At 46.0% G+C, this 144,179-nt stretch overlaps 1 protein-coding gene across 1 annotated transcript; it reads right to left on the bottom strand.

Annotated features, from left to right (window-relative positions):
• Window positions 1-82,147: 82,147 nt before the first annotated feature.
• On the bottom strand, window positions 82,148-143,013 carry NSG2 (neuronal vesicle trafficking associated 2). Its single transcript, XM_047753759.1, has 5 exons — window positions 142,850-143,013; window positions 141,794-141,944; window positions 123,919-124,002; window positions 87,879-87,989; window positions 82,148-83,948 (listed from the first exon to the last, which is right to left on the bottom strand). The coding sequence occupies exons 2-5, from the start codon at window positions 141,920-141,922 to the stop codon at window positions 83,757-83,759; spliced, it is 516 nt and encodes a 171-aa protein (XP_047609715.1). The 5' UTR covers window positions 141,923-141,944; window positions 142,850-143,013; the 3' UTR covers window positions 82,148-83,756.
• Between the last annotated feature and the right edge of the window lie 1,166 nt (window positions 143,014-144,179).

Raw genomic sequence — 144,179 nt, 5'->3', positions numbered from 1 at the left:
TGGTCAAGGAAGAGGCGGCAGTTAACTGGGATCTGGAAAGCTGGGTGTTTCTCAGACCAAGCACTTCAGGGAAAGCGTTCCAGGCATGGGATGCAGCACGCATGTGGGCTCAACAGTGCAGCAATTAAAGGCAACAGCAAGTTCTTTGTGAATGCATTTCACGGCAACCACGGCCTTAGCACCTGAGATGAGACTTTACGTGGACGGAGCAGCCACTGACCTTGGGAGGAGCCCATCACCAGGGACCATCCTCTCCACCAGGATGAGGAGAGGTAACAAGGGATATACATCCAGCCTGGAAAGCCAAGTTCAGGGATGGGAAACCACTGTTCACTAGGCAGTAGGCACTGGCTAAGCACTCGCATTTGTCATCCCATTTAAGCTTCACGACAATCTTTGGGGTAAGGATTATCCTCACCATTTTAAAGAGAAAACTGAGGCATGGGGAGGGGAAAGTGATTTGCGCATAGTCACATTTGGGTAACCAGGCCAGGTCGGTCTTCATGCTGCTCAAATCCTGGGGAAAACTGGTTAGAACTGAAATTCAAAGTCTTCCCCAGATTTCTGCAAATTCGCGTAGGGCCTCTTTGGCCTCTTCTCCTTTCTGAGTCCACTTTACCCACAGCACATCCAATACCACTGTGCATCCCCCCAGACTAGACACTGCTCCTTCCCTACAAGGGCAAGGACTGCTGGGGATCTGCCCTCTCCACTGTCCCCTCCCTCCCCTTCCAGGAATGGAACACTGACCGTGGAGTCTGGCAAAGCACCAGCTAAAAACTACAGTTCCCAGCAGGATTTCCCATCGTGGCTCAGTGGTTAACGAACCTGACTAGCATCCATGAGGACGCGATTCAATCCCTGGCCTCGTAAGTGGGTTGAGGATCCTGCGTTGCTGTCAACTGTGGTGTAGGTCGCAGACACCGACTCAGAACCTGTGTTGCTGTGGCCCTGGTGTAGGCCCGAGGCTATAGCTCTGATTGGACCCCTAGCTTGGGAACCTCCACATGCCACAGGTGTGGCCCTAAAAAGACAAAAAATAAATAAAAATAAAAACTACAGTTCCCAGCAGCTTTTAAGCTGCGAAGAGCTTTAATGGCAATGACCTTGGCCCTGCCATCCTGGAATTAAGCCAATACTAGGAACCTCCTCCATTATATGAGGAAAACAACCCTCAAAATTCCTCCCAGATTCACCCATTCTCAACCAAAATGTTGGTACTTATTTCTTGCATTTTCATGGATTTTACTGACCACTTGTAGGTCACATAAAGGAGTCAGATCAAACCCCAGGCCACCTTCTGTTTTTTCCATTCTCCTTTCCATTTTCCACTTTCCCATTGACTGTTTCTTATCTCTTCCCTATCCAAATCCTCAGGGGTCCCTTGCTTTTCTGCCTCCGTTAGACATGGTAATTTCATCCTCAATCCTACTCCCTGGAGCTCCCGTCGTGGCGCAGTGGTTAACGAATCCGACTAGGAACCATGAGGTTACGGGTTCGATCCCTGGCCTTGCTCAGTGGGTTAAGTATCCGGCATTGCCATGAGCTGTGGTGTAGGTCACAGATGCGGCTCGGATCCCATGCTGCTGTGGCTGTGGCATAGGCCGGCCGCTACAGCTCCGATTAGACCCCTAGCCTGGGAACCTCCATATGCATGGGAGTGGCCCTAGAAATGGCAAAAAGACAAAAAAAAAAAAAATCCTACTCCCTAAACTCGAACCCCATATCCCTCACAGGCTCAGCAGAACAAAAGCCCTCCTCTTCACAGAATTTGCTTTGGCTCCATCCATGACAGCCTAGAACCAGCTACACCTGACATTCCACTTGCTTCCCCCACAGTGACTATTGTCCCATGTAGGAAAAGGGTGTCTCTTGTCCCTATTATATTAATGCCAGCATAGGGATGTATTTCTTCCAGCTGTGGCTTTCCACAGCTTCCCTTTAGAAATCACACAAGATGTTTCCCTCTGGGCACTGCGGGAAGCTGTCTTAGCCTCAGCCCTGAAAGGCCACCCCCCAGCGGGAGCCCCCACAGAGCAGAGGGCTCTAGTAATTCCTTTAAAGTGCCAGAGCTTATTCTTGGAACTGCTGCAAATTCAGTCAGGAAACAAATACAGGCAGGAGGAGCTGGGAGCCCTTGAAGTGGCCTCTTTCTCCACCAGTGATGCTGGGATGTGTCCAAACCACGGTGCACAGTCAATGGGAGCAAAGGCTTGGTGGCATCTGACAGTCTGGTGTGCCTGGGAGTTCAAGGGGCTGATCTGCTTCTCCACCAGTTCTTCCAGGATGCATGAAGATGAGATGAGGTGACAGGTATGAAGAGCGTTTTGTAACAAGGAGGCCCCTGCGAAGAACAAGAGCTGAGGGGGTGGGGCTCTTCCCACCCCTCCCGTGTCCTTGGCACCTCCTTCCTAGTCAGTAAAACAGGAGCAGTCATCTTTCTTTCTTTTTACATCTGTACCTGTGGCATATGGAAGTTCCCAGGCTAGGAGTCAAATCAGAGCTGCAGCTGCCAGACTACACCACAGCCATAGCAACCCCAGTTCCGAGCAGCATCTGTGACCTATGTCAGTTTGTGGCAACTCCAGATCCTTAACCCGCTGAGTGAGGCCAGGGATCGAACCAGCATCCTCATGGACATTATGTCAGCTGAGCCACAATAGGAAACTCCCAGGAACAATAATCCAGCTGGGTCTGTTAGGGACAGATGAAACAAAGTGACGAGACTTCAAAAAAAAATTAATAACACATCAACACGTAAATCTGATCATCCATCCTAAGGATAAAACCCTCTCATAGCTGCCATCCCTCTACACCAGAAGCCAAAGCCTCCTCCCACCAGGGCCACGTGACCCAGCTCTCACCTGTGACCCCCACCCCCGGACCTATCTGCCTCCCCCAAGTCCCCTTCATCTCTCTATTCTTTGAACATCCCAAACCTGCACTGTCTCAGGGCTGACACTTGCCATACTCTCAGTGTATAACACCCGGCTCCGAGTCCTCTCCGCTGGCCTCCCTCTTCTTGGCCCTCAGCTCAAATGTCCTTCTCAGAGGCCTCCTCTGACGGTCTAGCTGAAGTGGTCCCCATCCCCCACCCGCCTCACGCCCCTGGCCAATCAGCCAAAGGTTCTCTTTTCTTTTCCTCACCTAGCAAGCGTCATCATCCGGAGTTACTATATTCCAGTATTTACTTGTTTATCCCTCAAACAGGCTATAAGTATCATCATAGGGACTAACACAATGCCACTTTGACTCAAGTCTGCATCCGCAATGCCTGTGACACCAGCCTGCACAGATAATCAACATCAGAATGAATACACTCCTAAATATTCATGTGAATGAGTGAAATTTAAAAGATCCTGCCAATGCTCACGACCTTAGTGTACAAACCAAAATAGAGATTTATTAATGATTGAGCTTTTTTTTTCTTTTTACTGCCGTGGTGGAAATTCCCAGGCTAGGGGTGGAATCAGAGCTGCAGCTGCAGGCCTACACCACAGCCACAGCAATGCCAGATCCGAATTGCATTTGCAACCTATGCTGCAGCTTGCGGCACAGCCAGATCCTTGACCCACTGAGCAAGACCAGAGGTTGAACCTGCATCCTCAGGGACAATATGTTGTATTCTTAACCCAATGAACCACAGTGGGAACTCCCCCATTTGAGCATTTGTAAATTAGGTTATGTTTGGGTCTCTCTTCCAGAAAGTCAAACGGCTGGTGAGTGTACCAAGATGTCCCGGAAGAGAAAAGAATGAGAATACTGCCTTAGCATTTATAAAGAATTTCAGTATGCATTACCTTGTTTTTCTTTCCCTGACAACCCTGCCTGTTAGCTGCATATCATCATTTTAACAGTTGAAGAAACAGACACAGAGAAGCTGTGTAACTTGCCTGAAGTCACACAGCTCAGTCACAGTAAACACAAGTTCCTAGGGATGCCTAGGTTTAGAGACACTTTAAGCAGTGCCCTTTTCTCTATGAACATGAATCTCTGCCCTTTGTTATTAATTTGCCTGGCACTGCCCTAAGGTATTCAGAGCCTGGTGGGAGGAAATGGACTCTGGTGGATACTGGAGTGTTATGGTTGCTATTGCTATTACTGTTCTGTCTAGCATTACCCTTCCTCCCTCGGGGCTCAGCCTTCGATTTCCCTTTGTAGAAGCAGTCCCTTTCCCATGCTCAGACCATGTGGCTCAGGAGGCGTGCCCACATCCCCCAGGGTAGGCATGTGATCTTGGCCTGGTCAGTTGAAGTCATAGAAGTTGAGTCAATGCAGGCACCTGACCAAGCTGGGCCAGCAAGCCCCAGTTCTGGGATCCTTTTCTGGAACTTTTGGGAAAAAGAATTTTCCTTTCCTAAACTCATTGCTTATCTGGTGAAATATAAGTTGAAAGTTAACTGGTGGCTGTGTAAGAATGAGCCCAACACAATGATGAAGCAATTTCTCAGTTTGATCTTGCATTCGTACCTGGATCAAGCCATGCCTGAAGGTGGAACTCATTGTGTCAATGCCAGTGAGAATTGGCCTTCTGATACCTGCAACTGAAAGATTTCCAGTGACTACAAGTCATGTGAGTCATACTATCCCATGCAGTAGGAACACGTAGAATATGGCCTCATCATTTGGAGGCCAGGAAAGCCTCACAGAGGAAATGACATTTAAGGTGAGACTTAAAGGTTGAGTGGAAATCCTTGGGCAGATCGCTAGGTGATGGGAATAGCATAGACAACATTACCATGGAGGTTGCTTGACCACAGAATGAGAGGGTGGGGTGAGGAGAGACAGAAAGCGGACCCAGAGCCCACTCACAGAGGGCTTCGAAAGGGCCATGCCAAAGAGTTTGAGCTTTATTGTGCAGGCGGTACGTTCCCATGGAAATTTCAATAGAGGAGGCTGGGTTTCTGAATTAACAAACTGCTCTTTAGAAACCTTCCTGGAATAGGTAATCCTGCCCCCCCCCCCCTCCTGGACACCTGTCATTTCCTCTGTGGGCGGACTGGCCGCCCCCATCCTCTTTGCAGGCTGCAGCTGAATGGCGTTGGCATAATTAAGCCATGCTGGGCAAAATTCCAGAAGGGACCCAGCCAAGGCCAAGGAAAACTGTGATTCTATGAGAGTCTCTAATTTCTTTCAGACTTAGGAATTCTCCTTTTGCTCATTTCCACCTCAGAAACAAAGCCCAGGCTGCCTGTAGTAACAGACTCTGCCTGCTGTGGGGCCTGGGGTAAAAGGCGGCTACAATAATCCCTCCAGCGCCCACGGGACTTCCTTGGCAGATGGGACCCAGAGACTCCAAAGAGGGGGTGCTCACCCTAGCTGCGCTCCTCTTGACTGAGGAAGACACTGGACAGAGGAAGAAGCAGAGGCTGAAGGGAACTGAGCCAGAAAGAGGAGGAACTGCCCACGAGGCAAATGCCATGTCTTTTCGAACATTATTTTTGCTTTTTTAGGGCCGCACCCACAGCGTATGGAGGTGCCCAGATTAGGGGTCGAATCCCCGCTGTAGCTGCCAGCCTACACCACAGCCACAGTGACACAGGATCTTAGCCGCGTCTGTGACCTATACCACAGCTCACGGCAATGCCAGATCCTTAACCCTCTGAGTGAGGCCGTGGATAGAACCCACGTCCTCATGGATCCTGGTCAGTTTCGCTTCCACCACTCCAAGACGAGAACTCCTCTTGAACATCTTAATTGCACAAAAAGGCCTGGTGTCCCTGGCTTGGAGGGGAAGGATCCTGGCTGTGAGAGTCACCTGGGAATCCACCATGAGTATCAGAATAGCCCCACGTCCTCTGAGCATAATGTCCACAAACAGGTGCCTATTCACTGCCTGGAAGTGGGGCGATGGTGAAGCTTAGAGCAAGGAAATAATATGTGACCCTCACCTTGCCTACTTGTGCTCATCCTCCCCGCTCCCTCCCACCCCACACCCACCAGCTCACATCGCTGCTGCCAAGCTGGCTCTAAACATGCCTGCAGCCTTCATGCCAGCTGGATATGGGGGCAAGTGCCCACTGAGCCTGAGAAGGGTGGCATGGGGTCTGACGCAGCAGTAAGGGCAAGTGTGGACTGAGAGGGGAGGTTCCACCTGCATCTGAAAAACCCAGTTACCCCTATTGCTTTCTCAGTCTGCTGCTCCCTTTACCCAAAACTACTCCTCTCAAGAAATCCATATGCTCTCTATGCTCCTCCTTCTCCTCCTTCATCTCTTCCTCCATCTCCTCCTCCTCCACCTCCATCCCCTCCTTCTCCTTCTTCCTTCTTGCTGGATGCTGCCTAGGATTTGCTTTCAGCTCCTAAGGCCATTCTCAGGTTCTTGCCACATGACTCCTCCAGTGATGCTCTCACAACCTGCACATATGGACACATATGAATAAACTCACCTATTAATGCTATCTCCCCTCACCAGAACATAGATTCTATGGTGGCATGGGTTTGTGAGTATTTTCCCTAGCATCTCAGTGTCTGACATATACAGCAGCTTACTACGTGTTTATTGAACAAATGGATACAGGGATTAAGGATGTCCTCTTAGAGACACAGCTGGGGTTCAAAATCTAGCCTTAGCATCTACTAGTCGTACGGCCTGGATCCAGGTGCCTGGCTTCTTTGGGCTCAGCTTTCTTATCTATACAAGGGAAGAGCTTATCATAGGATCCTGGAAGGGATTCAGTGAGATGGTACATGGAAAGCACTTTACAAGTGCCAGGCCCTGGGTGAGCGTTTAGTAAATGTCAACCACTCTGTTTATTACTTCCTTCCACAGTGTCATATAGCTGGTTGTTTTCTTATTGGAGCTCTCAACATGTGTACAAAGAAAGTAGTGTTTCTGAGAGGTCCAGCGATTTGCTCAAGGTTGCACCATGAATGAGTAACCAACAGAATTAGAACTCAGGACTGAGTTGCTCGGCTCCCTGAGGTAGGGATGATCCATGGGGTGGCGGGGGCGGGGGGCAATGGAGCAGCTGTGTGGCTGTCCGGACAAACTAGGAGAAGGCGCAGTCCAGGGGATCATGAGGACTTGAGATTGGAATATGGGCCTTTCCCTACCACAGAGTCAGAGGGAGAAAGAACACACCAGGATAGTCCTGAGCCATCGTCTATGAGCATAACCAACTGCACGTTGATGCTGCTTCCATCTCTGCTTGCCCGGCATCCCCGCCCCCACATCTATCTCTGCAGCTCGTGTCCTGGTTTTGTTTGGGGAACCAGCTCTTCTTCATCTTCAGTCTTTACAGTTCTAGTGGGACTGACCACACCCTCTGCTTCAAGAGTGGACCTTGATAGTGATTGGATCAGGATGTGTGACCCAGTCGGTGCAGCAAAAGTCAGGCCTGGGACAGTTGGCTGGAACTTTTGAAAACAGGCTCTCCTTTTCTATCAAGATTGCTAAGCTATTAGAATGTGAGCAGAGGCCATGTGGGATCCCCTCATGGAAAGAATCTAAAGAGGAACCCAAAAAGCCAAAACAGAAGAGAAACAATGGAAAGAGATAGAGAGAAAGGAAAAGTAGGAAAAAGAAAACAACTTGGTGACATCATTTAATCTCCTGGATCCAGCTATGCCTGAAGTTACCTCTACCTCCAGACTTTTCATTTGCATGACTCAATACATTTCTTTTTTCGCTATGCATCAGTTTGGGTTGAGTTGCTGTCACTTACTACCAAGAAATTTCTGATCAAGGTGCCCACACCCCACCCTGACTATTGAGCAGCTTATAGTATGTTCAGAAGTTTAAGCACCCTAAGGAGAAGGAAACTACCTTCTACTGAGGGGTGATCATGTCCTAAACCTTTAACAGAGCCATCTTATCCTTCCCCAACCCCAGGAGCTAGAAATTATTATGCTAACGTCACCAATGGAGGAAGTGATTTCCAGAGCCAGGTTGCAAAGCTGATATTCAAGTTCTGCACCTTTCTCCCTTCCAGTGCATCCTTCCACGGACGAGGGGGGCAGATCTTTTAAAAGAAATTTTGAAGCCGACCTCAAAATCTCTTCTTTTAAAAATATTAGAATATTTTTTACATCTTACAAAGAATAACACGGTCTGGTTGGGCCAAGATGGGCTGGGAAAGGAGATTTAAGCAGAGGGAACAATGCAAGACAAGCTTAGAAGCAGGACCACTCAGAACTAGTTAAAAAAAAGAAAAAGAAAACAGCACATGGGAATTCTCATCGTGGCTCAGTGGAAACGAATCCGAATAGCATCCATGAGGACACAGGTTCATTCCCTGGCCTTGCTCAGTGGGTTAAGGATCCGGCATTGCCATGAGTCGTGGTGTACGTCGCAGATGCAGCTCAGATCCGACGTTGCTATTGCGTAGGCCAGCAGCTACAGCTCCGATTCAGCCCTCGGCCTGGGAACCTCCGTATGTGGTAGGTGCAGCCCTAAAGAGAAAAACAAAAACAAAAACAAAAAAACAGCACCTAGTCCAAATAGGCTGGAGGCTGGAACTCATGTAGGAATGAGGTGGGGGAGACTGGAAGTGGGAGCCACAAGATCACCAATCTTGAAGGTCACCTAAAGGCATTTGACTGTAACCACTGACTTCCAGGAGCTTTGAAAACTTTGTGATTTGGGATGACATGATCCCTGTGAAACTGTTGGGTGGAGGATGGGCTGGGTGTGGATGCTTATAAATGGTCCCAGGTGAGAAATCATTAGACCACAACTGGGCAGGTCACCGAGGATGCAGGTGAGGAGACAAGAGTGAAAAAGACTGTAAAGAAAAACATGTCCACAGGAGTTCCCACTGTGGAGCAGTGGTTAACGAATCCAACTAGGAACCATGAGATTGCAGGTTCGATCCCTGGCCTCGCTCAGTGGGTCAAGGATCCAGCGTTGCCGTGAGCTGTGGTGTAGGTCACAGATGCGGCTTGGATCCTGCATTGCTATGGCTCAGGCGTAGGCCGGTGGCTAGAGCTCGGATTAGACCCCTAGCCTGGGAATTGGTGGCTACAGCTCCAATTAAACCCCTAGCCTGGGAATCTCCATATGCCATGGGAGCAATCCTAGAAAAGGCAAAAAGACGAGAAAAAAAAAAATGTCCACATAACCTGACAAGGAATGGATTAGAAGAGGAGTCAGGGAGACCTCCAAATTCGGAATTATTTTCAGGAAACTCAGTGATCCCATTTTTCTGACACCAGGAAGTAGAGGCACAAGCAGGCAGATGGTGACCCCCCCCCAACACCCCCACCATTCCCTCCTGGCAGTGCTGTGAGTCGGAGGGGTAGACTAATTGTCAGGCTAGCGGTGGATGGGGAGATGCTGAACAATGGACCTCAGAAAGGAAGGTCAGGGATATGGAATTAATTCTGAGAGACTAATGGCATGAATGGGAGCTCATGACCCCTGCCCCATCCCACATCACTACTAGACTGAATCACCGAGGAGCAAGTCTGGGAGAGCCCAGTCCTGAGTGACAGGCAGCAGGGCAGAGGCTCCAGCCCTCCCAAGAAAGGGTATATTTCCATCCCCGTCCTGCTATGCTGCCTCCTTGCTGTGTGATCTTGGGCAAGTGACTTCCCCTCTCTGAGCCTCAAGTTCCCCCTCTGCAAAATGGGGTTCAGAGCTCCTACCTCAAAGAGTTGTTGCAAGAAGGGATGAATGCAAAGCATGTTCACAGCTCTTTGAAGAGAATCCCCTTTTTATTTTTTTAACCATCACCTCTGATAAAAAGAAGGGATGTTTACTTAGGAACTGAATTGTTCCTGGTCAGAACAGCATTTTTATGGCCGCTTTCCTCTTGCCGCAGGGACAAGAAAGGCGTTTTATGGTGCAGGAACATTGCTCAAGTCTTTTAAATCTTCCTTGCAAGGCTCTGCATAAAATCACTTGGACCGTAAACAGAAGTGAACAAATGACGGAGGCCGTTTCCCCTGGCCCCAGACCTCCTGCTCACCTTTGCTCGGTGTTCACATTTCTCTGACAGCCCATGGAGTGCTGTTCCTGGGAATCTAAGTTCGTGAATGGTCCAGCCTATGGGGGTTGATGCAGAGCTGGTTGAAAAAAGGTGCTGATTATTTATATCAATATTTTTTCCTGACCAGTTACCAGTCGATGTGGCCTTGACCTTCCAAGCCGCTGCTGGTTTTTGCCAGCTACGCCCACTTAATATGCCAGTTTCAAAGTGCATCATTGTTGTTACTGCAATTTAAGTGCTAAAGCAAGAGTCACATAGTCCATGTTCCTCAGGGACCCAACTGAGAAGTGAATAGTGAAGCTTGCTGGGTGACAAGAGGGCTTGCTAGGGCCCCTGGTAAACTGAGGAGCCTAGGCCCCCTCCAAGGGAGGCAGCTTCTCCTAGGCGCCACCTGATTGCTGCCATATATGAAAGTGATTTTAGTGTTGCCTGAGTTTGCCAGTTTTCTAAAGAAACTGGAAACCAGTATTATTACATGAAATTTTCTGAGTTTCAGGCAAGGCAGCAAAACCTTCAGGCCACCCATTTTCAAATTTGCCCCAGCCAACTGTATTATTGTTCAAATAAAAAATAACAACAGCCAGCACTCGTCTTGTACGCCTCAGATTACAGAATACTTTACCAGATGACAGTATGATTTCTAATCTTTCTGAGCCTCCGCTCTGCAGCAAGCCTCCTCTTGAGGTCTAGGGGTGAGGGGACTGACCAGACTCTCCCCTGCTCTCAGAGCACTCGGGGTCCCACCAATGATATCATCAGGATCCCCATTCCTCCCAGCTGGGGCTCCAGGTGTGAAAGTGGGTGGGGCTCCAGGTGTAAAACCTGCCCTGATTTCTGAGCCTCAGTTTCCTCATCTGTACAATGGGCACAACACCATCTAGTTGGCAGGATTGTGGTGAAGACTACATGAGATGACAGATATAAAGTACCAGCCTAGAGATGACTGATATTAAGTACCAGCCCAGAGAAGCACACAAATATAGCCTCTCCTTCTTTTTCACTTCAAATAGCAGAAATTCACCAGAAAGTCAGAAGTTTTGCAATCAACTCCCAAGTCCTGAAACTTAAGGCTCATGACCCGGGGAAGAAGGAAGCATCTGTGTAAAGAAGGTCAGACAATCTTGGATCCAAATCCGGGCTTCACTACTTGGCTGTGACCTTGGACAAGTCCCATCATCTCTCTGACCCTCAGTTTCTTCTTCTGTAAAAAAAAAAAGAGAATAAAACCTACCTCGTAGAAGGGTCATGAATGAAGTCACGCACAGACAGCAGAGCCTCTGGCTCATAATAAATGCACCGTAAACATTCCTCTCTTTTATTCCCTCCACCCCTTCTCAATTCTCAGTCCTGGCTCTTGGACTCTTGCTGGGGCCCAGCCTACCCTGCCCAGCTCTCCAAGGAGAAGGGTTTGTACCCCTCATCCAGAGAAGCTCCCCAGGTCAGGATCTAGAAGAGTATAAGTGAGACCTGTGACCTTTAAGCCACTGGAGGAGGGGCCAGTTTTTGGAGAGAACTTCAAACTCCGGCAGAAAGTCAGGAAATGGAAACTGGCCCCCTCTATGCCATTGTCAGTTAGAGGTAAAACTCAAGAGAGGAAAGCTGATGGGGCTTCTAGGGTTTTATTTGTTTAGAAACAGGAAACTTGGTTTCATCTCTGCGTACAGTCGGGGAGGGTAGCCATTTGACTTGAAGTGGTGAATCTCAGCCCTAGCTTCATGCTGCAATTTCCTGGGGGGTTTTCAGCCCTCCTGATGGTCCCAGCCCCAGACATTTGGGTGAGATTGGCCAGGGTACTGTCCTGATGTCAGCTATTTAAGCTCTAATGTCAACCAGGTCAGTGTGATGTGTGGTCAGGGCTTTGAAGCACTGGATGGGGAGAGGTGAGGACAACGTCGTCGTTTCCCTCCTTCTGATACTTCCTAATGCTAAATTCCATGGATGCCAAGATGCAATCTTCTTCTCACATTTTAACCTCTCTGAGATAATAACTTATAAACACTGTGATAAGAAAGGACTGCATTGTAATTTCAATGACAATATTCTTTGTGTCTCAGTGCTGTGTCTTATAATCAGCAATAAAATATGACCTTAGGACTTAATTCTTCTTCGCAGGAAGGCAGTGAGGAGGAGGAGGTCCCCACACTTAAACCTGCAGCTGATTCACCCGGAGGGTTGTTCAGCAGTTGTTGGGCCTCACCCTGCAAGATCAGGGCAGGGCCCGAGAATCTGCATTTCTAATGAGCTCCCAGGTGGTGATGCTGATGCTGCTGGCCCTGGTTCTCACTTTGAGAATCACGGGTTAAGTGAGAAGTCCTTGGAGTTCCCGTCGTGGTGCAGTGATTAACGAATCCGACTAGGAACCATGAGGTTGCGGGTTCGATCCCTGGGTTCCTCAGTGGGTTAAGGATCCAGCGTTGCCGTGAGCTGTGGTGTAGGTTGCAGACGCGGCTCCAATCCCACGTTGCTGTGGCTCTGGCGTAGGCCGTTGCTGTGGCTCTGGCGTAGGCCGGTGGCTACAGCTCTGATTCGACCTCCCAAAATTCATGTTAAATCCTGATGCCTAATCCTATTAGGAGGTGGGGTCTACAGGACATGCTTGGGTCATGAGGGTGGAACCCTAATGAATGAATGAATGCCCTTATAAAAGGGACTCCAGGGAGCTCGCCGGCCCCATCTACGAACCATCTACGAGGTCACCCACCTCACCAAACACCAAACCTGCTAGCATCTTGGTCTTGAACTTACCAGCCTCCAGAACAATGTGGGTTTTAAGCCCCCTAGTCTAGGGTATTTTTGCTATAGCCGCCTGAGGACAAAGGAATCTGGTTAAAGAGATAATGATGGCAGCTGACACAACTATTGATGGCCTGGGGCTCAGCTAAGCACTTTACATAACTGAACACACTGAGTCCTGACAGCAACCCTATAACATTGGTGCTATTATTCCCCCCATTTTGCAGAGAAGAAAACTAAGTCAGTGAGCAGCTAGTACAGCCAGCAAGCCAAAGAGCCAGGAGTTGAACCTAGGCACCTAGACCTCTGCACGTAGCTGCTGCACACATCGACAGCCCTGCCCCTGATTGGTGGCATCCACTTGGAAAATTACTTCCTTTTTCTCATGTGTGAAGTGTGACTACAGGTCTTTCTCTTAAGGGGCTATTATAAATGAGTTAACCTTTCAGCCTGGAGTATCCAGGAAGTGCTCACTGCATGGCAGCTGCTGTCTTCTACCTCTTCTTCTTGACTCTTACTGAACCACAGGGAAGCAATGTGGTTCGGTAACAAGACCTGCCTTTGTAAATCGAAGAGTAGATTTTATCATAATTTTTGCCACTGACATTGGTCAGTGGGAAGTCACACTGGCTGAGCATGCATTACACGCAGGGACCTGTATGGCCCCAGAGCAAGGGGTGGCTGAGATTCAAGGCCATCAATCTTGGAGGGCAGTTCCCTGAGTGACACCAAATCTTTCTTTTACAAGTGAAAAGATGCAGGTTTAGAGGAGGACAATGACATGGCCAGGGCCACAAAGCTTAGCATCCATTCAATATCAACACAAACTTATTAGGCTCCTACCATGTGCCAACCACAGGGCTGGGCCCAGGGAAAGAGGGCTGAATGAGGAAGATGTGCCCTAGGACCTTGCATCCTAGCGTGAGGGTGGAGGGATGGGAGAGGTAGAGGTACAAAAGATTAGTAATCCTTGGGTGAGTGAGATATGTGATAAGCACTATCAGGAATACAATCTGAAGGAGTTCCCTGGTGGCTCAGTGGGTTAAGGATCAGGCCTTGTCACTACTGTGGAACAGGCTTGATTCCTGGCCAAGGAAATTCCACATGACACGGGCATAATCCAATAATGATAATAATGATAATCATCATCATCATCATCATCATCATCAAGAGGAGTATAGTCTGATTTTCTAGAAGGACTGGGGAGGCCATTTATAGATAAGAATGGTCAGAAAACACTTCTCAGAGGAGGTGGCATTTGAGTTGGAAACCAGAGGTAAGCGTGTGCATGAGCTAGTAGTAATAGCCGACTATTTCTTTTTTTTTTGTCTTTTTTTTTGCTATTTCTTTGGGCCGCTCTCGCGGCATATGGAGGTTCCCAGGCTAGGGGTCAAATCGGAGCTGTAGCCACTGGCCTACGCCAGAGCCACAGCAACGCGGGATCCGAGCCGTGTCTGCAACCTACACCGCAGCTCACGGCAACGCCGGATTGTTAACCCACTGAGCAAGGGCAGGGACCGAACCCGCAACCTCATGGTTCCTAGTCGGATTCGTTAACCTCTGCGCCACGACGGGAACTCCGCCAACTATTTCTTAACACTGACTATATGCTGGGTACTGCGCTAAGTTAAATGAATTCTTTTTTTTTTTTTTTCCCTGTCTTTTTGCCATTTCTTGGGCCACTCCCACAGCACATGGAGGTTCCCAGGCTAGGGGTCCAATTGGAGCTGTTGCTGCCAGCCTACACCAGGGCCACAGCAATGCGGGATCCGAGCCGTGTCTGTGACCTACACCACAGCTTATGGCAACGCCGAATCCTTAACCCGATGAGCAAGGCCTGGGATCGAACCTGCAACCTCATGGTTCCTAGTCGGATTCGTTAACCACTGAGCCACGACAGGGACTCCTTAAGTGAATTCTTATCACAGTACTTCAGAGTAATTATTATTATTATGCCAACTTGATAGATGAGGAAATTGAGGCTTAAAGGGATGAAGTAGCGGGTCCACTGGAAGCAGGACCAGGATACAACAGGAAGTCTGATGAAATGGAAAGTCTGATGAAATGGGGGTGCTCCCAGCCACCACATTTGACAGACTCCTGGAACCAAAGCCCAAGGCAGAGGAAACGGGTGATCACAGGAGAAGCTGCACTACAGAGGCAGCCAGATCTGGGTTTGAATCCCTGGTATGTGACCTCCAGCAAGTCACGGTACCTCTCTGAGGTTCGGTTTTCTCCCCGGGGAAAGAGAGATGATAACAGCAATGCTGTGTTGAGACTGAGCCAGTCAGTGTGCACTTAGCTTCTGGCATATATGAGGCCCTCCAAAAGGGGAACTATTGTTCTATGGTGGAGAATGAAGTCTTTCAATTGGACATTGAAGAGTCCCCAGGGTCACCAGGGTCAACTGCCTGTCTGACTACAATAAGGGTTTCCTGGGTAGGAAGTCAGTCTCAGATCTTTCACAGATACCCTTCCTGATTTTTCATCATCTTGAAAGAATATGAAACATCTGGAGTTCCTACTGTGGCTCAGCTGTAATGAACACAATTAGGACCCATGAGGACGCAGGTTTGATCCTTGGCCTCGATCAGTGGGTTAAGGAGCCAGCATTGCCGTGAGCTGTGGTATAGGTTGCAGACAAGGCTCAGATTTGGTGTAGCTGTGGCTGTGGCATAGCTACAGCTTCGGTTCAACCCCTGGGACCCTCCATATACCATGGGTGCAGCCCCAAAAAGACAAAAAAAAAATAAAAAAGAAAAGAAAAAAAGAATATGAAACATCCATCCTCCACCCATGGGTTCCTGTGCCCTAGCGGTGAAAAATCTTTCTTTCCTCCTGACTCTGTGCTTGTAGGATGGGGCTGGTGAGGAGCCGGGTCTGGGACATGTCAGAAATGGAAGCGAAATGTTCATCTGCCCTAAACCCAAATCCCCTTGTCCTCCTCTGGGGACGCCTTGGCAAAAGAGATACTAAAAGTAAATTTGCAAAGTGAATTTCTTTTCATCCTGTAGATGTTTCCTTTTGGCTTCAATCAGAATTGGCAGAATTGGCCTGGGTTTCCAGCCAGAATCATAAAGCAGTTATCACACATGAGCATATACACATATGGCATTAGTTTCTGGATCGCTTTAACCACTCAGCTTATAAATCGCCAGCCTCTAACTTCCTACCACCTGCTGCATCCCTCCCCACAAGTAAATTCTGAATCCAGTTCTGTTCGACAGACACTCCCTGAGCACCTATCCAAACTGAGGCTTCTGGTAGGTGCAGGGAGATTCAGGGACAGTTCTGCACAAGCTTCTGCCCTTGAGGACTTCATGATCTCCTGAAGGTCAGAGCAGGTCACTCCTCTGCTTCCAACTTTCCATGGGGTCATGGAGACAGACTGGGAAGCACCATCCATCAGCCTGGGTATCTCGATGACTGTGTGGAACAGAGCCACTGTTTCTAAAAGTGACTGGATCTGATCTGATAGAGACATGCATTTCAATTTCTTAAGCCCCTATGATTTGGGGGTTTGTTTGATGACTATTTAAAGTAGCCACCCCTCAGAAAAGGAACCCTCCTATTCTGTTGGTGGGAATGTAAATTGGTGCCACTACCACAAAGGGATACGTTAGGAGTTTAGCATTAATAGATACACACTCCTATATGTAAACTAGATAACCAACAGAGACCTACTGTAGAGTACAGGGAACTATACTCAGTATTTTGTAATAACTTATAATGGAAAAGAATTCGAAAAAGAATATATGTATATGAATACATATATATATATGAATCACTTTGTTTTACACTTGTAACTAACACATTGTAAATCAACTATACTTCAATTAAAGAAATAAAATCTTAAAAAATAAAATAGCAACCCCTCTTTTTCCTTCATAACATTCACCACAACATTGAACCATATTTTTGGCTTGCTTACTTGCTTATTTTCTGCCTCTGCCACTTGATCCTGTACCAGGTCCAAAATCTTTGTGTTTTAAAGCAAAAGTCCTTTTCTTCAGCCTCCCAGGCCTCCCCTCAGTCTCAAAAGGCTGACTCAAGAGTTAATGATTCGGAAATATGGTTACAGCTAAAAACTCGTTAAAACAGTCTCCATGATGTTATGCCCTGCCTTGGCCCACTTAATACGAATGTTTACTTTCCAGTTAGAGTTATGTTGCATCTAGTGTTTTCTTTTGTAATTGAAACACCCCGACACCCCTTCGCTATAAGCAGTCTTCATTCCAGAGAGAAGGTCAAGGAACAATAACCCTGACGACAACCAGAAACCATCACCGGACCCACTGATGCTGGATTTGACAACTCTGAAATGACTTATGGATGAAGAATAATATAGACACCTTTATCAATAACCCTGTCTTCTGAGCCGAGCCTATAAAACACCTTGCTATGCCCTCTCAGGACAGGACATAGTTTTGAGGCATTGGCCTGCTGAGACCTCCTTTGCCTGGCAAAGCAATAAAGCTGTCCTTTCTCTTTCTCAAAACTCTGTCTCCAAGATTTAATTGGTGCCAGTGTACAGACACCACATTTGTAGCTGCAATCCTAAATTTCACAAAGGCAGAGGGTCTGTTTTGTTAACTATTAGCTCAGTGCTGTTGGGGAAATAAAATGACTCTGGCTCGGGTCATCAGTGTCGGAAAGTGAGACACGTGGCCAAGGGGAGAGCTCGACAAGGCTCTTTACTTCGGCAGAAGGGCGGGGGAACTCCAAAAACACACACCAAGAAGAAAAGACCCTCCCTATGTACCCCGAAGGCAGGTGATGCAGCTGCCCCCTCCCACTGGTCAGGTCAGGATGCACAATCTTCCCCGTTGGCTAATTGAAACCAACTGTTGCTGGGAGAAGAGGGAAAGAGGAGGGGGTCGCAGGAGGGCGTTTCAGCCGAAACCAGAGCAAAATGGAGTGACCAAGATTTCCTTTGGTAGAAAAGACATTATGTTCCTTTCCACAGTGCACAGCAAAGTGCCTGGTGCCTGGTAAGCCCTCCTTCCGTGTTTCTGGATGGCATATCCTGTCTGGTGAGAGGAAAGGACAGGAAGACAACAACTGCTCCTCACAGTGACATAGAGCACCAGGATATGAACAAGTCCGGGGGAGCAATGCCTTTGGGGACAAGAACAGAAGGGAAGCAAAACTGCAGAGAGGATGATATCGGAAAGATGACACCGGAATCTGGATTCTTGTTCATGGCCGTTGAAGAATGAACTCCGTGAACACACAGGCAGCAAGCAAGCAAAGTCTTTATTACAGGAAAGCAGATAGCTCCCAGGGCTGCTGGAAAGAGGGAGAAGAGCCCCCTTTCTCTATTGTCCTATAGGGGTTTTTATTCCTTAAAGTTGGGGGGTGGGTACGAACATGGGGTCCAGAGAGATGCGGTTTTCTCCCATTGGCCTTGCTCAGTTACCTCTATTAGTCCTTGTCCGATAGGGTCTTAGGGGTGGAAATGTTCCGTAAGTCTCAAAGTTTCTTTGTCCTTTTCTTCCTGTAAACTGAGTCACAGGGGATTAGGGATCAAGGTCCATCTGGGTGTAGGCGCACTCCCTATGGTAAACAAGGCCTGTAGGGATGTTACTCCCTGGAGCCCTTAAGCCACACATGTTAATCAATGGCCACATCAAAGACCACATCAAGCCCATGCTCCTCCACTGACGACCTGAGTTAGTTTTCTGCCTCAAGGTGCTGACCCCGAAATGGGATTTATGGGAGGAAGTGGGGGGAGGCAGAGAGCATGTGTGACTGTGGGTGGAAAAAGAAGCATCCCAGGCAGGAATACAGCTCAGATGATGATGGTGAGAAGCAGAGGCCCTGTATGTTCTGTGACTGAAAACTGGTGTGCTGACCACCAGCGCCAGAGGCAGAGGTAATGCCAAAGGGTGCCGCTGGACCAGGTTGCAAGAGGGGCAGCATGAAAGCTTGGAAATTTACATTTAATGCACCCACTTTCAAACTTCTCAGACCACTCTCTGCAGGAAGAGATCACATTTTACACTACAATACAGGTCACTCGTGTTCACGTCTGAATATCACAGGAAAAACAGTCACAATGAATGATAAGTGGCCTTTATAATTTTAAAAAATCTTATATTTTCTCTTCTAGTCCAAACTATTTTAAAATGCCAATCTTGTAGTTTCCGTCATGGCACAGCAGAAACAAATCCAACCAGGAACCATGAGGTGTCAGGTTCAATCCCTGACCTCACTCAGTGGGTTAAGGTTCCGGCGTTGCCATGAGCTGTGGTGTAGGTGGCAGATGCAGCTCGGATCTGGCGTTGCTGTGGCTGTGGAGCAGGCCAGCGGCTATAGCTCCCATTAGACCCCTAACCTGGGAACCTCCATATGCCACGGGTGTGGCCCTAAAAAGACAAAAGACAAAAAAATAATAATAATAAAATGCTGATCTCTTGTGCTAAATGGATTTCCCAGTAACTATTGGGTTGTGATCCGGAAATTGAACCTCTGCCACTGGCTTCAAAAGTCCCTTTGGTGGACTCGGGGCGGGGGAGGGGGGTGCAGAGGATGAAAAGATGGATGAGGGGAGAGCAGGGCAGGCAGCCCATCAGGAGAGGGGCAGCAGCCTGGGTGAGGGGCCTCTGCACCGGGTAGTAGATGTAGAAGGTGGGTGGGTGGATGAGATCCTGGGAGCAGTGGGTGGAGATGAGATCCTGAGGTGTTGGGATGTGTGGGGATTTGCAGGAACATGCGTGCAGGACTGGACCCCGGTTCTGTCTAAGGGCTTGGCTGAGCACTGTGGGGAGAGTCCCAGGCCACCAGTGTGCTCCCCTGGGGATATTGCTCAAACTTGGCCTTTGTCCACAGGTGCCAAATAGAAATACAGAGACAGAGTTTTGTGTGAAGGAGAAAAAATAACTTTATTGGTTTGCTAGGCAAAGAAGGGTCACAGCAGGCTAACACCTTAAAGACTGTTCCCCCCTTGGGAGAGACTAGGAGGTGCTTTTATAGTCTGGGAGTGCCGAATAGGGCCACAGATAAGTATCAAAGGTGATGCAAGCTTGCATTGTTCTTCAAAACTGGTGTTATGTGGTCCCAGGACTGGTTCTGGTGATCTTTCTTTCCAGGATGAAGAACGCTTCATGCACATCTTCCATTTGTTGGGAGGTTTAGTGCTGCAGAAGAACTCAAAGGTATTGTTATCTATATTCCTTGAGCGGGGACCAGAATCCTGCACTATGGTCTCTTGACTGCTCCCCCCTAGTCTCTGCATCCCCTCCCTTCCCTGATTAGCAACTGTTTGAACTCAGGGAAGGTCAAGGAGGCTGCAAGAGGCCTGTTTCCTAAAGAACAATGGGGTGAGAATTAATGTCTGCTTTTCCTATCAAAGGACATCCTGGTTACTCCCTTGGTTCCTGCTTTGTCTGAGCCGCCCTCCTCCCACCCATCCCTTTCCCTTCTTTCCCAGTAACAATTTGTTTCAAATTAGCCAACAGAGAAGAAGGTGCACCTTGACCTGACCAATGGGAAGGGGACAGATATACCACCTGCACCTGCATTAGGGATAAATGGGGGGGGGGTCTTTCTTCTTTGCGGGCACTTTTTGAGCACTCGCACCCTTCTGCAGAAGTAAAGAGCCTTGTCGAGTTCTCCCCCAGGTTCCTGTGTCTCACCTTCCGACACTGACGATCTGAGCCACGGTCACTTTTCTCCAACTTGGGGGACATAGACTCTGGGCCCCAGGAACCCCACAGGACCCTGCTAGGTTTCAGGGAGGCCTTGCTGACTGACAGCTTCTTCGGAAGGAAGAGTTTGTCGAGGGGCTGGGAGTCAGGGCCAGAGGCGTAGGGAGAAGGAGGCTGTATAGGAAGGATGCGAGCACACATCAGCCTCGGGAGTAACGGAGACGGCTCAGTGCCCAGTGGGACCAGGCCAAAGCCAACCCAAAGCAAGGTTGGACTGTGTGAGTGAGTGAGTGAGTGAGTGAGTGAGTGAGTGAGTATGTGTGTGAGTATGTGTGGGGTGGGGACACAAACGCCGCTGCGTCTGTGTCCCCACCCCAGTGAAGTAGGGGTAGCAGTCCCTTCCCCCCAGGTGCCTTTGTAAGGGTGTTCCAGGTGAGGTGTGGAGACTTTCTGGAACATGACTGGCAGCCTGAGAGCAAATCAGAGCTGCCCATTTCAGATGGAGAAAGATTCTGGGCTTTACTTCATTCCCACTGGGGCCCCTTGGTCTGATACTTGAGGTGACTTCGCTCTTCCTAAACCTCTCTGGCGATGGAGGCCTCCATGTTAACCACTCACCACCCTCCATGCCCTTCCCCAGTCTCCCCTGGGAGCCCTCCCTCTTCCCTGGGATCTGATGGGTCCTGAGTGAGGGACCCCAGGGACTATGGGTTCCCCCTCTGAGCCGCTGCGTGGGTATCTGTGCAATGGGCACAAGACCCACACCTCCCTTTGTGGGATGCATCTGTGATGAGCCGCTGAGTTATGCATTTGGAAGGGCTTTGTCATCCGTGAAGAGGCTCGGATGGTGACAGAATAAGTGGAGATGAGGGGGATGGTGGCATCTCAGACTAGCCCCTGACCAAGTCCTCGCAGAGAGCTGAGAGCCCAGAACGGGTGCAGCCTGAGCAGTGGGCTGGATGCGCGTGTGTTGGAGCATCGGCCTCTCTCTCTGTTCCTGCCCCTCTCCCCGCTCCTCCCCCACCGCCTGCTTGTATTTGGGTTTGGATGTGATTCAGAGGAAAAGGGGGAAAGATTGCTCCAGAAGAGGCCCCCCGGGTCCTCCCAGACAATAGCTCCTGCCTCCCAGTACCTTCTTTGCCTCCAAAGGAGCCCCGAGGCGGGACCTAAAGCAGCATCTCAGTTACCCCACCCCCAATCTCTGCCACCAGCAAAGGTTGGGGGGAGGAAGGGAGAAATAAATCCACAGTCTTCAAGAGCTAGAATTCTCCAGTTCTTGCTGGCACCCGGTTCCCATGGCAACGCGAAGCTCTCCTTTGCCACCTTCGGGAATGTCATTAGGCTGTGAGGGGGAGGCGGCAAACAAAGAGAGGATGTCAGGCTGCAGGGGCGGTGTCTAAGAGGCCGCTCTGCTGGGCAGAAGCTCTTTTTGTAGCGGGGTTTATTTTTCTTTCCTCTCAGATAAAATATACAAACCATTTCATTACATCAAACCCACTACGTCTTTTCTTTTCTCAGGGAAAAAACAAAACTAATCAAATGTACTTCAGTGCCCCGTCCAGGAATTGGAAAATAGAGGCTTCTGTTTGAAGAACACCCAGAACAATAGGACTTCACAGGCTCCATCCCATTAAACCCGCCCAACCACCTCTCTGAGGGGTGAGGAAATGGAGGTGGAGAAAGATGAACAGCCTGCCTCGGGTTACAGACCCATAAGGGGAGAGGCAAGGTGAACCCTTCACAGAGCCCTGCTCAGCCGGGGATGTGCCTGCCTCTTCTCCAGGAAGCAGTGCTCCTGTGTGGTCAGTGCCATCCGGATTTAAGAGCCAGGCACCTGGGGGAGAAGGGAAGGGATGTCAGAGATTTTCTTCACTTTCCAGCCCCAGGTGTGTTGATGCAAACCTGGAAACAGCCCAGGCCCCAGGAATTCACTGGAATTCACTCTCATGCCATCTTCCAGCTGGATGACTTGAGCCTCCTCTGTCCTGGTCTCCTCAGCCTCCATCCCCAGTTTCACGGAGGCCACAGTGTCTATGCAGACATGGTCCAGCCACATTGTCTCACATCTCCTTAGCACAGGACAAAGTCCAAGCTCCTTAGCATCAGCCTCAGGGTCCCCTGTGGTGGGTCCAGCATTGCGCCTCCAGCATCATCCCCCAGAATGGAGCCCATCAGACTGAGCCCTACACTGTTAACCAAACAAACACTCTCTTTTCCTTCTTACTCTATTTTAGTTGATTTATTTTGTTTAGTTTAGCTTAGTTGATTCCTCTGCCTGGGACAGTAGACTTCCTTAGGAGCCACATAAAGTCCTGATGGAACATCCAACACCAGCCTGTGCCATCTGTCCTGTGAGATCGTCCCCGATTTCTGGTCCTGTCCACCTCCATGCAAAAGTAAATCCATCCCTCTTCTCAGCCTTTAAGATATTTAGACTAGTAGCACTTACTTCACTGATTGAAATTACATACTCAGGCATTCCTGTTGTGGCTCAGCTGGTTAAAAACCCTACACAGTTTTGAGAATGCAGGTTCAATCCTGGCCTCGCTCACGGGGTTAAGGATCCTATATTGCCACAAGCTGCAGCCTAGGTAACAGATGTAACTCAGATTTGGTGTTGCTGTGGCTGTGGCATGGGCAGGCAGCTGCAGCTCTGATTTGACCCCAAGCCTCGGAACTTCCGTATGCCTTAAAAAAGAAGAAAGAGAGAGAGAGAGGGAGAGAGAGGGAGGGAGAGGGAGAGAGAAAGAAAGAGAGAGAGAGGAAGGAAGGAAGGGAGGGAGGGAGGGAGAAAATACCTATTCCTATCCCTTTCTGCCACTGGATTGTGAATACTTGGAGGAAAGAGACTATATCTGCCACACACATATATGGACAGTGGAAAGAAGAGAGCAAGTGAATGTGATTAAAGTTCATTTTAAGCTAAACCAATAAGAGAAGGTGCCAGGATGAGCTACTTATCAATTTGAAAATCGCTTCAGAGTTGCTAGAGCAAGATTTGTGTGATATAAACAAGGCTGATCTGATCTGGACCAATGAGTGGGCTCCTAGCATGGTCATTCAGGCGCGCTTGAAGGTTAGCAGCATCATTAGCATCTCTGGCCAGTCCACCCACTTAGAGAAAAATCTATGTCCTTAAATGCATTTATTAGAAAACCGCAAAGATTGACAAGAAAAGGACTTAGCATGCATCTAAAAAAAGGCAGAAAAGGACAAAATAACTCATTCTCTGAACTAATTAAGAAGGATGACAAGAGAAATTGATAAAATAGAATACAAACAAAACAAAATCAGTAGATTTGATCAATAAAATCAAAGATGCTCCTTTGAAAAGGCCCATATAACCGACAAATTTCTGGATTCCCTTATCAGGAAAATCAAAGAGAAAATATTAAAAAATAACTTTTTTTTTTCTTTTTATAGCCACACCCATGGTATATGGAAATTCCCAGGCTAGGGTGAATCAGAGCTACAGCTGCTGGTCTGCGCCACAGCCACAGTAATGCAGGATCGGAGCCACATCTTCGACTTAAAGCACAGGTCAGGGCAACGCTGGATCCTTAACCCACTGAGCAAGGCCAGGGATTGAACCTGAAACCTCATGGTTCCTAGTCAGATTCATTTCCGCTGTGCCACAATGGGAACTCCAAAAAATAACTTTGGAAATGAGAAAAGGAACTATAGATAAGGGTGATAGTAAAATGCATTTAGAAATATTAGGTACCACTTGATTTCAATGAATATAAGCATCTAGATGAATAACTTCTTAGGAAAATAGAAATTAAAATGAATTCAAGAAGGTAGAAAATGTAAATAGATCAATAAACACAGAAGAAATTTAAAAGGTAACCAAAGGGGAGTTCCCACTGAGGCACAATAGGTTAAGGATTCAGCATAGTCTCTAGGGTGGCTCGGGTTGTTGCTGAGGCACAGGTTCAATCCCCAGCCAAGCACAGTGAGTTAAGGATCCAACACTGCTGCAGCTGTGGCTCAGATTCAACCCCTGGGCCAGGAACATCCATATGCTCTGGGTGTAGCCAAAAAAAATTTTAATAATTAAAAAATTAAAAAGGTAACCAAAGAAATGCTTCTTAAACAGGAGATAAACTCAAGTGATTTATGGTGAGTTCCACCAGGTTTTCAAAAGTAGATGTTATCTATGATATATAAAGTATTCTAGGACATAGACTAAGGTGGAAATCATTGTTCCTTAGGCTCTGAGCAAAACCCTGACATCAAAACGAAAAAGGAAATAGTAGGCCATTATTCACTCAAAAACGTAAATATAAACATGATGAAAAACTATTAGCAAAGCAAATACACCGGTATATTAAAGCCATAATGAAAGACTATTTTACTCTTCAATGAGATAAATCAATATATTCCACCAGTTTATCAGATAAGATAATAAAATAATATATGATTTTTTAGTATATGTTTCAAAAGCACATGATAACATTGAGCAGCTATTTCTGCTGAAATAAAGTCATAACTTAAGAGTTGGGGAGTTCCCATCATGGCGCAGCAGAAACAAATCAGACTAGGACTCATGAGGTTTTGTGTTTGATCCCTGGCCTCGCTCAGTGGGTTAAGGATCGGGCATTGCGGTGAGCTGTGGTGTAGGTTGCAGACGCGGCTCTGATCCTGCGTTGCTGTGGCTGTGGTGTTGGCCAGTGGCTACAGCTCCGATTAGACGCCTAGCCTGGGAACCTCCATATGTCATGGGTGTGGCCCTAAAAGGATAAAAGACAAAAAATTTTTAAAAAATAAAGCCTTAGGAGTTGGTATTTAGCAAACATCAGGTGTGCTGGTGAAATATATAAGAATTCCCTCTTAGCTTGAACAAGATTAGGATGCCCTGCATATCACCCTCCTCTATCACATTTTACCCATCACATTTTACTCAGTGTCCTGTCAATGTAATCAGGTAAGAAAAAATAAAGGAATAAAATTTCAAACAAAGAAAATTGTCATTGTTCGTAGGCAGTAGTACTACCTCCCTAGAAAACCAGCTAAGAAAATAACAACTAATAAAAGACATCAGCAAAGGGGAAAATAGTTAAATAAAACATTAAAAAATAATAATTTACTTTACAATAGAATCATCCATTATAAAATAGAATTGACATTTTCATTCATAAGAAAAAACAAACATGCATACAAAAGCTAGGAATAAGCCTAATAAGAATGGTACAAGACCAAAATGGTAAGTCATGGAACAATATGCATACTATAATTCCATTTCTGATGTAAGATGCAAATACAGTTGTACCTGTTCAAACATAAAGGCATAGAAAAGAATCTTTTTTTGCTGTTCAGGGCCACACTGTCGGCATATGAAGATAATGGAGTTTCCCAGGCTAGGGGTTGAATCAGAGCTACAGCTGCCGGCCTACGCCACAGCCACAGCAATGCAGGATCTGAGCCGTGTCTGCGACCCACACCACAGCTCACGGCAATGCCGGATCCTTAACCCACTGAGAGAGGCCAGGGATTGAACCTCCTGGTTTCTAGTCAGATTTGTTTCTGCTATGCCACAGTGGGAACTCCATTTTTTTTTTTTTTTTTTGAAAATAGTCTTGAAGATGGTTGTGAGACTGCTTCCAGTGTATGCTTTGGGGGAGGAAACTGGAATGGGGCGGAGGTGTGGAGAAAGTTCTCATTTTGATCTGAAATTTTCTAGATTATTTTAATCTTTTGGTGAAAATGTATTCATGCTTTTTTTTTTAAGTTTTGTGCATTTAATAAAAATTGTCCAGGAGGAAAAAAAAGGAATGATTCCATCATACACCATGAAAAAGACCCTGTACACCTACAAAATAGATCTGAAGCTTTAAGATGCTCAGGAAACTCTCTGAACTCATCCTTTGCATGCTCCAGGCCTGCCCACTGTCTTCAGACACAGTACCTTTTTTCTAGTTCCACCTCTCTATCTGAGCCACGGTCAAGAGCAGTCCCCTTGAATTTGGCCCTTATTCAGATGGCTGGCTGGTTCCTGGGACTGCTTTCCCTGATGGGACATTCTCTGACATTCCCCAACTTTATCTCATCACTCCCAAGCCTGTCCTGGCTCATCCAGCCCAACAGGGGACTCCAGATCGTCCATCCCATCTTAAGTGCACAGAAAGTGGATGCCAAGGTGTGCCAGTGCCCCACCCCAAGGAGAAGCAAGAAGCCAGGTGACAGCTCTGAGCATCCAGCCTTTGTCATCACCTCCTGGCCTTTTATGTCCTAACAATTTTCACACATCAAACTATTTCCCCCTGGCATGAGGGAGAATGGGGAGTCGATCCCCTTCACTGTCCATCCCATCCCCTGCAGCTGGAAGAAAGCCTGACTCCTGGGAGGCGCTTAATAAGTTTATTGGGTGAACTCAGGAAGTCGCAGGTCTTTAAACCCAAGTGGGGTCAATTTCAAACTCCAGAGGCTGGACTCACAGAAAATATAAAAAGAGTAGCTTCCTCTGCCCATCCTGAGCAGCTATACCCCAGAGGGCCCGGAACTCTCCCACTAAGATCCCCATTGTGGAACCTCCCTTCTACTTGACTTCCCAGGGTCAAGTGCAAGTGCAGGAAGCCCTGCTCCCCCCTGGCATGTGAGTCCCATTTCCTCTCCCCAGAAGTTTTCAAAAAATCTTGAATCACCTTATCTTGTAGGCCTCCGGGGTTTTCATCCTCTGAGCCATTTCCATTTTCTGAATAATGTAATCCTCAAATCCCCCTGTCAAGGACAAGTCACGACTCTGCAGCCAGCACTGCTCCTGGCCTCTGGGAGAGCAGTCATGGAATTTACATTTTTCCACAAGCTTGATCTCATAAATTCCCAATGCATCCCCTGGCTGAGGATTCATCAGGCTAAAGATTTTCTCTATCGCCTTTCCACAACCAAACTCAAGGAGAATTTCTAATTTTTCTGCTGAGCCCCAGTGCTCAGTGGGCTTCTTTCCCAGGGTTTTGCTTCACCAAAAATATTGATTTTTCGAGGAAAAAGCCACAATCGATCAAGCTTTCCCCAAAGCCTTAAAGAGCAGAGCTTCTGCCAGGCTGAGCCATGATGCTTTGTGTCCCAGCAGGAGTTGAGGACTTTGTCACAGGACACAGCCATACGCAGCCCCCGCCCCGACCCAGGACGGAGACTGACAGTTACCTTGTTAACTGACTCACTTGGCACTGAGCGGAGCGCTCTGGGCAAGGCAGCCTTGCAGCTGGAGAGGGGGAAGGGAGAAGAGAAGGGGTCCCTTTGCAACCTGTGAAGCTGTGGAAATGAGGGTTAACTTTCCTGGGCCTCAGGATCTTCATCCAGGAAATGGCCATAATCACACCCAGGGCCCCCCTCCCCCAATCTCCCAGCAGTTCCAGGACTATTATCTGAGACAATGATCAAACGTGCCCAGCACAGACCAAGGCCTCAACCACCGCTTCCTTTCTGTTCCCTCTGGACTTTTATAAGCCTGGAACTAATCCCTCCCCTAAGAAAATGAGCCTGGCACACGTTGTTTTTGTTTGCAATCATGTGGAAGTATCAATGCAAAGGATCGTTTCGAGCACAGACTTCACACTTAGCACCGGGCCTAAGCAGCCTGGGAGATGATGAAGAAACCTAAGAAGCGTGTGCTGCTTGAGAAGTTCATAATTTGCTTGAGAACTTAAAAGGGAATAGTTGCCGGCCTTGGATGCCCGATCGAGGTAGATTTTACTCTCTGGGTCCAGAGTCCAGCACTGGCCGCTGCCAGCTGTGCCATGTGCACCGTCACTTAGCCTTGTGACGCCTGCTTCTGTATCTATGGATTGACTTTTTTTTCTTTTCTTTATTTCTTTTTTTTTTGTCTTTTTGCCTTTTCTAGAGCCACAGCCATGGCATATGGAGGTTCCCAGGCTAGGGGTCGAATCGGAGCTGGAGCCGCCGGCCTACACCACAGCCACAGCAACATCAGATCCGAGCCGCGTCTGTGACCCACACTACAGCTCACAGCAGCACCGGATCCTTAACCCACTGAGCAAGGCCAGGGATCAAACCCGTAACCTCATGGTTCCTAGTCGGATTCGTTAACCACTGCGCCACAACGGGAACTCCTTTTTTTTGTCTTTTTAGGGCCACTCCCGTGGCATATGGAGGTTCCCAGGCTATGGGTCTAATTAGAGCTACAGCTGCCAGCCACAGCCACAGCCACCACAGCAACATAGGATCCAGGATCCGAGCCGTGTTTTCGACCTACACCACAGCTCACGGCAATGCTGGATCCTTAACGCATTGAGCAAGGCCAGAGTTTGAATCCGCAACCTCATGGTTCATAGCCGGATTTGTTTTCACTGCAACACAACGGGAACTCCTGGATTGACTTTCGACAGCCCCCTTCTGGGGTTGTGGTGGGGATTTTTAAAAAACATAAGTAAGAGTTCCTGTGGTGGCTCAGCAGGTTCAGCAGCAGCACACCTGAGCCTGTTGTGGCTCAGTATCCATGAGGATGTGGGTTTGATCCCTGGCCTCACTCAATAGGTTAAGGATCCAGCATTGCTATAAGCTGCAGTGTAGGTAGTTGATGTGGCTCAGATCCAGCGTTGTTGCAGCTGTGGTATAGACTGACAGCCACAGCCCTGATTTGACCCCTAGCCTGGGATCAAATATGCCAGATGCCACAAGTACAGAAACAAAAAGGGGGGAAAAAGCATAAATAAAATGATGTAGGTGAAATATTCAGTATTGTGTCAGGCACAACAATCAGGGAATAATTAAGTGTGACTCATTCAACATATGATGGAGCCACACTAAACAGAAGTGAATGGAAAATGCTAAGGAACCACCATGGCCACAGGTCCTTGCATCTTGATTCACAGCAGCTTTTCCTGTTGCCCCCAAGATTCCTTCTCAGCCGGAGGTAAGCAGATAGATGTGTACTGCAGGACACGCTTGGGTTCCAAATTCATGACTCACCTGCTGTGCGACCTTGGCTGGGTGGCGGACCTCCTAGACCTCTGTATCTTCTTGCGTCTACAGGATGACAATGACAGTCTGCTCTTCACAAGGTGGGATGAGGATAAGGATGCAAGGGACTGGAGCAGAGTGAGGTTCAGGAGATATGAGCTAATATCAGGAGAGGCTCTGGTCCTGTCCCTCTTTATTTTATTATTATTATTAATTATTATTATGAGTTTGTCTTTTAGGGCCTTACCCATGGCATATGGAAGTTCTCAGGCTAGGGGTCAAATCAGAGCTACTACAGCTGCTGGCCTACACCCCAGCTGCAGCAACGCCAGGTCCAAGCCACATTTGCAACCTACACTACATGGCAACTCCAGATCCTTAACCCACTGTTCCAGGCCAGGGATCGAACCAACAACCTCATGGATACTATTCAGGTTCACTACCACTGAGCCACAACTGGAGCTCCCTGAACCCCTTTAGAAATGGGGCTTCCTGAGGCCCAGGTGAGGAGTAGGGAACAGGGTCACAAAGGGGAAGAAGTGAAGGCGATAGAGGACCCTCACACATACAGCATGAAGGGATCTGGGAGGAGAGTCAGCATCTCACCAGAAAGAGGGCCAAGAGAATTGAGGTCCCTCGAGCCCAAGAAACCCTCCTGTCCCAGGCAAGCCAGGACAGTTGGTCACCCTAAAGATGTCTGAAACAGCAACTGTTCATGAAGGAGCTGGGCCCAGCCAAGAGGACAGCGTCAGAGAACCCCAGGTGCCCTAGATGGGTTGGGGAAAGACCAGCTAAGTCCCAAGGAGGGTTTTCCAGCTCTGGGCCTGTTGCTCAGAGCAGAAGCTCAATACAGTCTTTGCTTGTAAGGACATCTGGTCAACCACCTTTGTCTCTGCAGACATCCCTTAGCACCCTGGGCTGCCTGGGCTGCACTGACGTTGTCTCCCAAAGTGGGGAGTGTCCTGCCCTGAGACAGCCACCAAGAAAAGGGATGCTGAAAGAGCCACTGGCCCTTCTATCCAACTAGTGAAAGCCTGGGAATAGAGATGCTCGGAAGAAGGTGCGGCGTCAAGACTAGAGGATGAAACAAGGAAACTGAGGCGTGTGCCCAGCCCCCAAGCGAGGAAGCACTGACAGGTGGAATCCTCAGAGGGATCAGTGATAAACTTGCATGTGTTCAACTTCATAGTTTAATGACTCTACCTACAATTGCACAAACTATGACAAGCAGTAATGATCACGAGGCTAGTTAACATTTCTGAGCATTTACTCTGTGCCGGGCTCTGAAGGGTTTTATCTTTTTGACACTCACAGCAATCCCATTACACAGGTATAAGCTCTGTGCCCATTGTATAGATTAGGAAGCTGAGGCTTCTTGAGGCAAGTCACTTGCCCAGATCACTGGAACAGCAAAAGAGCTCAAAAGGCTGATTGGCTCTGCCCAAGTTCTACTTTTAATGCCCCCAAACTGCAAGTGGGGGAACCGTGTGCCCCTGTAACCAGATAGGATAGGAAGTCACTGGAGAAAGAGAACAAAGCATGCTTTCTTGACATAAGAGAAGCCATTTGGGGCCTCAGTTATTTTGTGACCCAAGCCTGGCCATAGTGTTTGCCCTTGAACAGATCTCAGTGATATTAAGGGAACAAAAGAAAGCAAATCAACTGGAATTTAAGGGATGAGGACAAGGACCCTTTCTGACTCTTGTGACTTCCATTAACTAAAGTTTGGACTCTGTCCATCGCACAAGCTCCTCCATGAATATGCATGTACCCTTAGCTTAAAATTCTCCCAATTTTTCTATTGGGAGAGATACTGCTTTGAGAAAGATCTCCAGTGTTCTCCTTACTTGCTGCAAGTAATATATCCTTCCTTCTTCTGACCTTTGGCTTGATTGTGTATTTTGGCTTGACATCCACCAAGAAGTAAACCTAGGTTTTCAGGTTACACCCCTAAAATGAAGATCTGTTTCTCAAATGAGAGGGAGCATGTGCCAGGCAAGCCACACCCACACCCCCAGCCCAACGTGCCTCCAGACACAGTATCATCCGCTTGCCTTTAGCATCAGCTCTATGCTGTGAAATCCAATCTAAAATGAAGCCCTGCCTCAGCCCTTTTGTGCTTCAGTTACCGAGTCATTAAAAGTAAAAATCCTTCCAGATGCAGAGTCATTGGCCATACATTGCACGTACTCCAGGCCCCAGAGGCATGTTTTCACATTTCATATTTCCCCCAGTTCGGTTAAAATAGTCATTTCTGACAATTAGTCAAGAACTCTCCCTCTGAGTTCCTGTCCTGGTGCAGTGGAAACGAATTCGACTAGGAACCATGAGGTTTGGGTTCGATCCCTGGCCTTGCTCAGTGGGTTAAAGATCCGCCGTTGCCGTGAGCTGTGGTGTAAGTTGCAGACACGGCTCTGATCCCGCCTTGCTGTGGCTGTGGCGTAGGCCGGTGGCTACAGCTCCGATTCGACCCCTAGCCTGGGAACCTCCATATGCCGCGGGAGTGACCCTAAAAAAGACAAAAAAGACCAAAAAAAAAAAAAAAAGCACCCTTCCTCAACCTAAGAAATCTTTTTTTTTTTTTTCCCTTTCTACCTCTAGGAAAACAGGGTGTGTAATGCTAAGAACCTAATTATCAGCTCCTTCCAAAGAATCAAGCCACTTGGGCTTTGTTTGTGGCATGGGACTCAACAGCACTGAAAACCCTTCTTTCACAGTATTATTATTATCATATCATGCTCCCCTCGAAGCACTGAGTGGAGACCTATGCTCCCCCTCAAAGCATTGAGTGGAGACCTATTCTCTAAAAGGGAAACAAAGCAAACCCTTTCTCAATGACAAAGCAGCAGAATGAGCTGGAGATGGCTTAGTGGTTTGAGTCACCTAGAGGAGAGTTCCAGTCTCAGTCCTTCCCTGGGCCTTGACCTTGGATAAATCACTTTAATATTTCAGGATCTCAGTTTCCTCATCTGTAGAATGGGCATGAAATGGTTTCCCTCACACCATCGTGTGAGGTTAGCAAAATCAAGCATGTCAAAACAAGTCCCACTGTGCCTGGCACAGAATAAACACTCACTAAATGGTAGCAGTATTTCTATTTGATGTCTTTATCTTATTGCATTGAATGATCGTGATGGCCTGGGCACACTCTCAGTAAATTGTCAAGATCTTTTTATATGCCCTTGTGCATTGTCCAGCTAAGATGCTCTCTTCTCAGACCTGAGGAAGTCACTGCTCCTCACCCCTCTTCCTCAGGAGGAGCCCAGATTATAGACCTCTAAGAGATATGAAAAGACCATCAGCTTAAGTTCCCTGCCTTCATGGTCCCATCTGCAAAACTGGCTGGTCATCCCTACCCCTCTGGTTTATTGTGAAAGTTGATGAGAGTATATGAAGTGTCCTCCTTGGCTCCCAGCACCTAGTTGCTGCTCCATAAAGGAGTTTTCTTCCTCCTGGTGCCCACCAAGACATCTGTTGCTCCCTGTACTCCTATGAGGGATACAGAGCCAGGATCTCTTTTCCCACTGGATCGGAGAAGTAAACAGATCTCTTGGAGGGCACTGAGCTGGATAAATCTGGAATGTAAACTTGGTCTCTGTGTTCCACTCCCATGCACTTTCCAGTGCTCCACAGCCACCTCATTCATTCACCCAACAAAAATCTGCTCCCCATGTGCCAGGCTGTGGGCTGGGCTACTGCACCAGTCCAAGCTTAGTTTAACCAGGGTCTAAGCAAGGGCAGTGGCAACACAAAAGGTGAAGGGGGCAGATTCTGTGTCTTTCCTTTTCATGCCTCCTCCTCGCTCTTCCCTGCTTATTCTTCCTCTTATTTTCTTCTCTTTGGGGCTTCACCACCCACACAGCCACATTCCCATGAAGTTAATAATCAGGGTGTCAGCTTTAAATACCAGTTAGCTCAAGGAAGAGAATTTACTTGCCAAAAAAAAAAAAAAAACAACAAAAGGAAAATTCCAGTTGAACTAGCTCCGTGCCATGGTGCCCAGTCTGTACGATATGGTTAGATGGCATTCGTTCATTCATTCCTTCATTTATTCTTGAAACAATTATTTATGAGCATCTATCTATTAGGTGTTCGACATTGTTCTGGACCAGAGGTCAGCAAACCTTTTGTGTAAATGACAAGCCTGTGAATATTTAAGTTTCGTGGGCCATGTGGTTTCTGTCACAACTACATTCCCGGTACTGCCATTGTTGGGTAGACAATACCCAGGCAACGAGCCGTGGCTATGTTCCAGTAAAATTTATTTACAGAAACAAGAGACAGGCTGGAGTTTGCCCACCCCTGCTCTGGGCAGTGGGACGCAGAGGAGAAAGAGATTCGGGTGGCGTTCTGGTGGAGGTCAGAGTCTGAACGTAAAGATATTCCCAGATGGAGTGCTGTCGTAGGAGCGAGGATAAAGGCAGCAATGATGATGACATCCAGCAATTAAGTGTATAGAGAGTGTCTGCTACATGCCAGAAACTTCACCTGCATTATTTCATTTATTTTTCCAACAACCCTATGAAGGAGATATTTTTACCATCGCTTACAGATGAGAAAAATGGGGCTCAGCTAGTGCAATGACTTGCCTGGACCACATGGCAATGACAGGTGGAGATTCTGGGGCGAGGAGAGGTGGGGGAATAGACAGGGCTGGTGGTGACCTATTGCCGAGCTTGGTAGAAAGACCAGTTTGTAGGATCCCTGCCACAGAAGACAACCCCTCCTCTCACTGGACAAAGCCAGCATAGATCCCAAGGGTGCCCCCAAGGCAGAAACTAGGTTTTATCCACTCTGCCTCCCCAGAGCCCTGGCAGAGGTCCTGGAAAGCCTGCGGAGTTGTTGGCTAGTTCCCTCCCCAAGGACACACAGGACCTATGCGCCTGGATCAGGCAGGAATCTCTCCAATTCTTGCCCCTACCCTGGACCTAATGGCAGATGTGTGTGTGCCCCCATCCCAGGACTGGAGGCTCCATCTTGCACTCCTGGTAAAAGGGAGGGGAGAGGGCTTCTAACCTGCTTGGGTCACTGTAGCCACAGCACCAGCTGTCACAGGAAGAGGTTAAAGAGGGAAAAGAACTTTCTTTAACACACACACCCAGAAACATTCATCTCCTAGTGAATCCTACTCTTCCATAAATAAAACATTGCATTCATCTTTCACGAATCCGTTCTGATCTCCCACTTTCCCAAGACAGCAGGCAGATGTGTGTCAACTAAAAACAACCACCTAGGGTTACACATTCCTTGATATTTAAAAAATGAGCAGAAATAGTAATAGCATTTTCAGCCCACTGAAAATGTAGTCTTCAATGATTATTTTAACGAAGGTCAGAAATAGAGGGGTCAGGTTAAATGAATTGTTTTTCATTTCTGTTTTTCACTCTGCAATGGCACATTTTTGAGCTCCCTAGGAATGAAAGGTAGTGGCTTTTCATCACGTCTCAGAGTTTCAGCCCACAGAGTTGATTGTTGTGACAGGTGCTTTTCTGAAGCGTGTGCCCTATGTTGGGATGGGGAAAGAGATATGGGAAAGAGAGGTTCTAAGAGGGACACATTTTTAAATCATTGACATTGAGCTGGCTGTCAGTCTGTTTCTGGATCAATTTGTGTCACAGAACTCTACAAGGAATTTTTAAGAGCTGGGAAATGATATATTCCTTTTGACACGAGCTGGATGCCAGAAGACTGTTTCCCAGCCTCATCTCAAGCAGTGGGCCCAAAAAGTGTCATTACCCTTCAGGCTGCTAGTTGAAGGAGTGTGTACAGGAGACTATGTGTGGTAGAGTTAGGTCTATATTCAGGAAGAAGAATTTAAAACTCTCATTATCTCAATTCCTGTCTCTAGGGGGAAAAGCAGGCTGTAGGGATGCCAAAAGCTGTAGCTATACCGGTCTGCAAGCCTTTTCACTTGTATGTTCATTCAAAGGGATGCAATCAGAAGGGAGACCTGAGCTCATTGTGTTGTTTTCTACCTTCATTCTTTTACACCCTGATCCTTTTGCCTTAGATGCCCTTTCTCACTCTCTCTACATAAAGAACTTCTATTTTTTCCTTTAAAATCCAGCTCAGAATTCTGCTTTGAATACTGAGTTAACTCCTAGCAGACATCAATTCTTCCAGAAATTACCACCATCAACCATGAACAGAATACAAAAAGGGACTACACTGAAGGCCCTGGAGGCATCTCAAAAGCAGACACCTTTTAGAGGGGAGTCAAAACAGAGAAAGGACTGGCAAGGGTGAGTTTCCCATTTTTGCAGCTTTGGTCTGAGGATGCACTGTGCTCTCAGAGTGGGGATAGAAAACCCACCACCTTTCTGACCCAAAGGACAAGAGAATCAAACCCACCAAAGAGTGAGGGGAGGATTCTAGGGAAGGAGAGTGCTAGGGGTCTACATGTAAACTTTGTCCACATGTCTGGCCAACCCCGTGGGCCATGATGCCTGGGGATGACTTGAAACAGCCTAGCAAGGACGAAATTAACCTACCATTCCCCACAGGTGAGCCAGAGACAACAGTTTGAATCTGTATAACTAAAACAAAAACAGCAACATTCTTGGGAGGAATATTCCAGAACTCAGGAGTTTCCACAAGTGTTAGGGATAAAATCCAAAATTACTCGACATATGAAGAACTCGGAAAATGCAACCCATTTGCAAGGGAAAAGAAAGTCAAAAGTGGTAAAACCCATGATTACTCTGATGTTAGAATCATTAGAAGAAAATTATAATTGTGCTCAGTGAGGGCAGAGAAATATGCTAATGAGTAAACAGATAGGAAATATCAGCAGAGAAACAGAACACATGTGGTGTGTGCATATGTGTGAGTGTGTATACCAAAAGGGAAATTCAGATCTGAAAAATACAATATATGAAATTTTAAATACACTATGTGGGAGTTCCCATTGTGGCTCAGCTTTAAGAACCCAACTTTGTCTCCGTCAGGATGCAGGTTGGATCCCTGGCCTCGCTCAGTGGGTTAAGGATCTGGTGTTGCCACAAGAGGTGATGTAGGTCACAGATGTGGCTCACATCCAGTGTTGCCATGGCTGTGGTGTAGGCCAGCAGCTGCAGCTCTGATTTGACTCCTAGCTCAGGAACCTCCATATGCTGCTGGCGTGGCCATAAAAGGCAAAAATAATAATAAAATGAAATGAAATATACACTAGATGGGTAATGTTGGACTTCTAGCTTTAGCTTGTGATATAGAAATCTGGAAAGAACATTGTTCTCATATTTACAAAAATAACGACAAAATCCAAATATCTGAAAAAAAATTTTTTTTTTGTCTTTTTGCTATTTCTTTGGGCCGCTTCCGCGGCATATGGAGGTTCCCAGGCTAGGGGTCGAATCGGAGCTGTAGCCCCTGGCCTACGCCAGAGCCACAGCAATGCAGGATCCGAGCCGCATCTGCAACCTACACCACAGCTCACGGCAACGCCGGATCGTTAACCCACTGAGCAAGGGCAGGGATCAAACCTGCAACCTCATGGTTCCTAGTGGGATTCGTTAACCACTGCGCCACAACGGGAACGCCGCAAATATCTGAAAAATTAAAGACTCTTCCTGAATTCAATGTATACAGACACTGGGCATATTATATTCAAGTTGTTGAAAACTTGAAAAAATGTCTTGAAGGTAACCAGAGGAGAGAAAGATACATTGCATACAAAAGAACAAAGGTAAGAAGTACCACAAATATGATAAGAAACTATGTAATCCAGAAGACAACAGAGTGACATCTTCAAAGTGATGAAAGAAAAATGCTGCCAACATGGAATTTTATACCTGTGGAATTTTGATGCCCAGAAAGAAAAATGCTGCCAACATGGAATTTTATACCCGTGGAATTTTGATGCCCATTTCAAAAGTTAAAGAGAAATGAAGACTTTCTCAGAGAATTCATTGCCAGCAGACCTGAAGCACAAGAAATCTTAGATGTTCGTCTAATGCCAGAGAGAAACTTGGTGCTACAAACGAAAAGAAGGAAGGAAACAAGTTGGAAGGAAAGAAAGGAAAAAAGTAATGAAAAAAGAGAGGGAAAATCACTCTAAGTAGAAAAAATGGAAGAGAGTACTTTTTTCCCTATATTTAACTGCATCAGATGATAACTGACTATTTAGACCAATAAGAGTAGCAATGTGTTGTGTTTATAGCATATAAATAAGTAAAATGGGGAGTTCCCATTGTGGCTCAGCAGTTAATGAACACAACTAGGATCCATGAGGATGCGGGTTTGATCCCTGGCCTTGCTCAGTGGATTCAGGAAGGATCTGGCATTGCCGTGAGCTGTGGTATAGGTTGCAGATGTGGCTCAGATCTGGCATTGCTGTGGCTGTGGCGAGGCCAGCAGCTACAGCTCCAATTTGACCCCTAGCCTGGGAACTTCCACATGCCTCGGGTACAGCCCTAAAAAAAAGTAAAATGTATGACAGCAGTAACACAAAAGACAAGTGGGAAGAATTAGCTGTGTATTATTGTAAGGTCTTTAACGAAAAGCAATATAATATTGAACAATATAATGTTTGAAGATAGAAAGTCCTGGTCTTTGAAAGACACTGTTTAAAAAATGAAAAGACAATCACAGATTGGGTAAAAGATGTTTACAAATCACATATCTGTTAAAGGACTTGTATCCAGAATGTACAAAGAACACTCGAGATACAATAATAAGAAAACACACAACCCAAGAAAAAATAAGGGGAACATTTGAACAGACACTTTACCAAAGAACTGTCAAATAAGCTCATGAGGATATGCTTGACATCATGAGTTGTTAGGAAAATGCAAACTGAAGCCACACTGAGATACCACTCTGTACCTATTAGTATAGATAACATAAAAAATATTTTTAAACTTACAACGTCAAATGTTGATGAGGATGAGGAGCAACTGTAACTTTCATATATTTCTGGTAGGAATGTGAAATGGTACTGTCACTTTGAAAAATAGTTTGGCAATTTCTTTTTTTTACTATTATTATTTTATTAAGTTACATGGACATTCATCACAGGACCCAACAAATCCATCCGTAGGTATTCACCCAAATGAAATGAAATATGCATGCAAACATTTATAGTGGCTTTGTCCTCAACCAATAAAATCCAAATACTAGCCTAAATATTTGTCAACTGGTAAATGTAAGAACAAACTAAGGTAACGTCCTTACGATGGAACACCACTCAGCAACAAAAAGAAATTAACTCTTGGTACATGATCAAGATTCCACAACATGGAAAAATCTCAAATTCATCGCAATGAAAGAAGCCAGCTTCAAAAAGCTATGTACTACATAATTGCATTTATATGACATTATGGAAACACAAACTATAGGAACAGAAAAGAGATCCATAGGAGCCGGGGGCTGAGAGCTGAGAGCGGGAGAAGTGTTGACTACAAAGGGCCTGGGGGAATTTGAGGGATGAATGACGGAACTGTTCTATAGCTTGATTGTGATGATGTGATGATGGCTGCACAGCTCTATACTTTTATCAAAACGTCTATTGCAGAGCCATATACTAAAAAGGGTAAATTTTACTATGTAAGTCATACTTTTAAAAAAGAAAGAAAGAAAATCAGTATGCTGGCTGAAAGTAATCATACGCATTCCACAGGAGTCCATTTATATGGACTCCTAGGAAAGGCAAATTAATGTATACTAATGCAAATCAGATCAACAGTGGCCGAGACTGTGGGCAGGAGAAAGAGGCATGAACTGGACAAGGAAGAATCTTTGAGGGATGCTAGAAATAATTATGTCTATTGATTGTGACACTTTTTCCCAAGTGCATGCAGTCATATATCTGTCAAAACTCATTGAACTTTATACTTTAAATGGATGCAATTTATTTTTATATAAATCACACCTCAAGAAAACTGATTTTTAAAAATCCAACTTAAATTTTGTCTTGTCTGTGATGCCCTCTAGGACCTTCCCAGGCATCACTGGTTTCTTCCCTCCTCTAAACTCCATGAATATGTTATACACAAGGGTACCTTTCACAGGCTGATCATGACTCATTCTTCTCCAACACTGCACACAAAGCCTAGAACGCATTCTTTCCACAAATACATAATGTGCACCTATTATGGGCCAGTCAATGACTCTGCCTTCATGAAGATTACAGTTCAGCTAGAGAGAAAGATAATAATCTGGTACATAAATAAACATAACTTCTCTGAGCCTCAGTTTCTTCATCTGTAAAACAGAGGTAACAATAATCAAGTTGTGGCCAGGATTACAACAATCTTTTAACCTTGTGTGACATTTTATATAATACTATTACATGCAGTAATAGAACGGTGCCTGATATATAGTGAGCTCTATGATAATAGTAAGAGTTGGCTATTATTGTCATCATTAAATATTACTTTATTAAATGTAATTATGCTGTGGCAATGGATAGGAAGGCAATTAACCTGATTGGATGATAGACTCTGTTTTAGAAAGGGTCCTGGGGTACCTTTCTGAGAGGAGACATTTAAGCCAGAAATTAAAATCTGAGAAGGCCCCAGCCAGGCAAAGTATGCTGCTGGCAGATAGAACAGCCAATGTGATGCCCCGAGACAGAATTAATGGGCTTCTTAGAGCAGCTATAAAGGAACCAGGGGGCTTTAGCCCAAGCAAGGAAGAGGACAGAGTGGAGGAGAGGAAAGAGAGGCCGGGACCCCTGAACCAGGGCCTCATAGGCTCTGAAATGATCTTGGTAAATGTTGGTAAGTGTTAGATGAATAGCTGGCTGGCTGGCTGGATGGATGGATGGATGGATGGAGGATTGGTGGGACAGATGGATGGGCACTCAACTCAGAAGGCACATAGATCTGAATGCAAGCCATCTTTGCCTCTTAGCAGCTATGCAAAATCAGGCAAGTTCCTTCCTCTATCACAGCCCCTGCTTCCACATCCACAAAAATAATGTATATTATAGTAATGACCCCACAAGATTACTGAGAGAATCAAATGATCATGTACAAAAACTGCCATTTGGCAAATTTCTCTCTCTTACTCTCTTTCCTCTCTGTGTATGTGCATGTGTGTGTGTGTGTGTGTGTGTGGTGTGTGTGTGTGTGTGTGTGAATGCATATCATACCCCCACCATGATCAGAGGCTTGGCATAATCAGAAATAGGACTTGGTGAAGCACCTGGAGTCAGCCAGGCTCAGAATCCATCGGATTCTCCAGGGTTGGATGCATAAGCCAGGAGTCATGTTCTGTCATTCCCTGAGAAGGAGGGGCTGGGCCTTTGATGTGAGGACATTCTTGGAGTTCAGCAGAAGCCAGCTGAGGCAGAGCAGGGCCAGGGAATGGCTGGATCTCAGCAGCAGGGAAAGGGGAGGAAACCGACGAGGACCATGGTGAATGGAAGTCTTCTTCGGGTGGGAAGCACTTACGCAGATGTTCGTCTTTGATCCTCAGTACAACACTAGGAGGAGACAGCTATTTTTGTCAACGTCTTCATTGCACCGATGAGTAGCCAGAGGTCCTTCCCACCAAGGCTCCCTGTTGAGTTAGGGATGTGCTGAGAAAGTATGGACTCCATGGGCATGGAGTTTCCATGAGCAAACTCATCTGTCTTCTCCAGGGCAACAAACAAATTGCACATTTTGTGTGTGTGCTTTGATAGGGGAAATGGTAAGAAGCACGAGGGTGACTAATTCATTCAAGGCCACCCAGGGGTGAGTGATAGAGGGGGATTCAGACCCCAGCAGTCATTGCTCCCAGGCCCACCCTCCACAGCAGGGAAAGACCTGCTAGGCACACGCCCCCATCCTGAGGTCTCACTCCATGGTCACCCTTTTCTCCTCACCCTGCAGAATGCAGGTGGCCATGACCCTCTTTAACCCTCCCCCAGGCCTGGCAGGACAGGTACAATTCCACCCACTCTCTACGGAGGAAATTATAGCACCCGTCATGCCCTCCTCCAACTTGTAGACCCTTGTCCAGGCTCTGCCTTCTCTGCCTGCCCAGAGCAGGAGCAGCAGGGTCTGGATAGATGATGTCCAGTCCTGGAACATCCTGGGGCCCTCGGTCAGTGGCTCCCTTAAAATCCTGGTGATTTTGGAGTTCCCGTTGTGGTGCAGCAGAAACGAATCAGACTAGGAAACTTGAGGTTGCAGGTTCAGTCCCTGGCCTCGCTTAGTGGGTTAAGGATCCGGTGTTGCCATGAACTGTGGTGTAGGTCGCAGATGTGGCTCAGAGCTGGCGTTGCTCTGGCTCTGGCGTAGGCTGGCGGCAGTAGCTTTGATTAGATCCCTAGCCCGGGAACCTCCATATGCTGTGGACACAGCATTAAAAGGCAAAAATAAATAAAACTAAATAAAATAAAATCCTGGTGACCTCTTCCTCACCCAGGCTTCCAGGCTCAGCTCAAATCCCACCTCTTTTGTCCCAGCCCCCGAAGAACCTAGCGATTCTCTCCTTCTCAAGTCCAAGCCTTCCTTATAGCAGCTCCATCTGGGTTAACAACTGGCTTTGCACCGGCAGCATCACATTCTAGAAGAACTTTAGAGAGAAAGACCTGCAGGGAAGAGGGCCATGCATGGGGTTGGGATTTATTGGAGACAGAATTAACAGAACTTGGAGATGAGGTGGATATGGGGATTGTGCTAAAGGAAAGGGACTGGGGCTGAACTCCCAGCTCTCTGGTAGAAGCAAAGGTGGAAGATGGTGCCATTTGCTGAGAGGGATGGAGGAAGCCAACTGGGGCATCCATGGAGGGGACGACTGGAAATCCCATGAAAGCATCAATGCCAACAATCTCGCAGCAAGTTATCTTTACAAGTTATGCATAATCTTTACAAGTTATGCAAACCTTTGGAGGCAAATTCATCTAAATGCCTCCTTTCACTCAAGTCCCCAGTTACCTTTATAGACCTCTGTTTAGATGATGGAAGCACCTAGAAAGAAATGGAACCAGGAATTTTCAGTGTGGGTGAGCTCAGCTAGGTTCAGATTGCTAGGAAATCACCCACATTTCCTACTTCAGCTGGTGTCCAATGCAATTCCCGTTTAGGGGGCGAAAGCAGAGAAGGGAGTGGGAAAGGGAGATGTATGTCAACAGCCTCAGAGGTCCTGGGATAAGCAAAGGGCTGGCCTTGGAGTCAGGAAGTCTACTTTTTTTTTTTTCCCCACCAGGCCAAGTATTGAACCCATGCTACAGCAGTGATAATGCCAGATCCTTAACCACTAGGCCACCAGGGAACTCCAGGAGGTCTATGTTCTGATCTCAGTGCCACCTCTACTGACAGCTGTAAGCCTGGAGTTAAATTCCCCAGGCCCTTTCTCTGCAATGCCCCAGCTTGTCTAGAAACTTTTTGCTTGTTTCAAGGCCATTTTCAGTGACTCCTATCTCACTCTCAGCAGAGTTAAACATTTTCCTCTTTACTCCTCAGCATCCTGTTCATTCCTTAATCACAGCAGCTGCCATATTTAATTATGATCACTCCTGGTCAGTGTCACAAAGTAGAAAGAACCAGGAAATCATATAGTTTGGGGTTCCATTCCAAGCTTTTCCTTTCACTGGGTGTGATCTTGGCGGCGGGGGTGGGGAGCCTTTTCCTCTTTGAGTCTCTAGTCCTCACCATTGTGAGGTTTCAAACATGGGGAAAAAATGCACATAAACTGCATGATTAGCACATGCTAACTGCACGATAGAGATTAGGCACTCACCACCAAGAAGATGGCAAGCTCTGTTAGGACAGGGATCTGTCTCATGCATCGCTAAGAATCTGGACTTTGCCACCAGCTTGAAGTGTGGTTATATCCTGGTTCTTCCCCTTATCAGATGAGTGACCTTAAAGCAGATCATGTCATTTCTCTGAGCCTCAATTTCCTAATCTGTAAGATGGTGGCTTTTGTCAGGGAAAACGTGAATCTTACATGTGGAGTGTCAGGGAGTGTCTGGCATGCATTATTATAAAAGCCTCAAATTGTTGAATTAAAAGTGCAGATGGAGTTCCCATCGTGGCGCAGTGGTTAACGAATCCGACTAGGAACCATGAGGTTGCGGGTTCGGTCCCTGCCCTTGCTCAGTGGGTTAACGATCCGGCATTGCCGTGAGCTGCGGTGTAGGTTGCAGACGTGGCTCGGATCCCACGTTGCTGTGGCTCTGGCGTAGGCCAGTGGCTGCAGCTCCGATCCGACCCCTAGCCTGGGAACCTCCATATGCCGCAGGAGTGGCCCAAAGAAATAGCAAAAAGACCGAAAAAAAAAAATGCAGAGTCTGTGAGATCAGGAAATATTTCTATCTTCACTAGTGCAATTTCGGGTTGGCATGTACAGTTTCACAAATTGTGCACTGCACTATTCCAGAGCATACTTCACACAGATTTGATGTGAATTGTGCCATCTAGAGCTGTGCAGTGCCTCAGCCCTACAAGCACCATGCAAGGCGTTGTTCTATGTATTTTAAACAGAACAATTCCTGCTCTCATAGAGCTTATATCATAGTAAGGAGGGGGAAACACAAGACAATAAATTAAATGTTACCAATAAATAAAATCTAGTGTTTTGACAGACAGTGACTAGGCTAAGAAAGCCTTCAAGGTGACAGTAACATGAGCTGAGGCATGAATGCAAGCTGTGCAGATATAGAGGTGTTACAGGGAAATCACAAAGACAAAGGCCCTGAGACAGGCATGAGTGTGATGAAAAGAGGGCAGAGGGCCAGCCATCACAGACACACAGTTCCAGTAAGCATGGCGTGCCCTTCTAAATGTTCCAGGCAGCCACCGAAGATCTCCCTTGGGGGCTGGACATGATGGAGTTTGTGATCTACGACGGGGAGGGATGGAAGTAGAGGCCAATCGAGGGGCTGATGCAGTAATCCTGGTTGGAGATAAGAGCCATCAGGACCAGAGAGTGAGCATATCAGAAGCAGAGAAGCAGGAGACGTGAATGGACTGTTTGCAGAAGAGAAGGACAGCGAACTGCTCTCATCTTGGGTGGATGGGTGGCTGCTTATTGAGATGGGAAGCCTGGAAGAGTATGGGGGACAGTCTTCAGTGCCTAAGAGGCAGACTCGTGGAGTTGAGAGGGCTCAGCTAGTGCTCAATAAAAGCCGCAGGGTGAATGAATGAATGAACGAACAAACAAGGGAGTTCCCATCTTGGCTCAGAGGAAATGAACCTGACTAGTATCTATGAGGACAGAGTTTCAATCCCTGGCCTTGATCAGTGGGTAAAGCATCCGGTGTCACCGTGAGCTGTGGTGTAGGTCACAGACGTGGCTCAGACCTGGCGTTGCTATGGCTCTGGCGTAGGCCAGTGACTACAGCTCTGACTTGACCTGGGAACCTCCATACAACACGTGTGAGGCCCTAAAAAGACAAAAACAAAAACAAAAACGAGGCTCCAGTTTCTCTCTAACTCGGGGATAATAATTTCTCCCTTTGTGAAGATCAAATGAGCTTGTGGAAGTCATGGAGAGAGAACGTGGCCTCTGATGCTGCCCTAAAGAGGGACAAGCCATCCTGGTGGCCTGACCCTGGGTGTCTGCTACCCTCCCTGTACCTCACCTGGTGGTCCCAGAGCTCCCTGTTCTCCTTCCCCAGGCTCCAGGCACCTCCTGCCCCTCTCTCCGAGGGGAGCTGCTGCAGCCCAGGATCGGCCAAGACCCCTTCTAACCCCGGGAGGCCCTGCCCTGCTCCTGAGGAACCAGGCCAGGACGACGGCTCGGCTGCTAAGGACGCGGAGGCCAAGGCAGCGGGCCAGGATCCATGATGTCTCACTGAGCCATGCATTCTGGTTGGGGGTCTGGGGGTCCGCTGAGCAAGGTGGAGGGGAAGCAGCGTCCCAGGGAGGTGTGGGACCTCAGTGGGACAGAGCTGCCGCTCCCTCCCAGTGCTTTTCCGTAACTGCCTAACTTCACTGTTCTCTGCGCTTCTCCACATCCTCCCTCTCTTTGGGCTTTTCATTTTCTGCAGGTCGCTGAATTGAAGGTGTCTGCAGATGCGGTGGACCTGTGAAAATGTCAGCGTGCTTCTTTCTGCCTCATTTCACTTTAAATGCTCTTCAGAGAGACCTGGGACTTCACAGCAGAGCTATGGGACCAGAGAGACTCGGACTTAGATCCTCTTAGTTACAAGCTGGGCTGCCTTGAGCAAGTGGCTTCACAGCTCTGAGCCTCAGTTCCTCACCTGCAAAATAGGCTGCTTGTTCGGTGGGGGTGCTCACCCTCAGATGGGGCCTAGACCCCAGCACAAGGTCCGGGCCAGAAGAGGAGCTGATTGAAGGCAAATGCTCTGCTTTCTCCCAAATGAATGGAAAACCCAAGGCCCCAGGAAGATATTTCACAGATTCAAACATCCGCCCTTCAGCCGTTCATTCATTCATTTATTCATTCACTCAAAATATTTCTTGGGCCTGTCCTGTGTGTCAGGGCCTGGGCCAGGGGTTGAGGCAGATGAAGAGTGAGTGAGAAGTGGACCCTCAACTCCAAGTAGAAGAGAGTCATGTGAATAGGAAGAGAGGGGGGTGCAGGCTGACCTGGGGCTCAATAGCCCCCCTCCCCACTCTGCCTCCAGGAAGGCTGCTGAGAGGAGGCGTGTCTGAGCTGAAACTCAGAGGAGGAGGAATTCCCAAGGTCAAGGTGGGGGATGTCACCTGCTCTGAGGCAACCAAGAGCACCAGAAGCTTAGAGAAAAGGAAGTACATACAAAAAGGAGAGAGGGGAGTGCCCGTTGTGGCTCAGTGGTTAAAGAATCTGTTTAGGAACCATGAGGTTGCAGGTTTGATCCCTGGCCTCGCTCAGTGGGTTAAGGATCTGGCCTTGCCATGAGCTATGGTGTAGGTTGCAGATGCATCCCACATGGCTGTGGCTGTGGTGTAGGCCAGTGGCTACAGCTCCGATTAGACACCTAGCCTGGGAACCTCCATATGCCACCAGGAGAGGCCCTAGAAAAGATAAAAAAACAAAAAAACAAAAAAAAAAGGAGAGAGGAAGAAGCATGAATAGCGGAAGCGATGTCATCCCATCAGAGAGGGCTTGGCAGCTTCGGGCCACAAACCTCGATGCTCTTCGATTTAAGGAGTGTCCTGAGGGCATTGGCAGCATGGGTGGGCAGTAGCAGGAGCACACGTTCTGATTGCTGGTTGCACTGCACAGAATGAATGGTGGACAGTAGATGAAGCAGGGAGTGCTGAAATCAGGCAAGAAATCAAAGCCAATTCCCCTTCCACTCATGAGCCCTGGAATCAGAGGGGTTTCAGGTTCAGTCTCACCACTTAGCATGTAGGTGAACTTGGATAAGGCACTTTCCTCTCTAAATCCTGGGTTTCTCACCTGTAAAATGCAAATAGTTAGAACATGCCCCTCGGGGCTGCTATTAAATATTAAATGAGTTGATCCATAGACAGTGGTTGGCACAGGACAAGCGCTCAGTAAACGGAAGCCCTTACCATTGCTCCTTTTCCTCCACATTGTGTATGTCAACACCCACCACCCTAACATACCGCTGGACTTCGGGTGAACCTCCCCCCATTTTTATAGCCAGTTGCAAGGCAGAGCCACCGTCAGCAGGTTGAGGGGTGAATAGCAAAGAGGCCTCACAGGACTTATGCTGGAGCTCGGTTGCATAGCAACAGCATCAGCATCTGCATCATTGCAGAGCCAGGCTGCATCAGGCACCCGTCAAAACAAAGGCAACAGCAGCGATGACTCAGAGCCAGTTGTTGGGAATTGGTGGGAGCAAGCCTTGTGGTTTTTTTTTTTTTTTAAAGGCGGCGCAGGGGAGCTGATCTGGTGTACCCAAATTCTAGCTCTAAGGAGGGATCAGCCCACTTCTAGTCTTGCTTTCTCCTCAGAGGCCCACCCCTCTTATCATCCCTGGGCTTTCTGGTATACGGAGGGGACTGAGAATTGATTATGTGCCCACTGTATGCCAGAACACTCTGTGTGCCTTGCGTGTTCAGTGTAACATTCATCTCCAACTTACCGTGGAGGACTCTGAGGCCCAGAGAGGATAGAATTCAGAGTTGGAGTCTAGCTATAGCTTCAAAGTCCATGCTTTTTTTTTTTTTTTTTGTCTTTTGTCTTTTGTCTTTTGTCTTTTCAGGGCCACATCCTCAGCATATGGAGGTTCCCAGGCTAAGGGGATAATTGGAGCTACAGCTGCTGGCCTACGCCAGAGCCACAGCAATGCCAGATCCAAGCCACATCTTCGACGTACACCACAGCTCACAGCAAGCCAGATCCTTAACCCACTGAGTGAGGCCAGGGATCGAACCTGAAACCTCATGGTTCCTAGTCAGATTCATTTCTGCTGCGCCACAAGGGGAACTCCCCACACTTTTTTCACTATGCTCCAGGCCACCGTCCACATCCTGCTCCCCAGCCCTCACCTCTCTGTAGACTCTAGACCCAAATAGTTAGGCACCCACAGGGGAACCACAGGCACGTCACTCAAGAAGATCAAAACTGGGCCCCTCGTCCTCCCTTATCCAGCCCCTTCTTCTCTAGGGTCCTCTTCTCCACAATGGCATCTACACCCACATCAAACAAAGTAGGTATCATCACGGCCCTTCCCCTCTTCCTAGACCTCAAGGCCAAACAGTCACCAAATCCAGCAACTGTCCCCTTCCCCCTCCTCTCCTCCAGGTCCGCTGTAGAGCACAGCCCTGGCCATGGTCTCCTGGATGGTGTGTGCTCGCCCCTGGCCAGCCTCACCTTCCACCCCATGCTCCACGCTGCAGCTCCTTCCAAAGTCTTGGCACTTTTGGCTTCAATTCTATGCCGCTCCACCCACCACAATTTGAAGCCTAAACTTCTCACCTGGGCTTTCTAGGCCCCACACAATCTAGTGCCCATGCCTGCTGCCCACTGCACACACACAGACACACATGCACACATGTGCTTACAGACATTCACACACACACACACACACAGAGCCATCCTGCAAGTGGGTCCTGCTCGCCATCAAGCTTTCAGATGCCTGCAGCATTAGCAGACACCTAGATGACAGCTTCATGAGAGACTCTGACCCAGAACCATCCAGCTAATCCACTGCGGGATTCCTGACCCACTGAAACTGTGAGATAACAAATGTTTGTTGTAGGGCTGAACTGTGGGAGAATTTGCTCTGTGGCCATACGTAGCTAATACTAATGCTATACTCTTGGTGTCCTAGAGAAAATCACCCAAACTTGCTGTGCCTCTGTTTCCTCATCTGTAAAATGGAGTTAACAAGAACATGTGTATAGTGTTGGAAAGATGAAAAGACAGAGTTCCTGTTGTGGTATAGCAAAAACGAATCCAACTAGGAACTGTGAGGTTGCAGGTTCGATCCCTGGCCTCGCTCAGTGGGTTAAGGATCCAGTGTTGCCGTGAGCTGTGGTGTAGGTCGCAGACGCGGCTCAGATCCTGCGTTACTGTGGCTGTGGTGTAGGCCGGAGGCTACAGCTCCAGTTCAACCCCTAGCCTGGGAACCTTCATGTGCTGCGGGTGTGGCCCTAAAAGGCAAGAAAGAAAGAAAAAGAGAAAGAAAGGAAGGAAGCAAGGAAGGAAGGAGAAGGAAGGAAGCAAGGGAGGGAGGGAGGGAAAAAGAAAGAAAGAAAAGATGAAAAGAGTTGATTGCTAGAAAGCCTAGCACAGTGCCTGGCGTGTGTTAAATATTCAAAAATTACCATGCATTATTATAGTTTCTATTATTATTTATTATAAAAGATTCTTTTTCATTTCCAAAGTGTGACTTCTGAGTAACATTGAATAGCATTTTTTTAAATTTTGGTATATTTTTAAGGGCCCCACCTGTGGCATATGGAAGTTCCCAGGCTAGGGATCAAATCAGAGCTGCAGCTGCCAGCCTACTTCACAGCCACAGCAATGCCAGATCTGAGCCATGTCTATTACCTATGCCACAGCTCACAGCAACACTGGATCCTTAACCTGCTGAGCGAAGCTAGGGATAAAGCCCACAACCTCATGGATACTAGTCAGGTTCATTACCACTGAGCCACAATGCGAACTCCTGATATTTTATTTTTAAGTATAACTTGTTACATATGATGGTTTGTGGAATAATATCCCCCCATATTCTCCACATTAAATGCTAAATATCAAAAAAAAAAGAACCAAATCAAGGGCTCTCTGAATAGATGTCCCCAGATTATTATGTCTTCCACAAAAGCCCACATGCTGTGATCACTGGAAGTCAATGCCATTACTTTGCTGAGAAAAAAAAAAAAAAAAAAAGGCAACCTGATGATTCCCAGTCTTTTCCTGCAGAGGGAGGCTTCCCATAAAAAGAACAGCAGCAATAATAATAAGAGGTAACCATTACCCTCCACCAAGCTCTCACTCTGCTAAGCGCCTTTTCATGAATCCTCAGGTGCAAAAACATCGTGTCTGGAGTCCAATGGGGAAAATGAAGCTCTCTCAGAGGGCAGAGTGCTGTGGCTGAGTCCCCCCAGCAAGCAAGCAGCAGAGCCAGGACACAAAACTTCTCTATCTGACATAAAAGCAGCTGACCAGAGAAGTTTCAAAAGAGGAGCCCCCTCCTTTCACCTCCTCAGGCACATCCAGAAAGGCAAGTGTTAGCTGTGGTAGGAGCTCAACAAGTCAGAGGCATTTCTTTTCTGTGTTATGCCTTTTTTTTTTTTTTTTCAAGACTATCTGCAGCATGTTGAAATTCCCAGGCTAGGAAATGATTCAGAGCTGCAGCCACCAGCCTACGCCACAGCCTCAGCAACGCTAGATCCCAGCTATGTCTGTGATCTACACTTCAGCCAGATCCTTAACCCACTGAGCAAGGCCAGGGATCTAACTCGCATCCTCATAGATACTAGTCAGATTCTTAACCCGCCGAGCCAAACCGGGAACTCTGTCTGAGACTCCATGTTTAGAACACACGCCTACCTGCACTTTAGGACAGGGGACCCAGAGGGTCTTCTGAAGCTGGTGGCCCCAGCACATATCCCTGAGCCCCGCACCATCCATTCATTCCCACAGCCCTCTGAAGCCTCCAGATTTGAGTAAGGCCAAAGGCCTGGCCTGAGCAAAAGTGCAGTCCTGTCATGGCTGGGACTCCAGCAGACCCTCATTGAGATGTCACAAAGGCCATGGTACCGGAAGGCAGGAGGGGCCTGCTCCATGGCTCTGGACTTGCACTTCAGCGCCCTGCCATCTACACCCTCCTCACATTTGCCTGCCTGGCTAATTCCTGCTCATTCTCCTCCCCCACCCAGAAGACACTCCAGCAGGAGGCCAGCTGTGACTGGGAGCCAAACGGTGGCCTCACCAATGGTTACCAAGAAAGCCATCTCTTCCGGGCCTTTGCCCTAGGCACAAGGGTGGGAGAATGGGCAGGACTGAAACTCTGGCATGTGTGTGAAGCCCCTCAGACGTTCAGATTCAAAGGCTTTGGGCTCATCTGCCAAAACGTGGGCTAGCTTTCGGACCTTCTTTCTCATCCCACGAGAAGAACCGGGCACCCCTCAGTCAGGGCATGGCAGAGGGCAAGCACTCATTCTGTTTCCCTCCTGGAGGTGGAGGGACAGAGGGCCCTTCCGCACCTGGCGGTGCATCATCGCACGATCTTACAATGAGAAAGCCGGAACCTGAGAGCGGACAGCAGAGGCCACACATCTTGCCTCTCACCCCATCGCCTCCCCTATCTCCTTGCTAAGAGGATGCTCAGCTTCTCCTTGCATACCTCTACTGACGGACAGCTTACCACCTCCAAAGATGGCCCTCTCTGGAACCCAGAGTTTGGAATCACAGCCCTTGATTGGATCTTCAGCATGTGACTCTGGGAAAGCCGCTTCGCTCCAGTCTCCCTTTCCATACATGGGGCTCATGGTCTCACAGGTCTGCAGGGAGATTCAGATACGACGCTGGCTGTGGATGTACGTTTGAAATGGCAAGCGTCTTCTTCAGTGAGGGTTATTTTTGTCTCAATTGCCATTATTCTGAGGCTGTCACACAGCACTGATTGTTCCGGAGCTTCTCTGAGTAGAACCCACGCGCTCCCTCCCTTTCAGCTCCTACGCACTAGGTCTTCCCGCCGAGGGCTGATCACAGCGGTTGTGGTGAGAGAGCGAAGCATTTGTCTGCTGTGTGCAGATGCCAATCCAATCAGAGGATTGGGAGGAAAATATTGACCCAGGTGGCCCTCAGTTAGAAGCCACGAACTCCTCACTGATGAGCGAGTCACGAAGCCACGTGCACCCCAGGGAGGGACGTGCTCCCACCACCCCCACCCTCCTTTCTGTCCGCAGGCTTTCTAGTGCTTTCTGTGGTAGATACAGAGAGACCATCGCAGATTACCAAGACGTCGCTCTTGGAGCTCACATACTTGGGGATCTTTCTTTCTCGTTGCCAAATTCTCTTGTCTAAAGGTCAACCATAAAGAGAATAGATTATCTTTTTTTCTTTTTTTTGTTTCAGCTGCACCCATGGCTGCACCACACAGAAGTTCCCAGGCTAGACGTCCAAGCGGACGTGTAGCTGCCGGCCTCCTCCACAGCCACAGCAACCCCAGCTCCGAGCCACATCTGCAACCTACACCATAGCTTGCAGCAACGCCGGATCCTTAACCCATTGAGCAAGACCAGGTATCGAACCCGCATCCTCATGGATACTAGTCAGGTTCTTAACCTGCTGAACCACAACAGGAACTCCAGATTCTTTTTTCTTCTGTGCTAATTATGTGAACATCAAAAAAATTTTTTAAATCCTTCCTTGTTCCAGGATTCAGGCACTATTTTCCTTCTCTTCCATTAAACTGAGTGTGGAGACATAAATTCTGACCTGCTTGGCTCCCTCTCTTCTGGCGCCAATTATTGGAAAACCCTTTGGCTTTACAATGAGAAATTGAGAGCAGACAGTCCAAGATCTTAAAAGGGAAGGAAAATCTCAGTTTCTGAATACCCAAGAGAGTGCTGTTACTGTAGGTGCCTTCTGTGCAAGACTGTTGAATTGTGACATATAATCATCCTCATTTTATAGATGAGAAAACTGCACGTCAGAGGGGGACTTTTTCACAGAGGGTCGCACTGGTAAGTGAGGACCAAGCGTATCAGATCCTTCACGTGGATCCATCACCATGTGGCAAAGCCCAGGGCCATCACTTCATCACTGGGCACAGCGTGGCTACTCAACAAATGTTTGTGAAATGTATGTTTGGGTGGACAGACGGGTGGCACCTTGTTCACGGTGACATCAACTTCTATACCTGCGTTTTCATTTCCTGGAGTAGTGCCTGATCCCTCATGCTTCCTCCATCCACGTCTGTTGAGGAAACTGACAAATCATGTCCTCATTGGCACAGAGTGGCAGGGTGGTCTCCTGCTGGGGGCCCAAAAATATGCCCATAAAACAGATTTGTCCATGCCCAGCAGACCACACTTGACAGAGGGCCAAGCCGTGAAGGTGGGCTGGTGTAGCGCCACTGCAGAGAAGACAGCCCGGGTACCCACCAAACACATTTGTCTGGTTTCTTAGGCATAGAGGGACATTCTGTTTGTACTCGGGTGGGGCCATATGACTGGAAGAAGTTACAACAGGAACAAAAGTCTTGGGTTAGAGACTAGCAGGACTCATGTTTGAGGTACAAGAAAAAAAGAAAGCGTGGCTGGAGTCTGCCACATGGTGAGCGTCACTTTTACCTGACAAGGTTTTTGTGAAGATCATACAAAGTTAGATAAGGGGAAAACCTTGGGCAGCAGACCTCTTTTTGTTCCCTTCTTGGACCTGTCACAGAGAGATGGACCAGATGAAAAGATGGGCAAGAACTTGAGCTTAATCGAAAGTTGAAGGTGATAAGATAGAAGTTGATGGTCCGGCCACTGAGCAGCTTTCAGTTGAAGTGACAGAAAACACCCTGACTGTGGTTCCTGTACTAAGAACATTTATTTGTTGGAGTTTCCACGGTGGTATAGCAGGTTAAAGATCCAGCGTTGTCTCTGAGGTGGTGCAAGTTCGATCCCTGAAGTGGGTTAAGGATCTGGTATTGCCACAGCTGCGGCTAGGTCAAAGCTGCGGCTCAGATTTGATCCATATGCTGCCAGTGAGGACAAAGGAAAAGAACATTTATTTCTCTCTCATTTGTCTCTCATAGAAGTCAGAAAGTAAGTGGCCCAGGATTGGGATATTACCTCAGCGGCATTAGTGAGCTAGATCAATATCCCTTGAGTTCTCTTGTCCTTCTCCTCACAGTTGCAAGATGGCTGTCGTCACACCAGACATCACAGCCTAACTTGAACACCTTCAAAGACAGAAGGCGGGAGTTCCCGTCGTGGTGCAGTGGTTAACGAATCCGACTAGGAACCGTGAGGTTACAGGTTCGGTCCCTGCCCTTGCTCAGTGGGTTAAGAATCCGGCGTTGCCGTGAGCTGTGGTGTAGGTTGCAGATACAGCTCAGATCCCGTGTTGCTGTGGCTCTGGCGTAGGCCGGTGGCTACAGCTCCGATTCGACCCCTGGCCTGGGAACTTCCATATGCCATGGGAGCAGCCCTAGAAAAGGCGAAAAGACAAAAAAAAAAAAAAAAAAAAAGACAGAAGGCAGAGAAGAGTAGTGGCATGGGGCTGATTTATCGTCACATGCCTCCTTCTTATCATGGAAAATATATATTCCATAATGTTCCCAGGAGATTGAACAGAACTGGATCACTGGTCATCCACTGGAAAGGGAATATTTTAAACTTATGTGGTTGCCCTGCACATGGGATCACTGCCCAGCTGCTAAAGTAAGTGGTCAGTTCAGGACAAGCAGACAAATAAATGCATGGAACTCATCAATCAGCCATCAGGAATAACAACTCATCTTTGAACAGCACCTTATAATCATAAAATGATTTCACATCCACGTCCTTATATCCACACAGCCAACTTTCCAAGGAGAGAATTTTATCACCATTTTACAGATGCGAATACTGAGGCTCAGAGAAAGTGACTGGCATATGGCAGAGCTAGATTCCTCTGACTCATATTTTCCCCACTGCATCTCCTTACGCTTCCGCCATCCAAACCATCTGCCTGGTTGACTGAAGGGACTGCCTGATTGATTCCCATTGCCCAGAAGCCTCCTCCAGAAGGAAGGGGAAGGAGGAGGGAATCCTGGTCTGTTGGCCCCCTACTATGTGCAGAGAACAGATACACAAAGAGCAGAATGATGTCTCCAGATGGTCATTTGGGGGTTAGGTCTCATTCTGGATCTCGCTGACCTTTCCTTCGATAGTTGGACGCCTTGGCATGGCCTTGAGGGGAACTTGGGTTGTTCAGCCAGGAAGACCTAGAGACAGACATGGCAGATGTACACTTTACTGCCAAAACAGGCTCTGGAGAATCAACAGGGGACATTCTGCAGGAAGCTTGGTGCAGAGTTTATGGACCCAGATTTGGAAAGGGGAAGAGGGAGACAGTTAAGCCTCTTCTGCCTCCGCTTGTGCCCCAAGCATGGAAGGAGGGAAGCCAGGGTGTGGAGCATAAGGTGGAGTGTGACATCACATTGAGACGGGACAACGCATTAAGAAGCACCGATCAGCCTCAGGACAACAGGAGCCATTCTAAGCCAGGGGCCCACAGAGGCAGCAATCCCCACCCCACAGGAGATGCTCCAGCAGAGACTTAGAGAAGCTGAACCACATCCAAAATGCCCCAGGAGGACACCTCTTCCCAATAGCCAAGGTCACATATGAGCTTTCCACCTCCCTCCATATTCCTAGACTGAAAGGTAGAGCCTGTGACCCCCACAGCAAGTTGCTGAAGGGAGGCTCCAACACCCAGGACTTGGGTGGACAGGTCAGCGTGAAATGCCCCTACCCCTGATGACATATGCACAGTCTCCTTGAATCTTAACAGCAAATCTAGAAAAACATGTACTGGTATTTTACCATGATACAGAGGAAGAAGCAGACTCCATGAAGTTCCGTGTCAACTACCAAAAGAAGGAGGAGGTAGTATTGGAACTCAAGGCTGCTTGTTCTTTTTCTTCCCTTGAAAAGATTGTCCTGTAACCAGAAGATACTTTCCTCATATCATGCATCTTGCTTATGCATCATTATTTTCATCCATTATATAGAATCACTACTGTATCTTCTTCATTTTATAGATGGTTGTTCCATCTTCAAGAATTAGGATACTCCCGAAAGCAAAGATGTGGAAGAGAAATAAACCAGCCCCAGCTGCACTTTTAATAGGTTCTCTATTCTCAAACTTGTACACAAAGACCTAGAGGCCTGGGGACAGTGACCTCCTCCATCTACAGCTGCCTCATCATTTGCTTCCTGGCCTTTGCAGTTTCCTCCCCCTGAGACGCAAGAGACTCAGGGTGGGCCCTTTGCATTAACTGTTTACCATTTCAAAAAAGAAAGACACAACAGCCTAGTGGCAAAGCATTAAATATACCTCATCTGATAACCAAGTGGACAAGCACAGTCACGCTAGAAGGCGTGTTCAGATCCCAAGCAAACTTCTCTTGATCTTGGGGGTGGGGGGTGGGGGTGGCTGGAATCTTTGGACCTGGTTACTCATAGCTTCCTCTTTCCCTTCCCATCCTCACGACCTTGTCCTCCGCCACCACTGACCTTGGGACCCATCCTGCCAGCTGCCTCAGGGGCTAAATGTGGGCACCAAAAGCCAAGAAAGAGGACTTCCTCTTCGCTTTTAACTTTCAACTTGCAAAAATCTAAACCCTCAGGGCGAGGAGATGTCCTCACAGTACAGACAAAATATTTAGAAGAAAATGTGAGGCTGTATGAACAAGGTCTCCCCTTCCTTGGGAGTTCACCACCCCTCAGATCAGAGCCAATCTCTCCAAACTGGGGTTAGCTCCCCTCCAGAGGTAGGATCTTAGAGGAGACGCAAGAGACTCAGGGTGGGCCCTAAAGAGTCCCCACATCTCTATAGGTTGAGCACCAGGCAGGGAGCAAAATCCCCAAGAAGTTGTGGGGGCCCAGAGCAGAGAGGACCTTCCCCCTTGCTTCCCACGAGGAGCCTGAGAGAGGGGAGAGTAATACACAGTGCATCTAGGAAACAAGGCTATGGACAGCCTCACACAGATGTGCTGGGGACCAGAGGCTCTACAGAAGCAATGAAATGACTTCCAAGCATCCAAAGAGCTGGAGGCTCAGCTTGAGCCAGAAGAGTCAACACAGCTGCAAGAAAGCAGCCTTCGTTCATTTTCATTCCCTCTCTTTCTCCGTGAGTGTGTCTCTTTCTTTGTCTGTCTGTCTCTCTCTCTCTGTCTCTCTCTCTCTCTCTCTGCATCTCTGTCCCTCTCTGCCTCTGTCTCTGTCTCTCTTTCTCTCTCTCTCTCTCTCCCATCCTTTCCTTTCTCTGTCTCTCACTCCCTCTGAAGCTGTCTCCCTCCCTCTAATCTCTTTCTCTGTCTTCGCACACACACATACACACACACCCCCTATACCACACTATCAGAAAATCTCGGGCCGATCCTTCAAAACATAAATACATAAGGGATTATCCCACTAGTATTATTATTCCCACTTTGACTTTCTTACCATCCTTACACTCTGGACCCAGCCGCCACCATCTCTCACCTGAATTACTACATGACCCTCCTACTTACTTCCACACTCACCCCACTACAGTTTTTCTGGCCACAGCAGTCAGTGTGATCCTTTAAAAATACAGGTTAAGTCACAACACTCCTCCTCTACTCAAAATCCTATAGCAACTTCTCATGTCACTCAGCACAAAATGCAAATCCCTCTGTGACCTCCAAGGTCTTACCTGCCCACCCCCAAGAACTCATCTCCCAGTTACATCCCCCTCAAGCACTCAGCACCAGTCACTCTGCCTACTAGTCGCTCCTCAGACACACTGAGCTCACAGTCCACCTCAGGACCTTTGCACATGATCTGGAATGCTCCCAGGCTGGCATGGACCTTACTCCTTTAATTCATTCAAGTCTTGGCTCAAACACTACCTAAGAAACCAGTCTCTGTGAGCTCTGAAAGCATGGCTTTGTTTCTTTCATGTCTGTATCCCCAGCACCTAACATTTCCTTTGTGATCAATAAGTATTTATTGGATAAATAACTACCCCATGTTGGCAACTATCCAGCGGCCAGTGAAGTGGAATGCTGAGTTTTGATGAATGTTGCCAAAGACCAGAATAGCCAAATCCTTCACTCCTGTATTGTGTTTGAGTCCTCCAGATCTTAGAATGCACCCTAGAAGAAAGCAGAAGAATATTTGATAGTGTCCACTACCTTAGAATGGGAGTTAAAAATAGATGTAATATAAATGACAGAAAATGAAGTGATGTTTCTTGCACCAAGTTTGTGTTCTCAGATTCCCGGTAGGCACACTTTCCTCAAAGGAGAAACTCTCAGCCAGTGGGTGGCAACCCATCAACAGCCTTAATGGCTTTCTGTTGGACCCTCTCACCTGCCCCTTTCATTCATAAACAGCACTGAAATCCTTCTCTGTGCCACAGTTGGGCTGGTAGGTACTAGGCTTATCAACAATAATGATTAACACGTACTGGGCATTTATAGTTCCAAAAACTGTGTTAAAAGCTTCCCATGATGGTCTCCTTTAACCTTCCCAAGGACCCTGTGAGGTTTGTAAGGCTTGCACGATTAACTGACTCTTACAGATGGTTCCTGACCTAGAAGCACTCCAAGTTCCATCAGGAAGACAAAGACTCGAAGCAATAATTAACATATGGCTCAAGCCTGAGCAGAAGGAAGCACAATACTGCAGGAACGCAGATGGAAAGCTGATTCATTCTCTTTAGGATGGGGTCAGCGAATTCTGCAGCTACCAAAACCTTCTTAAGCCTCTTCCTTTTTAGGGCTTCCAAATCTGCTGTGCCCTCTCTCTCAGACACCCTGCCCTTGGCTCTTCCCATGGCTGGCCCCCTCCTCCTTCAGCTCCAATCTACTTCCAAAGCAGGGTCCCATCACCCGAAATGGAATGTAAGTGCCTCGAGGGCGGGGCCCTTGCCTGTCTCCTTCATTACTGTATTCCCCAAACCTGGACAAGTGATTGACATAGCAGAGAGTGTGAACAAACGCCTGTGTGAGTGTGTGAGTGCGTTAATTAATTGAAATCACAACTGACTCAGTAGGCTGGGAAGAGGGGAGGGAGGAGTAGGAGCTTTCTCCTAAAATTTGAGTGGGCAAAGCTGGAGGGGAGAGTGTCAGAACTTGCAACAGGGAGGAATGTGGAGACCCATTAAAGTTGTCCTCTGCCTCACTCTGCTTAGGGACCCTCCTGGTCAGTGCTCCCAGCCCCTCTCTCCCAGAGTTCTGAGCACACACACTAGATATTTGACAAATGAAGGAATGGCAAGAAATCACCCCAGCTGAGCAAATGCTTAGCTGAATAGGGTGCTGCTGCCTCTCCCTAGTATTCCTTCCTCAGCAAGTAATGGTCAGTTCACTGTTTTCCTTGCTGGCCCATTCATTGGGAGGGGTTTTTTTGTTTGTTTGTTTGTTTTTTGGTCTTTTCTAGGGCCGCACTCACGGCATATGGAGGTTCCCAGGCTAGGGGTCTAATCAGAGCTGCAGCGGCCAGCATACACCAGGGCCACAGCAACGCGGGATCCGAGCCGCATCTTTGACGTACACCACAGCTCACGGCAACGCCAGATCCTTAACCCACTAAGCGATGCCAGGGATTGAACCTGCCACCTCATGGTTCTTGGTCAGATTTGTTTCCGCTGCGCCACGATGGGAACTCCTATACTTTAATTTTTTTAAATATTTTAAAAGACCTCCCACCAGGATGTCTCCCAAGATGCTGAGAACCAGCATCTTCCGTTCAAAGAGCAGAAGGAAGATCAGCATGGCCAGAGTAAAGGAGGAAAAATGGGAGGAGATGAGGTGAATAAAATATGGTCCAGAATGATGGGCTTTGATGGAGTTGGGGCAAGAAGACCACTTGTGGGGAAGAGTCCTTATGGGCAAAGATCTCAGATGTGTGGGTCTGGCTGGCCCATGGCTACAGCCAGAAATTAGGGTGGATGGTGCGGGTCATAGGTGGAAAGGATGTTGCAGGGATAAGAGGGTATTTGAGCTCTAGCCTCTCGGCAGTGGGAGCAACTGAAGATCAAACTTGGGGCATTAAGAAGATCTAACTGCACTATGTTAGTTTCTCAGGCTGCTGTGACAAAGTACCATAAACTGGGATGGCTTAAAACAGAAATTGACTGTCTCCCAGTGCTAGAGGCCAGAAGTCTGAAATCAGGGTGGCAGCCAAGATGTGCCCTCTCTGAAAGCTGGAGGGGATTCCCGCCTCCCCTCTTCCAAGCTTCTGGTATTTGATGGCAATCTTTGGCATTCCTTGTTTTGTCCAAGTGTCCTAGCTTCAGTCTTCACATCTATCGTCCCATGGCATTCTCCCGCATTTGTTCGTGTCTTCCTTGGTATTTTTCTCTTCTTAGAAGGATACCAATCAGTTGGATTAGGGCCCACCCTCATAACCTCCACTTGATTATTTATTTTCAAATACAACCATATTGAGAAGTACCAGGGATTAGGATTCCAGCATATCTTTACAGGATGCAGTCCAACCTAGATATAAGTGACATTAGAGTTGTCTCTGGCCCAAATTAGCAAGTATCTGTCGGCTGGAAAACAGAGACTGGCTTGGAAGAAGAGCCTGGAAGACCCGTGAGAGCTGTTTTTCGCAGATTTCAGTTACAAGCATTTGCCTTTAAGACCTTCTCAAAACAGCCTCTGGTGGGATTTGTTGCCTGGATCCCAACAGTTGCTGCCTTCCTGCTGATGATACGAATCCATAAGCTTTTCTCAAAGACCATAAAATTCAGGACATTGTGTTCTGACTGGAGATAGGCTTGCCTCCCCTAACTTCAAATGCACTTTAGAGGCACAAACTGCTTTCCTGTTACCTCTGTCTGAACAACAGCGGGCTCCAGGCGATGCCAGAAAAATGTTATCGGAATCTGGGTTCTTGTTCACACCGTCGAAGAATAAACTCCGTGAACACGCAGGCAGCAAGCAAGCAGCAAGCAAGCAAAGTCTTTATTACAGGAAAGCAAATATCTCTCCCCGCTACCCCCCCCCCCCCCGCTTTCCTGGAAGAGGGCTAGTTAGGCAACAGGCTTGCAAAGTCCTTCCTGATCCTTTGTGTTTGTCAGGTTAGACTAGTTGCTGTAACAAACAACCCCCACATTTCAGGGAACAATCGGAAGAAAGTCTCTTGCTCATTCACACGGAAGTTCAAAGTGAGTGTTCCTGGTTCCTGGATGGTAGATTCCCTGGGTAATGAGGAAGAACAATGAGAGTCTAAGATTTTACCCCACTTGCAAGCTAACAAATAGTGTGCCCCCATTCCATGCTTGCTGGCGGAAGACATAGGACTCCAGGTCAGAGGCAAAGGCCGTGAACTTCACATTCGTTACGATCCCCCTTGCTTCCCCAGTCCCACGCAGAGTGCAGAGAAGAGGTGCATTGCTCCTAGCAGGCTTACATCACAGAGGAGGAGCCCTGCACTTTGGGAACCCAAATCTTTTGGCCTGAGAGGTAACTCTACCCGATCTTTGCCCTGAAAGGGAGTATTATTTTTATTCTACTGGGCAGCAAGTAGCAAGCAAAACTACCCTTTGCTCCAGAAGTAGACACCATCTTTATGTTCCAAAGCTGTTTGATATACGAACATCCTTGACAAAATAGTGACAGTGCCTCTGCCCCCAAGGCATACAGAATCCTGACGTGTAGATCACAGTCCCAGCCCAGATCCGTGTTGTTGTGGCTGTGGTGTAGGCTGGGAACTGCAGCTCTGATTCAGCCCCTAGGCTGGGAACTTCCATATGCCTTGGGTGTGACCCTAAACACGCACACACACACAATGATAGGCATGATCTTATATTCTTGAGACTGTGATTCTCTAGAATGACCAATGGTTGCAGACTCCACATGATTCCCGGAATATGGGGCTTTGGGTATTAAATCTGGGACAGGCCTGGGTCAACTGAGGCAGCTGGTCACCCAACTTCTCAGCTGGGTAGCCTCAGGAAATGATTTTCCTTTCAGAGCCTCACTTGTTTCATTTAGGAAGTGAGATGTCATCTCGTAAGCTACCTTACGGATATGTGAAACCAGGAAATGGTGGGTGGGAAAGTCTTGTGTAAAGGATCAAATGGATGGGAATGGATTTGAAAAAGTCCATCCACTGGACTTGCAATGGCAAATGGCATTGCTGAAAATGGAAAAATTTCATTCTTCTTATAGCTAAGTAGTATTCCATTGTGTGTGTATCACATCTTCTTCTTTTTTCTTTTATCTTTTTTTTTTTTTCTTTTTAGGGCCACATGTGTGGCATATGGAAATTTCTAGGCTAGGGGTTGAATCGGAGCCACAGCTGCCGGCCACAGCCACAGCCACAGCCACATCAGATCCGACCACATCTGTGACCTACACCACAGCTAGTGGCAACGACAGATCCTTAACCCACTGAGCGAGGCCAGGGATCAAACCTGCATCCTCATGGATGCTAGGAGGATTCTTTTCCGCTGTGCCACACCAGGAATTCCCTGGAACAGGATCTCAGAACACAGAAGTTTAGAGTGGGGCAGAAGGAATTGGATCCAAATTAGGGGAAAGAGCAGAGAGCCTCTCACTGAACCAGCTTATCCTATAAATGAGGAAACATGAGACCAGGGGTTGGTAGATGGGCGGTGACTCAGCCAAGACTCCCCAGGGAGTTTGTGGCAGAACTGGAACCCAGGCCTCTCAGAAGTGAGTTGAGCACCTTTCCTCGGCCTCTCATGGGATTTCCTGTCTTCCCCTCCCTATACCCAGCAGGAGCCTTGTGGAGTCCAGCATGGCCCCCAAAGCTGAGTCTCATTCAAACCTATTCTTGTTGTAGACGGGAGATTCCTTATAAACCCTCAAACCCATATTCCTTCAGCCCTCTGGCCTTGTGGTTGCCAACTGGTACATGAATCGAGAATCGGGGAAATGAAATTTTCCTCACTGTCATGGTATTTATTTCCTTCAGTAAACTTAAAACCAAACAGGACCCTTTGGGGCTCCTGGGCATACAAGGCTTTCTGTGTCCCCCATTTCTTGTTTTGAGGGAATAAACTTCAGCCTCCATGACCTTCCCTGAGTTCCAAAGAGCAGGTTCAAACAGTTGCTAATGGGGGAAGGGCAGGGACACAGAGACCTGTGAGGGACAGTCAAAAAACCATAGTGTGGCTTTGGGACAGGGTCCCGGTCCCTCCTCAAAGAATATAGACCATAGGATCTTTGTTCTTCTGCAGAACTAAAGCCCCCAACACATGCAAGATGTGAATGAATCATTCTTTAATCCAGAAAGACCACCAGATCACTGAACACCAACTTTGAAAACAACGCAAGCTCGCCTCTAGCCTGATCCTTATCTGTGGCCCTATTTGTGACTCTCCAAATTGTAAAACCACCTCCCACTCTTTCCTAAGGTGGGGTCACAGTCTTTGAGGCCTTATCCTGCTGTGACCCTCCCTTACCTGGCAAACAATAAAACTATTTTTTCTCCTTCACCCCAAACTCTGTCTCCACATTTCTACTTGCCACCAGCGAGCAGAGGCCAAATTCCAGCAACAAACTACGGCATTGTATTATGAAAGCCCTAAAATATTGATATTGCCATGATTCGGAGTCAATAGGGAGTCAAGCACTTTGCACAAATCCCAGTTTATAACTCAGAGATTTAAAGATGGACTACAGCATTTCTGCTCAAATTTCAAATAAAAACCTCTTATTCAGTCTGGCTCTGCCCAATTTCTAAACTTCACTGGAGTATGAGTGATTTGCTTTCATCTTGAGTCCAGAAATTTGTTTCACTAAGTCTCCCAGCCATTTTTCAGAAAGGCTGATTTAGCATGGCACCATGCGGAGGATCAGGCAGGGACTCTGCTCGAATATGCCACCTCAATCCTTATCTGTGATAAAACATTTACACGCTTCATCACGAACACACCATCGAGTATTGACAACCAAAATGGTATTTTTTTTTTTTTCACGCTGAACCTGGTTCTCTTCCCAGGCTCCCTGTCCCAGTCATGCCAGCATTCTCTTAGATGCCCAGAATCACAAGAATACTCTAGACTCTCCCTTCTCCCTCCCCCGCTACATTCAGTCTGTCGCCCGGCCCCGTCATTTCTGCCTCCTCCCATACATCTCCTGTCATCATACAGCTGACATTGTCCAGCTCCACTACTTACTGAGTTCAAGTCTTACCTTCCTTCACCCGGTCTAATGTAATAGCCCCCGAGTGGGTCCTCTGCCCAGCTCTCTCCTGTCTCTGATTTTATACCACATAAGCTAGTAGTCAGCCAGACATCCTTCTCATTTTTTTTTTGTTTGTTTTGTTTTTCTTTTTACGGCCATAGCTGCATCATATGGAAGTTCCTGGGCTAGGAGTTGAATCCGACCTGCAGCTGAGGCTTCTGCTGCAGCCACAGCAATGCCAGATCCAAGCCACATCTATGACCTATGCTGAAGCTTGTGCCAGATCCTTAATCCACTGAGTGAGGACAGGGATTGAACCCACAACCTCACGGACACTATGTCAGGTTCTTTTATTTATTTATTGCCACCCCTGCAGCATGTGGAGATTCCCAGGCTAGGGGTCCAATCGGCCGACACCAGAGCCACAGCAATGCCAGATCTGAGCCGCGTCTGCAAACTACACCACAGCTCACAGCAATGCCGGATCCTTAACCCACTGAGCAAGGCCAGGGATCGAACCCACAACCTCATGTTTCCTAGTCAGATTCGTTTCTGCCTCACCATGACAGGAACTCCACTATGTCAGGTTCCTAAACCACTGAGCCACAACGGGAACTCCCAACCTTCTGATTGTCAACATTTTTCTTTATTTTACTTTTCTCTCCTTCTTCCCTGATTCTTTATGAGCGTTACCCACCTGGGTATCTAGCCTGATGTGTCTCACAGGTGCATGAATTGTTCTCAGCTAAGTAATGTTGTTTCATATACAATGCGTTTTGATTTAAATGAGAGGTATCATGTGATTATGTTCACTTGGTTTCCCTTCTCTCCCTCAGTTTTGTTGCATGGAACCCTTTCCATGCAGCTGTAAATACACCTGGTTTGCGGTTCCTGCCAAGGATTCCATGGATTCCAAGGATTCCATCCACCATGGTTTATGTGTTCTTCCCCCAATGGTGGCCACTCAGGTTGCCTTCCATCCTCCCCTCCTCTTCCTTTCAGAGCCCACTGATGTCTATCCTAGTACATGTTCCTTTGCAGACCTTGGAAGCAATTTATCTGAGCTGTACACCTAGGAAGGTGCTAATGGGGACATATGGCACACGCATGCGTCATTTTGCTAAGTGCTTCAGAGCTCTTTCCAGAAGGACTCTGCCAATTTATAGTCCCCCTTCTGATCGGGGAAGTTCAGGTCTCCCCATATCCCCATCCACAGGCAGAATTATTTACTTACCAATGTTTCCTATAGGAATACATGTAAGTTGATTCCCACCCTGTTGTTCTCACTTCCACTTCTCTCATGACTAATGAGTTCCCTTCTTCATATATCGCTCAGCCCCTCGGATTTTCTCTTTTGTTCCTCTCTTTTGCCCAGTGTCCTATTGAGTTCTGTCTTTTAAAAAAAAAATTGATTTGTAAGGGTTCTTTACATATCACAGGTACAAGGAATTTGTTGATATTGCCATATTGCAAAAATCTTTATTCAGCCTGCCGTTTGCTTATCAACTTTTCTGGTGCATCTCTTCATTGAAGGAGAATACTCAATTTTAATGTCAGATTCATCCAAATTTGCTCTATGGCTCGTCATCCAGTTTGCTCCCGGTCCCAACCACATGATGAGAGCTGAGACAGCTTTGTGCCTTCAGTGTTATCTTACCCTCATGGACACAAGAGACTGGGTCACAGGTGGGCACCTGGCCCCCCTGGGCCAATGATCCCACTATCAAAGAAGGTGAAATTGGGACTGAGAGCAAATCAATCTCTTCCAGGGTAGCTGTCAAATTTGGGAGCTGTCGATGACTATTTTCTACTGTGATAATGTTGACCAGCAGAGTGACACCAAAACGCAATAGGTATGTGGAGAGAAGCAGAGGTATGGCAGAATTGGAGGGTGATGCGGGTTTCCTTCCCATTTTCCGGTTCCTGAGGCCCAGCTCTCCAGGATGACCCAGTATCTTCCTGACTTGTATTTCCCAAATACCTTACGAAAAGCAGTATTTGGGATGTCAAACACCATCTTTACACTAACCACATCCTTGGGCCACATCTGCTGCCATTTACTTAATCATTTTCTTTCGGTTGACTAGATTTTTTTTTTCTTAAAACTTGTTTTAAAGGGGAAATTTTATATCAAAACTATAAACAGAAATTAGCTTAACAGAACACAGTAAGCCAACTCTAATGGAAAAAATAAAAATCATTAAAATAAATAAATAAATAAATAAATAAAGCTAACTAGTAAAAAAAGATAGAAAGAACTTAACACCATGTGCTATACCTAGAGGTTATGATGGAAATAAATAGAAATAAAAGAATATAAATGTTAACTAGGTACCATCACAGGCTGAAGAAATGTATTAAGACAGTAAACCTGGGGGTTCCCTGGTGGTCTAGTGGTTAGGACTTGGAGCTTTCAACCCTGCTGCAGCCTGGGTTCAACCTGTGGTCTGGGAACTGAGATCCCACATCAAGCTGCTGCACAGCACAGCCAAAAAAAAAAAAAAAGAGAGAGAGAGAGAGAGTGAACCTAAGCTGAGACTTTTTTTCTTAATGTAATCAGGATCTATCAAGATTTAGAGAAAGAGTAATCCTTTGTTAGTGTGATTCAGTGTTATTTAATACCTCCTCTCCAAGATCCTAAAATCATCCCCCTGTCGCAGCGGCAGCTTTAAAGCTAGTGTTCGAATAAATTCCTCCTCTTTCCCTCTGACAGGTTTTTATTTTCCTTCTCCTCATCTATGTCTAATAATAGTTTATAGTTTTCTGATCATTGCAACCAAAAACATCATAACGAAATAAAGTATCTGCATTTAAGGGGCCCCGTGGTTCTAATTTATCCTTAAGAACCGGACTATGGAGAAATGATCTGCATCACCTCCTCCCACACAGAGTCCTGGACTCAGCCAGAGGAGCCCCTCCTAGAAGCAAGGGAGTCTGGGAAATGTAGTCCAAAGCTCAACAGCTGATTCCTTGCAACTGCTTTACACCGTGTGAGGAATGCATGAATCTCTTGTGGATAGTGTTTGCCACATACTGTCACCAGCAGCTAGCACAGGGCTTAGCATGTTATAGGAGCTCAGTTAGGGAGGGGAGGTAGGAAGGAAAATGAAACAGAGGAAGACAATACACCCTATTCTTTCCTTTAGGTGGGAAAAAGTTCTATTAGTCCCTAAGTCTCTCTTTTTTAAATGAGCATAAAACTACTTTTTCCCCAGAGATATCGATAGTTAGCATAAGAGAGTAAGAAAACCTTACGGTCTTATTAAGCAGATTTATTTTTATTCCCAGAGTCTTGCTGGAAGTATATCATGTAGAGATTAATTCCTGAAAGGTCACTTGGAAAATACTTTTCTATAAATTAAATCTTGTCTTCCCTTGGCCTTCGTTACTCTATGAGAGTCCAGTTTCTCTGGAAGCATATTTTGAGGCCATATAATCTTTAAGATTCCTGTTAAACATATAATATGACAAACTTGAGTGTGTGTGACAGGTGGTTCTCAAAATAAGTCACATAATAAAATAACCTGGGACCAAGAATTGCTCAGGTATGGTATTAGTTTCCTAAGGATGTTGTAACAAAGTACCACAAGGTGGGTGGCTGAAAAACAGAATTTGATTGTCTCATAGCTCTGGAGACCAGAAATCTGAGATGAAGATGTTGGTGGGATTGGTCGCACAAGCTGGCCAGGCTTCTCTCCTGGGTTCGGGTGGTAATCTTCGGCATTCCTTGGCTTGTGGGTATATCATCGTAATCTCTGCTTCCATATTCACATGGCATTCGCCCTATGGGCAGGTCTGTCTCTGTGTCCAAATGTATCCTTTTTATGGGACAACAGTCATATTAGATTTATGACCTTAACTTGACCATCTATTTCCAAAGAAGATTGCATCCTGAGGTTTTGGGGGTTAGGACTTCAATATATGAATTTGTGGGGATACAACTCAACCTATAACACTCATTGTCTCAAAATCAAAATGTTCAAAGGAGAAATATCAGAGACCATGTAAGAGGAAAAAAAATGCAGTGCCCAGAAGCCAGCCAGCCTCTGTGATTCCTGCTGGTCCACAGCTAGAGAACACAAAACACTTGTGATTTATCCAACATTCTTTCATAGGACTTAAAATAGCAACTGACCTCTAAAATACTGGGCTGTGAGTTTGTCAAGATTAGAAGATCCTAGCAGGGGACTGCCTGGGCTCTGATCCAGGCTTACATTGAAACAAATGTATAAATTTATATATGAGCCTCTGTTTTCTCATCTGTAACCTGGGCTGATGCAGCTCTCATAAGATTGTCATGATAACTCAAAGAGCAAAATGCCTGATAAGCAGTTCCCAGCAGGCATCAAGCTAAGCCCCGGATACAGAGTCGTATTTAGGACAAGCTTACCTTAAAAGATCTGAATAATGTGGTACATATATGCGATGGAATACTACTCAGCCATAAAAAAGAATGATATCATGCCAACTGCAGCAAAACATGGATGCAACTAGAGATTCTCATACTAAGTGAAGTAAGTCAAAAAGAGAAAGACAAATACCGTATGATAACATTTATATGTGGACTCTAATATATGACACAAATGAGAGTTCCCATTGTGGCTCAGTGGGTGAAGAATCTGACATAGTATACATGAGGATTCAGGTTTGATCCCTGGCCTTGGCCAGTGGGTTAAGGATCTGGTGTTGCAGCAAGCTGTGGCATAGGTTGCAGATGCAGATTGGATCTGGTGTTGCCTGTGGTGTAGGCCTGTGGCTAGGGCTCTGATTAGACCCCTATCCTGGAAATTTCCATATGGTCCTGGGTGTGGCCATAATAAGAAAAATATGTATATGGCACTAATGAAACTATATACAAAACAGAAACAGACTCACAGACATACGAAACAGATTTGTGATTGCCAAGAGAGAGGGAGATGGAGTGGGATGGACTGGGAGTTTGGGGTTAGTAGATGCAAACTACTACACTTAGAATGGATAAGCGGGAGTTCCCCTCATGGCTCAGTGGTTAACGAACCCAACTAGGAACCAGGAGGTTTCAGGTTCGATCCCTGGCCTCACTAAGTGGGTTAAGGATCCAGCATTGCCGTGAGCTGTGGTGTAGGTCACAGACGAGGCTCGAATCTGGCGTTGCCGGGGTTGTGGTGTAGGCCGGCAGCTGTAGCTCCAATTCGACCCCTAGCCTGGGAACCTCCATATAAGAAAAGAAAGCATGTGTAAGTATGATTGGGTCACTTTGCTCTACAGCAGAAAATGACACAACATTGTAAATCAACTATGCTTAAATACAAAATTAAATTTAAAAAAAGAAAACTAAAAAAAAAAAAGAGCTGTGTAATAAAGAGCCTTGCACCCACCACCCAGATGTGATTAGCACTTTGCTGCATTTCCTCCATCACAAATCTCTCCATATCTCCACCCCCGCAATCCATCCATTACTCCACTTTAATTTTGATGCTTTTCAAAGTAAGTTGCCAACATCAGTATTCTCCCTCAACATTTCAGCATGCACCCATCATTAACGAATGTTCTGTATTTTTTTATTTTGAGAAAAAATCTAATACAGTGAAATGCAGAGATCTTAAAAGTATCCTTGATAGGTTTTGACAAGTGATATCCTTGTGAAATGCAAGCGATTATCAAAACACTGAACATTTCCATCACTCCAGAAACTCCCCTCGTGCCCCTTCTGAGTCCATCTCCACATCCACCCACACCCACAGGCAGCAATTATTCAGATTTCTATCATTAGAGACAAGTTTTAATCGCTGCAAACTTTACCTGTGGAATCAGACAGCAGATAGTCTTTGAGGCATGCTGCCTTCACTCACATAATGTTTCGGGGATGCACCCATATCATTGCACATGTCAGTGGGTCTTTCCTTTTATTCCTAAGTAGTCTTCTACGGTATGGATAGATCACAGCTTGTTTAGCCATTCCCCCTAGTGATGGACACCTGTTTCCCATGCTTTGAAAAATGCTGTGTTATGAAAAACAGTTATGTGTTATGAAAAATGCTTCTATGGATATTCTTCCCGGAGTCTTTGTGCACACATGTGCTTTCATATTTCTTGGCAATACACTTGCTGGTCACAGGGTAGGGATATGTTTAGTTTTACTTAAAAAAAAAACAAAACTCAGAATGTTTTACAAAGTAGCTAATTCATACTACATTCCCAACAATTTCCTACAATTTTGGAAAGGGGAAATCATCCTGGTGGCCTCTAGGAAGGCAGATTGGAGGAAGAAGGACCCAGACCAGGCAGGTAACTGACTGAGGGGCCTTTGCAACATTCTTGGACAGGTGACAGGAGCTGGACAGGTGCCTCCCACATCACCAAATCCTGGCTCTTCTTTTAGAAAGGTATATAATGCAGCAGGATTTTGATCCTCTGTGTATGCTCAGAATAATCCCGACCTACTGCCAGGACACCAGATGGGGCTTGCAGAGAGAAGTCTCCATTCTGAATTTTTGTTGTTGTTGTCCTTTTCTTTTTAGAGCCGCACCCTTGGTATATGGAGGTTCCCAGGCTAGGGGTCGAATCAGAGCTGCAGCTGCCAGCCTACACCATAGCCACAGCAATGCCAGATCTGAGCCATGTCTGCAAACTACCCCACAGTTCTCAGCAATGCTGGATCCTTAACCCACTGAGTGAGGCCAGGGATCGAACCTGCATCCTTATGGATACTAGTTGGGTTCATTACTGCTGACCCACAATGGGAATTCCTCCTCCTGAATTTAGGAGGGATAAATTTCTTGGGATAAAAAAAGACATAAATATGGAGTATTTTCATTTGTATGCCAGTGTATTTTTGTTTGTTTTTTTGCCTTTTCTTGGGCCGCTCCTACAGCATATGGAGGTTCCCAGGCTAGGGGTCTAATCAGAGCTGTAGCCACCAGCCTATGCCGGAGCCACAGCAACGTGGGATCCGAGCCACATCTGCAACCCACACCACAGCTCACGGCAACGCCGGATCCTTAACCCACTGAGCAAGGCCAGGCATCGAACCCGCAACCTCATGGTTCCCAGTCAGATTCATTAACCACTGAGCCACGACAGGAACTCCGCCACTGTATAGTTTTATTAATTCAAAAAAGCTTTGACCTATGTATTACTGGCTAGGGATAGTCTGGGCTGAGAAACAAGAATATTTTCATACAGTTTCTCCATTCTTTCACCGCCCCACAGCTGGAGCAGTGAACAGCTTCCCTGGAAGACCCCCAGCAGGGTTGTGGGTGCTGCCCAGAGAGCTAAGCCAGCCCTCTCAGTGAAGCTGTGAAGATTTCAGCAAATTGTAACCAATCAAATTTTCTCCTTATGTTATCTGGCCATCTTCAACCCGGGGCTGCAAACCACTGAGAGTCCACAAAGACTGGAGTAAGTTTTAGGGAAACAGTTTCCACAACTTCAGCTTCCAAAAGCCCTTGTGTCTATAAAATGCGCCCTGGGGTAACTTCCAGGGTCTGCCGGTTCTTCTGCTTTCACAGTCATGCCTCCTGCACTCAGCAAAGGAAAGGCTTGCTTCTCCCTCAGCCTAATTATTACTATAGTGTTTTGTCACAAAGGGCAAAGATCTCCAGGACCAAATAAAGGGGAAATATTTCAGAGGGACAGCTCTAGAGTGGAGGAGTCCCTCAACAAAGCAAAGACCTGCAGTGAGGAACACTGGAGCAAACTCTCTGCAGGATCCCTTGGAGTTTATTCAACCATCTGTTTATCTGTCTTTCCATCTATCTGTCTGTCTGTCTAACTTAGAATGTTTTTAAATTTTTATGGGAATAATGGTAGTTATGCAAGGTGAAGAATGCTAACTAAATTTCTTGTGATAAATATTTCACGATATATATGGGTATCAAATCATCACCTTGTACAACTTAAACATTATTATATGGCAACTATATCCTCAATAAAGCTGGGGAAAAGTTATATATATATATATATAGAAAGAAATTATGGGAACATAGTTGATTTACAAATTTGAATTAGGAAGTTCCTGTCGTGGCTCAGCAGAAATGAATCTAACTAGCATCCATGAGGATTCAGGTTCAATCCCTGGCCTCGCTCAGTGGGTTGAGAATATGGTGTTGCTATAAGCTGTGGTGTAGATCGCAGACGTGGCTCAGATCTGGCATTGCTGTTGCTGTGGTGTAGGCCAGTGGCTACAGCTCTTGTTCAACACTTAGGCTGAGAACCTCCATATGCCTTAAGTGTGGCCCTAAAAAGACAAAGAAAAAAAAAAGTTGAGTTAGTTTCAGATATAGAGCAAGGTGATTCAGTTTAAATATATGTGTGCGTCTACAAACTCTTTTTTTAGATTATTTCCCATTATAGTTTATTATAAGATATTGAATAGAGTTCCCTGTGTTATACAGTAGGTCCTTGTTGATTATTTTATATACTAACTTAGAATTAGAATTCAGACGGCAATAGTTGTCTCATAGTTGAATTTATTTGAACTGAGTAATGAAGTCAGATGTTTTCTTTCAGACACTTAGATTTGGTTAATGGTTTCAATAAATGGTCTTGTCATTTAGGAGTATGGGCTGATTTTGTGTGTGCGTGTGTTTGTGTGCTTTTTAGGGCCACATCTGCAGCCTATGGAGTTTCCCAGGCTAGGGCTCGAATTGGAGCTGGAGCTGCAGGCCTACACCATAGGCACAGCAATCCTGGATTCAAGCCCTGTCTGCAACCTACACCACAGCTCACCGCAACGCCAAATCCTTAACCTACTGTTCGAGGCCAGGGATCGAACCCAGGTCCTCATGGATCCTAGTCAGGTTCTTTTCCACTGAGCCACAACAGGAACTTCATGATATTTTTTAAAAACTGAAAGCACGAAATGTGCAGCTTCAAGATCTTTAAGAAAATGTATTTAAAGCAAATACTTCCCAAAAAAACAAAGAAAAAAAGCAGATACTTATATAATAAATAGTAAACTACTTCCTTCACAACTATTTAAATCTGTGATTTAAAAGAATTTACGTTATCAACCCGAAAAAATGTGCAAGGGAAAACAAAGCTTTTTAAACTGTTATTGTTTCACGAGGATTTGGATTAAGTCATGGAAGATCCCTGCCTTGGGGTATTACCCTTCATCCCAACTGGTTTCTCAAGGTGTTTCTTCCAAAAAGATGCAGTGCTCTTCTCAGGACGAAGTCTGGCAAATTGAATTCTCCCCATCTCATGGACTTAGGGGAGAGGAGAAGAAAAAAAAAAAAATGCCTATCCCTTTGCTTTGGGGAAAGGAAATTCACTGGCAAAGTATTTGATTTGCCATAGTAAAGCTGTCTGATGGGTCTTTTTGAGAGACCGGACTTTCAGAGAGGAACAGACTCACATGGTGCCCCTTCAGTCAGTTCATATTCTGCAGCCCAGCCCTCAGTAGGAAGAGGTTTACTTCCCAGAGCTGCAGGAAGGGGCTGCAGGCCAAAGCCCAACCAACTTGCTTTTCAACAATACTGAGTCTAAACCCCCTTGGCTTAGGAAGCTTGGAGAGAAAGCAAATCTGGCTGCAGGGCTGGCTGGAGCCCAGGTCCACTGGGTTTCCTGTGTGTTGCTGAGAAAAAGGTCAAAGAACAACTAATTAAAAGCACCACTTCTCACGCTGGAGAAAACACAGTAATGACTTTAAAAGATTTTCCTCTGTTTTCTTTCCAAACGCAATTAGATGCCAACCACCTTGGCTGATCTCAAGTCCAAATGGCTGATGCTATTTTATCCAACTCATGATTACAAAAGCGTTGGACAGCTAACAACAAATATTCGAGGGAGAGAGTTTGTTTTCCAGCTCATCTAGTCCAAATGAAGTTTCTCTTCTAATTTTTTTCTTCCTCCTGGCCAGCTCTTGGTTGGGCTTCCTTTGGTGGGGGCGACTGTTGGCCTGAGAAGAGCTGTTATTTTGTGTGGAGTGTGCTTCCCTCACCACACTGGGAAGCCCCCACCCCATCTTCCAGACCAGAGCTCACGGCCTTCTCCCTTCCCACTGCCCCCTCCAAAGCTGTTTGTAACTGCTGCGTCCTGTCTCACAAGGGTCAACCAGGGAGCTCCACTGGGGCAGGGCCAGGTCCTCTCATCTGTAAGTCCCTGCAGCTGATCCAGGCAGTGTGTGTCCTGAATGATCGCAGGACATTTAAAAGGATGACAGAGCATCGCTTTGGAGCTGTACATGTTTGGCAGGTCACTATCTCCTTGAAGGTGGAGTCTGCATTTTACATGCCACTGACTTTCTGGTTCCTAACAGAGACTCGGCACGTGGGAAGTGATCTCACTGAGTGGGATGGAGCCACTCAACTTGGAGTTCATTAATTACAAGGAGTATAGAGTGAATAGTTGTGACATGTAGCTCAGAGAAAGAGCACAGCCTTTGGGGTCTGTGTGGTTTGCTAGGGCTCCTGGAACAAGGACAACAGACTGAGCGGCCTAAAATAACAGAAACGGACTATCCTCAGAATTCTGGGGGCTGGAAGTCCAAGATCAAGGTGGGCTGATTGGGTCTGGGCGGTGAGGGAGACTCTGTGCTCTGCCCCTCTGAGCTCCTGCCAGCTTGCAGGCCGTCTTGAGCTCATCCTGATTTGGAGACTCATGGCACCAATCCTCTACTTTCACATGGTGCTCACCTTGTGCCTCTTTCTGGATCTAAACTCCCCCTTTTTAGGAAGATACCAATCACATTGAATCAGGGGCTACCAATGACCTTATTTTAACTTGGTTACATAAGTGGATCTCTGAAGACCCTATTCCCAAATAAGGTCACAATCTGAGTCCCAAAGGTTTAGGACTTCAACAGATCCTTCAGGGGACACATTTTAACCCACAGCAGAGCCTACCAGACCTGGGTAAGGCTCCGGCAGTGGGATCATGTGCTCTAGGGTCCTAAGGCTGCACCAGCCACTCATGTGTTTTTCTGTAATATAATGTAAAGGAATAATCTTCTCCTATAGCCAGAGCATCTTGGTGTTTACAAAACATCTGGATACTTTCTTTTTTTTTTTTTTTTGTCTTTTGTTGTTGTTGCTATTTCTTGGGCCGCTCCCGCGGCATATGGAGGTTCCCAGGCTAGGGGTCGAATCGGAGCTGTAGCCACCGGCCTACGCCAGAGCCACAGCAACGCGGGATCCAAGCCGCGTCTACAACCTACACCACAGCTCACGGCAACGCCGGATCGTTAACCCACTGAGCGAGGGCAGGGACCGAACCCGCAACCTCATGGTTCCTAGTCGGATTCGTTAACCTCTGCGCCACGACGGGAACTCCTAGATACTTTCTCATATGACCTTCTCAGCAGTGTGCCAAAGGGGGGGTCAGCAACCCCACTTCACAGATGAGGAAACAGAGGCTCAGAGAGGCAAAGTGATCTGCCTGAGGGCCCATTGGCAGAGAGCAGTGGAAACCCAAGTCAGATCCAGGTCTGTTCAACTCCAAGCCCAGGACTTCAGATGCCACCAATTTGCTGACAGCTCCTTCATTTTCTCTTTCAAGAGCTCACTGGTCTGAATGGTGTTGTTTCTTCTTTGTTAATTAGTTGAACAATTTGCATGGAAGGGAATAAATTGCCTATGGAGAGAGACACATCCTCCTAATCAAATGTGTTTGTTTAAAGCTGCAGGGGGAAGAGCTGGCCTGGTGGAATGCTATCATCCTGCGGGAGTGCCGGGCCAGAGGCTTCTAAGCCAGCTGGTGGCGGGCTGCGAGGATGGAGGATGGCGAGGGTGGGCTTAAATGGACTCCACACATGGGTGCAAAGGCCCGTGCCTGGGGATGAGGGCAGCAGGACAGCACCTGACCCCTCTGAGCCTCTATTTCTTCATCTGTAAAATGAAATAATACTATTAACATCTACCACATATTCTGTTCTATTATATTCTATAAATAATTATACAATGAGTAACTTAAGGAGTTCTCTGATGGTGCAGCAGGTTAAGGATCCGGCATTGTCACTGCTGTGACTTGGATCACTGCTGTGACGTGGGTTCCATTCCTAACCCAGGAACTTCTGTGTGCTGTGGGCATGGCAAATAAATAAGTAATTTAATAGAGGAATAGACAAGGACCCATGGAGGCCCGCAGGAGGGGCTCATTCAGCCAGAGCAAAACTGTACCATTAGGCTGATGAGAGTGAGCCTGAGGATAAGGAGACAAAGATGCTGAGAAGGACAGAGAGGGTGTGAACCTCACTCCATAAGTTCAGGTGAGCAGGATCACTCTCTTTTCTCCCCCAAACTCAATTAAATTCTTATTTTTACTTGGGCCAGCAGATGTTGCCCCAGCCTTTTGAGTAGCTTGGTTCTGGGATCTGAGGGTGCCCATCTCCATGGCCTCTTCAGTCCATTTCTGAGCTGAAAATGGACCCCAACAGTCTTCAGGATGACTGATCTACTCTCTGGGGTGTGCCCCAGCCTTTCCTCTCTGAGGCTTTGGTGCCCCTGGCAGGGGGAGAGGGGGTTATCTGGTGAGACCCCCTTCTCTCTGAGACCCCTCCACCTCTCTGCTCCCTTCAGCCCAGGGGATCTTTTCTGGAATGAGACAAATTTTACTGTATGTTTCTTCAAGACATTTCATCTGTACCTGGGAATTATCTCCCATCTGTGGTACAGATTTTGGAAACAAAAGCAAGGTCAGGAAGGTACTTTCTGCTTTCTTCCCAGCCTTATCCTTTTCCCACGCAAGGAGCCCAGAGACAATTACCTATTTCAATCAGACGTGGTGAGGAGGGTGGAGGGAGGGGGAAAAAAATTAAAAAATCTCCGTAATATCGTCCCAGCTCATAGGACATTTGAGCCTACGGGTGCTGTGAAAGGCCAGCTCAATGGGACTGAGTGGGTGTGGCGGGGGGGGGGGGTCCATAGAAAACTTGGGAGTGGTGGGAGGAGCCAGGGTTCAGACTATAATGGGCTTTCAGCATCAAGGTCGGGAGACTGCATTTAATCTGAGGACCGTGAGGAGCCACTGAATGGCTACAGACGGGAGTGGCACGGTCATTTTAATCCAGTGGGAAGGGTGGAAGGAAGGAGAAACTAAAGGAGAGAGACTGTGAGGAGGCATCTGAGGGAGGAGTGAGGGGCACCTTCCCTTAGGTTCTGGCAAAGGAACAGACTCGTGTCACACTTTGAAAGCAGAAGTGTCAGAAATTAGCAGCCGATCAAATGTTCATTGATATTAAGGGGAGCACTAAAGGGGAGCATCAGGGAGTTCCATGGTGGCCTAGCAGTTAAGGATCTGGTCTTGTCATTCTGTGGCTTGGGTTTTGATCGCTGGCCTGGAAACTTCTGTATGCCATGAGCATGGTCAAGAAGTAAAATAAGGAGTTCCTGTCATGGCTCAGTGGTTAACGAATCCAACTAGGAACCATGAGGCTGTGGGTTCGATCCCTGGCCTTGCTCAGTGGGTTAGGCATCCAGCGTTGCCGTGAGCTGTGGTGTAGGTTGCAGACGCGGCTTGGATCCTGCGTTGCTATGGCTCAGCAGCTACAGCTCCGATTAGACCCCTAGCCTGGGAATCTCCATATGCCGCCGGTGTGGCCATAGAAAAATACAAAAAAAAGGTAAAATAAAATTAAATAAATAGAAATAAAAAATAAAATGGCACCCAGCTTTCCAGTCTAGAAAGCTGAGCGGTTAATGAAGTCATCACCCCATTTAAAGGACAGGGAACATAAAGCATATTTGGGGGAAATACAATGAAGTTTCCAGGGGACATGTTGACTTTGAGGCACCCACTGAATATATTGGTATGGATCTGGACTGGAAACAGACATTTAGATTTTACTGGCATAAAGACATTTCTTTCATCCATCCATTCAAGCATCCATCCTGGAGATCACTGACAAGTAATCCAGTGATAAAAAGAGATAGTGATCACTCTGTGACACAGGGATACACAGGATTTGGGGGGACTTCAGTGGAGAATCCGACTCAGTTTGGGGAGATCACAAGAAATGTGACACCGGAATGGAGTCCTGAGGTGTAGGCTGGGAAGAGCTTGATGAATGAGGGAGCTTGGAGGCTGAGGAGCTTCCTGGAGGGAGTTCGACTGAGGATGGGACTGGAATCCTGAGCCTCGCTCCAGAGTAAATCCCAGCCATTGTCACAGTCAGTCCTAAACAAGGCATGGTGTCCAGATCTAAAATGGACTCCATGTGTGTATTTGCCATGGTAGTTCTTTTTACTGTAACAAATAAAACCCAAAAGTTCATTAATAACACTATAAAAGTTGTTTTTCACGCATCCAGCAGCCTAGTGTAGGCAGGTGGCTCTCCTCACAGTGATTCAGGGATCCAGGCTCCTTCCATCTTGAGGCTCCATCGCCCCCCTAACACAACATCATGAAGGAAGGATGAGGGGGGAGGAAAAGAGAATAGAGAAGCCCCACCACCTGCTTAAAAGTGTCATCCTAGCAGTGATGCACAGCACTTCCACGTCCCACTCACAGCTGAATGGTGAAAACTAGTCTGTAATCAAGCTTGGAAACAAGAGGTGATGGGAAAGATAATCTGCTACTGGCCGAGGCCCTCCTGCTATGGAAAGTCATGAGACTTTCGACATAATCAGAAATCTCTGTCCCTCTCAGCATCAACATGAGTAGCAGAGGGAGCATGGACAACTATGGTACGGAAAGAGGATTTGTTTGCAACAGGGCCCAGTAACAAAGGTGATGTGAGGAGTCCCCATTGTGGCTCAGTGGGTTAAGAACCTATCTAATATCTATGAGGTCGTAGGTTCAATCCCTGACCTTGCTCAGTGGGTTAAGCATCCAGCATTGCCGTAATCTGCAGAGCAGGTTGAAGATACAGCTCGGTCTGGCATTGTTGTGGCTGTGGTGTAGGCCTCGGCTGCAGCTCTGATTCAGCCCCTAGGTCGGGAAATTCCATATGCCATAGATGTGGCCCTGAAAAAAAAAATAAAAATAAAAATAAATAGATAAATAAATATTAAAGAAAGGTGATGTGATTGGTTCACAGTCCCCACCATGGGTGCAGATAGGAGTAGTTATGACATGTGGCCAATTACTTCCAACTCAAGCATGACAGCTGTTACTCAAATTTTCCTTTCAATGCAGCTCCATGGATTCGTGTTGGGGTCCCACGTAGAGTGGGGAGGAGGTAAAGGTGCTGACAGTATAATAAGAGAATGAAAGAGGTGTTTGGTTAATAAATGAGATAACCTTGGAATTCCTGTTGTGGCGCAGTGGTTAGCGAATCCAACCAGGAACCATGAGGTTGAAGGTTCGATCCCTGGCCTTGCTCAGGGGGTTAAGGATCCCACGTTGCCGTGAGCTGTGGTGTAGATCGCAGACACGGCTCGGATCCCGCATTGCTGTGGGTCTGGTGTAGGCCAGTGGCTACAGCTCTGATTAGACCCCTAGCCTGGGAACCTCCATATGCTGCGGGAAGCAGCCCTAGAAAAGGCAAAAAGACCAAAAAATAAAAATAAAAAAAATAAATAAATGTGATAACCTTGCCTTTATATCAAAGGCTGATATCGTCTGCTTTCTAGTAAAGGGTTTGATCTTTGGAACTGATCTGGACCGCAGAGGCAGAAGGAGCAGAGCCTCGGAGCCACGGTCCTCCTCCTCCTCTGGGGCTGTCTCGCCCTCTGCCATTCACCCCACCCCACTCACCTGGCCCAAAGCCAGAACAGCGATCACTGGGGACCTCGACTGGAAGCATAAATTACAGCAAGTCGGTCCACACCTCCAGACACCGTTCAAAGAAAGACAAGGACAGATCAAGACAGAGTGTCATAAGGGACGAGGCCATCTCCCAGGGCAACTTCGACTCATGAACTCTGGGGCTAGGTTCTCAGAAACACATCATTTCTAACAAAAGAGCAGAGTCAGATAAGCACCCCACCCCGCTGTGCCAGGCTGCAGCGCATGGCATTGATGTTGCCATGGAAACCAGCCCTTTCCCTCACCACTTCAGGAGCGCTATTTTTTTTTTTTTAAAGAAATGGTGTTGTGTGCTCCTTGAAAAAATTATTAGGAATTTACTTCTTATCCTTCCTCCACACGAGTCCCCCATGGGATTAAAGCACATCACAGGGGCGGAGGGGGGATAGAATGATCAACAAGAGTCCAACAAGTGGTCTTTCAATTTTCCAGAAAAATGTACATCTCCCTAATATCCTCAGACCTGATTGACTGATGGGATTACCCCGGCTGCCACCCTGCCTCTCCCTAAGGGGCGGCGATCATGTCTTCATTTATCTCCCTCCATTCCTCCCCTCCCCCCGAAAGCCTGGACTGTGAGTTCCAGGGCAGCAATCGCAGCTTCCTGTGCCTCTTTAATCTTTGTGTCCAGCACCGGCACCAGGCAGCCCTGGGCTGTGTCTCTGCACCTTGATGATGCTGTTTCCATGGCCTGGGAGGATGATTCTGTGCCATCATCTTCTCTCCGCCATCTGAATTCTTCTTGTCAAAATTCGACCGATCCTCCAAGACCCAGTTCCAAGTCCAGTTCCTCCAAGAGTCCCTGGCTGACACCCCAGCGCCATGCTCTTCCCTCTTGAGAACTTCTGCTCCGCCAGCACACCTTCGGTCCTGCCTGACCTCCCTGTTCGCTGTGAGAAGCTTGAGAGAGGTTCCTGGCAGATTAAAAAGTGTTCAAAAGCCAGTTTGTTCTGTGAAACAAGGTGCTGTTTTTATCACCATTTCCTGCCCCCTCCCAGCCCTCTGTCAGCCAGCAGCGCCCTGTGAAACTCTGTCCTCCAAAACCAAGAGTGGCTTTTCCCTGACCAAATCCTCTTTGGTTAAACGTGCCTAGAACTAATCTCCCATTCCTTGGCTTATTCATGGAAAGAGTTAGGCATCCTCCTTTTTTACTGATGAGAAAATTCTGACTCCACCAGGAATAGCACATAGTCCCAGGGTCACTCCTAACAACAGAAGTATCTGCACCCCCCCAAAAAAGAAAACATTTTGGGCAGTTCCCATCGTGGCTCAGTAGTTAATGAATCTGACTAGGAACCATGAGGTTTCAGGTTCGATTCCTGGCCTCGCTCAGTGGGTTAAGGATCCAGCATTGCCGTGAGCTGTGGTGTAGGTCACAGACACAGCTCGGATCCCGTGTTGCTTTGGCTCTGGTGTAGACCGGCGGCTACAGCTCTGATTAGACCCCTAGCCTGGGAACCTCCATATGCAGCAAGTGTGGCCCTAGAAAAGACAAAAAGACAAAGAAAGAAAAAAAATATTTGTCCCCGTCTCCTGTCCCTGATGTTGTCCCTTCCTTCTAGTCACATTCACAGAGCCTGTTCATTCCAGAGAAGAGGTGGTACCCTTGGTTTATTTTTTGAGGCAATGGAGTGGCAAATCCATTTATGACAGAATGTTTGAACATGTGTTCATTAAGTCTTTAGCTGACTTTGTGCAATTGAGAAAAATAGTGGGTGTTTATGCACAGGGCATAAGGATGAGCCTGCCTCTGGGATGGGAGGCCAGCCTAAATCTCGGCCCTGCTTGTCCAGCTCACCGGACTCTGAACAGAGGCTGGAAACTAAGGCCTTATGGATGCAAGTAGCGTTGTCTAAGTCCCATTCAGCTCAGCGGCCTGTGTGACTCCAAAGGGTAGAAGCCACGCTAACGTTGTTTTCCTTCCCATCACCCCCAGTGCAGCAATAAGCCTATAGCCACATCTTCCAGCTCTTTTCTAAATCAATCCTGGCCCCTCCCACAACGGCCTGCCATCTGAGTTTGGGAAGAGTTGGAAACACAAACTAGAAACTCTCAAACAAAGCGCAGAGATGAGCAGTTACTACTGGAATGGCACAGTGCTTAAGAGGCTGGGACCCCAACATGCAGGTTAGAATCATGCTTCCTAACTGCACTGCCTCTGTGGCAGCACTGCACTGCTCCAAGCCTCCTTCATCTCAAAATGGGGTTGATGACGACAGGATGACAACAATGTTGATGATGCAGGTACCTACCCCACGGAGCTGGCAGAATGGTTACACGAACCAGGATGCCTAAAGCGCTTAGTTCTTGGCATGTAGCGAGGGGCACTTCAGTGTTTGCTATCTTTAACATTCACTGCACATACCAAGTTAGAGCTGAGAATAAGCTAGTTCGCTTTTCTAAGTGTGAATTGACTTTCTGAGGAATGAATTGCAACCCCAATAGCATTGCCTGGGGACTTACAGAAGCAGTTAAGGGGGACGAAGCAGTCACAGACACCTAGATTTGAATCCTGGCTCTTCTGCTATAGCCCCAGGGCATCTCTCCATTCCTCTGAGCCTCAGTCTCCTCATCTGTCAAATGGGGATCAACAATCCCTACTGCCAAGGCTATAATAAGCCTTAAACAAGCCTTATGAAAAGGGCCCGTTCATCACTCATCATTTTCCTCCTCAAGCTGTTGGCTAATGACCAAATACATCCTGTCAATGGCACTTTCAGACTCTTCTTTTGCCAGTGTCTGCTTCCACGTCTGACTCCACCTCCAGACTTCAGGGATTGAATACGTGTCATTCATGGATGAATGCCCCGTGCCCAGAACAGCCTGGCCCTCAGCAGGTGCTCAGCAGATGCTTGCAGGATGAAGGATGTTGGGCTGAAAGACAAGAGCTAGGTGTATCTCTTGGACCTTGCTTCTGACCTCAGCATCATTTCAGGCCCATTGGCTGCATAGACGTCTCCCCACCCCAAGTTCCAGTCACAGCCCAGCGGGACATCCTACTCACAGAGCTCACCCTATCCTCGGGGACCCCTGCCCCCAGCATCCACCCCACCAGGCTCACTGAGCAGAAGATAAAGAAAATTGCAAAGGAGGGTCCAGACTCTCAGACACATCTATCTTTATTTGTTTCCTGTCAGAAAAGTTCAAGAATTACACCAAAAAATACTTCAGCCTCTGCTACCTACTGACAAAAATACACCACAAAATTATAAAGCTCTCAGCAGTTTTGCTAGGGACAATTTGTTATTCCGCTTCAGATGACAAATGAATTTACAGGTGACTTGAGGTGATGGGGTGGGAGGGGGGAGTCAGATGATAGCTTTTAGCAGAATAGTTTGAGCTATGCTAGTCTTATTACCCAGCTGTTGTGTACAATGATTTCAGCAATAGCAAGCCACAAAAAAATGCCCTTTAAATCACCTGTTCGAGCTTCATGGAGAAACTACCCCATCTCAAATACCAACTCTCCCAGCCTCTTCTGGCCCTTTCAGGCCTGGAACCAACTCTACACAGAGAGGGCCTCCCCAAAATGTTTGTGGGAGAGCCACATGGGCGTGCCTGATGTGGGTCCAGGTCACTGGGAGGCCTGGACAGGGCCAGATGCTGCCTCCTGGTCAGGAGCTTCTGGAAGCAGACTGGAGAGTTTAGACTGTGTCCTCTGTCAACACAATGGAGTGAGCAACACACGGCCACAGTTTTCACCTTCCTTTGGAAATGATTTGTCATTGTTTTCACCCCAGTCTAAAGTCTCCCTGGTTGTTACCTGAGGTTCCTGGTTATGACCCCTCCTGCTCTTCCTCGTGTTATTAGCACTTTGGGAAACCACAAACAGACCAAAATTTTAAACTGGAGGGCTGTGCATATAGCTTGGCCAAATGTCACCTGCCTGTGTCATGCTTCTTTCCTTCCTTCCTGCAGCCTCTCCTTTCTCTCTTCCTACCCTGTCATCTCCTAAACATGGGCAGTACCCAGAGCAGGGCTAGAAACACAAATAAAAGGCAAAGTCTGCCCGCTGCTCCATGTTTGCTTATCCCCTACAATCCCCAGGCCACGTGGGTCAGCCCAAGCCCAGCTCTGATGTCCATACAGTTGAAAGTTTGCACTAACCTTCAAAGCGCACCATGGTGGCGGCTTTTCACTCTGGGTTGTGTGCATCCTGGGCTTACAAGTGCCAAAATCAGTCCTTCTCTCCAGCTGGGCAGTTTCTAACTTCTAGAGTTCTTCCTCTACAGACCAGAGGCCAAGCAAACAGCCCCGCCTGCTCCTCACAAGTTCTGTACCTTCCGCAGCCCACACTGAAGCTGCCAACTCTCTGCCAAGAAGCCCAGAGCATCTTTCCTACCCTTCCACATCTTCCAGATGCAGCCAGTCTAAACCTTTACCATTCAGTTTCCCTTTCCTTTTCTGTTTTTAAATTTTCCTAACAAATAATAAGCAGTGGCATTGAAAATATCTTACACAGGAACAGTCAACACGGAACATGCCTTTGTACATGAGCCTGACTTGGGGACGAATCAACAATACCAAGGGATGAAAAGAAATATCGATTCAGACAACTCCAGTGCACGATATTTTCGGTGAGTTCCCCCCCAACCCACCCCCAGCCCCACCCCCACCCCCATATCCCAGGAGTACAGTGTTGTAACTGGAGCTTGGCTTAGCCAACAGGGGTCCCCCTCTCCGCCCCCCATTCTGGCTGGGGCTGGGCCTCTAGTGGCCCTGGGTCTTGGGTGGCTTGGGCTCGTGGATGACGGCGGCCGCCGACAGCCACGGCCCGATGGCCCGGGCAGTGCTCTGCTTGGCCACGCTGTAGTGGCTGATGACCGTGTAGAAGCGGCTTCTGGAGCTGGGGTCCTGGGATGAGTAGTAAGCATCCAGGGAGGCCGGAATACAGCGCTTGTGCTGGGGAAGAGAGAGACAGAGTCAGGGGTAGCTCAGGGGACGGCTTCCAACCCACCCTGCAACACGGCCATCCCTCCCTGGGGGCCACAGCCACACCAGGTTCTCAGCCAGAGAGCGGGCGATGGCACCTAGCCTGGGCCTGGCACTCAGCAGGCTTTTCACAACATCATCACCATCATCAAAGCTGCCACCTACATGGAGCCAGAAGAAACAAACCTGATGCTAGAATGGTGGTTCCCAGAGGCGGAGAAGGTGTAGGGGATATGGGTGAAGGGGATCAAAAGTTACAAACTTCCAGTTATAAAATAAATAAGTCCTGGGGGGTGTAATGCACAGCACAGTGATTGTAGTTAGTAATACTGAATTGCATATTTGTAAGTTGCCAGCAGAGTATATCTTAAAAGTTCTCATCATGAGAAAAAAAATGTATAACATTTGGGGTGATGGATGTTAACTAGACGTATAGTGGTGATTATTCGTCATGTACGCAAATATTGAATCATTATGTTGTAATACCTGAAATTAATATAATGTTATATGTCAATTATGCCTCAATAAAAAGGAAGGGCTCAGCAGAAATGAATCTGACTAGTAACCATGAGGACACAGGTTCGATCCCTGGCCTTGCTCAGTGGGTTAAGGATCCCACGTTGCTGTGAGCTGTGGTGTAGGTCGCAGACTCAGCTTGGATCTGGTGTTGCTGTGGCGGTAGCATACAGCTCAATTCAACCCCTAACCTGGAAATCTCCATATGCTGTGGGCACAGTCCTAAAAGAGACAAAAAAAAAAAAAGAGGGAAGAGAGTGAGAGGGAAAGAGGGGGGAGGAAGAGAAGAAGGAGGAAAGAAAGGAAGGAAGTTGCTGCTGCTGCTACTAATTCAAGGTTGACATCCTTTCTGCTGACTGGTTATGTGACTACAGTGGACACTACCGGTAACACTTTACCTGGTTGATTCACCCATCCCCTGGGTGCTTCTCCAGGCCACTGCCTGCAGCCAACTGCTATCTATTTCATTTCCTTGATACTTGTAACTCCTTTTTCTTATATGAAAAGGCTTAGTTTCTAACAACATTGATATAATTGTACATATGCGTTATCCTACAATATCTATCAAATGGTCACCAAATAACAGCAACATTATGAGTAAAAGTTCTTGAATGAACTTTATGGCTTCTCTGCAGCTATGTTCAACAGACAGTTGGAATATTTATTTTCCTGGTAAGTCTATGCACCCAACTTGGTATAGAGCTAGACTTTAGCTTGTTTTTAATTTCAGGATTGATTTTTTTTAATATGTCAAACACTGATATACCTCCAGGACAGATGTATAGTAAGATATATCCAGAGAAGCCTTGTTCCTCATCCCTGTTCCTTCTGTTCACTCCCTGCTCCCCAGTCACCATTTTTTAAAAATTCATCCTTCCAGAATTTCATTCTGAAATTATGAGCAAATATCTTTCATCTTCCCTTTTCTCACACAGTGACCCCCTCAGTCACTTTCACACTTGTTTGGAATTCTATCGTTTGCATACACTATAGTCTGTTCCACTGTCCCCTATTGATTGCTGTTGCCAACTTTTCAGAAGCTCGCCTTCTAAATGACTAAGGCTGTCGTAGGAAGTCAGGTAGCAGAACCAAAGGACATGTATTTTGTTCTTTTTCTTTTTTTGTCTTTTTGCCTTTTCTAGGGCCGCTCCCGCGGCATGTGGAGGTTCCCAGGCTAGGGGTCTAAACGGAGATATAGCCACCGGCCTACACCAGAGTCACAGCAATGCGGGATCTGAGCCACATCTGCGACCCACACCACAGCTCACGGCAACACCGGATCCTTAACCCACTGAGCAAGGCCAGGGATCGAACCCACAACTTCATGGTTCCTAGTCGAATTCGTTAACCACTGAGCCACGATGGGAACTCTGGAGATGTATTTTTAAGGCAGAACATTCCTCATTTTATTCCCTCACTTTGGAACATAACAGCAGTGATGTCTCAGAAAACTCTCGTAACAAAACACTCTTAATCTCCATTTCCTCCAAGGTAAAATGGAGGCCATAAAACCTATTTTTCAGAATAAGTGAACAGCTCAACCGAGAGACTGTTTATGAAAATATCTCAGAAAGGATGTGACATATAATGGGTTCTCAGTAAATGGTAATTTATAAATGTTCATTTCAGCTCTTTCAGCTCTGAACCAGATTCTAGCTTTATTGCCAGTAACATTTGTTAAGAGCTCATTATCCAGCAGGCCCTTTGCTGACTGGTTTTACTTAAATTCTCTCCAAAATCCTATAGGCAGACATTATTGGTGCCCACTGCAGGCAAGAAACCTGAGACTCAGAGGGCCCAGGGGATGCTCAGGGGTCATGCAGCCGGTTCAGTTCTTCAAGGGAAGGAGCACAGTCAGAGTCAGGGGAAAGGGGCCAGCTGCAGGACTCGGGGAGGCCAGATCAGAAGCACCGCACCCTGTCTTCCTCTCTCTGCAGAAATAAGGAACCAGCCATCAAACCAGGAAGACCCACAGCCACACCAGGGCAGAGTGCTCTTAAGATGTCAGAGTCTACCAGGAGCAGGAGCGAGCTCTCCCTGACAACTGACGGGCAGTAGGCAGTGGGCAGTCGGAAGGTGGCCCACCTTCGGAAGCCAGCACTCTGGACAGCGCCCTCTAGGTGCAGGCGCTCTACCACCCACTGGAGACGAAGTCCTTCGTGCAGCTTGAAAACTCCTTGCTTTTTTCTTTTCTTTCTTTCTTTCTTTTTTTTTTTTTTTTGTCTTTTGTCTTTTGTCTTTTCTAGGGCTGCACCCACGGCATATGGAGGTTCCCAGGCTAGGGGTCTAAACATAGCTGTAGCCACCAGCCTACGCCAGAGCCACAGCAACACGGGATCTGAGCCGCTTTTGCAACCTACACCACAGCTCATGGCAACGCCGGGTCCTTAACCCACTGAGCAAGGCCAGGGATCGAACCTGCAACCTCATGGTTCCTAGTCAGATTCCTTAACCACTGTGCCACGACGGGAACCCCCACATGCCTTTTTCAATGGTAATTTTTTATCTCATATCAACATTCACTGTGAATATACTTCTTAGAAAGAATGAAAATGATTTGGGCCTGCCGCCATCAATTCCTTTTTCGTGTTACTTAAACATTTCTATGCTGATTTTTTTGCATATTTCAATATTTTTATTGAGTGCATAAAGTTTTTTCAATTGAAGTATATTTGATTTACAATATAAGTTTCAGGTGTTTAGCATGGTAAGTTACAATTTCTAAAGCTTATACTCCATTTATAGTTATTATAAACTATTGGTTATATTCCCTGTGCTGTACAACATATCATCATAGCTTATTTATTTTATACATATAGTTTGTACCTCTTAATCCCCTACCTCTCTCTGGCCCTCTTCAATTCTCTCTTCCCACTGGTGACTGCTAGTTTGTTCTCTATATCTCTGAGGCTGTTTTTTTTATGTTATATTTACTAGTTTGTTTTGCTGTTTAGATTCCACACATAAATGATATCATACAGCATTTGTCTTTCTCTGTCTAATTTATATCACTTAACATAGTATACTCTAAGCCCATCCATGTTGTTGCAAATGGCAAATATTCATTCTTTTTTTATCTCTGAGTAATATTCCATTGTGTGTGTGTGTGCACGTGTGTATGACATCTTCCTTATCCATTTGTCATTGATGGCCAGTTAGGTTCCTTCCATATCTTGGCTATTGCAAATAATGCTGCTATGAATATTGGGGTGCATATATATTTTCAAATTAGTGGGGTTTTTTCTTCAGACACATATTACATTTTAAACAGTCTGTAGGGAGGTTTCCATATCAGAATTTGAATGCCAATGAAAAGACGTTAATAAGCACTCTAGGTGAAGTTGACAGTCACCTGTAGCCACTCCCCTGCCAGAAGCCTCTTACCTTATAAACAAATCCCTCTGGGCAGCTGTGGTCATAGGTGAAGGCTTTGTAAACCACCAGGAACACGATGCAGGCAAGGAAAGCTAGGGCCAGGCTGACGAGTATGGTAACCTGGAGAAAAAAGAAAAAAAAAAAAAAGCAATCATCCAGCCTCAGCTTGTCTGACTTCAGTCCACACGTGCCACCTTCAAAGCCTGGAGCTGGCAGGCAGGCTGGTGTGTTAGAAAGCGTAGCGGGCAGCTGGGAGCCCAAAGAATCAGCTGTGTCTCAGCTCCATCACCAATGTGCAGGCTGAGCCTGAGCGAACCACCTGCACTCTTTGGTCCTCGATGTCCCCTTCTTCCAGGTCCTCTCTGAAGCTCCATCTTGGTTCAGTGTGTGATCCCCCCCTCCCCTGCCCCGTTTGCTTTCCCTGTCAATTCTTGGAGGGGGGTTGTGGAGGGAGATGATCATTAAGCCATCTGGTGCCTCTGCCTTCGATCACCACCCTCCCTGCCACAGCTGAATTCCAATCTCAGATATCAGTGCTTATTCCACCTCTGCTTGGACATCCAGCACTCACCTGAACTGCATTCTCAAATCAAATCCTGCTCCCTTCCCATCTCAAATCTGCTCCTCCACCCCCGTATTTTTCCCTATCTCAGAAAATATCAACCCCACCTTTGCAGTGTCTCAGGCCAAAAATTTTGAAGTCATTTTTTGACTCTCTTTCTCTCACATTCTATGTCCCAGCCTGCCAGCAGAAGCTATCATTTCTGCCTTATAATACATCCATAATCTAATTGCTTTTTGCCAACCTCGGTCATCTCCATCATGGCCAAAGCCATCATCGCCTCTCACCAGCAATTTTGAAACTGGCTTCTAACTGTCAGCCTCCTTGCCCCCTATGCATATTCATATAAGCAACCTGAGAAGTTCATTCAAAATCTAAGTCAAGGTACATGCCTTCCTCTGCTCAGAAGCACCTAATGATCTCCAAATTGCTCATAGTGAAAGCCAAGCTCCCAACCATTATTTATAAGTACAATTTTCAAAAATACCCCACCAAACAAACTGAAGGCACCATCCAGATTTACTAGAAAGGACTAAATGGCTAATTTCAGGGGTACCTATAGGTTTGCACTGGCCCCATCTCTCCACCTGTGTACAGAGGGTAACCCCCATAATACTGGGTACCTAGTGTTATAGGCAGAATTTTTCACCTTATTTTTAGAGCTAGTGACCTTTTGAATCAGTTGGCTGAGAAATGTGGCAGAATTCCTCTCATGGAGAGAAGGCTTATTTTGATTTAGAAGATAAATAAAACCAACTTTGGGGGAGGGGGGCGCCTACCCCATCTCTTCCCACTTCTAGGGATGGTTTACAAGGACAGAAAGAGCTGAGATGCTGCATTACTTCAAGAGTTGTTAGCAGCTATAAATACTGGATGGAAGGAATTTAAAAAGGGAAAGAGAAAGATGGGTGTGGGAGACGTTCATCTGAATCCTATGAGCAGACACTGTCCATGAGAAATTCCCTGTGCATGTGTGTGTGGGTGAAGTTTCAGGATGATGTGCTATTGTGAGTGATATAAGATAGATATAGATAGATATAGATATAGATATAGACATAGATATAGATATAGCTATAGGTATAGATATAGACATAGACATAGACATAGATATAGATTCATTACATTATATGTATTTGGCTTTGTTCCTGGTTCCTGGCACAGAGCTAAAACTCTGGTAATTTCCTAAGTGATAAGAGCAGAGTTGCAGCTTCTTTTGTTCTAATATTCAGTTTTGGTGCCTAGTTTCCGAAATAACTCCAAACCATAAAAGTGAAAGGAGCAGTTTTTATGATTCATAAAACCCCCTTCCGACTACACCTGAGTTTATGTTACCTTATATTATATTATAATGGGACTTTTGGAAAGCCCCTAAGGATGGGGCCGGTTGCCAGAGGAACTAACCACTGATTGGAAGGTTATGACTTAACCATCTGCCCCACTTTCCAGGAGGGAAGAGGGGCTAAGATTGAGTTAACCAACAACAGCCAAAGCTTTAATGAACCATGAAGCCTCCATAAAACGCCTAACCAAAGGGGCTCAGAGAGCTTCCAGGTTGGTGAACAAGAGTACATCCATGCCTGTAAGGATGGTGAATCCCAGACTACACGGGGATAGAAGCTCCTGTGCTCAAGACCCTTCCAGACTTTGCCCTGTGCACCTCCTCATCTGGCTGTTCATGTGTATCTTTTAATATCCTTCATAATAAATCAGTAATAGTAAGTAAAGTTCTCTTCTGAGTTCTGTGAACCATTCTAGCAAACCCCTGGACCTGTGGAGGAGGCTGTGGGAACCGCCAGGTTATAGCCAGTTGATTAGACATACAGATGACGGAGTTCCTGTTCGTGGCTCAGCAGAAATGAATCTGACTAGGAACCATGAGGTTTCAGGTTCTATCCCTGGCCTCGCTCAGTGGGTTAAGGATCCAGTGTTGCTGTGAGCCGTGGTGTAGGTCACAGACGCTGCTCAGATCTGGCATGGCTGTGGCTGTGGCCAGCAGCTTTAGCTCCAATTGGACCCCTAACCTGGGAACCTCCATATGCCAAAGCAAAAAAAAAAAAAAAAAGAAGAAGAAGTACAGATGACAACTGGGATTTGCAACTGGTGTCTGAAATGAGGGCAGTCTTGTGGGACTGAGGCCTCAAACTATGGGGTCTGGGCTACCTCCAGGCAGGTAACGTCAGACCTGAGTTAAGCTGTAGAACCCACCAAAAATTGGAGAATTGCAGGTGTAGAAAAATACCCGCACATTTCATGTCAGAAGTAAGAGGATAGAGAAAAATTGTCCTTTCCTCTTATATGGTGACACATAAAATTCAGTTCTAAACTACTGTCCACACAATGTGCTACCCTTTCTATTTGCGTCCTAAACCCCAGCTCCAGCCTGCTGCACACTCATCAGCCACCTTCCCAGGATTAGGGTGGTGACAGTGTGGGGTGAGATGGTACAGAGGTCGGACTGGAATCACCCAGTAAGATATGGAGAGAAACAGAGATGTCAGAGACCAGAGCCTGGAACAAGAGGTTCCCCAGAAACGCATGCCCCTCTTTGGACACTAGAAGATCCTATTTGATTAGTACCAGGAAGGGGGGGACCCAAAACCACTGCCCAATGCTGAGGACCTAGGAATACCCATTCAGCAGATGTCTGCAGTATAGAAGTAAAGAATTTTAAGTGCCCAGTTTTCCCAATAGCCAAAAGGTAGAAGCAGCCCAAATATCCATCAACTGATGAAGCATAAACAAATTGTGGTCTTTCCACACAATAGAATATTATTCAGCCAGAAAAAGGAATGAAGTTCTCATACAAATGAGGGTGGACCTCAAAAAACATACCAAATGAAAGGCCATACATTGTATGATTCCATTTATACAAAATATCCAGAACAGGTAAATCCATAGAGACAGAATGCAGACCAGTGGTTGCCAGGGGCTGGGATGAGGTGAATTGGGGGATGATGCTAATGGGAACAGAGTTTCCTTTTGAAGTAATTAAAAACATTTTGGAACTAGATCAAGGTGATAGTTGTACAACATTGTGAATATATTAAATGCCACTCAATTTTTTACTTTAAAGTAGTGAACTTTATGTTATTGGGTTTTACCTCAATTAAAAAAAAATTGCCCAGTGCTCAGGTTGACTCTGTCAAAGGGACCTTAAACTCCTGCTAGTGTCCCCTCACCAGAGCTGTCCTCGAGACTGGGACACAGATGCTCACAGGCATATCCACGAGCATGCAGACTTCAAACATGCAAAGGAAAAGTCGAGAGCTGTAGCCCACCCTGCCACCACCCTGCCACCACCCAGTCTGATGCAGGGTCTGGGGGAACTACAGTCCTAATAACTATAGTCCCTAATGAGCAAAGAGCCCGGCCTCTTGGCTGACTTGGAGCAGAACAAGACTCCAGGGTGGGAGTTCCTATCAGTGCTCAGTGGTAACAAACCCGACTAGGATCCATGAGGATGCAGGTTCAATCCCTGGCCTCACTCAGTGGGTTAAGGATCCAGCGTTGCCATGAGCTTCGGTGTAGGTCGCAGACATGGCTTGGATCTTGCATTGCTGTGGCTGTGGCATAAGCCGGCAGCTGCAGCTCCGATTAGACCCCTAGCCTGGGAACTTCCTCATGCTGCACCTGCAGCCCTAAAAGGCAACAATAACAACAACAAAAAGACTCCAGTGTGATGTCCTTCCCCAGACGGGGCTGGATAGTCTCCCTGGTCTATAGCCAGCTGGTGAAGAGGAGGAGGTCCTGAGAGCTGGAGCAGAGCCTGGTAGGCTGGCTGTGGGACAAGTTCCCCCAGTCCACATCGTTAGAATCACCTGGGCAGTATTTTAAACAAAGCTGATGCTCTGGCTCCACGCCATACCGATCTCATCAGAGTCTTGGCAGGTAGAATCCAAGACCCAATGTGGCTGCCACTCTCAGTGATGATAAGAGAGCCAGACCTAGACCCCGGGCAGGGTGCCCTATATGACTGTCAGAATCAAGGGTCTGATGTTGACTGGGATGCCAGAGGTAGAGCCCACTCCAAGGAATTTTGCTGAGCAAGACTGCCTCCTGCCACATGTTTCATAGCCCAGAATGAGGGTGATGAGAGGCTATTTTAGGCAAAGACAAGTCTATCTCCCCACCTGAATCTTGGTAACTTCTGCAACAACCCAAGGTCTGTCATTCCTTAAGAGCCTAGGGAGGTCAGAGAGTTCAGGGCTGTGAATTGGGCACGAGCTGTCCCTTGAGGCTTCACAGCCCACAGGACAAGGAAGAGGTGGACAGGAGGACACAGACACTCGTGTGGCAGGATGAGTGAGGGCACCAGCACAGGGGCTGCTGGACCTAACCAGCCTGCGGGGCCAGGGGAAGTGGGGATCAGAGAAGGCCTCTTAGGGGAAATGACTCTGGAAGTGACTTCAGGGGGAAATGCCAGGACAGGGGAGGAAGAAGGTTCTGAGCAGAGGAAGTCACATCTGCCACAGAGCAGAAACTCAGGCTGTTCTGGAAGCATGATTCATCATGGCTGGTCAGCAGGATGGCAGCGAGGGAGAGGTGGGCTTGGGGCAATGGGTAGCTAGAAGGAGAAACCTAAGGAAGGACCAGGCTAAAATGTAGGCTTTAGCTCCAGGGAAACAGAGAGCCCCCGAAGGTTTTAAGCAGGGAAATGACAGGACAAGAATTACATTTTGGAAAGGTGGAGGGGTAGGGGTGAGGTGGATATGGAGGCAGGTTTGTAGGGGTAAAGCTGGAGGCAGGGAGCCAATGGGGAGGCTGATGCACCAGGCCACGCCCTAAATTTTGAGGCCAGACCTGTGGCAGTGGGAGTGGAAGGGGTCAGTGGCCGGAAGAGATCTGGGAGGTGAGCAGAGTGATGTGAAAAAGAAGGAAGAAAGAAGGAAGAAGGATGGGTGACCTTTGATCTGGGTCTGGATTCTTTTTTTTTTTTTTTTTTGTCTTTTCAGGGCCGTGCCCACCACACATGGAGGTTCCCAGGCTAGGGGTCTAATCAGAGCTCCACCTGCCGGCCTACGCCAGAGCCACAGCAACACCAGATCGGAGCCACATCTGCGACCTACACCACAGCTCACAGCAATGCTGGATCCTTAACCCACTGAGCGAGGCCAGGGATCAAACCCGCAACCTCATGGTTACTAATCGGATTCACTTCTGCTGCGCCACAATGGGAACTCCCGGATTCTTATTCTTGATGACTAACAGTATTGGCTGTTGAACAGGGTGGTTGAGGACATCTAGGTTTCTGATTGGTGTCAGGGTGAGATTTTTCCTGAAGGCAGGTCTCCGTGGGGCATCCTAGAGCTGGCCTCCCTCTTTCAGATGGATTAGATTCATAGAAATCAGAGGTCCTAGTGCTTGGTCCCTACAGCAAAGCTCCCGATGTGGTGGGGAAGCCTCCCAGGACCTGGGAAAGAAGCCCCACTTCCACAGAGAGCACCTCTGAACATGCAAGCCAGCTGCACATCAATATTGATTGACTCGGATTATATAACCTTGTTTCTTGGAGACATTCTAAAGTCCTTGGCTCTACCTCCTGAACATTATAGCCTGGGACTAGAAGTAAACAACATCTCAGTGTTGGATTTGAGTGGTTCCTTGGAGATGTGGTCCTCCCTGCTCCCTATCTCCCTGCACATCTGTTCATTCACTCAGCACATGCTTATTAAAGGGCCCACTGTGAGCCACACGCCACCGTACAGCCTTCGCCTCGGGAGCTGACAGCAGGGAGAGGGTCAGACGCTGAGCAAGCAAATTACCAAATGAATAATTACAAAACAAGACCTGAGCAGGATCTGGAACAGCGCATTGGAAAGGAGCCTTGGATAGCATGGACAGGGGCAGAAGAAGGAGCTCCACACGAGAAGACTCTGGGCCAGAGCCATCTAGACCTAGGCACAGCCCCAGAGACCCTAAAAAGAAGAGGAGCTCAGGGTCTCAGTGGGCCTGGAAGGAGCAGTCTGCCTGAGATGGGGCAGGAGGTAGACAAGGTGGAGAGACCGCTGAGGTCTTTGGAGACCAAGATCACCCTTGTCCTACTCAGGAGAGGCACTTCCTCCAGTGTCCATCCTAGGGTTTTCTGGGTAACGTCCCACTCAGCCTGGCCTCCCTCTGCCACTCTCCAGTCTCTCAGGCCACTCTGGCTCACAGAATCCCCTCCAGCCACCCCAGCCCACTGAGAGTTCCCACTGTCATGCATCTTCAGGCCTTAGCCCAGGCCTGGAACAACCCTGTCGCTCACGCGCGTGCGCGCACACACACGTGTCTTTCCTCATTAGCCTCCTTGTCCAGCCCTGAGGCCCAGATCCTGCCCTGATCTGCCCCTGGGGCCTGCTATATCCATGCAGTTCTCTGCCATAGCTGTGGCCCCATCCTGACAAGGCACCCATTCTGCTTCTGCCTCTGATGAGCTGTATGACTTTCAGCAAGATGCTTCACCTCTCTGAGCTCCTGTTTCATCTTCTGTTCAATGGAAACAAAAACCCCACCCCACAGGATTGGTGCGATGATTAAATGTGATGATATCTGTAAATTACTCAGTGTTGTCCTGGCCCCTGGGCTTAACTGATAATAGCAATCATTTATTGACTGTTCAGTAATACACTGGGTACTATGTCAAGTGTTTCTTATGTAACATCTTCTTTAATCTTCGAGATAGCCCTCGATGTCTAATTATTACCCCCATTTTGCAGCGGTGCACAGTAAGGCACAGAGGCACAGAGTAACTTGTCTGAGGTCACGTGGTTATGGAATTAGCAGAGCCTGATTGGAACTCTGGACTATCTGATTCTGAAGCCCTCAGTCCTAAACACGACCTTAACCCATGTTTTGATACATAGTTCCCAGTCCCGCTGCTGCATTTGCTTGCAATAGTGCAATGAGGCAAGGTGACATGCACTGTAAACTTATTCTAGGAGGATACGTCACTGCAGACATGAAACCCCAGGAGTCAAGAAGAGAGAAGAGAAAACCAAAAATCCTTCCACCATCTGCCAAGCCAGGGCGCTGATCTAGGACCCTCATTATGCCAGGAAATGTGAACTTCATTAACATTCATGTACTGCAGCATCTCAGCACCACAATCCCCAATAAACCATCTTTCTTTACGAAAAATGCAAATCCTGGAAACCTCAAAGCCATAGAACCACTCACATCAGGGAAATTAAACTTTGTGTGGAGATAAAAACAGAGCTGCCCAACCGACATTTGTCTTTTGTACGCAACAGGTGGAACCTCCAGAGACAGAATTAGGCCACCCGGCGCCTTGCTCCTGGCTCAGCCCCAAAGATCCTGACAATAGGGCTTGAGTGGAAAAAGCAAGGGAATTGCAGAATCCATAAATTCTGCTCAAATGACACCCTGGTCTCTGTCATCCTTTTCCTAGCACCAAGCATCAGTGAATGGAGCAGAATTTTTGGAGCCAGATTATCTAATCTGAAAGCCCAGCTCTGTCACTTATTTGCCATGTCACTGAGCAAGTCGCTTGCCTCTGGAATCCTCTGCTTACTTCTCTCCATCAGCTGTTGTAAAGCAGCCCTCTAGCACAGGCATGGCCCAAGGTATGATCTTAGTTAGCGTGCAGGGGGAACACATACATGTGACATCATTTTGTGTTCTCACTATTTTGTGGGGAAGATACTATCAATGTGCCCATTTTACAGATGGCCTATCAGAGGCAGATGGGATGGCTTTACCTGTATGAGAGGAGGCTGAGTATTTGAACTCAGATCTGTCTAACTCAGAAGTCCAGCTGCCTCACCATATGCTGTATTGCCAGATAAATCTATAACCAGCATAGAGTTTATTTTTATTAAAAATGGGAGTTCCCATCGTGGCGCAGTGGTTAACGAATCCGACTAGGAACCATGAGATTGAGGGTTCAGTCCCTGCCCTTGCTCAGTGGGTTAACGATCCGGCGTTGCCGTGAGCTGTGGTGTAGGTTGCAGACGCGGCTAGGATCCCACGTTGCTGTGGCTCTGGTGTAGGCCGGTGGCTACAGCTCCGATTAGACCCCTAGCCTGGGAATCTCCATATGCCGCGGAAGCGGCCCAAAGAAATAGCAAAAAGACAAAATAAATAAATATCCTGTGAACAGTAAAGCGGCCCAAAGAAATAGCAAAAAAAAAAAAAAGTACTGCACGATTATAAGAACAATGTTGGAACTCTAAGAGGGGAAACAGCCATTACGATGCTGCCATCATCTCAAGTCAGTTTTGCAGACTCGATCTGCATAAACCTTGATCCCTTCTGCTCCTTCCCCTTCTACCCACTAGTGGCCCATCCAACTTTCTCTAATCACATAGAACATCATCATAAGCCTAGTCCGGGCCACCCCAGAACAAGATAGGCCACAACTTGCAGTTTCACTCTCTGCAAAATGACTCCAAATCATTACACTAATCTATACAAAACTGTCATGAGGTATAATCAAGATGAATATTGCAAATGGAAAATTGCCATGTAAATGCAAAAATGATAAAGTAATGCTTCTTGTTGCCACCACTCTTATCATTATAACTGTGCACCATTAGGGTAGAGCTGAATTTGGTTCAATTATTTCCTCAGCATGAGAACCACAGGGTGTTACATTGTGTTACCATCACTTGTGACCTGTCCTCCCCGAGACTAACCAACCCCTCAAGGAGAGGGCAGTACCCTCTGTCTTTGGGCTTCTGAAGGCCTGAGGGTCCTACTGTTTAAAGGATTTACTGGTGATTCATGTCCATGGGACAGAAAAGCACATCTGCCATGGGCCACTTCCTCTCTGGTTTCTCCTGCCTCCACCTCCCAATCCATCATTCTTACTGGCCACCAAGAGGATCTTCCTAAATTATTTTTAATTTTTTTTCTTTTTTGGCCACATCTGTGGCTTATGGAAGTTTCCAGGCTAGGGGTTAAATCTGAGCTGCAGCTGAGGCCTATGCCACAGCCACGGCAACACCAGATCCAAGCTATATCTGCAAACTATGCCACAGCTTGTGGCAACGCCAGATCCTTAACCCACTGAACAAGGCCAAGGATCGAACCTCCATCCTCAAAGACACTATGACAGGTTCTTAACCCTCTGAGCCACAACAGAAACTCCAAGGGATCTTCCTAAATTAAGTTATGCCTCTGAGAGTTCCCATTGTGGCTCAGCAGTAATGAACCCAACTAGTATCCATGAGGATGTAGGTAGGTTCCATCCCTGGCCTTGCTCTGTGGGTTAAGGATCCAGCATGGCCTTGAGCTGTGGCTCAGATCCCGCATTGCTGTGGCTGTGGCCTAGGCCTGTAGCTGCATCTCCATTTCAACCCCTAGCTTGTCCCTATACAGCAAGCACAGCCCTAAAAAGAAAAAAGAAAAAAAAGAAAAAAAAAAGAAAATTCTCCTCTGAACCTTTCAGAGTAGGACTAAAGATCCCACATGAGGGAGTTCCCGTGGTGGCGCAGTGGTTAACGAATCCGACTAGGAACCATGAGGTTGCGGGTTCGGTCCCTGCCCTCGCTCAGTGGGGTAAGGATCCGGCGTTGCCGTGAGCTGTGGTGTAGGTTGCAGACGCGGCTCGGATCCCACGTTGCTGTGGCTCTGGCGTAGGCCGGTGGCTACAGCTCCAATTCGACCCCTAGCCTGGGAACCTCCATATGCCGCGGGAGCGGCCCAAGAAATAGCAAAAAGACCCCCCCCCAAAAAAAAAAAAAAAAGATCCCACATGAGCTCACTGTGGAGATGACTTTGCATCCTGCCATGGTGGGTCCCAGACCTTACTGAGCATCAGAGCCACCTAAGGAAAATGGTCAGATGCAAAACCCTAGGCCCGGCACCCAGAGATCTTCATTCCCTTGGTTTGCACGATACCCACAAATCAGCATCTCCACGCAAGTCCAGGAGATTTGGATGCAAGTGACCTGGAGCTTGTAGTTAGATCAAAACAAGGGCCAAAATCCTTTGTTCGCTTCTGAAGAGAAGGGGGCAAGGAGCTCAGGTCCCTGATGGTGAGATACTCAGCATTTTACATAGGTAATCTCACTCAGTCCTTCCTGTGGCCCGTGAAGTGGGTCCTGCTCATATTCCTGCTTCTCAGATGATGAAACTGAGGACTACGGAGGTTGAGTAATTGTCAGGATTTTCCAGGACCACCAAGGTAGAGAAAAACCTAGAAGCCAGATCTGTCTGAATCCAAAATATATTTTCTTCCCGTAGCACTGCGCTGCCTTTATCATACACACACATAGAGAGAAACGCACACACACACACACACACACACACACACACAGAGATCCATAGACACTCAGACATACATAGACACACACATGCAGACATATGCACACAAATACATACAATAGGACAGATACAACAAACACACACAGATTCACACAGACACACACAGAGTACAGACCTAATTCCTGAAAGTTCTATGCTCTCTGCTACTGGCATCTCTTTCCCCTGGAGGGTATCTCCATACATACCAGGAAGCCTTCTCAGATCTCTTCCTCAGGAGTGAGGCCTCTCTGGGTTCCGCCAAGCTCCACTCAGGCCACAGGCACCTGTTGCTCTGTGTTATCATGACCTGACCCATCAGTCCACCCCACCAAGTTATGAGCTTCTCAAGGGCAGGGCCTGTACCTCACCAACCTCCTGCCCAGCTCTTGGCCAGGGCTCGGCACCGAGAGCTCATAAGGGAGCTTCGAAGACCTCACATCCATTTGCTTCAGCCAGCCCAGAGCCAGGCCCCAGCCCACAGCTAGTGCTCCCCTCCCCCAGAGGGCCAACCTGGCCACAGTCAGAGGTACACCATTGCCTCACGGCATCCCAGCCGAGCCTTGTCTAGAGGCAGCCTACATCTGCATCTCCATGGAAACACCAGCCCTGCAGCCCAGATAGTCTGTTCCATTAAGCTACTTTCATTCCTCAATCCTCTTTCTTGGCAGAAGAGTTGATATCAAAAAAAAAAAAAAAAATCAGGTCAGCAAAATGGATTTGGAAAATTAGAAATCATCTTCTCCAAGTTCCAGTGTGTGACACTGCGAGGCGTGCCAGTGGGGGGTTCTGAGCCAGATAAGCTATTCCATGTCTTCCTACAACTCCTGCCAGGCTGAGAACTAATGTCTGCCAATAACACAACAGCACACTCGGCAGGATCTCCTCTGGACAGAAGGTGGCCATGTTTGGGGGGAGGTTGCATGTCCGCCTCTACTCAATTTGCTACCTTTGTCCGTGAGGAAGAAGGACCTGCCACCCCCTCACCCCTCCCACTGCACGTTGATACACGCACACGGACACAGACAGACCCACATTCCCTCCCTGGGAGGAGTTTAGAGGAGCTTTCACACGAAAGAGTTCTCATAGCCAGCCTGAGACTGCTGCGCTTGGAAAGGTCTGTGTGCAAGAGAAGCCCTGCCTGCATCAGAGAACTTGGATATCAAGAGGTTTCCCACCACTCCCAGAACTAGGAAGAGGGGCTCACTGTGCCTAAACCATACAAACGATATGGTTCGTGTGGAACACCTGCCCTCCTTCTGGAGTCCAGAACTTAGGTACATGCTACGCAGGGGGTGCTGACATGACAGGCCCCCAGCTGAAACCCTGGACACTGAGTCTCTAATGAGTTCTCTGGTAGACAGCTCTCCGTGAATGTGGTCACAGCTCATTGCCGGGGAAAGTGAGTGTGTCCCATGTGACTCCACTAGCAGAGGCCTTTGGACGCTCCTGCCTGGTTCCCTCTGGAGGTCACCCCCTGCACCTTTTTCCTTTGCTGTTTGTGCTTTGTATCCTTTTGCTGCAATAAAGCATGGCCCTGGCTACAGCTACATGCTGAGTCCTGTGAGTCCTAGTAAACCATCCACCCAGGTGGTGGCCTCAGGAACTTCCTACACATCTCCCCTTGTTGTCCCCTTTTTGGTTCCCCTGAAGGTAAGGCACTGCGGATCTTATTTTTTAAACCCTGGCAGAAATGGCTCTGCTTTACTATGGATGCTGTGCCTCAAAGGAAGGTACCAAACTCCGGCCATGAACTTTTTCCTTTCAGCCCCCAGGCCCCATGAACGTTTCTTCTTGGACTCCTTGCCTCATGGGTCAGGAAAGTTCTCGCTTTCCTGCATGGGAGGAGCCTGGGCCATCTCTCTCTCACCCACTCCCCACTTCCCCTCCCCTGCAGCATCTTGAACAAGGTTATCAGTGGGTGAGCCTGACATTAGGCATTGGGAACAAACACTCTCTCACCTACCTCCCATCTCAATAAGAACCTTCCTGGGGTAAGGGTGGGAAAAACAAGGTGAGACGCTAAAGAATTGCTTGGGCTTCGCATCCTGAGCCTCACATCTAGCTGTGCTCATGAGAGAAGCTTCTTCTTGGGTTATTAGTTGAATGGACAAGGTGAACGGAGCAGTCCATCTGCTACTTGGGGTTCATCCTTATGTATAGACCTTCTTGGCGGAAGCCTCAGAAGGAAAGAGTGGGAGGGTTCTGGCACCAAAACTCTTCCCAGCCCTTGTCAGTTTACAGCTATGGGTGTGCAGACTGACCCCTCCGCTGCTTGACTCAATCAAGGGCTCACCATTCTCACCTTTAAGTAGCACCTAGAAGTTGAATCTACCTTCCAAGCCCAAATGTTCTCATGTCAGCTCTGTATGTTTCAGTGCGGCCTCAGATGGAACATCTTTCCATCAGTCTGTTCTGTCTCAGTCAAGAGAGAAAAATAGGATAATGGCCAGAGCCTTGGCTTGGAAGCCAGAAACACCCATGTTTGGATTCTAACCATTCCATCACCTCTTGTTTCTCTTATCACATTTCCTGGGCCTCAGCTTTCTTATCTGGAAATTGGGATCCTAGTAACTACCTTGAAGCACCGATGTAGGGATGAAATGAGGTCACCATGTGAAAACACACCCAGCACAGAGCCAGTGCCCAGAGATGTTCATCCCAAGGACCTAGAAAGAACTAGCATGCCTCGGGATCTAAAATTGTGTGCCCTCTGCCTGTTCCATGGTTCCATGTTTTGAATGATTTTTTTTTTTCATGCCAAAGAGACCTCATTCCCTCTATACTAATGAATTCGTTCACTTATTTTGAATTCACCAGACTCACATAGCTGTGAACAGGATGCAACTAAACAAATCCCCATGGTGTTCCTATTGGTTTGTTCGAATTAATCAGAAGAAAAGAAACTGTTTCCTTTGGGTTCTGTGAAATAGTGGGATGGCCATCACTACTCACCAGAGCTGGTCTTGAGCCAGCGCACACTCAGAACATACATGCTCTCCACTGGCGGCTCCTCCACCATCTTTGTGACTTTAGACAAGTTCTGTGACATCTCTAAGGCTTGGTTTCTTCATCTATGAAATGTGTATTACAATGATCCTTAGCACGCCGACTCAAAGACAACAGGAGATCATACAGATCCCTGTCTGGCTTTGGTCTGAAGCAGTGCGTGTTCAGTAAGCGGCTTCTAAGTGAGTGTATTAGAATGATTTCTGTCAAGATGCTATCTCTCAGGTAGAAATGCCAACCCTAAAATGGCAGGGAAGGTCTAGAGAGTGAGCATCTATTCTGCTTACTGTCTATATTCTGTTTAATTCCTCAGCTGAGATCAATTCCTGGAGAAGGAGTTGGCTTTGCTTATGGGCTGTGCTCCCATATCCTGGATGGTTTCATTAGAAAGGCTTGAGATGGACAGTAAAAATAATTAAACACGATGTCGATAATTTAACTTTATTTCTTATTAATAACTTTTAAAACCAACCCTAGAAGGTAGGTCTAATTGTTCCTGTTTATAAATGAAGAATGTAAGATCCAAAAGTTTAGTCATTTGCCTAAGTAAACTCAAACAAGAAATGGAGAAGCAGAATTTGAACTCAGGTGTGATCCTCAAGGCTGTGTACCTTCCACTCAATCTATTTCCTCTGAAATAGCTGCCACCGCTCCATCCCAAACCAAAAAGATTGTATATCACACTGTTTGGTCAGCTCCCTATGGAAGCCCCCAAAAAAACCATTAAAGAAGCCCATTCTTTAGGGCCACAGTGAATCCCGCTGAGTAAATTGCCTTTTGAAAGGAAGGGGAAAATGAGACATCTGTGGCCTCAAACTTTATAGGAGCAATAATTCAGGCATCTCTTTCAGATCCCAAAAAGGACAACTCCCCATAGAGAGGGGAATAATATTGAAGCGTGATGCCAGCCAGAGCCAGGAATTCATTAATTTTAGTAGAACCCTTGAAAGACAAAAAGCACAATTTAAATGGGAACATTCCAAAGAAATAATTCATTTCCCAGTTTAATGTGCTATTGGCATAATCATGAGAAAGAAGAAACAAGGTTGGGGGCCCCAGTTTAGGAAGGAGATAAATCTTTGGCCTCCTGAAATATTCTTCATTTTAAAGGGGCAAACCACTGTTCAACGCAAACCAGAGGATGTTTAAACGTTTGAGAGTAAACCTCTTACAGGTTGGAGAAGCTGAGACCATCCCCCCCGAGGCTGCGTCTTTATCAGCCAATAAATCAGAGGCAAATGCAGAATAGAGATCTTAGCCAGTATACCTAGATATAAACAACCTGTCAAAGGGAGGAGCCAACATTTCCTGGTCACCTACTACGTGCAAGCACAGAGCAGACAAGCCATGTAACTGAGAGAAGAGGGCCGGGTGTGAGGACTGGAGGGAACGTGTCCCCTTCACGGGGGCAGCTTCTCAGCCCCAGACAATTGTTGTCAAGGATGGGAATGAGGCCCTGATAGGGCTGTTCTTTTGCTTTTTCAAGAAAAGACAGAGATTCTGCCCATAAGGGAAATGTCCCAATTTTTAAATCGGGGGCAGCAGATATAACACTATGATTTCTTTTCATTATTTGTTCTGAACTCTTCAATGACCCTGTAAAGTTAGTCATCTGAACCCTATTTTATAGGAAATATGGTTCCCAGAAGTGATAAGTCCAGGGTTGAACAGCCAAGTAAAGGCTGTAACCAGGATTTCCCCCCAGTCTGTTCTGGGAGGGAGGTGATAAGGTCCAAGGTGACCTGGGGAGTGTGACTGGTCTGGGGCTGAGTAGAGAGCCAACCAAGGTGGCACCAAGAGCACCTGCGCTGCTTGCCGTACAGGGAAGAGTGGGGAATTAAAGCAGTCTGGAGCATATGCCTAGAAAATAGCTGCAAAGAGACCCAGCACTGCTTACCATGGAGGAAGGATTTGGGGGCATGGAGAAGGAGGACCTAATATTTATTGAGCATCTATTACAAGCCAGGCACTTGGCTCTACATGCACTGCTTTACTGAGTCCACACGACACCTATCTGATGAAGATGGCCCTAACTTCCTGAGGGGACTCCCCAGGACCACACAGCCAGGCCAGGTTGAGACTCTTCTTTCTAACATTTGCTCAAAACACGCAGACCCTGGGGGGTGGGGGGATGTGCCTGGGCTGTGGGATGGAAATGCTGTGAAATCAGATTGTTATGATCATTATACAACTACAGATGTGATAAATTCATTTGAGTAATAAAAAATTAAAAAAAAAAAAACACAGACCTTCCTCTTCCCTTAGCTGTCAGTCCAGGAGAGGCCTGGAGCTTGCATTGCCATGTTGTCCATCACCAGCACTTTGTAAAAATGATCCAGGCCAGGAGGCCTCACAAATCTTAGCAGGGCTATTTTGCACAAAGTGGAACTCAGTAAATTAAGATGTCACACAAGCCTTGCTCTTTCCACAGGGAGGGATTGTAGCTACAAATCTGTCCCAACAGGCAGGCAAATGGGCTTCGAGCAGATAGGTCATGGAGTTTGTTTACTGATGCTGTAATTACGATTTTTATTTATTATTAAGAAAATGACAAGCATCCAAGGGTTCGGGGAACAGGCGGTGTGGCAGTCCACTTTCAGCTCTGCAGAGACTGGGATACAGGCATATAAAAGGGAAGCAGTGTCAGGTGGTGAGAGAGCAAGCCAGGCTCTAGCACCAGACTAGCCTGGGGTCCAGTCTCTGCTCCACCACTGGGGACACCACCTCTCTGAGTCTCAGTCTCCTTATCTACAAAAACGGGATTAATCATAACACCCACGGACTGATAGGACGCCCAAGGACACTAGATGTAAAGTTCCCAGCAGTGTTGGATAGCCTCACTGTTGTTATTATAGAAATACATTCCTTAAGCAGTCGCCCACAAAGCCACTCGCTTGACGCCCTGTCACTAAAATAGCAGGAGGCCTGGCTGGACCTCTTAATTTCATCAAGATGGTCTACTGAGTCACAGCCTTAATTAACTTTCCCATGGTGTTACTGGGAAACCATGTTTCGGGCTCCTGCCTTTCGCCCCCTCTCCCTGGCTCCACATAATGAAGTACACGTTTCTTACAAACAATTCTGACTCTACGAAGACGAGCAAATCAGCCGCAGTCACACAGGGTTGCACCCATAGCCAGGATGTGACGATGCAGAGACATCTCCACAGAACAAGAAGGCAAGGCCTTGGAATCTAAGGAAATTACCTTCCTTCAACCAAGTTCCCTGCAGTGGCTGCAACCTTGGTCCCCGGTTCATGTGCTTATTCAGCTGTAACCCCCAGCCGCGTCTTCCCAGCAGCCCTGGCAGGATGAGCTGGGTATCACGACCCTGAATGATGGGTCAGTGGGTTTCCTATATACAAAGTTGCTCTTTGCAGGGCTGTGGAAAACCATGGGGCAGGGGGTGAGGTTCGGGTCAGGGCTGTTTCCTGAGCACAGAAAATAAAGCAGAACTGAAGATGCTGAGATGCAGAATGTTCTCAGCTCCAGGCTCTGTGGTGGGAAACTGAAAGCCAGCTAAGAAAACCTGTGCAGGACCTGAATTTTGATTGATGAGCTGTTTGCTCCTTGGAGGCCCCAGGCTTGAGGATTCATCTTGGTAGCCCCTGCATCTGACCAGGGCTTGGCTGCACTAGGTGCTCGATAAATCTGTGCTGAGTAAATAAATGCCACCTAACTAGTCTCATTCATCTTATTTTCATTACACCCCTATCTTTTTCCGGAAGTGATTTAAGGCAGCTTGCAGGCTGCATGATTTAGTTATCACTAACATTTGCTAAGTGCCCCCAGTGGGCCAAGTTCTGACCCAAGTACTTTATATGGTTTCCCCATTATGTTTTCATAGCACTCTTTTGTGATGGGTATTATTACTATTCTCTCCATTTTACAAATGAGGAAAATAGAATAGAAATAAATGAAAAAAAACAAAGATGAACATAAATCGGAAGCAGGTATTGTAACCATGCCTGTACTTGCAGCAGAGGAGGAGGGCAATAAATTGGTGCAAGGATTTCTAGAAGCTTAACCAAAGATAGGAACTGGATCCATTATGGCATTCATGGGGTTAACATACACACACTATTGTGTATAAAATAGACAGCAAGGACCTACTACTACACAGCACAAGGAAAACAACTCGATAGTCTGCAATAACCTATTTGGGAAAAAAGAATGGACATGTGTATATGCATAGCTGATTCATTTGGTTGTACACCTGAAACTGATACAACACTGTAAGTCAACTACACGCTAATAGAATTTTTAAAAAACAACATTCAGAGTCCAAAAGATAAAATCAAACTGATTGTTCAGAAGATATACAAATGACTCCTACCAAACCTGTGACCTTGGACAAGTCATTTCTTTCACACTCTCTCTCTTTCTGTATCATTTTGTTTTGTTTTGTGTTCAAAGGGAGTGATTACAATTATGTAATCAGAGCAGTTATAAAGGTCAAAGGAAATGATAAATGAAGCAAGACCAGTGCCTGGAACACAGATGATGCTCTGAATCTTCACCCTGTCTTATTTCCGGCCTTTTCTCTCCCTCCACTTATTGAAGGAGGCATCTTGGAGCGTGAGTGTTTAACTGTAAAATCATTAGCAAGGCTACCCAGCCTGCTCATTATTACCTAAAAAGAAGAAAGGAGCTATGTATGCAGGGCTTTTCAAGCACGCCTGCTCCTGAATTTCATGAGCAGGGGGCGGCTGACTGGTTCAATGAGTTCCTGTCTGGACCCCGTTTACATCCACGTTAAAATGAAAGGTGCCTCTAACTTCCCATTATAGTGCCGTGCCCTGGGAGCTCAGGAAAGTCATGCTTTTCTGTCATCTCCTGCAGCCAAGAAATGCAATTGATTTTCCTGGCCTCATTTTCATATTTTAAAGAACTCTTTCCCCAGGGCTCCTCAGAAAACTGGAATGGAGGAAATCTCATTTCTATTTTACCATGTAACCCAAAGACTAATCATGTCCCTGACCACAGATACTGGTGGAACACCTGGTCCATACAAGTCTGGGGCCAAGAACATGTAAAGATGACACATGTGTAGTCTCTGCCCTTAGGAGAGAATTTAGAAAGCAAGATGAGGAGCACGGACATGGAGAAAGCCCTGGGGAAGGGAGTCCTAACCCAGCCTGGAAGGAGATGGGGAAAGGGTGAATCAGGCAAAGAACAGTCTGTGCAAAGATATGGAGGTGGGGGTGATACAGGATGATGAAAGAGGAAGCTTAAAAGGTGAATAGAGGGGAGCTCAAGAAGGAGCATGAGTGTCAAGGTAAAGAATTTCTTGTGCACCCTGGAGAGCTAACAGGTGCTTAACATCTGGTATTCAGGGACATGCCTCCACGGTTTTAAAATGGAAATTGAATAGATGGGTAGAAACTGAACTGGAGAGGATGAAATTGGGAGGTAGGAGAACCTCCCAAAGGCTCGAAAAATAATCCAGACCTAAACAAGTGTTCCATGAGAATCTTCTTCACAGCCCCAGACTGAGCTAGGTACTTTGATACCCAAAAATAGGAGAAAAATTTATGTTTACCAGGTGCCAACTGTGTTTTGATGCTTTACATATCTTATCTCATTTAAGTATCACAAAACAAGACTAGTATCTCCATCTTTCAGATGAAAAAACCAAAAGTTCAAGGAGGTAAGGGGAAGTGAGTCACAAGGGGAAAGCCTGTGAGCAAGGCACATCTAATGAGCTCAGCCCACTGCTGAACAATGTGGCCTTACTCCGCAGACCAGTGTCAGAAGTGGAGCAGGCTCAAAATCAGAAAGGAAAGGCAATTTCTTGTTGTCTTGCTGCGTGCAACCTGGACTGAGATGCTATGCTCTAGATTCAAGAAAGACTAATGTGTGCCTAACAGATGATCTATAAATACAGAGCCCTGAGCTCCCTTAATATTCAATGATAAGTGATGCTGCTTTCAAATCACATTCACATAACTGGAGGTTTCAGCTGTATGCCAGCAGCCTGGGAACATGAGATTGTGGGCCATGGCTGCTACTTCCGTGAATCACCTGCACCACCTACTTCAAGACCGGGATACACTACCTACTCTGTAAGTATTTACTGACTGAATGGGGCAACTTCGAGAAAAAAATCATTCAAGGGGGTTCAAGAGAATAACAATGGGTGCATTTCAAAATATCATCTTTTAAAGCTTTGGAGAGGTAGTTGGGTACAAACGGAATTTGCTTGACATTCATCCTTTACATATATACTGAAAACTATCCACACCCGCCCAATAACACTAAGCCAGATGATTTTATGGGTTAAGTTTTTTTTTGGCTGCACCCACAGTATATGGAATTTCCTGGGTCAGGGATCAAACCTGCGCCACACCAGTGACCTGAGCTGCTGCAATGACAACACCAGATCCTTAACCCACTGTGCCACAAGGGAATTCTGGGTTAATTGTTTTATTAAAAACTCAAAGAAATATTATTTCTCTACTCTTTCATACTTTCTAGAGCATGGAGAAAGAAAAAACCACGTCCATTCTCTTTACAAACGCAGCATAACACAGATAACCTTATCTGACAGAGACAGCACAGAAAACACAACACAACCTCACAATGTTATTAAAGCAACAATTTTAAATAATATATTAGCAAACAGAATTCAGTGGTAGGCCATGACCAAATGAGGATATGTAGGAATGAATTAATATTTAAAAATCTATCAGCATAATTTACCATAATACTAGGTCAAAGCAGACAAACCATACGCTCCTCTTCATAAATGCAGAAAAGGCTTTTGAGGGGCAAAAAAAAACCATCAAAATTTAAATGGCGAAATGCTAGAAACAGCAGATCTGAAAGTATTGACCGATGTAGTTAGATAAGAAAATGACATCAGGAGTCTAAAAATTTCAAAGAGGAAATAACATAAGAAAGCTAAATATAAGAAAAGGGAAGCAATATTGGTATTATGGAGAGATGATATAATTATATATGCAGAAACTCAAAGAATCAAATGTTATACAAATTATTAGAAACAATAAGAGAAGTTGGTCACTCCCTGGAGGCAAATAAATGTACAAAATTCAAAAGCATTTTTATTAAGTATAAATAACAACTTAATAAAAATTAAATTAGAAAATTCAATGGAAGAAAAGATCCCTTTTACAATACCAACAAAAATTAGGTAAAATACTATGGAATAAATATAATAAGAATTATAAACATGAGATTAAAGCTTAACTGACAACTTCAAAAGAAGACTTCAACAAATGCAAAGTTAAACCTTATTTCTAAAGAGACTCAATACTTTAAAGATGTAGTCTCTCTTTAAGGTAATCTATGAATTCATGTAAACTACATTAAAAATTGAATAGGAATTTTTTGCACCTAAAAAATACAGTAATGTTTATCTGGAAAAGCAAATGTGCAAGAATAAATTAGGAGTTTCTAAAAAGCAAAAGGAATAAAAGAAGAGCAGTTTTTATGTTGTGAGCTGCACGGGAAGTCAGAAAGAGAAAGGCAAATACTATATGATATCACTTATATCTGGAATCTAATATATAGCACAAATGAACCTTTCCACAGAAAAGAAATGCATAGACTTGGAGAACAGACTTGTGGTTGCCAAGGGGGCCGGGGAGGGAGTGGGATGGACTGGGAGCTTGGGTTAATACATGCAAACTATTGCATTTGGAGTGGATGAGCAATGAGATCCAGCTGTATAGCCCTGGGAACTATATCTAGTTACTTGTGATGGAACATGATGGAGGATAATGTGAGAAAAAGAATGTATATATATGTGTGTGACTGGGTCACTTTGCTGTACAGTAGAAAACTGACAGAACACTGTAAACCAACTATAAAGGAAAAAATAAAGATCATTAAAAAAAGAACACTTTACACAGATTTTAAAATGTATTACAAAACTATGTAACTGAGACAATTTGGCATTGTCTCAGTTTCTGATAGCAAATAATGGTCAGATCCATGGAAGAAAATAGAGTAGAAAAGTAAACTCAAATACATACGGGGATGCAGTATCTAAAAAAGTAGACATGTCAAGTCAAAGAGAGGAAGGATTAACTAGTAAACGTAGATCAACTATCAAACTGCTATTCAAATAGAAGTAAAGTTGGATTTCCATCCTACTCTTTACAAATTCCAGATGGATCCAAATTTTAACATAAAAAATAAAATCATAAAAGTAGCAGCAGAAGAAAACATGAGTTTAGAGTGGGAAAAGGCTTTGATTTTCATAGCATCGCATGTACTCACATTTTCCTTTATGCTTTCTAAAGTCTGTGATTAAATTGAGTTAAAGCAAAGGTAAGAAATACTGCAGTCTTAAGAAAGAGTTGCACCATAAACAAAACAAAAAGGCAAAGGACAACTGAGAAAATACTAAATAAGTGAGAATGACTAAGTTCTCAGCTTTTGGAAGAGGCCACGCAAATGAGTAGGAAGGATCAGGAAGTGGTCCAGCCAAGTAGGACATTTTCCAGGAAGGACATAGTCAATAGTCAACTTGCATGTGGAAAGAGGCTCAATTTCATCAGTTATGAAAGACATACAAACTTAAGGTGAAGTGCCATTTTCTATCAGATTGGTAAAACTTTGAAGTTAGTTAAGACAGGTGCTGGCGGAGTTCCCTGCTGGCCTAGCTGTTAAGGATTCAGTGTTGCTGCAGCTGTGGCTCTGGTTAGATCCCAGGCCCAGGAACATCTGTATGCCCAGTTTATACCTTTTGATTACCTTCTTCCAATTCTTAATCATACTTAAAAAGTTACTGACCACCTATTTTTTTCCAGGTCCCAGGCATGGAAAAAAAAAAAAAAAAGAAGATGCTGGCATTACTGGGAAGAGCAAATTCATAGGCACAGTGGAGGATGTATAGATTGGTAGGAATATTTTTTGGAAGATAGTTTGGCACAATCTATTGAAATTGAAAATTCGCATTCCTTCTCGTAAGGTTTTTAAGACAAAGTTTCTCATATCTTGCAAATATACTTATAAACTATATGAAAGGTGTGTGTGTGTGTAAAAACACACATACTCAGTAATGAAGCAGCGATCATAGCAGCAAAAAAATTGAAAACTAAAACCACAATAGGGAACTGATTGAGTTAAAACTATGAAAATCCTCAATCTACAGTCATTAACAAGAACAATAAAAGGATCTCACATGCTGATGTGGAAAGATCTCTGAGGTATATCATTAAGAGATAAAAAGGCAAGGTACAGAAAATGTGTATAAAATGGTCACATTTGAAAAAATTAAAAAGAATATCAAATGAGCATATGCATAAATAAATACACATACGCTCGCATGTAGAAACGCCTCTGGATAGAAACATAAAGAGCTATTCCTGGGCTGTTCAAGAGAGCTTGTGCAATATGGAATGTCCTATAAATCCGAGCTGTCCAAAATGACTATTGAATCCTTGAAATGTGGCCTATGTGACTATGGAATTTAAATTTTGAATTTTATTTCATTTTGATTAATTTAAATGTATATGGCTACATGTGGCTAAGAACTTCCGGTTTGGATAGCACAGACATAGGCAACAGATAGTTTGGGTGAGAAGAATTATGAAGGGAGAGAAAGGCAAAAAAGAAAAAAAAGAAGAAGGCGTTCCCATCGTGACTCAGCAGAAACGAATCTGACTAGTATCCATGAGGATGCAGGTTCGATCCCTGGCCTTGATCAGTGGGTTAAGAATCCGGCGTTGCTGTGAACTGTGGTGTAGGTCATGGATGCGGCTTGGATCTGACGTTGCCGTGGCTGTGGTGTAGGCCAGCAGCTACAGCTCCAATTCAACCCCTAAGCCTGAGAACCTCCATGTGTGAAGGGGTTGGGCCCTAAAAAGCAAAAAAAAAAGGAGAGAAAGGGAGAGAATGGGAGAGAATTTTTCAACTTATGCCTGTCTATACTGCTGGCATTTTGTACATGTACTCTATGTGTTGCCTTTTTTACAGTTTAAAGCAGATTTTATCTTCAACTTACTATCTGTGTAAAATATACTCTATACAGCAATCTAAATGCTCTTCAACACTTTTACTTTATTTTTTTTCCTTCCAATTTTATTAAGACATAACTGACACTTGGAAAGCCTGGGTTCTTTAGAACAGACACTACCTTTGATTCATTTCTAAATCCTCTACTCTGACTGTAGACCTTGAGAACAATAGGTGGTCAGTAACTCTCCAACACTTTTACTTTATTTTTTTTCCTTCCAGTTTTATTAAGACATAACTGACATATATATAGTACTGTATAACCTTCGATGTATAGCAAAGTGATTTGACTTACGTTATGAAATGATTATCACAATAAGTTTAGGGACTAAAACATCCATCATCTCATATAAAATTAAAAAAATGTTTTTTCTTTGTGATGCAAATCTCTAAGGATTTACTCTCTTACCAACATTCATATATAACCTAAAGCAGTGTTAACTACATTTATCATGTTGGATTTTATCCTTAGCACTTATCTATCATTTTATAAATGGAAGTTTATACCTTTTGATGACCTTCATCCAATTCTTACTCATATTTGAAAAGTTACTGACCACCTATTGTTCTCAAGGTCTACAGTAGGAGTAGAGGATTTAGAAATGAATCAAAGGTAGTGTCTGTTCTAAAGAGCCCAGGCTTTCCTAGGGCCAGGGGAAAACACCTGTAAGGAAATAACTGCAAGGAGGAAGTCATGTTGACAAACTCTCCAATGAATAAGGTCCCAGAGGAAGAAACGATCCATTCCACGTCTGACAGTAGGGAAGGGAGGAGAGGCTATTAGAACAGGCTTCACCCAGAAGGTGATGTGTGAGCCAGGCCAATGAGATGAAAAGTACGCACTACACCATAGGGGAGAAAAAAAGCATTCAGGGCAAAGGAAACAGCTATGCAGAGGCATAGAGACAAGATAGGTCAGAGTGTGTCCAGGATCCCATGAGTAATATAGGCCGGTGGGAGGGGTGTGAAGTCAGGAAGGAGAGGAGGTTGAAAGATACAGGTTCTGAGGACCAGGGACAATAGATTAAGGAGTTTATATCTCACCCTGAAGACCAGTGGAAGGCCCCAGAGTGGTTTTAAGCTGGGGAAAGACATGCGCACACATGACTCTCAGAAGAGACAGGCCCTGGCTCTGACTTGAAATGTCAAAACCAAAGGCAGAGCTGGAAAATGAGGGCTGCAGTTGAAATATATGTGTCTTACTTTATCCTGTATAGAAAAATAATAACATAGCTATTCATGGATTTTACATTGCATTCTGCACATTTTACTTTGCCCATGAACAATCACCTCTGATCCATTAAGAGTTATGCAGTACCAAAGAAAGAGCAAATTCAAAGGAACTTATTTTTCCTACCTCCTGCAACCATCTCATGTTTTATTAAGTCCCTTAGGAATTTGAGAAGTCTTTTTCTTTACCTTTACTAATTTTTCTAGGGCTTCAAATCCCCAGGAAATGGCTAGGATAAGAAACCAATAAAGCTGGCACATCTTGGCAGAGCGACAGTGACATAATTCCTGTTTTCAGACCAGTAAACATGGTGGCAAATCTTAGGCCAAGGTTTCTCAGCCTTGGCACTATTGACATTTTAAGCAGGATAGTCCTTTGTCATGAGGGACTGTCCTGTGTACCACAGGCCATCTAAGAGCATGTCTGGCCTCAACCCACTAGAGGCCAGCAGCACATACACATAAACACCCACGCACAGAGGTGACAAACATAAATGCCTCCTGACCTTGCCAAATGTCCCCTGGGGAGCACAATTATCTCTCATCAAGACCCCCTGCCTTAGAACATCACAGACAGAAGAGCCCTTGGGGACCATCCCATTCAACGCCCTCATTTTACAGATGAGAAAACTGAAGCCCAGAGACTAAGACAAGGAACCAGGTTTCCTTACTCAGTTTAGAAAATTTTTTTTAGAAATCAAATATCTTTTTCTTAGCCTCAGAAAAACGCAATTTAAAAAAAAAAGCTGGAGGAATTTTAAATCAAGTCAGTTTCATCTAGCTAAATATTCATATATTTTCTCTCTCTCTTCTCTTTCTTACCTCTCTTTTTCTCTCTGACATACACTGATTCAGCCTAGAATTTCTATCTACCAACTTGTTTTTCTAGTTGCAAATACTACCAATGATAATAATTAACAATAATAATAATAACAAAAGATGAAAACATCTGTCCTCTAACTCAGCATTTTTCTTTTTTCATTTGTTCACAGCAAAGCAGTAAAAGGGAGAGATGTCTAACATATACCAGAGTGTCCTGTGTGTCAGGCATTCCGCCAGGTGCATCCTGAGCACAACCCTCGGAAGTGGATGTTGGCACATCCATTTTACTAAAGAGGAAACTGGGGCTCATGGAAATGAGGTGACTTGCCCTTATAGCCAGAACCAGCAATCAAACCCAGGTCTGTCAGATTGCATAGCAAAACTGAGTCCAGACTGTGGACACTTAGAATGTGTTCCTGGTTATCGCCCAAGTGAGAGCTGAATCCCCTCAGAGAACCAAACTCCCCTACAATTGCTTGGATCACAGAGCTGAGGAGCTTGCCAACATCTCTAGGAGGAAGCCAGGCCTATGCGGCAGTTGCTATGGCAACAAGTTTTCTTATAATTATAGAACACGGTGGTGACACGACACGCCACAAAGACAGTCACTTTGTTAGGACCTGTATTCCTCTGACAGTTCCAGGAGCTTAAACGTCATAAATTTTTTTAAAAATCCCATTTAAAATAATCACGCACTGCAGCAGCAGAGGCCCAGAGAGCGAGAAAGTCAAGAGATTAACCCTCCCACCGTGGGATGGGACTGCAAGGCAAGCCACATGACAAGCCATGAAGAAAATGGCATTTCTCCCTTGGGAAATGTTTGCTTCTCTTTTTTCTTTTGGATCAATGCATTCAGGACTTGGCCAAACACTGTATTTAAAGAGAAGAAAGAAGAAAAGAGAGCCAAAGCAAAATTGGCCTAATGCTTGGCAAATAGCAGGGATAGGCAGCAAAATCTTAGTACTCTAGCAACCACTTTTCAGTTTAGTTCAATGTAGCCAATTCCCCATATGTACAGGGCTTCCTCATTCAAAGCCGAAATAGACAAAAGAACACACACATACACTCATATACACACCATAGACACACACAACCCTCTGGGCCACAAAAGCCTGACCCTGCTGCTTATTGGCTATGTGACCTTGAGTGCCCTAACTAACCTCTCTGATCCTCTGTTTTCTCATCTGTACATCAAAAATAATGAGTACTTCACGAGTTAGTAAAGACAGGATGGAAAATGACTAGCAAACTACCCAGCACATGATAGGAGCTCAATGAAATGGAAGTTATTGTTAGTAATTACAAATAATAATTTTTTAAACCTTGTCTTACTTTCCACAAGCATCTTCCTTTTATTACCCCTACATGGGATTTGAGAAGCTTTTATGAAGCCCTATCTTCTGTACTACTTTCAGCCATCCAGCCAGAGAGCAGGAAACCTCTAGTCAAAGCCAATGTGCCATCTCAGAGCAGTGATAGGTGCAAGGAAAGCCTGGGACTGTGGGACTCCCAGGTAGGAAGCTGACTTGGACAATCAAAGTCTGGTTTCTAGAAGAGGCGAGATCTGAGCTGGGTCACAAGGCAGACAACGAGGACTGGCAACAAGAGCAGAGGAGACTGCGTGGACAAAGACCTAGAGGTGTGAAAGGGCGTGGTGGTTCTGTGGAACCATGAGAGGCCTGAAGCACTGAGGACACAGGAAATGGCAGAGGGACAAGCAGCAAGGACCACCTCTAGAAGAGCTTGCAATGTCATACTAAAAATCTTCCCTGTAGGAAGAGGAAAAACAGCAAAGATTTCTCAAGCAAGATCTGATGGCCATTCTAATTTCATTCATAATGGGTGGAAGGGGGAACATGAGATGGACCTGGAAAGTCAAAAGCTGGCACAGTGGGAAGGGTGGGTGAGGAGGAGCAATTGAGCCAGGGCAGTTGAGATAGAGGACCTACTGAGATGGAGCCAGGCGTGGCTTCCTCCTGAGACCCACCCTAGATGGAAGTATTCCATCCAGGCAGATGACCAGCTCCCCAGAAATAACTATCATGTAAGAGTTCCCATCGTGGCTCAGCAGAAACAAATCCAACTAGGAACCATGAGGTTGAGGTTCAATCCCTGGCCTCACTCAGTGGTTTAAGGATCCAGAATTCATGAGCTGTGGTGTAGGTGGCAGACGTGGCTGGACCTGATATTGCTGTGGCTGTGGTGTAGGCCGGCGGCTACAGCTCCAATTCGACCCCTAGCCTGGGATCCTCCATATGCTGCATGTGCATTCCTAAAAAGAAAAAAAAAAAAAAACGAAAAATAAAAACTATCATGTATTGACAAGAGGAAGCTTCCATAGAATGGTGGAAACATCTCATTTTGTCCTCACACCAGGCCTATGATGTAGACAGCAGCATTATCGCATTTTTCAGATTGGGAAACACAGGTTCAGAGAGATGAAATAACTTCCTTTAGTTCATACAAACCCACAATGTCAAACCCCCAATCCACGAATTTCCCCTCTTCCATACTGCCCTTCACACAGGGGTGCTGGTAAAACACCCCAGGCTAGGAAAAGGGGGTCAGTGTGTGATTTAATGTGTTTGTTCATTTCCAGGGTGTAAATATTCCCACCATGGTTGCTTATAAGCTTCCAACAGTTTTAACAACTGGTGTGCAAATTTTTAATCAGCCAACCCTTACAGGAGTCCCATAGGAAATAAAAATATTCACTAAACTCTAGAAGTCTTCTACACCAAACTCATTAACGAGTGACTTGCTTTATTACAGCATTCTTTGCCAATGTTTGAATCAATGAACACGAGAAGCTGGCAATAAAAGCAGTCCAGTCATTAGTCTGTGGAAGGGTCATTGAATCACCCAGTCTCTCATCCAAACCCTGAGCATATTCCTCCTGAGAGAATGCCACAGATGTTTTCTTTCCCAGGGAAATGTTTTGTTAAAAAAAAAAAAAATTAAGCCTCGTTTGCTTTTCAATTCTCAATAACCCTGTATGTTTTTGAAGCTCACTCTAATGGTACAATTTCATCAGGCCAGGAGAAAGCACCCAACAATAAACAGAGGCTCTCGTTTTTATTCTGATTTGCAATAAAACCCAAGCCAGAAGTGCAATAATAAACAACAAATACTATTGCAGCCTTTCTCCACCCAGCACTCACATGCAAATTCTTTCCATACCAGATAATGACTCTGCTCCTAACCCAGCAGGCAGTGTTTTTAATAATGTACCTAAAATGTTCCTCAAAATTAAAAAAATAGGAGAGCAATAAAAACCCAGACAACAGATAATAAAGTCAAATTGCTTATCTCCATTTGCTGCTGTCAGCAAATATTAGAATCACACCAATGGAAAGCAGCCCCTGGGGTTTTGATGACAAATTGGTAGAAGCAAATGGCAAAGCTATAAATGAGGTCTCACCTCCCAGGAAATGTGACATCAGGAAGAGGACATTTATGAGAATGTGTCATCAGCAAGAAGCTTAGAAGCAGAGGTAGGGCCCCGATTTTTTTTTTTTTTTTTGTCTTTTGTGGGCCGCATCCACGGCATATGGAGGTTCCCAGGCTAGGGGTCGAATCGGAGCTACAGCTGCTGGCCTACCCCACAGCTCACAGCAACGCCAGATCCTTAACCCACTGAGCAAGGCCAGGGATCAAACCTCATGGTTCCTAGTCGGATTCGTTTCAGCTGCGCCATGACAGGAACTCCATGGGCCCTGAATGTAAATAAAAATACTGAAAATGAGGCAGTCAGAGCACTGATGTTTATCAATATGGAGTTTCTCCATCAGCTATAGGGATTTTTGTTTGTTTGTTTGCTCAGTCATCCATTTATTTAATCATTAAAGACATAATTTGTTACCTAGGGTGGTCAGGCACTGGCTAGGCTCTTGGGGTGCAAAGATGAAGACACCATCCAGCCTCAAGTCAGTGGAAGACACAGCAGGTAATATTGATGCCCACACTGTGTAACTGGGGAGATTCCAGCAGGTGAGGGAATCCTGAGAAGGAAGGACGGACTGCGCATGGGCGGGCAGGCAAGCCCTAACCAAAGTCATTTGAGCTGGGTGCTGAGGGATGATAAAGGAGTTTGCTCACTGATGAAGGTGAGAAAGGCATTCCAGCTGGAAGGGATAGCACAAATAAAGATAAGGAGGCATATGATGTATGGGGCCATGAGGGAAGAACCAGGGCCTTGGGCAGGTCAGGGCACCTGTGGGAAGAGGCAGGCGAGCAACGGAAGCCATGGCAGGGTTAGAAGGATGGCAGTGTCCAGTATAAGAGCCTTACGAAGGGTCCTCCTTTGGGGAGGTGAGAAGAATGGGCAGGAAGAGAAAGGAAAAAGGAGGCAGAGGGACCTGGAAGGAGGCTGGGCCGGGAGACAATGCGTGAGAACAAAGACCAGAGAAGAAAGCACAATTACCAGAGACTTTCAGAAGGGAGACAGGCCTGGACTCTGCCAGTGATAAGACGTGACTACCCTCCCCGGGGCGGCTGGTCCTGGCATTTCACCATGTCTCTTCCATGTTGTTGTTGGAGGGAATGTCAGCAGAGTTGAGGCCTGAGATAGAGTGCCAACGCCCCCACCCCATGGCCAAGTAGAAGAGAAAGAGAAGAAGGAAAGAAACAACTGGCAGGTGGATTGTTTTAGCAGCATTCGCCAGGGGAACTATCACTTGTAGCCAGGCTCCCCTTTCACTTGTGGCATCTTCCCTAACCCCCTAGACCCTGCTGTGGCTCCTGCTTAGGACCTGTGAGTACATCCCAGCTGCACAGTCTCCTGGGCATGAAACTTGGGGAAATCCCCACCCTCTCTGAGCCTGTTTGCAGGCTCAGCAAGTGGGGTGACAGCCTCCCCAGCCCTGTTTGCTGGGATCATTCAGTGGGATAACTTACATAAAGCGCCAACCACAGGAAAAGCCAGGAGTAGTGCACGAGCCCAAAGAGTTGAGTGGATCAGTCAGTGAATGAAACCGTGAGAAATCACTATGTAATATTGATTATATATTACTATATTGTAATTAATACATAATCTTAATGCATAATATTAAGCCTAAAGCTTCAAATGGATTTTTGGTTTTGTTTAATTTTATCAGAATGTAGTTGACTTACAAAGTTGTGTTAATTTCAGGCATATGGCAAAGTAAATCAGTTATACATATACTTATGTCCATTCCTTTTCCGATCCTTTTCCCATACAGGTTACCACCAGTACTGAGTAAATTTCTCTGTGCTTGTTTTTGTTTTGTTGGTTTGTTGTTGTTGTTTGCTTTTAGTAACAGCCCACAAACACCATCTTTAAAATTGCTAGCTACACACTTCCAATTCTCCCCTGCCCACATTATTTTAATGTGTCCATTTGCTTGACAGGAATGGTGAGTTCTGGTGCCTTTGCACTAATACATCCCTCTCATTCTGGATTCTGCCCAATGACTGTGCTCAGGGTCTTGTCAGCAGGCATCCCCTGGATCTTTTCCCATCTACCTGGACACCTTCTAATCTAAGCCTGCCCAGGCCATAGCCACCAGAGTCAGCTTTCCTGAACTTGACCCAGGATGTGTGGTTAGGGATGAATACTGAGGCAGTCCCAAAAGACTGGGGCTAGAGTTGCAACACACTTGACACCCACTCTATGCCAGGCCCTCTGCTGTGAACTGGGAACACGTGGGTGGGCCACTGGACCAGAGGCTGAAGATGTCAGAGTAGCCAGTTACAGTGCAATAGCATTCAAGATTTCCATATGGCCTGCAGAGCCCAGAGGAGGCACCAAACCCAGCTCAGAAGACCAGGGAAGGCTTCCCAGAGGAGGTGACTCTACAGGGACAAGTATAGCTAAGAAATTAGTGGGAACATTCTCATCTAATCCACACATTTACGAGCTCCTCCAGAGCAAGGATTTTGTCTTATGCATCTGTGTATCTCCCAACATCAGGCATTCAGCCTAGGCCAGAGCAAATTTGATAAAGACAAAGAAAGGGAGAAAGCAGGAAGGGAAGACGTCAGGCAGGCCACAGCTTGGCGAGGACAATGGCAGAGCGGCATCGAGGTGTAGCAGAGAGAGTAGGATATGGAGCCATAGGGCTGGGTCCTTATTTTACTCTGGCATGTCCTCACTGCATGGCCTTGGCAGACACTTCACTCCTTTGAGCATCAGTTTCCTCATCCATTAAATAGGGATAATAAAAAGAGTAGCGAGTAAACAAGGTTGTTGTTAGCCTGAACATGGGTGTAAAGGTGTTCTTAACAAGTACTAGGATTATTTATATTAGAATTGAAGGAGCCTACCATAAAATATTGCCTATACTCCCCAGAAGGCGAAGAAATGGCTCCAAAGGTCACGGTAGAGAGCCAGAGGTCACCCACGGGTCCTAACATTGAACTGGCTGCCCTTTGAACAGCTCCTCCAGGTTTTCCAGCCACATTCCCCGGGGGAAAAGGCCTTGGAAGGGAGGACTAGGTCTGTCTCAACCAACAGACAAAATCAGCTAATCAGGCAGGAGGCTAAGAACCCAGAAGGGGCGTTCCTGCCATGGCACAGCAGAAGCAAATCCGATTAGGAACCATGAGGTTGCAGGTTCGATCCCTGGCCTTGCTCAGTGGGTTAAAGATCTGGTGTTGCCGTGAGCTGTGGTGTAGGTTGCAGACATGGCTCAGCTGGTGTTGCTGTGGCTCTGGCGTAGGCCAGCAGCTACAGCTCCGATTAGACCCCAGCCTCCATATGCTGCAGGTGTGGCCCTAAAAAGACAAAAGCCAAAAAAAAAAGAACCCAGAGGGAAGAACAGGGATCTGAAAGGAAGGAATAACATGAATGTACATTGAAAACTAGAGTGCCCAAAGGACTCGCACTTCATGCTGTCTCAAGGTTTGTGACCCAGTTTACCAATGAGGAATCAGGAGCACAGAGAGGTGAGGCAACTTTCCCAAGATCATAAAGCTAAGAAGTGACAGGGACAAGACCTGAGCTGCCAGGTGAATCTAGCCCCAAAGCACGGGAGTTCCCTAGAACACCTCTCAGCAGCTTAGCGCAAAGAGCTCGTCTCCTTAATCACCACCACAGCCTCCTCCCTAGTCTGCGGCATCCACCTTCTCCCCAGCAGAAGCATCCTCCACGAAGCCTGAGGGGGGATTCTCTCTTTAAGGAAGTGCAAAGCCAGGCTAAGGAATGCTCACAGCTCTACAGAAGCAAACAAATTTGCGCCATTCCTCCCATTTATTCCAAGTGGCAGGGCCCTCCACCCACACCTGACAGTCAGTGCTGACAAAGGGATGCCCCCAAACCCCAAAACCCTTTCTTCCCAACCCTCTGGACCCTGACAAGCCACTCATTTTCTTTTAGCTGACTCACTTCTGTTCTAAACCACAGTCACCTACTGCAGGCAGTGTGGATGAACGGAAAGGCCAGGGGCTGGCTCTCAGCACTGGCCCTGCCACTTACTGGCTGGGCAAGCAGATCACATTACTGCTCTGAGCCATTGCTCCCCTTGGAAAAAATAAGGGGTTATATTATCAGCTTCTCAGGGGCTCGTGGGCATCAAACATGATAAAATAGCCACATCACCAAAAGTTGCCGGCAAAGAGAAAAAATCATGGTCCAACAGCACTGCTGATAACACAGTCACAGATGATGTTTTACGATATTTCTTTCCATGTCCTTTTTCCTCTGTATCCTTGTGTTTTTTTCATAGTCCCAATGATGGAAAACATACAATTTTAATCTCTGCTGATTTCACTCAACCTCCTCTCTGAAGTGTTTGCTCAAATTATTGCATGTCTTCATAACCATCATTTTAAATGATTGCTAAAAAAGGAATAATTCCATCAAACACTGTAACACTCTATTTGGTAAAAAGAGCAGATTTTTTAAAATACTTCTAATGTTTTCCGATTATTGAAAGATTCATGCTTGTGTAAAATTTAGAAAAGTAAAAGGAAAATGAAAATATCTCATAAACCCATAATTTAGAATAAACTCTATATTTGCCCCCAAAAAGTGACTCAAGAAACTGCTAAAATAGTCTTTTTATAGGAGTTCCCGTCATGGCGCAGTGGTTAACGAATTCGACTAGGAACCATGAGGTTGCGGGTTCGGTCCCTGCCCTCGCTCAGTGGGTTAACGATCCGGCGTTGCCGTGAGTTGTGGTGTAGGTTGCAGACGCGGCTCGGATCCCACGTTGCTGTGGCTCTGGTGTAGGCCGGTGGCTACAGCTCCAATTCGACCCCTAGCCTGGGAACCTCCATATGCCGCGGGAGCGGCCCAAGAAATAGCAACAACAACAACAACAAAAAAAAAGAATAGTCTATTTATAGAATTATGAGAAAGTTGTTGAAAGTCTAGCCTTGTCTCCAATGCTTTGATTTTATAAATAACATTGCAATAAACACTCTTGTGCATGAATGTGGGCATATTTCTGATGATCTCTGCTGACAGGAGGACAGGTCGGCTTTACACCTTGGCCTGGTGCCCATATATTATGTACCAAAATACTCCCACCCTCCCCTGACAGCTACCTGCTGGTTCTTGCCGCTACCTGCTTGCAGTTCAGGCCAGGTCCACATTCACTGGGCCCATGTTTTGTGCCAAGCACTAAAGCCATAGCCAAAAATAAAAGCAATCCTTGCCATCAGGAAAGGAGGGAGGCATCCAGGGAAGTCTCACATTCTAAGAGATGTACACAGAGGTACCATATTCATTCCCAGGCTCACACAACCAGCTGCTGTAACACAGATTTAGCAAGGAGAAAGATGGGGACAGAAACAGACAAATATGTTTATCCATGCACATACTCCAGTCCTCAGACAACCAAGCAAGGGCTATTTTCACTTCCAAAATCCCCCAGTCACAGGGGGTTCCCATGGTGGCGCAGCGGAAATGAATCAGAGTATTATCCACGAGGATGCAGGTTCAATCCCGGGCCTCACTCAGTGGGTTAGTGATCCAGAGTTGCCGTGAGCTGTGGTGTAGGTCACAGACATGGCTCAGATCCCATATTGCTGTGGCTGTGGCATAGGCTGGGATTCAACCCCTAGACTGGGAATTTCCATATGCCACAGGTTGGGCCTTAAAAAGCAAAAAAAAAAAAAAACATCCCCCAGTCACAGTCGACACAAAATAGCTACTGTCAGTCATGCACTTATCATGTACAGATGCAAGGGCTTTGCATTTTATACTTCACCCACATAATAAACATCTATTACCTCCATTTGATAAATGAGGTTTACTGACTTGCTCATGGCTGGTATGAGGTGGAATCAGGGCTCAAACCCAGCCAGACTTCGCCAATATCCATCCACAGAACCACTTATTCTACTGCCTCCACAGGTGATTTTACCTCCTAAATATCATTTAGGTCTCACCATCCTTCTCTAAGCCACCACTGCTTTCTTTTTTCACTTGGACAACTGTAGTGGCCCAACAGTCTGCCCACACTCCCTCTTGCCCACTACACCCTGTCAGCCATGTAAAACCCAGCATGCTTTTCATCAAAACCAAATTAAATCATGTCCTTCCTCTTCTTGAAGTCCTTCAGGGGTTTCTTTCGTGCTTCTAGCACCCAAATTCCTCCACATAGCCCACAAGAACCGGGTTTGTCTGTCCTCTGCCCACTTCTGCCTGCTTCTGCCTCACCTCTACCTGCTGCCCACCTAGAGCCCAGCCTCGCTGACCTTATTCTTATTCAGTGTTGGGTCTGACTTCCCTCCAGGCTCAGGGCCTCTTCATAAGCTGTGCTCTCCTCAGGCACCTAAAGTCCTAAGTGACATCCCCAGGGCATTTCCCTGAGGTTCCTCCTTGCATCCTCACAGAGCAGGCTCCATGGCTCCTTCGTGCATATCATCCCAGTGATACATATTCATCAGTTCTCCTAGTGACGCCTCCACCAAGAAATAGAAAGACAGCCATTTGGTTTCCACCACTAAGTCAACTTTTTTTCCCCTTTGTCTTTTTTGTACCTGTTGCAACCAGCCGCTGTCTAAAAGTTGCATTTTTTTATACATTTCCATCACATTTTCTGGATATCGTAATGGAATGACAGACGGACAGAAGGAAAAAGAAGAAATGAGACGCATTTACCAGTGATCGAATTGCCTGAATACTTTGGAGCGTGAGAGAGTGCAGCTTGTCCTCAAGAGGCAGAGCTTTTCTTATTTGATTAGACTCACTGACCCAGACCCAATCTTTCTGTTACACCGTCAAGACACTGACCGTAAATTCTGCAATTTTCGGCACCCGGAACTTCCCTTTGTTCTTCTGTTCAGGCTGGTATTCCGTTCTTGTCTTCACAATCACCTGAAATGTTTAGCCAGAGTTAGCACGCACAGAGACTGGAAACACTTTTCTGTTCCTTTTTTTTAGTAACTAGAATTTACCATATATTGCATCAAGATCAGAAAATAAAGAACCTCCCCCTCAAACACATGAAAGAAAATAGAAAATTCTAATTACCCATAATACATTCCCATTCCAAAAGAAACGACCATAGGTGACAGTTTGAGCCACACATTTCCAGGTGTTTTTATATGCATATATATATGCATATTATATAGAGAGATATGTATTTGCTATTTATACAAATATATATTTTTATGAAATGGATTCACACTTTCTTTTACCACACACTATACTAACATTTCTTCCACGTAGATAAATATATGTTTTCATTTTGCCTTTTGATGTAGCATAGTATTTCATTGTATACATATACCACAATTAATCTAAGCAATCTTGACCACTGAGCATGTAGATCGTTTCCACAGTCTGGGTTATATAAACAAACTATGATGAACATTTGGTAGGTAAACCTTTGCACATACACAATTCCAATTTGATTTAGGGACTTCCACAAAGAAAAACATAAAGATCCATTGAATCTATTGTATCATCTTATTTTTCTGAAGTCTGAATATTTTACAGAGGTGGTTAATATCTTTTCAAGATAAGCTGCCAACCTGCTAAGACATTTATGGAACTCCACCCCACTGTGCAGGCAAAGTGGAAGAAAAAAGAAACTTGACAGATAATCAATAACTATTGCTGAGTGCCACAGTGTCATGGGAACACAGACACTGTCTGAGCCTCAGGGCCTCACCTGTAAAATACGCATGATAATCATAATAATAGCCCCTATTTAACAAAGTTGTTTCAAGGGTTAATGAGATGATAATGTGTAATATTTTTGGAATAATTTATTACATGCCAGATCTAGATCAAGCTCTCCATATACCTTACCTACATATCACTGCTCTTTCTCTCTCTTCTGAAAGAGAAACTGAAGCACAGAGATGCCAAGTCACTTGCCCAAGGTCACACAGCTAAAAAGAAGCAATCATTCTTTTTTTTTTTTTTTGGTCTTTTTGCCTTTTTCTAGGGCTGCTCCTGCGGCCAGGCTAGGGGTCTAATCGGAGCTATAGCTGCGGCCTACACCAGAGCCACAGCAACACCAGATCCGAGCGACGTCTGTTACCTACACCACAGCTCACGGCAAGGCCGGATCCTTAACCCACTGAGGAAGGCCAGGGATCAAACCAGCAACCTCATGGTTCCTAGTCGGATTCGTTAATCATGGTGCCATGACAGAACTCCCAAAAGAAGCCATCTTCTAACAGTGATCATTCTCCTCATCACAGCCTAAATTAACCTAATTTTCACTGAAAACTTTCACCAAGTTTTCCTAAAGACAACAGTCAAGTGTACTGACTTCTGCAAGAATTCTCCTATGAAGAATGTTCTTTAAGGACTGTGAGGCATATCATTGACAAAATATAGCCCAAAAAGGAAAGGATGGGAAAGGAGCTACTATGACTGAACAGCTACCTTGAGGCATTTCAACATATTGGTTAAGGAGGACCTAGGTCCCAGCCTATCTAGAACATCGCTCACTCCCTGACATCTAGAATTCACCCTGCAGATGTAAATTCTGCTGTTGTGCCTCAGCCCCTTTGGATTCTGCTCCCACAAACAAGAAAAAGTGAGACCCAGCTTTCTTAAAACTAAGAAATGCTTGAAATGTAGTATGCAGACAGTAGCACAAAGCTACAGTAATCAAGACAGTGTGGTATTGGTACAAAAACAGACATATGGACCAATGGAACAGAGTAGACAGCCTGGAAATAAACCCAGACACTTAGGGTCAGTTAATCTCTGACAAAGGAGGCAGGAATACAAAATGGAAAGAAGACAGTCTCTCCAGTAAGTGGTGCTGGAAAAATCAGACAGCTGCAGGTAAATCAATGAAATTAGAACACACCCTCACAACATGCACAAAAATAAACTCAAAATGGCTTTAAGATTTAAGCATAAGACAAGACACCATAAAACTCCCATTGTGGCTCAGCAGAAATGAACCCTCATGGACTAGTATCCATGAGGATGTGAGTTCGATCCCTGGCCTCATTCAGTAGGTTAAGGATCTGCATTGCTGAGAGCTGCTGTGTATGTCACAGTCATGGCTCAGATCTGGCATTGCTATGGCTGTGGTGTAGGCCAGCAGCTGTAGCTCCAATTCAACCCCTAGCCTGGGAACTTCCAAATGCCACACCTACAGCCCTAAAAACAACAACAAAAAAAAAAAACCCTAAAAGAGAACATAGGTGAAACATTCTCTGACATCAACCATACGAATGTTTTCTTGGGTCAGTCACCCAAGACAATAAAAATAAAAACAAAAATAAACCAATGGAACCTAATCAAACTTACAAGATTTTGCACAACAAAGGAAACCATAAAAAAACAAAAACAAAAACAAAAAGACTACCTACAGAATGGGAGAAAATAGTAGCAAATGATGCAACCAGCAAGGGCTTAATCTCCAATATACACAAACAACTCATAAAACTCAACGGCAAAAAAAAAAAAAAAAACCACACAACCCAACTGAAAGATGGGCAGAAGACCTAAACAGACATTCCTCCAAAGAAGACATAATTATTAGAGAAATGCAAGTCAAAACCGCAATGAGGTACCACCTCACACCAGTCAGAATAGCTATCATTAATAAGACTACAAATAACAAATGCTAGAGAGAGGGTGTGGAGAAAGGGGAACCCTCCTGCATTGTTGGTGGGAATGTAAATTGATACAGTACAACCACTATGGAAAATATTATAGAGGTTCCTTGGAAAACTAAATAGAGAACTTCCAAATGATCCAGCAATCCCACTTCTATATATTCTATATATGAGCATATATCCATTCAAAAAGATACATGCACTCCTATGTTCATTATAGCACTATTCACAATAGCCAAGACATGGAAAAAAAACCCAAATGTCCATCAGCAGACGAGTGGATTAAGATGGTGCATGTATACAATGGAATACCTCAGCCATAAAAAAAAAGAACAAAATGTCATTTGCAGCAACATGGATGCAACTAGAGTTCTCATACTAAGTAAAGTAAGTCAGAAAGAGAAAGACAGATACCATATGATATCACTTATATGTGGAATCTAAAATATGGCACAGATGAACCTATCTACAGAACGGAAACAGATTCACAGACATGGACAGCAAACTTATGGTTGCCAAGGGGGAGGAGGAGGGAGTGAGATGGACTGGGAGTTCAGGGTTAATAGATGCCAACTGTTACATTGGATAGACAAAGAGGTGCTGCTGTATAGCACAGGGAACTATGTCCAATCACTGTGATGGAACATGATGAAAGATAATATGAGAAAGAGAGTGTGTATAGTTGTATGACTGGGTCACTTTGCTGTACTCAGCAAAAATTGACAGAATAACGTAAATCAACGATAAGAAAAAAAATTTTTTAAATAAGTTAAGCACTCAGACCATTCATTCAAAAACAAATGTCTTTTTGAGCACTGACTCTGAGTGCCACCAAATGTTCCATAGATGAGGCAGCTATAGAATTGGGCGTGGCTTGCACCTGTCAGCCTATAGGTCCTCCCTATCCAGCTCTTTAAGAGCAGCACAGGACTGCTATTTAAGCATGGTCTGAAAAAAAGGGGAATTTGAAGGGTAAATAGATGTTTCCTGGGTGAACAACCCAAGCCATTTTCTGCAAAGTTAACCACATGGTCAAAGAAACAAAAGTGTGAAATAGCACGTAGTCTACATGTTTGGCTATTTTGGTGTCACATGAACTTTGATGTGTGAAAATCAAGAGCTAATATAAATATAAGAGCAAATGCTAAAGCACAGCTCATAGGCTAGGTGTTTCTATTATTAGAAACTCACAGTGTTCTGGGAAGGGCTAAATGAAATAATAATTGTGCAGGTGATTTGTGAATTTAAAAGATATTCTACAAATTTTAATGATTAAAAATACTCAGGATATCACTAGACCAGCTGTCACTTATGAAGTACATAGAGAAGCTAAATGTCTGATTATTTCTCTGAATCCACATTTTTAGAAATACTCACAAACTGTATTATATTATATATGTATTTTCCTCAATGCACTATGTAATTTTTCCTCAAGGACCTGTGAATATGACAGCATAGTCACTCCCATGAGTATGTAATCCTATATAAAAACTCCATCACAGCAAACTGTAGAAAGATTGTCCTGCTGGCCTTGAAAATGTAAGTCAATATGCTATGAGAAGGCCATGCAGCCAGTACCTGAGGGTGGCCTCTAGGAGTTTAAAATTACCATGGCCAACGGCCAAGTCACTCAAGAAAATGGGGACGTCAGCCCTACAACCACAAGTAACTGAATTCGCCCAACAACCTGAATGAGCTTGGAAAAGGACCCAAAGCACCAGACGAAAATGAAATCCAGCTGACACCTTGATTTCAGACCTGTGAGTTTCTAGAGCAGAGAATCTATCTAAACAGTGCCTAGACTTCTTATGTATAAAAACTGTGAGATAATAAAAATGTGTTGTTTTGAGCCACAAAAGTTTTGGCTATTTGCTGCATAGCAACATCTTCCCACATTGCCAAGACCATTTCAACCATCTCTTGGCTTGATCCCTTCATTTCTAGATCCTTAGCTATCAGACTGGTCTCAGCCATCGCGCATCAAATGTTAAGAAGCATTTGCTTCGTAGTCTTTCCCTCTGCTTCTCAACTTTTAAAAAATCTTTCCCAAAGCTCAAAAGGCTCTAAACCATTTACATCATTCCACGTAAATTTAGAAGCCCCCGTACAGTAGCCAACATGTTGAGACAGGAGACAGAACTAAACAAACATTACTGTTGAAATGAACAGTGGATAATTATTGCAGGCAATAGCATTCTAATTGTCCTAATAAACATGTTGTGGTTGCTTCTCTGGCACCATTTCCCTCTTCCAAAAAAAGCCCTCCAGTATTCCTTTCAAAAATTCATCCCTTCCCCATGTGGCAGCTATGTGGTTTGATGGAATTTATGCCTTCCTTGATGACAAGGATAGTCCCTAATTAGTTTAAGCCAATCAGAACATATTATTCTATAGATTAAACAATTTGATTGACTCAGAGATGGGCATATTAGATGGGTCAATGGATATGAGGCAATATTGACTGGGGACCTGGGAGAAGAAGCCTCCTTGCTCTTTATAGTGTTCCCCAAAGAGGATGCTCTTCCTCTGGATGATGTGGTGAGGACTTAGTTCTGAAACTGCTGAAGTGATTGTTGTTACTATAAGGAGGTGACAAGATGAGGTCAAAGGTGGCATACAAAAGAGGGCAGAGCCAAGAGGAACCCAGAGAAATGGAGATGGGCTCTGATGACACCCTGCCCTCTGGATCACACTTTGCCTGAAACCAGAACCACATTGGACCCTGCAGTCATGGGAGGCAAATATACACACCTTGGGCCTTTACCTAATCTGAGTTGGGTTTTCTGGTACTTAAGGGTGGAAATGTTTCTATAAGCTACAAATGCATTCCAAGAAAAATGAACTGAAAAGCTGTTAGAATTTAGTCAGATGGCTAAGTACTAAATAAGCATAATAAAACCAATAGTTTTTCTTGGCACTGGCAAAAAAAATCACCTCAAAATATGATGCGTCCACCAAAAGATACACACAAAAATGTTCATAGCCACTTTTTTTATAATAGCCCAAAACTGAGAACAATCCAAATGTCCATGAACAGGAGAATAAATAACTTGTAGTTTATGCATAAAATGCAATGCTACACAGCAGTACTACAAACATGTGGGTGAATCTCACAGACATTACACTGAACAAAAAAATATGATGCAAGGAGTTCCCTATGTGGTACAACGGGATTGGCGGCATGCTGGGATCCATCCCCAGCCCAGGCACAGCAGGTTAAGGATCCAGCATTGCTTCGGCTTAGGTTGCAACTGCAGCTCAGGCTTGATCCCTGGCCCAGGAACTCCATATGCTGTGGGCCAGTGAAAAAAGAAAGAAAAGAAATCTGATGCAAAAAGGTTTTTTATATCCTGTGTGATTTCATTTATATCATTTTATATATATAACATATATAAATTATATGTTAGAGAGATCTCTTTTTTTTTAATCTGATTCACCATCTTCAGTAATTTCAGGGATACTGAGTTTAGGTAGAATCACAGTCCTAGCCCTCCATCAAAGCCATGCTCTGCTTTGCCTTAAACGCCTTATGAGATGCTGCATATGTCCTGAGTGACTTTGTGATGAAAACACTGCTTTTGGCTTTGGAACACTTCTCAAACCACCAAGCTCAAACACAGACCGACAGACAGGTCAGTCTGACCCTGTGTCAGTCCTCAGTCAGCTGCTCCTGTCTTTAGCAAAGCCACATCTTCTCCAAAAGCAACCCAAGTACTATTTTACTTTTGCCCCTAAGGAAGTATTGGCTCATTAGAACCCTTTCTCCATGTCAAAAGCAGGTCTCTGCCCCTTTGCCAGGAACAAATGGGCAGTCCTCTGGCCTCATCTTCTTTGACTCCTCAGAAGTATTTGACAGGCTCCTTCACTCACTCCTCCTTAAAAGTCTTTCTCCTGAGTCTATGGTCCTCTTCATGCTCACTAACCAGCCCTTCTCAGTTTCCTCTTCAGGCTCCTCCATCTCTGCTTGACCTCTCAGTGTTAGAATCCCTCAGGCCTAGGTCATGGGCACTCTTCCTACCAGTCTCCCCTGAGTGTTCTTACTCCCATCACTTCCAAGTCTGTCTTTATTCTCCTAACTCTCAAATTTACATCTCCAATTCGGACCCCACACAATTCAAATTACCTTACTGGACATTTGCCCTTAGATAGAAACACTTAAATTTACCAAGCTCCCAGGTTCCCTGACCCACTTCCCCAACCACCTGACCCTCAACATTTTCTTCCCCATGTAATCCCCATCTCAGAAAACAGCAGCATCATCCATGCCATTGTTCATGTCAAGTCATATACAGGAATCTCCCATGATCCCTTCCTTCCCTCCAGTCTCCAAATCCATTCCATCAACAGTTCCTGCTTCCTCAAAGATTTCTCTCAAATAAACCCACTCATCCAGTTACACTGCCATGGCCCTAATCCACAGCATCATCTTCTCTCCATGAACTTTTGCTCCATGACTAGCTTTCTCGTTTCCATTCATGCCTCCCTAAACCCACAGAAAAGAGAACGTCATATACCTATGATATCAAGTATATCATGCATATGTCAATACACACACACATATATGTGTGTGTGTATATATATATATATGAAGGTATATCATGATACATCAAGGATATCATGTATATGTATATAAACATCATATACATATGATATCAAGGGAACATCATATACCAGCAAACATTCAGAAGCCATCCAGGAGGCTGGGCCTGGAAGAGCCCCAAAGAGGTGGTTTAGAGTGGCTAGAGAACAGAGCAGGTGAAGTGAGGGGTAAACAAAGGCTCTGAATGCCATGTCAAAGCATCTTGAAGATGAACCTGAGGGCAGTGAGGAGCTGAGGGAGGATTATAAACCACAGAATGCTTTCCAGGTGTGTATTACAGGGCAGAACAGAAGCCTCTGCCACAGGTATGCTGGAGAGATAAAGAAAGCAGGGAAAATCCAGCCCTATGGTTGCTGGAATCAAGCAGCTATTGAGCATGTCAGGAAGCGTGGTATGCTGTTCCCAAGGACTAGAGCCAGAAACAGTTCTCGTCTATAAAAAGAGATATAGTAACAGTCACTTTTTTTAGTACTATGAAGGGGAAAGCATATGAAATGTTAGCCAATCATTATTAATTGTACCTTGGAGGAATCAGCTTGCATAAGCAAAGAAAGAGAGAGGAGAGAAAATAAATTTGCAAAGAAAGGCTCTATTTTCTGCAGCTGAAAAATAAAATGGAGCAAAATGGAGGCCTGAGTTCCTTGATTAATAATAGAAATGGGAGTTCCCGTCATGGCACAGTGGTTAACGAATCCGACTAGGAACCATGAGGTTGCGGGTTCGGTCCCTGCCCTTGCTCAGTGGGTCAAGGTTACGGCAACCGTGAGCTGTGGTGTAGGTCGCAGACGCGGCTCGGAACCTGCGTTGCTGTGGCTCTGGCGTAGGCCAGTGGCTACAGCTCCGATTGGACCCCTAGCCTGGGAACCTCCATATGCCACAGGAGCGGCCCTCAGAAATGGCAAAAAGACAAAAATAAATAAATAAATAAAATAATAGAAATGGGAGGAAAAAGTGGAGAGTGAGAAGGAAAAATTCTTTCTACTCTCGTGATTATTGAAAGTGAGGTTGTATAGATACTTGGAAGAATGAAACTCCAGGTTTTCAAATATCATGGTGGATTTGGGCAAAGAAACAAGTTTGTTTTCTTTTCGTATTAATACATCAGTCCCCATTGTGCTGTCGGTGGCTGACGTGAAGAATATAATTTAACATAATTGGCATTGTGCAAATGGGATAAATTATTCATCCCAAAAGGACCCCTTGTCTGGATACACTCCCCCTTCACTGGCAAGGCCAGATAATACATGATGGTTCAGATGGCACAAAGTACAGATCATAAAAACTTTAAATACTACTTCCCAGGATTATCAATAATGAAGACCTTCCCACGTGGAGAGGCCCCAGGATTGGCAGGAACAATAAACAAAAGTGCAGAAGTGCTGACAAGGAGCATGATTGTATTTTTATGAGCTGGACTTGCACAGGCCAAAAATAGATCGAAGCTCTCCCCATCAGCTCATTCCTGCAGCAAGAGAGAAGTTCAGAGCTGGACAATGAATGGCTAGCCTCCAGGCACCTCAGTGCACCAGACGCTGTGCTACAGGCCCTACCGAGTATACTGTTTATTCTCACAACCCCCCTTACAACATTCTCTCCAATTCTCATATCTCTCCTTTAAAATCATTATTATTCCCATTTTTTCAGATGAGGAAATTTAGCCTCAGAGAGTTCAGTCAGTTGCCTGTGATCAATGACTGGTAAATGGTTAGCTGGTCTCCAAACCCAAGAGCATTATGCTCTTTTCTATCATGTTTTTTTTAAGGCGTCTTCTGTGTGCCTGGCACTGCTCCAAAAGCTTTATATCTTATATCTCAGCAAATCTTCTCAATCACTCTCAGGTAGGAGTGATTACCCCATTTTTTGTTTTTTTTTGCCACACCCATGGCATGTGGAAGTTTCCAAGCCAGGGATCAAGCCCTTGCCACAGCAGAGACCCAGGCCACTGTAATGATAATGCCAGATCCTTAACCTGCTGGGAACTCCTGGGATTATCCCTATTTTACAGAAATCCCGAGGATTTCTCAGGGCAGAATGGAAGGTTGCCCAGTGTGGCCTCAAATGGACCACTTGAACTTGAATCTCAGGGAGCAGAAAAGAATTCACAACCTCACATAACCACTAGCAGACAGAGCCGAGGCTTAAACCTAGACTTCTGGGTCAGATCCTAGTGCCACTAAGGATATAAGATCATCATTCAAAAAATCAAAACACTCAAACTCTAAATGGCACCTGATAAATACTACGGAATGAAGAAGCAAATGAACACATTCTACATCCAATAAGACAAGGTGAAGTCACTCCAATGGGACCTGAGGACACGGTTGGGAACCCTCTCCCATTTTCCCCCCTCTCTCCTCAACTCATACTCCATCTCTTTGGATTTGAATCTTTCCTTGGGTCCTTGAAGTTTGGTACTGGGTCCAGAACACAAGGTAAAATGTCAGTGCTCAAAGGACATCAGTGGCAGTTGCTGTCCAATCCCACCAGTTCACAGATGGGGACATGGAAGCCCAGAAAGAGGAAGGGATTTGCTGCAAGTCACGCAGCAAGATAGTGTCAGAAGCAGAACTCTAGTATGGACCTACTGACTCCCAATCCAGGGCTCTTTCTGTGAGATCAAGTCCTTTTTCCTTGCTGGGCCGAGGATTTCTCAGGGCAGAATGGAAGGTTGCCCAGTGTGGCCTCAAATGGACCAGCTGCCCAGTAAGTCTATGACTCTCCAACTCTATGGCAAGGCACAGAATTGGGCAAGACAAGGTACTCTCTATAGAGTCCTCTACAGGGACTTCCAGCTCCTGCTCCGAGCAGAGGCTAGCTTCCTGGGCTGGGGGCACTGCAGAGAGGTCCACAGCTCTGCCATCTGGCCCTGTCCTCTACTGTGCAGAGGCCCATCCCACCTCACTGCTCAACACTTCTTGTGGCCTGAGGCCCTGTGCAGCCCCTGTGTACTCTAGGGAAAACAATCCCGATTCTAGGACTGAATTGACGATGATAACAACGACATAACAATAACCTCACATTAGGTATTTTACTCTGTACCAGGCACTCTGATAAACATCGGTCATGTATTTTCTCATTTCATCCTTCAAACAATTCTTAGAGTAAGATATCACTGTCCTCATTTTAACAATGAGAAAACAGAGGGAGAGAGTGGTTAGTAAACTTGCCCAGGGTCACAGAAGAAGTAGGTGGTAGAATAAGGATGTGAATTCAAACTGCATTGCTATAATGCATGTGCGTCTATACAGGCCTCCCTCTCTATGGGGGGGCGCAGGCTCCCTTCACGGTGGTCTCTCTGTGTGTGAACACGAGCAAGTAAGTCACTTCACTCTCTGAGACTGTTTCACCATCTGTGGCATGGAGGTGATTTTTTAAAAAACAGAAAATCTGATACATGCTCACAGTTAGAAAAATAATAAGTATGGAAATTACAGAAAAAAGTATTCGAATGGGCCCCAACCACCCCATCCATACTTCCTAAACATTTAATGGTTTCATGGGTGTCTTTTCAAGACTGCTTTATGAATTATAAGAATGAAACCTACACATGTGTCTCCACAAATGGAATGAATCACTCTATACCATGCTCTTCAAAGTGGTTTTAACAGAGCAGTGTTGTTTGTTGATTTTTCCACATTAGCACAAGCAAATCTGCCTCATCCTCATAACAATCGCTTACTAGTCCACATCCATGTACCAGGGTTTATTTAACCATTCCAATCTCATGGAACATTCCAGTTATTCCATATATGTGTATGTGTGTGTATATATATGGGGGGGGGTATTTGGAGACTTGAAAAAAATATACCACTAGGAGGATAAATGCCTATCAGTAGCAAGCATACCAGTCAAATGGGATACTCAGTTTAACTTTTATAAACAATGTCCAAATACCCTCTAAAAAACATTGCATCAAATTATGTAACCAACTGGAGTGTAATGAGAAGGTCTGCTTTTCCCCAGTGTTAGCAACACCAGGCATTGGCAAATTGTTTTTGTCAATCAGATAGATAAAAAGTTGTGTTTTAGTCAAGATTACTTTTTTAAATCATGAAGAATTTTAATATGCTTATTGGTCATTTTCTATTTACTGAAATTGCCTAGTCAGAACCTTTGCCTCAATCCTGGATGATTTATAAGCTGTCTCTTGAGGGTCTCTGAAGAGCAGAGCAAGGGGGCTCTAGGAACCTGGAATCTGCAGGGATGTGTGTTCTCTGCTCCCCAGGGAAAGACCGACAGTTCTCTGATCCTGTGTACTACGGAGATGAAGAAGCCCTCTGGTGAAGCCACAAGAAAGACCAAGAAAGCATACGCAGCTCAGTGACAGAGGCAGCATTTCTTTTGCCCAACATCCTTCCAGATCCACCCCATCAGACCCCTGCACTCCCACCCTTGAAACCACATCCTTCTCGGCACGTTTCACTTTTACAGTCATCCTCCAAAAATGTCACCTTCAGGAGACATATTCTGAACATCCAGTGAAAAAAGGAAAGTATCAGTGAGCTCCATCTGTGTGCCATTAGACTATTTTCACATTTTTTCCTCAAAGTAACCCTTTAGGTAGATATTATGCTCATTTTACAGAAGAAAAAAAAAGCCCAGAGATGCCAAGCAACTTGCTTAAAGCCACAGAGTAAGTAAACAGCTAACCCAGATTTGAACTCAAGTATCTAGGACTACAAAGAGCATGCAGTCTACCACATAAAATGTGAAGTATGCCAAACATCAGTGATTGATCTCTTAATATCTGCATTCCTTTCCTCCCACAAGCATGTGAGCCAACCCTCTCCAGGACATGTAAAGACTTAGTAATCAGTAGAAAAGAAAGGAATGTTTGCCCAGAGCCTGGCAGCTGGCTTGCTGAAAACACAATTCAACTGGGGCTTTGCCAAAGTGGGGTTGTGCCTTTTTGTGGCTTGCTTTCTGCAAGCCTGCCATCCTTAGCTGGCATTTCCCAGCACTCTTGCTTGCAGATCTTGGCTGCACTGTTTTCTTTTGGTGTGTTCTAGGACAGCATATCACTTCTCTGAGCCTACTTCTGCATGAAGAAAACATTAGCAACCTCAACAGGGGGTGTGGGGACATCTGGGCTATTGTGGTCACTTAGATAAACCAAAGGCATATCCTGAAATTTGGTATCTGCCAATTGATGTTCCACTTCTCAAGAACTTGCTCCAATGGCCTGGAGAGAGACCCACCAAACTTAGATTTAAGTGTATTTCATCAAGTGAAGAAATCAAGCCCAGATTTACACTAGTCAAGACAGCAAGCCTCATTCAGCCAGCATCTCCTGATGCCCACAATATGCCAGGAATAAGGCCACAAAGATAAGACTGAGCCAGGAGTCTCAGGCCTCAGTGCCCACCTAGCACCAAGTCTACATAAATCCACACACTGCCCCATTTCTGCTCCCACCACCCTAGCGCCCCCCCACCGCCATCCCCTTCATCAGCGGCCTCCTAGCTGATCTCCTGCCCTCCATTCGTTTCTCCCACCACTCACAGCAGGGGTGGGGGTGGTGCCTCAGGAAACCCAGTAGTCTCTGCTTTGAGGAAACTTCTCTGGTGCAGCCTCATGTGGAAGATAGATTGGAAGAAAAGAGGAAGGAGAGACCAGGAGACAAAGCATGAGTCCCCTGTCCCTAGGGTGGCCCACAGCAGCCAGAGGAAATAAAATAAAATTTCTTCCTAAGATAGAAATCTGATTTTGTTACTCTCCTTCTTTAAACCACTTCAAAACATACACCAGGCCCTGCATGACCTGGTGCCCACCACGCCTCATCTCCCAGGTCTCTCCCCTTCCCTCAGTGTGCCAAATCCCTCAGTGCCTGTCCACATGCTGGGCCCTCTGCCTCCTACTCCCCCTACCCATCCATCCTCCAGGTCCCAGCCAGGGTTCCTTCCTCAGAAAAATCTCCTCTGACCATCCTGCCATCATAATTAAGTCCCCCTAAGTCTTATCCTCTCTTGCAATAGAGCACCTTATTCTTCCCTTAATAGCACTTCTTGCAATTTGCATCTCTGTGCTTCTATTTGTGTGCTGGCTTGTTTGAAATCCATCTTCCCCACTGTACGGGAAGCTCCATGAAAGCAGTGGCCATGCCTGATTTTTCATGGCTTCGTATATGGAGCCTAGCATAGTGCCTGGCACATGGAAGGTTCCCAGCAGACATGCTGGATGGATGAATGAGTGAGCACCTTCCAACATAGTACGTACAGCCATATCCAGATTACAGGTGGTCAGGGAAGGTGTCCAGGAGAGCTGCCATCTGAACTGGGTTTAGGAAGATGAGAATAGGCTTATCAGACCAGCAGAGGGACAAGAAGGGCATTCTGGGGCAGAAGGAATGGCATGGGCAAGGAGGAAGGGACACAAAACATCCCAGAGAGTGTGGAAAACTCCAAGGCTAGGCTTCTGAATCTCAGCACTGTTGACATTTGGGACAGGATAATTCTTTTGGGGGGTGCATTTCATGAATTGTAGGATGTTTAGCAGAATCCTGGCTAATAGCATCTCCCCCTTCCAATGATCACAACCAAAAATGCCAAATGTCCCTCTGGGGGAAAATGTCACCCCAGTTGAGAACCAGGGCTCTAGGTAGTTCTGACATGCTGGTGTTCAGGGTGCAAAATGGGGAGTGGTGGGACTGAAAGCCAGTGGAGCAGTTAATGGAGGTCCTGGAGTGGCAAGGGAAGAATTTGAGGACTGCACCCTGGAGCAGGGGTGACTGAAAAGACCTCCCATGGGAGAAGGACCTGGTCACAATGCCGGGGGCACTGCCTGAGGTGCAGTGTGCAGGATTGATTAGAGCGATAGAATAGGTGGGAGAACAACAATGAGGCTGGCAAGTCTCCTCTTCCAAGTCAGGCACCAGTCCCTCTGCACTGGGTAGGGAGTGGGCACTGGAGGCTGTGATATCCTCACTGGAGGATCGCCTCAAGTCCCACCTGCAGGAGAGCTCACGAAGGAGCCATGGCCATGGGCAATGGAATGCAGAGTTTGAGGAAGCACTGCCTGGGGGTGGGAAGCTACTCATTAAAGGTAGCATGGCACAGAGGGAAAAAATTGGGGTGACAGGTGCAATATGGTTCCAAACTCAGCTTTTCTACTCTTGTCTATGAAGTGTGAGCAAGTCACTCATTCGACTCAAGCCTCAGTTTACTCATCAGTGAAATGAGTGCACTAGCACCCACCTCACAGGGCTGTTGGGAAGATTAATTGATACGGCAGCTATGAATGCCCTGCATGGCCCATTCCTAACCTAGAGCAAGAACGTCAGACATGCTCATCCCCTCTACTTGGCCTCCAAAAGCTTCTCCCCAGAAACTCACATTCATACTAAAGAGCGCTTAGAGAACAAACCTAAAGATGACTGTCAGTATTACACACCAAGCACACTCTGTATCTTACCTTTTCAAGAAGAAAACCCATGATATAACCCTGGGGTCAGATATACTTCTTTCTGATAACCTTTTTGGCACCAAACTCTCACCATCTGGCTGGACATAATCAGAGAGCTGACAACTGTGTGAGGACTTATCTCACCTTCTCTACAGCCTGGTGAGATGGAGTCCCCATATTATCATCCCCTCGAATCCATGAGAAGGCAGAGGCTGAGGCCTTTTGAGAACCTCGCTCAAGTCCTCAGCCCAGGTAGGCTTGTAGAAGGTAAAGCAGCGAAGACCCCTAGAGATCTGGTTTCAGAGTTTGTGCTGGCAGCCACAACACTGTTCTCAGAATTGGACTTCTTGAGTGGAATTCACTGTTAACACATCTATTCTAATGTTGGGGGGGAAAAGCCTTGTTTACTCTTGTAAATATTGTAAAATCTAAATCCTAGCACAGAAAACTACTGATAAAATTTCCCATTCAGAGAAGGGAAGACAGAGGCCTAAGGGAGGAGAGACAACTTACAGGACTCAAGCTGTGGTTGGTGACTGAGCTTGTGCTAGAGCCCAAGTCTAGGGATTCCCAGGTCAGCTGACTGCCTATTCCTGCTGAGGTGGAAGGTTCTAGAACAGCCTGGGCCCTGGGATCCCCAGACACTGCCAGGAGGCTCATCAACTCTGGGCTTTGGGAAGTGACTTTATCACTCTGGGCCTGAGTTTCATCATCTTGAAAAATTGAATGAAAGTAGCAACACCCTTATTGGGTCCTATAAACTGTTGAAAGAATGAAAGAGTGTGTGTGTGTGTGTGTGTGTGTGTGTGTGTGTGTGCGTGCCTGCTTATGGCTTACAACAGCATCTAGCATTTAGGAAGCACTTAAAATGATAACTATTATTCCTTTATATTATTTTTGTGCCGGGCATTTTACATATGAGGCCACATCTAACTTTGCTCTACTTTGTGAAGTGGGTGTGATCCTCCTCACTTCATAGAGGAGGACATTGAGGTCTACCTGCTATGAAGACTTTGTCATGAACATCACAGGGCATCTGAGATGTGCCCCATGGAGATGTGTCCCTGTAGGGATTTGCATCTTTCATGATGCATTGGTTTCCCTTCCCACACACGCAAGTTCACACTTTTTTGGCACGTTTGCACTGGACGCTCAGTGGTTATTGGGTGTTTCTCCTCTCTCAAGGAGAGAAGAAAGCCCTTGGAGATGGGAGAATGGGGTGGGGGAGTAAGGGGATACAGAAGCCATATCTCTGGAAGTCCTGCAGATACGTGTTTAACTGTACACATGGTACTGGGGAGAGGTGCCTTAACTTCCACGCCTTTCAGGGACGGACAGATCTTCAAGGCTGAAGGGTAAATATTTTTCCTGAAACTTCACAATACCTTTAGAGAATATTCCCCCTTCTTGCCCCCAATTTTCTTTACGTCTGGAATCAAATTCCAGCATTGCCACTTACTTCTTCTGTGAGCTTGGATAACTAACCAAATTTCTCTGACCCTTCACCTTTTTGCCTGCAAATGTGAAGGTATAATCTCTGGGTAGTGTGCATCTAGCACGACGGTTCTCAACTTTGGCTGCACACAGAAGTCACCTGGGAAGATTTAATTAATACTGACACCTAGGTCTCACCACCAGAGATTCTGATATAACTGCTCTGGGGTGTGGCCTAGATATCAGGATATTCAAAACTCCCCTGGTGATTTGAATACGCAGTCAAAACCTGAGAACTTCTGGTATACAGGTAGCCAATACCCAATTAATACAGTTCCGTCACATTTCTTTAGTGCCAAATGCCTGTTCAAATTTTATTTTGAAAGGGGCTTATCCATTTCTCAGTATGGCTCAAGTATTCTTTATTCCTGCCACTTCTATGGACATTTTCATATTGACAACCTCTGCACTTTCAAAACAGATGACTCAGCCCTCAGCCAATCAGCCAGGCCCTTTATCTAGCTTTGGGTCCTCTTCTATTCACTGGATAGAGCCAATTGGTTAAGATACACAATGCCCTCCTGGAGACGCCAATGAGGAAATCAAACAGATGGAATGATCCATCGTTCACCCTTTAGCCAGGGAATTCCATCATTTGCCTCCAAATCTATCTCTTATAGTAAGCAAAAGCTAACATTATAAAACCCCAAGTTCTCTCAGGTGGATCTTAAACAATAGTGTTTCTCCCACCTGTGTTCATGTGATAACTCCCCCACTTTTGTTTAAATGCCCACCTCTATTCTTCATGGACTACTCCCATATCAGGAGATGTGCCATCAGCCAGTCATTCATTTCCAGCCACACCTCCCCCAAAGACACTTTACTCCAGTCATGCTATTTCCCAAAAGCTCTCCATGCTTTGCCCTTTGCCTTAAATGCCTTAAATGCCTTTTCCTCCAATGGTCTACCTGGAAGGTTTTTACTCACCTTTAAAAGCCAAATTCAAATATTCTCCTCTGCAACTTACCTAACCTGTCCTCCCAGTTCCCCTCTACCCCAACAAAATTTAGCTCTTTCCAACACTGTGCTCTCACAATCTTTGTAATTAATGCTCAAGTAGAGCATTTATCATAATGCTTTATGTTAATACAAGTGTTATAATGGATAGGGATTTTGTAATGTGTCTTTTTATAACCAACTTGCAGCATAGGAACAAGGCCTTTGCAGGTGCAAACTAAATGCTTGTTGGACTGCATCCAATTCTCTGCCCTCAAATCAGTACCAGTCAAATTTGAAACACCTTCCAAAAACAATCAAGACAATTTTCTTTCTCATCATCTAGAATCCTATTAGTATTCATCTACTATAATAAAAAATTTAAAGGAAAGGTTAATTTTCTTGCTCATGTATGTATGTGTGAACAAAAAAAAATGAATAAACACTTACCATAAGTCTGAAATAACACAAGAGATGTCATGTCTCTGGAAGGAATAACTACATTTTGCAAGAAAAGGAACATATTTGGCTGATGAGGGAATGCAAGGATTTAGGGGAGGTGGCATTTTTGCTGCTTTATTTCCTTAGATGGTGGGGGGGGAGCATGGGGGGTGGCTAATGAGGAAAGGAGCACCTGCTTTACCTTTTCCGGAGCAGGCAGCTGTAAGTGATTAACCTCCAAAGGAGTGATGAGAGGGACGGTCTGGAAGCCATCCTCAACAGAAGGCGGCTTGGTTCCCTTCTCATTGGGGTTACTGTTCAGCTTCACCATCCTTACGCCTTTCTTCCCAGACCTAAGGCAAGCAGTGGGATTCTAGTTACAGTGGGAAGTGAGGCAGGAAAAGAGAAGGCTGACGACAGAGAAAATAGCGCTGTCCTCAAGAGCTCCACTCCAGCGGCTTCGATGTACAGATCAGTCATTGATCTTCTGCTAGATTTCCTGACATGATTCCCATTATCCAGTAAAACTTCTTTAATCATCAAAATATGCCACTTGCCCACAGCACTTAATGGCCCTCAAATTTAGAACCTCAAGGAAAATCCCAGGCTTACACAAAATATACAATCTTTTAAAAAATATCCAAGACACTAGAGATAACATAGTCATATAATCTCAGTGAAAAGCTCATTCTAAGTGCAAAAATAAATACTATTATTCCAAGTCACGCTGCAGTATGATAAGTTTCACCTTACCATCTTGGTTGCAATTTTTATGGGTTTTTTCCCCCCAGTAATCCCCCTAAAATACAATAAATACATTTAACGCTTCTATGTGCACTCTACCCTTTCACATGATATGTAGGTTGTATAGGAGATACAATTTCCTAAAGCAAAAAAGGGCTGGCTTGAACCTGATCCTGTTATTCAGCCATGGAATGCCTCCATTTCCTCAATAGCGAAGGGCCATTTTTGGTTTTTTTGTTTGTTTGTTTGTTTTGGTTCCAGGGAAAGTTAGCAACCCCCATATTGCAAGATTGCCAGCTAAATAAACAAATCACTTTTATTCCGCTCCAGTTCCCTTGGAAGTCAAATGGTGCTCCCACCCCAACCCCAAAAGCCCAGCACAACTGAATTTCTCTTGTCAATCCTGCTGATGGAACGTTATTAGACAAAATAGGGTTGTTGTGAGGGTGAAAGGGATGGTAAAGGGTTGGAGGATATTGAGGAGGGGTTATAGCAAAAACAAATGCCTACTTACTGTGCTGCACTCTTGGGGGTCAGAGCAGATTCAAGCCAATTTGAAGAGGAGGAGGATGGCCAGGAGTCCTCCCTCCTCGGCCCGAGCTTGTGGTGCTGAAAGGACAGCGCCTTGCGTGCGTCTGGATTGGGAGCGTCTGAGAGCGAGGCGCGAGCGAGCGGGCTTCTGGCAGCTGTCTGCCTGTTTGCTCGCTCGCTCCCTCGCTTGAGCCCCCTCCCACCGGGGAACGGGCTCCCGCACCATCTGTCATCTGGCACCACCTGCTGTTTCTCATGCATGGCCACAACCACAGCAAGGGACAAAATGGTTTCAAGAAAGTGGGAGGGATTCTGGCCATTAAAAAAAGAGAGAGAAAAGAAAGTTAATATGCGTCATATTACAAGAAATTCTTGAGCCTTCAGAAAAACTGGAGAAGGAGCACATGCATTAGGAGAAGAAACCACCTCCTAAGGTCTTCCAGGACAATTTTATGAAACACAAAATTGTTCTGGACCTATACTGTGCTCTGACATGTGTATGGAGACAAGGGGAATTGTGATTTATTGAGTATCTCCCATGCAGGGGGCTCTTTTCCAGGCTCTTTCAGACTGTTTCCCTCATTTACAAATTGTGATTTCTAACAGTACCTATATGATGGGGTTAGTGGCAGGTGTGAATGTGATAACTTGGGGAAAGAGTATAGCTCAGAGCAGGGTACATGGCAAGCAATACATAAACATAAGCTCCTATTCTCACAATGCTACTGTGATCACGCAGGTCAGCTAAGGTCACAGAGCTGATATAGCACCAGGAACTGGGATTTGAGCCCTGATACAGTGCTGTCAAAGTTTACATGCAGTCCACAACATTACGGGGTTTCCAGGTTGGTGTCTGGAATTAGAGAAGGCAAAGTCCTAGGGTCAGCTCTACAAAGTTCTGGCTATGGGGATCTTGGACATTTTGCATTCACTCTCCAAGCTTCCATTTCTTTATCTCTGATGTGGAAATAATATCTCGCTTGCAGAGAGATTGTGAATATGAGAAGAAATTACACTAAAGGAACCCCTTTCAGCTCTGAGACGGAGTTCTAAATTGCTGAATTATTTCATCCCTGGGGATTGCTCTTACATGCCCTTTAAATTCTCTGAGGTCAAGACTGTTGCCACTGGTTTCTCCCAGCTGTGGTCCAAATCACTGTTGGCCATTCATTCCCAGCTGTGGTGCTGTTTATGATGCACTTCATCAGGTCTTGGCATTAATAATAGCATCCAATTTCACTTTCAAAGTTATCCTAGGAACTCCTACTGTGGCTTAGCAGAAACGAATCTGACTGGTATCCATGAGGATGCAG

Source organism: Phacochoerus africanus, chromosome 1 (genome assembly GCF_016906955.1).
Source record: "Phacochoerus africanus isolate WHEZ1 chromosome 1, ROS_Pafr_v1, whole genome shotgun sequence".
NCBI classification, from domain to species: domain Eukaryota; kingdom Metazoa; phylum Chordata; class Mammalia; order Artiodactyla; family Suidae; genus Phacochoerus; species Phacochoerus africanus.
This window is presented reverse-complemented; position numbering and strand designations above follow the sequence as displayed.

Excerpts from the sequence above, each read along its gene's own strand:
- NSG2 (XM_047753759.1), bottom strand. The coding sequence starts at position 141,922 with ATGGTGAAGCTGAACAGTAACCCCAATGAGAAGGGAACCAAGCCGCCT. Across the intron at positions 87,990-123,918 it reads CGAAAATTGCAGAATTTACG|GTTACCATACTCGTCAGCCT; the intron begins GTCAGTGTCTTG and ends TTTTTTCTCCAG. Across the intron at positions 83,949-87,878 it reads CAGAGGGATTTGTTTATAAG|CACAAGCGCTGTATTCCGGC; the intron begins GTAAGAGGCTTC and ends TCTCTTCCCCAG.